This window comes from Tripterygium wilfordii, chromosome 11 (assembly GCF_013401445.1).
Source record: "Tripterygium wilfordii isolate XIE 37 chromosome 11, ASM1340144v1, whole genome shotgun sequence".
In the NCBI taxonomy this organism is placed as follows: Eukaryota; Viridiplantae; Streptophyta; class Magnoliopsida; order Celastrales; family Celastraceae; genus Tripterygium; species Tripterygium wilfordii.
This window is the reverse complement of record NC_052242.1, coordinates 12,477,252-12,595,149: the sequence shown is the minus strand read 5'-3', so window position 1 is coordinate 12,595,149 and position 117,898 is coordinate 12,477,252. Positions and strand designations below refer to the sequence as shown.

General features: G+C 37.8%; 16 protein-coding genes, 1 non-coding gene and 2 pseudogenes across 27 annotated transcripts; 8 read left to right on the top strand and 11 right to left on the bottom strand.

Annotated features, from left to right (window-relative positions):
• Window positions 1-4,180: 4,180 nt before the first annotated feature.
• Window positions 4,181-10,687, top strand: LOC120008819. The gene is made up of 11 exons (XM_038859182.1): window positions 4,181-5,221; window positions 5,437-5,505; window positions 5,597-5,665; window positions 5,835-5,921; window positions 6,074-6,141; window positions 6,401-6,477; window positions 6,783-6,923; window positions 7,044-7,132; window positions 8,059-8,196; window positions 8,287-8,610; window positions 9,834-10,687. The coding sequence occupies exons 1-11, from the start codon at window positions 4,520-4,522 to the stop codon at window positions 10,575-10,577; spliced, it is 2,508 nt and encodes an 835-aa protein (XP_038715110.1). The 5' UTR covers window positions 4,181-4,519; the 3' UTR covers window positions 10,578-10,687.
• Window positions 10,688-11,069: 382 nt separating this feature from the next.
• LOC120008818 lies at window positions 11,070-12,623 on the bottom strand (annotated as a pseudogene).
• Window positions 12,624-12,743: 120 nt separating this feature from the next.
• On the bottom strand, window positions 12,744-15,298 carry LOC120009824 (protein NRT1/ PTR FAMILY 4.5-like). Its single transcript, XM_038860536.1, has 6 exons — window positions 15,024-15,298; window positions 14,864-14,939; window positions 14,554-14,771; window positions 14,017-14,463; window positions 13,799-13,920; window positions 12,744-13,721 (listed from the first exon to the last, which is right to left on the bottom strand). The coding sequence occupies exons 1-6, from the start codon at window positions 15,024-15,026 to the stop codon at window positions 12,836-12,838; spliced, it is 1,752 nt and encodes a 583-aa protein (XP_038716464.1). The 5' UTR covers window positions 15,027-15,298; the 3' UTR covers window positions 12,744-12,835.
• A 504-nt stretch (window positions 15,299-15,802) lies between these two features.
• LOC120008817 (protein NRT1/ PTR FAMILY 4.5-like) lies at window positions 15,803-19,119 on the bottom strand. The gene is made up of 7 exons (XM_038859181.1): window positions 18,997-19,119; window positions 18,869-18,898; window positions 18,698-18,776; window positions 18,374-18,591; window positions 17,638-18,084; window positions 17,405-17,529; window positions 15,803-17,298 (listed from the first exon to the last, which is right to left on the bottom strand). Exons 1-7 carry the CDS (start codon window positions 19,117-19,119, stop codon window positions 16,422-16,424), a joined length of 1,899 nt encoding a protein of 632 aa, XP_038715109.1. The 3' UTR covers window positions 15,803-16,421.
• A 4,356-nt stretch (window positions 19,120-23,475) lies between these two features.
• LOC120009748 (probable disease resistance protein At4g33300) lies at window positions 23,476-26,738 on the bottom strand. The gene is made up of 5 exons (XM_038860444.1): window positions 26,045-26,738; window positions 25,488-25,882; window positions 25,000-25,355; window positions 24,685-24,890; window positions 23,476-24,532 (listed from the first exon to the last, which is right to left on the bottom strand). Exons 1-5 carry the CDS (start codon window positions 26,736-26,738, stop codon window positions 23,700-23,702), a joined length of 2,484 nt encoding a protein of 827 aa, XP_038716372.1. The 3' UTR covers window positions 23,476-23,699.
• Window positions 26,739-28,580: 1,842 nt separating this feature from the next.
• LOC120009749 (probable disease resistance protein At4g33300) lies at window positions 28,581-31,883 on the bottom strand. The gene is made up of 5 exons (XM_038860445.1): window positions 31,190-31,883; window positions 30,572-30,960; window positions 30,091-30,446; window positions 29,778-29,983; window positions 28,581-29,611 (listed from the first exon to the last, which is right to left on the bottom strand). The coding sequence occupies exons 1-5, from the start codon at window positions 31,881-31,883 to the stop codon at window positions 28,779-28,781; spliced, it is 2,478 nt and encodes an 825-aa protein (XP_038716373.1). The 3' UTR covers window positions 28,581-28,778.
• Window positions 31,884-36,881: 4,998 nt separating this feature from the next.
• Window positions 36,882-41,552, bottom strand: LOC120009780 (protein OSB1, mitochondrial-like). Of its 4 annotated transcripts, none has more exons than XM_038860477.1 (5): window positions 41,103-41,552; window positions 40,799-40,937; window positions 39,966-40,047; window positions 39,160-39,477; window positions 36,882-37,744 (listed from the first exon to the last, which is right to left on the bottom strand). In XM_038860477.1, exons 1-4 carry the CDS (start codon window positions 41,450-41,452, stop codon window positions 39,200-39,202), a joined length of 849 nt encoding a protein of 282 aa, XP_038716405.1. In that variant the 5' UTR covers window positions 41,453-41,552; the 3' UTR covers window positions 36,882-37,744; window positions 39,160-39,199. The 4 variants fall into 4 exon arrangements, with proteins under 4 accessions (XP_038716405.1, XP_038716407.1, XP_038716406.1 ...); XM_038860479.1 differs by having other exon boundaries at window positions 36,883-37,642; XM_038860478.1 differs by lacking the exon at window positions 36,882-37,744 and adding an exon at window positions 38,662-39,039.
• Window positions 41,553-43,487: 1,935 nt separating this feature from the next.
• Window positions 43,488-51,306, top strand: LOC120009491 (mitogen-activated protein kinase kinase kinase 5-like). Of its 2 annotated transcripts, none has more exons than XM_038860109.1 (11): window positions 43,488-44,210; window positions 44,510-45,301; window positions 45,387-45,474; window positions 45,858-45,920; window positions 46,010-46,173; window positions 46,437-46,512; window positions 48,603-48,662; window positions 48,742-48,867; window positions 49,879-50,088; window positions 50,198-50,276; window positions 50,443-51,306. In XM_038860109.1, exons 1-11 carry the CDS (start codon window positions 43,819-43,821, stop codon window positions 50,796-50,798), a joined length of 2,406 nt encoding a protein of 801 aa, XP_038716037.1. In that variant the 5' UTR covers window positions 43,488-43,818; the 3' UTR covers window positions 50,799-51,306. The 2 variants fall into 2 exon arrangements, with proteins under 2 accessions (XP_038716037.1, XP_038716038.1); XM_038860110.1 differs by having other exon boundaries at window positions 43,489-44,210; window positions 50,198-50,298.
• Window positions 51,307-51,897: 591 nt separating this feature from the next.
• On the top strand, window positions 51,898-60,461 carry LOC120009316 (CST complex subunit CTC1-like). Of its 3 annotated transcripts, XM_038859853.1 has the most exons (17): window positions 51,898-53,167; window positions 53,282-53,400; window positions 53,686-53,760; window positions 53,827-53,905; window positions 54,055-54,117; window positions 54,204-54,287; window positions 54,441-54,641; window positions 55,136-55,240; window positions 55,353-55,631; window positions 55,796-56,257; window positions 56,392-56,934; window positions 57,033-57,124; window positions 58,007-58,211; window positions 58,383-58,494; window positions 58,875-59,209; window positions 59,813-59,982; window positions 60,244-60,461. In XM_038859853.1, coding segments are annotated over exons 1-17 (3,999 nt in total). In that variant the 5' UTR covers window positions 51,898-52,093; the 3' UTR covers window positions 60,245-60,461. The 3 variants fall into 3 exon arrangements, with proteins under 3 accessions (XP_038715781.1, XP_038715780.1, XP_038715783.1); XM_038859852.1 differs by having other exon boundaries at window positions 59,813-60,461; XM_038859855.1 differs by lacking the exon at window positions 53,686-53,760 and having other exon boundaries at window positions 59,813-60,461.
• A 1,004-nt stretch (window positions 60,462-61,465) lies between these two features.
• LOC120009114 (cyanidin 3-O-galactoside 2''-O-xylosyltransferase FGGT1-like) lies at window positions 61,466-63,050 on the top strand. Its single transcript, XM_038859574.1, has 2 exons — window positions 61,466-61,526; window positions 61,643-63,050. Exon 2 carries the CDS (start codon window positions 61,660-61,662, stop codon window positions 63,028-63,030), a length of 1,371 nt encoding a protein of 456 aa, XP_038715502.1. The 5' UTR covers window positions 61,466-61,526; window positions 61,643-61,659; the 3' UTR covers window positions 63,031-63,050.
• A 525-nt stretch (window positions 63,051-63,575) lies between these two features.
• Window positions 63,576-64,387, top strand: LOC120008460 (annotated as a pseudogene).
• On the bottom strand, window positions 64,354-65,431 carry LOC120008459 (transcription factor MYB44-like). Its single transcript, XM_038858782.1, has one exon. It carries the CDS (start codon window positions 65,181-65,183, stop codon window positions 64,488-64,490), a length of 696 nt encoding a protein of 231 aa, XP_038714710.1. The 5' UTR covers window positions 65,184-65,431; the 3' UTR covers window positions 64,354-64,487.
• A 5,343-nt stretch (window positions 65,432-70,774) lies between these two features.
• LOC120009167 lies at window positions 70,775-78,917 on the top strand. Its single transcript, XM_038859635.1, has 19 exons — window positions 70,775-71,139; window positions 71,235-71,422; window positions 71,766-71,870; window positions 72,342-72,413; window positions 72,634-72,781; window positions 73,132-73,214; window positions 73,841-73,896; window positions 74,155-74,291; window positions 74,380-74,470; window positions 74,568-74,633; window positions 74,762-74,984; window positions 75,896-75,997; window positions 76,208-76,293; window positions 76,389-76,511; window positions 77,757-77,826; window positions 77,917-78,008; window positions 78,279-78,383; window positions 78,472-78,600; window positions 78,697-78,917. The coding sequence occupies exons 1-18, from the start codon at window positions 70,790-70,792 to the stop codon at window positions 78,583-78,585; spliced, it is 2,211 nt and encodes a 736-aa protein (XP_038715563.1). The 5' UTR covers window positions 70,775-70,789; the 3' UTR covers window positions 78,586-78,600; window positions 78,697-78,917.
• Window positions 78,918-79,034: 117 nt separating this feature from the next.
• On the top strand, window positions 79,035-86,129 carry LOC120009168. Of its 3 annotated transcripts, none has more exons than XM_038859637.1 (19): window positions 79,055-79,774; window positions 79,863-80,050; window positions 80,556-80,660; window positions 80,772-80,843; window positions 80,997-81,144; window positions 81,814-81,896; window positions 82,018-82,073; window positions 82,323-82,459; window positions 82,555-82,648; window positions 82,735-82,800; window positions 82,926-83,148; window positions 84,037-84,138; window positions 84,373-84,458; window positions 84,557-84,679; window positions 85,071-85,140; window positions 85,221-85,312; window positions 85,433-85,537; window positions 85,620-85,746; window positions 85,840-86,129. In XM_038859637.1, exons 1-18 carry the CDS (start codon window positions 79,566-79,568, stop codon window positions 85,731-85,733), a joined length of 2,073 nt encoding a protein of 690 aa, XP_038715565.1. In that variant the 5' UTR covers window positions 79,055-79,565; the 3' UTR covers window positions 85,734-85,746; window positions 85,840-86,129. The 3 variants fall into 3 exon arrangements, 2 of the variants coding, with proteins under 2 accessions (XP_038715565.1, XP_038715564.1); XM_038859636.1 differs by having other exon boundaries at window positions 79,059-79,774; window positions 85,834-86,129; XR_005470615.1 differs by lacking the exons at window positions 85,620-85,746; window positions 85,840-86,129 and having other exon boundaries at window positions 79,035-79,774; window positions 85,211-85,312; window positions 85,433-85,477.
• A 740-nt stretch (window positions 86,130-86,869) lies between these two features.
• LOC120008869 (anthranilate synthase beta subunit 1, chloroplastic-like) lies at window positions 86,870-93,377 on the bottom strand. Of its 3 annotated transcripts, none has more exons than XM_038859233.1 (9): window positions 93,182-93,377; window positions 90,537-90,647; window positions 90,312-90,454; window positions 89,964-90,034; window positions 89,762-89,799; window positions 89,536-89,646; window positions 89,260-89,359; window positions 87,570-87,705; window positions 86,870-87,313 (listed from the first exon to the last, which is right to left on the bottom strand). In XM_038859233.1, the coding sequence occupies exons 2-9, from the start codon at window positions 90,643-90,645 to the stop codon at window positions 87,209-87,211; spliced, it is 813 nt and encodes a 270-aa protein (XP_038715161.1). In that variant the 5' UTR covers window positions 90,646-90,647; window positions 93,182-93,377; the 3' UTR covers window positions 86,870-87,208. The 3 variants fall into 3 exon arrangements, with proteins under 3 accessions (XP_038715161.1, XP_038715162.1, XP_038715163.1); XM_038859234.1 differs by having other exon boundaries at window positions 93,194-93,377; XM_038859235.1 differs by lacking the exon at window positions 89,536-89,646.
• Window positions 93,378-94,434: 1,057 nt separating this feature from the next.
• LOC120009894 lies at window positions 94,435-95,834 on the bottom strand. The gene has a single exon (XM_038860620.1). The coding sequence runs from the start codon at window positions 95,750-95,752 to the stop codon at window positions 94,706-94,708; it is 1,047 nt and encodes a 348-aa protein (XP_038716548.1). The 5' UTR covers window positions 95,753-95,834; the 3' UTR covers window positions 94,435-94,705.
• Window positions 95,835-102,278: 6,444 nt separating this feature from the next.
• On the bottom strand, window positions 102,279-106,236 carry LOC120008913. Its single transcript, XM_038859289.1, has 12 exons — window positions 105,883-106,236; window positions 105,688-105,759; window positions 105,128-105,229; window positions 104,914-105,030; window positions 104,585-104,840; window positions 104,319-104,476; window positions 103,871-104,232; window positions 103,684-103,783; window positions 103,383-103,442; window positions 103,207-103,290; window positions 102,997-103,113; window positions 102,279-102,777 (listed from the first exon to the last, which is right to left on the bottom strand). Exons 2-12 carry the CDS (start codon window positions 105,745-105,747, stop codon window positions 102,478-102,480), a joined length of 1,716 nt encoding a protein of 571 aa, XP_038715217.1. The 5' UTR covers window positions 105,748-105,759; window positions 105,883-106,236; the 3' UTR covers window positions 102,279-102,477.
• A 3,926-nt stretch (window positions 106,237-110,162) lies between these two features.
• Window positions 110,163-110,235, bottom strand: TRNAF-GAA. The gene has a single exon. It is a non-coding gene; the product is annotated as a tRNA-Phe (tRNA).
• A 1,720-nt stretch (window positions 110,236-111,955) lies between these two features.
• Window positions 111,956-115,576, top strand: LOC120009054 (serine carboxypeptidase 1-like). Its single transcript, XM_038859494.1, has 8 exons — window positions 111,956-112,489; window positions 113,514-113,621; window positions 113,714-113,985; window positions 114,077-114,328; window positions 114,468-114,574; window positions 114,808-114,894; window positions 115,095-115,200; window positions 115,287-115,576. The coding sequence occupies exons 1-8, from the start codon at window positions 111,997-111,999 to the stop codon at window positions 115,431-115,433; spliced, it is 1,572 nt and encodes a 523-aa protein (XP_038715422.1). The 5' UTR covers window positions 111,956-111,996; the 3' UTR covers window positions 115,434-115,576.
• The last annotated feature ends 2,322 nt before the right edge of the window (window positions 115,577-117,898 follow it).

Here is a 117,898-nt window from a genome sequence, read left to right as displayed (position 1 = left end):
CGTATTTCAACAAAAAATGTTGAGAAGGAAAAAATGATTTCGAGAAGGACATTATTGTTTGTGGTGGGACACGGAATATATCGTTTCATGTGTAAAGGTAGCTGCCAAATACAGCACTGATTCCCTTTTTGGCTCTTAGCTTTAATGTAACCAAGGAATATGGACTTATTTTGCATTGGCATCAGTGCAATTTATACTCTTTTGTCCAATGTATGTTTTTTTAACCAATATGATTTTGTTTTTTTTAACCAATATGATATTATATAAAGTTTTTTTTTAATATTCGATATGAGTTTAAATTTGGGTAATTAAACTTACGTATGCAGAAGTTTTTTATATGATAACAAGATAAGTTGGATCAAAGTCCAGAGCGTGACCACAAAGATATTACTCTAAATGAAAATCGAATGCAAAATCTTTCGAGTCCATACGATTCGGTGTGGTATGGATTTCCATAGAACTGGCAAAAATTACAATTGTACACTATCTCATATACTAATATATACATGTCGCACTGTCTGTGTGCTTTGTGGTGTAATTGGATTTTGGATTCCACCATGGGTTTGTAATGAAAGGCGACAGCAGATGTGCTTATGGGCCCCTTAACCTGCTCAGCCCAGTTTGTTCAGATTGTATTGGGCCTAATTTTCTTCTGTTTCGAGCCTAGAAATATGAAATCTAACCCCCACGTCCAAGTTCCAACTTCCAAACCCTATTGTAACAGATTTAACAACGGGATATGAAGATCCCAACGAATGACTAGAGCGCCTATAAAAAAGACTATTTATATTAGACGAGATATGCACTCCCAATTGCGACATCAGATACTTGATTGATTATTGAGAAAGACACTAATTTGAGCGTCAGAGCATCCCAAGCCACGAAAGGTTGTCTGTTCTTTTTCTTGCAGGTATCGCGGTTCTCAATCCACGTCACAAATGTTGGTATACTTAGCATGGTTAACTACTCATTACGAGTACTACTGACTGTAATGTGTTTGAAAAAAGAGCATCCAAGATAACATATCAATTACCAAGTCGACTGAGTACTGTGTCGTTGAATTTGGAACATATACCTGGCTATGATTGGTCTTAATGACATATAATTGCCAATCATATTTATTTAATTAATTAATTGGATTATGTTATGTTAGTCAAAATACACACTGTTCCACGTGTCATTACTGTGCCAACCAATGAACCAAGCCCCGATTCTTCCTTTGACTGATTATTCCTTCGAGAACTACTTGAACACCTTTCTCTTTTGCATCCCTGGTCAATTAATCATACTATGTTTTTCTCTCTTTTAATTAGTGCATAATACTTCTTTTTTTATTCTATAGTTTAAATATATGTGTTTTTTTTTAATTTCCGTGATTAATTCAAATATATGTTTGGAGGAGAAAATAACCATTGGTTAAGATCTCTGATCTCTTTGGAAGTTGGGGGTTCTTCTATTTCAATGACGTTGGGGTTAGGGTTTTTTGTGGGTCGATTAGAGGTGTTGGAAATCCATGTTCAAAACACATCAAAATTCGCTCTGGGTTACGGATCTGTACGAATTTGTTTTTTATGGACCATCGTCATTGATCCTTACACTTACAAATCGTATTGCATCACATGTGTGAAAGATGTTAGGACTTTACTTATATAACATTCGATTGAGTTAATGCCAATCCGATATTAATATACAAATACTAAAAACATTACTATATCCGTTTTGGATTCATGTACCTACCCCCTACCCAACCAATTTGTTGTGATGCATGCGCTTGCGTCATGATTCATGAACTTCGTCTCTAGAGAGTCCGTAACTTTCAAACTAGTAAAACCTTTTCATGGTTGGCCCCCCTAAATTACATAATACCTAAACGACCCCCCTCAATATTTCCATACTAATACTTTATTTCAATTAGGTAATTTCCATTATTGGGCAAAAAAAATTGACATTTGTCCCCATAATAATCAGACAGTAAAAAAAAATCCTGTGTTTGTCAATTGCAATATAGCATGAATGAGTATCTTGTCTCTAGATATATAATATATTGACTGAAAAATATAAATATTTATTTTGGCAATATAAGTATAATTTATTGGTTTGTAGAATTAAGGGAAGAGGAATTTGGGGAAAGGGAAGATGGGAGAAGGATAAAATATGTGTTAACTTATAAATAACTTAATCAGTCTTCTATTCCTTCTAAATGACCCTATTTTGATAGGAAAATACTTTAACAAAAGTTTAATGAATTCTTCCCCTCAATTTTCTTTCAAATCCCTTCCTTTAATTTATTGGAAGGAAACTTTTTTTTTTTCCTTCTCTTCGCTTCCTAAATCTCTCAATCTAAATATATTCTAAAGAATGTGTTAAAAATAGCTTCATGCTACTTTACCTCCCATTTGCCACCCTGGTTGGAGGTTAATTTTCCTAGGATGAGGTGCTATAATAACGGTTGGAGTGAATAACACCTGAGTTGGAATTGCTCCAACAGGAATCTAACTGTATCTAAAAGAGTCGTAGGTCTTTTTTGGTCTTTTCCATTAACCGGATTCCCTTTTTTGTTGGGATAATAAGGAAAGTCGGAGGAAGTAGGTAGGCAAGAAGGATGGAGGTTCTGCGGGGCAAAGTCAAACAAAGTTGTAAAAATATGCATCTCTCCCAACTGCCCTCAATCGTTCAATAAATTACAGGGGCATATCCAAATTGATGAATAAGACGAAAACAGGCAAATCCAAATTGATTGTTTGACAACAAATTATCTTTTATTGTTTGTGTAAAATCCACTTAGTAGTTAGTACCCCTTGAGTTTGCCATTTTTGATAAATTGTCCACTCCAGTATATAAAATTGCTTTAATCCCCTTATGAGTGTTGTATTTAATAAATCAAGGAATTATCACTGATTGATGTCATTTCCATTATGGGCTCACTCCCTAATTAAAATAAATACTGACCTTGTATGGGCAAAGAAGATATGATCTAAACAATTTGAAGATTTGTTAATGAACATTTCTGTTACCTCAATAAAATAAATCAACCTCTTCTCATTATATGTAGCATTAATCAATAACACATTTCATCGTTATCGATTTCGTCCAATGCTACCTCCTCTAGTTGATGACCACTATTTGTATCCCTTTTTAACTAAATACATTCAAATCTAAATAAATCTCGGTTAAAAACATAAAAAATATTAAGCACACCCCTATTTTGGGTTTTTTTCTTTAGAATACACCATCTGCACCCCCACATTTGGTGAAAATATCTTCAAGGAATTCTTAGCTCCGGTGATCTCCATCTCATCCATCAGCCTGTTCGGACACCCCTTACAACCCTCCACTCAGTATTGCCAGCCACAAATACCAACTCTTTTTGGGATGCAACATCTTTTCGGTTTGATCTCATAGAGACGAAGTCCTTAGATCCGACTTTGGTGGATGGAGTTGCTCATGCTCGATCGTTAAACTACCTGTTGAACGTCTGATGTACAATACATGTGTTTGTGTTCTTGGGATCCAACATCTGGACCAATCGATTAGATTATGAAGATAGTGGAAGATGAGAAAACCATAGCCATTGTACTCATGTGTGTTGCTTGATCTGTTGTGAGGGCCTCAACCAGAGCATATCCACCTCCGTCGAAGGTGCTAAGGCATCACTTCGTTGAAGGTGTTCTAGGATCATCTCCATCGAAGCTCTTGTGGGTCGTCTATGTCGAAGGTTCATCCTCAGGTAGGGAAAGAAGATCAAGAGAGGATTTTATGGCTGAAAATGATAGGGTCATGGGGTGTTGAAAGATACTATTTTTTGCAACGTTAATGAAAAGTACATAATTAAATGTGCGGTGTAAATAGTGTTGATCCCTCTAGTTTGGTATAATAATCTCGTGCATTGATTTATCTAACCTCTTTCTCATTATGTTAAAAAAAGTATGTTGGTAATTTTTCCTAATAACAAAACTAGGGGGCACTTTATGTATTTTCAAAAGACAACGCATATGATTTTTTCAATATAAAGTTGGGGTAAAAACATTAATGTAGTTTTTCAATATCACAATTACAAAAGCGTTCAAATATATTTTGCCAAAAATAAAAAAAGTAAATGAAACAGTAGGTAATTACGTAAATTTAGAAAGAAACATGTCCATTTTATTCGTCCTGGCGGCCTTATAAAATGGGTTCCCAATCTCGCTGGATCGCTTGATTCGTCGCGTCCCAAATCAGTCTGAACCTGCTGAAGTCTTATCCTGGGAGAGAAAATTCTCTCAGGGAATCGCTGCTCCGTCAACCACCACCGAAATCTCCGATCAGTGATCGCAACCGTGCTTACTGACCTTTTTCAGGCTACCCAATTCTTTCTTGGTTGTAGCTCACAAGTTCAATTCCACCCTCCCGTCTCCGTTTCACTGCTCCGTTTAGTAGAAATGGCATATTCAGACTTGTAGGGTTTCGTGGTTCCACTCTTTCAATCCTCGAAATCACCCTGTTCCAGATCCTCATCAGGTTTTTCAAAATTCTCGTAGTTATGGCTATCCGTGTTACCATTAACTATTCCGGCTTCCTTGCCCAGAACATGGCTTCCTCGGCTGGTCTTCGTCCCGGAAATTGCCGATCCTTCCATGAATGCTTTATTCGATCTCGCTTCTTTGCCTCCCCTAACCAAAAGCCCGATCTCGATCCACCCCCGACCCGCAGTTACAGGCGAAACCCTAATTGCTGGTCGTCGAGTAATTCGGCTTCTATGTACAGTACCCTCACCGGTGAAATATTAGGTGGTAGCTATAGGAGCCCGATCATGGTTGGCTTGATCGACTTGATGAAGTCAACGGTTGGTGTTCAGACTTCTTCCAGTGTTGGTATGTTTGGCATTTCTCCGATTAAGGTCGCTTCGATGATCCCTTTTTTGCAGGGATCGAAGTGGCTGCCTTGCAACGAGGCCTTTGGGTCTGAAAGCAGTGACGTGGACAAAGGAGGGACCAGGTTTGGTGGGGATAACATTGAAGTCCATGATGGTAGTGTGAGCTTTCATCTAACACAAAACCGCTTTGAGAAGAGTGAAAGCTGGCTATCGCGGATGTTGAATCAATGCTCGGAGGATGCCAAGGCTATGTTTACGGCGATGACTGTTACTCTGCTCTTCCGGTCGTCCTTGGCTGAGCCGAGATGTATTCCTTCCGCTTCTATGTCCCCAACCCTTGATGTTGGTGACCGCATCTTAGCAGAGAAGGTGAGGTCTCTTCACCTTTTTACTAGTTATTATTATTTCATCACGATTGTCTGTTCTAAATTGATCTTGATTAGGATGCTGTGTTTCTGATATCATTGCGAAATGAGAAGCAAAGATAGGGACTTAACTAAGAAATATGTTTCCCTGTATGGATAACTATAAAGTATAATCTGTTGGATAGTTGTAATCTGATTTTGTGCTGCTTATTGTATCAGGTTTCATATTTTATCAGACAGCCCGAGGTATCTGAGATAGTAATATTTAAGGCGCCTCCGATCCTGCAGGTAATTTACATTAAGTTTGAATTAGTGAGAAACCTTTTGGCTATCCAATAAAACTTTGCTGACAGTTTCCTTGCCATATGTCATTGTACAGGAAGTTGGTTTTGGTTCGGGGGACGTATTCATAAAAAGAATTGTGGCAAAAGCTGGAGACTATGTCGAAGTAAGCTTCCATTTTTTGTTTATTTCATATCATTTATCAATGGTGGTCTTTATGCACACCCCTTTACCCCTTTTTGCGATGCTTATTTCTACCTTTTTCCTTATCACAAGTAGCTAAAATATATCTTGTTTTCTAACTATTGTTTTATGGATGGGGTTGTATGACACAGGTTCGTGATGGAAATTTGCTTGTGAATGATGTTATTCAAGAAGAAGATTTTGTTCTAGAGCCTCTGTCATATGAAATGGAACCAATGGTACTTTTTGGTTTCTCCATATCCATTTAAACACTATTGTATTTGCTTATTTGTGTTATATTTCATTGCTTCATTCATGAACCCTTATTGACTAAAAGCTTGATCGCAATGGCTGAATTAGTCTTTTGCTTTGTTTTCTTGTCTTTTAACAGCTTGTGCCAGAAGGTCACGTCTTTGTGTTGGGAGACAATCGCAATAACAGTTTTGACTCTCATAACTGGTAATTCTGTCACATTCACATCCCTGATGATTTTTTTTTTAGAATTTTGCATTAGGAGGAAAAAATTTCAGCTTGTGGTGCCTATCCCTTGTTGATTTTGCCGTTGAATATCCTAAACATAGTGTTGTTAACGTGTGTTGGTGAGAAAGAACATCAAGATGTAAGAAAGATTGAAAGAAATTTAGTGATGTTGGTTTTGGAATTATATTTTACCGGAAAACATTTATATCTGACCACTGGTTTTCTTGATCTTTTTTAGGGGTCCACTTCCAATCAAGAACATTGTTGGTAGATCGGTGTTACGGTATTGGCCTCCATCCAGAGTGTCAGGACACTATTCCTGAGCCCAATGCAGAGAAGAATGCTGTGATCTCTTCCAAACTCAGGAGCGGAAGTTTCTGAGGCCTATATTCCATTCATATGTTGTTCTTCTGCATTATGTTGCCCTATCTGGGCTCAAATATATTCAGTTGTGCATATTTTTTTTTCTTTGCCATTCTTGGCATTGTTTCGGATGGATCATCATCTCCATCCCATCTGTGTGTTATGAATATGATGCTATCTTTTTTGGTGGCCCAACTGGCTGAGCAGAAATTCTTTTCTGTATTCAGATCTTTAACATATTTAATGATTGCGTCAAGCAAAAGACAGATTTGACATTCTAGTATTGTTCTATGGTACTTGTCGTCCTGTTCATCTCCCACTCTCTTTTACCAAGCATAGGTCCATGTTGTTAGTATCTGCTGAGAATGATATGTTCTTCTGGGTTAGTGGGATTGAAGGTTTCTTCTGCGAGCTTAAATTCCGGTCGATGTATTATGTTCATTTTATTCATGCCGGCAGAGATTATCAATATTATTGTATAATCAACTGCCATTGTGGTTTGGCTTGATGTCGGGTAGGCTCTGCAGGGCTCTGGTTAAGCATTTGCTCCATGGGTGAAAATGGTTTGATTAAAGTTCTCTTGCCAAGTCCTTTACCAGTTCATAAGGTACCACTTTTGTGGTGCAAGAGAGTGAAGCTGTGAATGGATCCGCAACTCAATAGCTGATCATGGGCCGGGTGGTCTGGTAGGTTATGGCTCCTTAAATAAGATTTGGGAGATGGTCTTTCATCCATGGACTTAGACACCAATGCTTCTTGGGCCGGGCTTGAGTTAAATACATTAATTAGACTTTCGAAGAAGTTTTGGCATATGTTTTAGGTGGGCCGAAGCCCGTGGAATCGTAATTTCACCAGCAAAACTGAATCAAACAGTTAACTGATTGATCTGTTACTTATATTTATGTCAAAAATCAAAAAAAAAAAAAAGAAAGACCAAAAGATCGAGAAAATCGATAATAACCGATCGAATCAAGTCTTTTGCGCTCTGAAATCTCATCATCTATGTTACACTAGAAAATACAATCAATTATTAGATATCCTTTCACATTTTCATCAAGCTAATCTCTCCAGCAAGATTCATTTGAAGATAAAATTTATAGAAAACCCCGACTCCCCACCCACAGGCCACAGTCTACATGGTATATCATAGAGCTGTTCAAAAAAACTGTCCAAACCCAAACCGAAATGATTCGTCGGTTTTTTATAATACAAAATTACACATTTCTCTACTAAAAATAGAACCGAATCGATAAAAGACAGAAAAAATCGAAAAAAACCGATCATTTTGTGGGTTATTTTCATGTCAAAATAACCCAAAAAATGAACAGAAACCGACCGCAAACACCCTTAAACTATATCATCAACGTCCTCTTTCTTTGACTTAACTTATTAATCTCAAGCTAATTAAATTAGTTACTAATTAATTCATTTAATATGGGCAGAATAGTAATTTCACAATGCAAGCGTCTGTCACTTTTGTATGTGAAACGTGATAGAGGCCGAGAAGTCGAATCCTCTCGGTTTTGCTGGTAGCTAGAAATTCCGTTGACATCCTCGATGAGTAGTGGTATGCCCTTCTCTCTTCTCTTCTTCTGCTACCTCCAATCTCTCTCACTGATTCAAGCATTTGCGTCTTCTACAAACTCTTCCGACTCCGTTAATATCTTCCAGGTGCACATAGCAAATCTCAATCTCCTTTCTTCTTGCTTTTTATTGATTTTGGATTGGTTCGTGTTCAAGGAATTTAATTTAAGATTGCAGGATGTTCTGAATGAGATATCTGCGAGGAAAAAGTGGGATTTGGAGGGAATTAGGGTCTCGGAAGTGGATGTAAATAAGGCAAGGTTTGGCACTGCCCAGAATTACGAGTTTCAGATCCGATTGGGAAAGAAAAACAGATATGTGGTTTTTATATTTCCGGGAGAAGTATCTTCCTGGAAGAAGTTGAAGGAAGGAGAAGCAGAAGCCAATTTCGAATCTCTTGTTAGGGCAGTTGGTTCGGAGGCTGTGCTTGATCCTTTCAAAATAGAGGGTCCCTTTGAGTTGCGTGTGGACGGTGATGATGAGCTCTCTCTGTTGTTGCCTGTATGTTCATTTTAAATGCTCATTTGGTATTTTCATGATATGGCCTGATCCTGACATTCTTCATTGAGTTTGGGGCATGATTTAGTGATATTGTGAATCATGTATTAGTATAATTAGAATCGGATTTCCAACTAAAATGTAGTTTACTACTCTGCACTTGGTGATGTGCAATTTTCTTTGTTCTCGAAGATGGGATGTAAAGTTTGAGGGCATTTGAAGTCCTTTATTACATTTCAGAATGCTGATTTTGTGAAAAAAGAGGGGTTTATCATATTGAGCACATTTGTTTGATAGTGCTGCATGCTTAGAAAGTGATAGTGTAGAGTATACAATAATATAGAAATTAGAAGCAAATTACAATTGATAATTTGTTACAATGGAGATTCGAGTACTCTACATTTTATTTCCAGAACCGAAAACTCATGGCTCCCCTACTCTCCTCAATTCCTTGCGCCCGCGAGTTAGATCCATAACCAAACCCATCACAATAACCGAAGGAGGTGTTAATTGATGGTTGGTTTTAATTATGGGTCTAGCAGTTGTTAGGATACTGACGCCTTTGCTAAATTACTTTCATAAGGTCTTTTAGTTAATGATGATGATGTCAACAAAGAGCCGATTAGATGCGAAGGAACATAGCTGTTTACTTTTGCACACCATTCTTCAACCCCACCCAACCTCTGATAAAAACAACTGCCTGAATCCAGAGGAAAAGATACTTTAGAAGGAGAGCCGGAGTAGTAGTAGTGGTAGAAGTAGTAAGTCTTCAGAATGTACAGTGGACTAGATCCAAACCAGATGATCTTTCCCTTCCACGTTGCTTTAATCTTTTCCTTTTCTGTTAGATGATTCTCTTTTAGAATGCCTTTTGTTCTCAAGTCCCAATTAATGTTAAATTAGTTTCGCAGTTGAAAACTGAAAATGCCTTGTTATTGAGAATAACATAGAAAGATTTTTCTGTGTTATTCCCTATTTTGTAGGGTTTGGGACTTGGCACGCGTGTCATTTAAATTGATCTCATAATTTTATGTTTGTCTCTATTTTGAGGTGGGCTGTAGTAGCTTGAGTTTCTTTCACTTGTTCCAACTCCTATTTTGTTAGTTACTTTGGCACTCTGGGGGACTTCATTTTCCTTCTGTGGTTAAGTTGTTCATGTGTCTGTGGTTGTTGAATTTTCTTCTTTATTTCTTTTTATACAATCGTATGTTTATTTTGTTTTTCAGATGAACATTTCTCATACATCTCTGAAAAGAATCCTTGTCGGGGAAGGCATCACGGTCGAAGTAAATAGAGCTCAAGAAGCCTCTTATTTTCATTCATCTGATCTTAGTGTATCTGTTAATGGAAGTGATATTGACAGGCAGAATACTGGATTTTGGCCATTTTGGGAACCTTTCTGTACCCCATTGATTCCTGTACATATTTCAGGGGCTGCTTCGCTAGTTGCCTATGGGACTCGAAACCCTAATGCCTTCATTGAAACATCTTTTTTGTCCAAGGATACAATTGAGTTGCGACATGAAAAGTGTTACTGTAGACGTATCTACAACAAATTGGCTTGTCCAGTGGATACTATGGGTTCGAGGCTAGCTATGCTAGAAAAGACTTTTAGAAGGTTTCCTGGAAATAGAGTTCGTCAATATGGATTACCTGGTCATAAAGGAAAAGTTAAAGCATCAACCATCATACGCTTCCAATTAAAATTGGAAAGGACTATCAGGAGCAATGAAAGCCGTCCAGAAACGTTGGCAGAGTGGAGAACTAGTCCCCCTGTCGAACGGCTTTGGTTTGAGGTAATGGCAAGAGTTGAAGCAGAGAGGTTGAAGCCCATTTCCATTAAAAAGGTTAGGCCTTTCACTGCAGTTGATACAGTTGCATGGAGTAATTTAATGTCAAATATTTCGTTTACAAAGTTTCCTCCAATTCTTGTTCCTCCTGAGGCTCTGACATTGGATGTGAAATGGTAGTAGCAAATTCTTTTATTTAATGTAACATTGTTCTGTGTTGAATATATTTGTATTATATGCAGTTTGTGAACCCTCTTTGTTTGATTGTGAGTGTACCAGATGCTTGTGAGATTAGAATATATGTCAATTAGTTCTTGTTAATAACTCAAGTTTAAAAAGCTTCCTTCTTTTGCATTCTAAGTCAAGAGCAGGATATTATTTGATACAGTGCAACCTCACATATGATCTCCTACAAACTATAGCATTCCTACACTCTGGTCATTTCCATCTTCCGCTTGACATCACTACTAACAGTCTAACAGAGTCCTCTATTTTCTTCACTTCCACCTTCTTTTATCTATTCCAAGATGCGGATACCGGATAAAGTCTGAAAATTCACAACACTCAACACAGATAGCAGATAGTAGAAGTAGTTCAACTTATCCCTGTTGAGGTTATTACGAGCCAACCATCCACCACTCACTTTGTTAACAACTTCCACAATCACTGAAATCAAGAAACTGCCATGGAGATAGCTGAGAGGACTAGACCAACTCCAATACATGGTAGACGTGGCGAATCCCGTTGGGAATTCCGGTGATCTTTCGGGCGAATAGGACTAATATACACTCATGTATTGGGATTGTAATGGACATGAATAGAAGGGTAATTACGGGAAGTGAGTGGCGGGGAACCTTCAAACCCAGGACCTGTGTGTCCATGGTGTTGCTTTGTTGGATTGAGAAAGTCTGGAGTTGAAGCCAAACAAGTATTCATGAAGACAGTGCATAGTATAATTGGTAGGTAGCATGCATGTTAGTATTTTTGCCTCTTCAACTTGTGTAACTGTGCACATGCTCCAGCGATCAATGTTGATGGATGTTTCAGCAACTGTGTTACTCCTAAATGATTGCTGCTCGGTCCAAAAATATGGGAAATCATGCGGTGCTTGTAATGTTAGTACTCACCATCGAAATCGTATTTGCATACTTTTTGGGGTCAGCGCTATGTATTCATTAGAAAACTTAGTACAAGCTAGTTTTAAGAATTTATCTTGTACCAGAACTGATCAGTCCTCTCACTAATTTCACCCTGCAAACCAGCTTCTTTGTCATGGATTTTCATGTAATTCTTCTGCCCTCTCTGGTATTGAAAGATTCCAGTTTTTAGTTGCAACCACTAAGACCTATGATGGAAAAGGTGAAAGCTGCATACTAGCCATATAGATACAATCCACTTTACTTGTTGAAGTCTAATGCTACCTGAAGTCACGCCTATTACAGCTCCTATGGTAATACTAAACATAAACCAGTTGAAGAAGCTAGATAGATAATTGAGCTGCCTCTTTGAGGTCTTTTTCATGGAACTGGTCCGCTCCCAAGGATGGTAAGTAAGCTTTAATTCCGCTGATACCTAAATGCAGTTTGGCTGCTATCAGCAGGTTCACATTGATTTGCTAGGGTTGGTGTGATGCCTTTGCAAGGGGGATAGGTCTTAGACTCTTGGTTGATGGAAATGTGGTTGAATTTCTAGGAGACCATAACCCTGCCAAAAATAACAAACAATATATGTAATCATACAAAACCCGAAAACTAGACTTCTAGCGAAAGCACTTGTGTGGTAGCTAAGGCACAATGTTCACATCATTATTGGTTTCCTGTCACAATATTCTTTCTCATAATGTACTGGTTGAAGATTTTACTGTACAGAAGCTCAATTATTATAAATGTATGAAAATGGTGAGAGTCTCTGTATGTACCAGCAATTCTATGATTCCAAACAAGACACAAGTCTTGAATCTTGCCAAATAGGTGTCAGATACGTATCCTCCAACGAGTGCTAGTAAGAACGGAAGAATATGCAGAGCAAACTATTCTGTAGACGCTACCAAAACTATCAGCAAATCATGTAATGAGAGAGCTTAGAGAGAGAATATGTTGTAAGCTCAGATTAAGCTTGCCATTCTGCCTTGTATGCTCTGTCTTTTGGCCCAATAAATAGAGAAGGAAGGTTCCTTAAAAGTGTTGTTGGTTTACTATATTCTAGCTGGTCTGGGTTCTTATACATTTTAGCAAAAGATATGTGGGATGGTTTTGTCGTTGAACTGATCAAACTTTCAATCCTTGCTGTTTCCACAAAAGAAAAGAAAAACCCAGTACAATGATTTGTTGTATATTGGTCTTTTACTCTTTTTTCTTGAAGAAATGATGTGTAAAGAATTAACAGATGCGACAAAAAACAAAGCACAGATAGGATCTTTTATAAAAACAATGGCATTCCTACAATTTAGTCCATTCCATCTTGCCCTTGAGAACAGAGGAGTCCTCCTCTACTAGCTCTACTTGCTTCACATCCACCTTCTTATATCTATAACGAGATGCACACACCAGATAGAATCCGAAATTCAACAAACTTAGACCAGAGAGTAACCAGTAGAAGTAGTTCAATTTGCCTGTGTTGAGATTTTTACTAGCCAACCACCCACCACTCACCTTGTTAACCACTTCCACAAGTACTGAACTCAAGAAGTAGCCAAATCCAATTGGCCACCAAGAAATGGCTGTACCAAATGACTTCATTCTAGCTGAGCTTTCAGAATGGAAAAATTCTAGCAGCCCTGCTAAAGTGAACATATCAGCTCCACCGAATATCGCATATTGGAAACCAAGCCACAACACACTCATGGGCAGAGGCTCAACAGAGTCAACCATGTTGTGCTGTATAGCCACACGTTTGCGGCGGGTTTCAACAATTCCAGCTACTGCCATTGATATAGCTGAGAGGACTAGGCCGACCCCAATACGTTGGAGGTGGGTTATACCCGTGGGAATTCCTGTGATCTTTCGAGCCAATGGGACAAATATATGCTCATATACTGGGATCAAAACGAACATGAATAACAGGGGAATTACAGGAATGGAGGGACCAGGAACCTTGAAGCCCAGGATATTTGTGTCCAGGGTGTTGCTTTGTTGGATTGAGAAAGTCTGGAGTTGAGCCACACATGTGTTCATGAAAATAGTGCTAATTATAATTGGTAGCATGCGTACTAGAATCTTTGTCTCTTCAATTTGTGTAACTGTGCACAAGCTCCAGCGATCGGTGTGTTTTGATGTTCCAACATCTGTACTACTACTCCTAATGATCGCTGCACGGTCCAAAAATCTGTGGAAATCATGTAAAACTTGTCATGAATGCCCTAAAATAACATAAAGCTTATGTTCAGTACTTTTATCAAATACCTGAATTGATCAGTCCTCTCAAGAATTTCGCTCTGGCCAGCTTCGTTGTCATGGATTTCATGTAATTCCTCTGTCCTCTCTGGTGTTGGAAGGCTTCTGTTTTTAATAGCAGCCACAAAGACCTGTATCAAAAATAAAACTGTATATGAGATAACCTTGCTCAAAATATGTTGATGCATATTAACAGGTAAAGTTATGTCTAGTGATTCTTTGTTTACCTGCAGAATACGAACAATAGGGCTTCCGTTCAGGGCATTATTCCGGTACAGCGACTTGCCCATGGATAAAAAGATGACAGAGAATAAGATTGCAACGGCACTCACACCAAACGACCAGTCCCAACCCAGGTTTATACTAATCCATACAACAAAAGTCACTCCAAATATAGAGCCAATGGTGAGACTATACATGAACCAGTTGAAAAAGCTAGATAACTGAACTGCCTCTTCTGGGTCCTTTTCGTCGAATTGGTCAGCTCCCAATGGTGTTAAGGCTGCTTTAACCCCACTGCTACCAAAAGCAATAAGATATAGGGCAGTGTAAAAGATGGCGTTTTGGGTGCTATCTGCAACCTCACATTGATGTGCTAGGCTTGGTGCAACACCTTTGCAAGAGAGTGGTCTCAGGTGAGGGAAATGTGCTTGGATTGCTAGAAGGCCAAAACCCTGAAGAGGAAATAAACACAATCAAATGGGTCAGTTGTAAAATCATCTAGATTTCAAATGGTAAGAATGTACACATAGACGCGGGCGTACCAGCATTTCTATGATTCCAAACAAGACACAAGTCTTGAATCTTGTTAAATAAGTGTCAGAAATGTATCCTCCGAGGAGTGTTAGTATGAATGTTGTTCCCATGACGTTTGTGAGTACGACGGCCGATTCAGGTATGGTCAAGTTCATATAATCATTGAAATAGAGCACCAGGCTGACGGCACTGGAGACGAACGCCATGTTCTCCAGCCCCTCCATGGCTGCAACATTAAATCAAACGGTTAAGAGTGCGTACAAATAGCAAACTAAAAATCTCATCTCCATTGAGAGGAAATTATTCATTATTACTCACCATATACAAAGAGTGCAGCTCTGTTTCCTCCTCTCTTGGTTTCTCTCTTCGACTCAGTTTCATCCTTGTAGATACCCTGTAAAGTTGCCCACACAAAAACATCGGCAAAAAACATCCACCATCAATAGAAGATGCAGCTCAGAAACAACAAAAAGCTTACCATGGTGTCAATGGAGTTATTTTCTTTCTTGATCGGAGAAGCAAAGGTTATTGCCTTTGCCTTAATTATGATGATCAGAGTTACTTGTTGGGGGGTTTTTGTAGGTCTTGAGACATAACCACTCTTAACTATATATAGAGAAAACTGACAAGGGAAGGTTGTCTTATATTTCAGTTGTATTTGGTAGGCATTGAGAAAGAATGAGTCTTGGCTATAAATAGAGAACAAATGATGATGTTACTCTGGACATACAGCCAAGAAACACACAGAAAGAACATTCTTTGTTTCTCGCATGAATCTCTCTGCCATTTCTAACAATAATGTAACTTCCTCTAGTGTCTCAAATGGGAAACCGTTTATGTTAAGGAAAATTTCTGTGTATACGGGTTTGATAACCTGAATTTAGGCTAAATAACATGGATTTAGGCTCATATCATCATATCGAAGAAGGTTCAGAACTTGTTATGAAATAATTCTCGATTGTCAAAAAAAAGTAGTGAATATGTTCCAACTTCAACCCAACCCAAACCACTCAATAGTTAGTGCTATTCTAATTTTTATATGCTTGGGTATGAAAATAAAAAATGGCTATATCTCATACTTAGTTACTTACATATATGGGCTGGGCTTTAATTCCAGTCTCTCTTACTCTTTGCCTTGCATAAGGACTTACTTATGAAAAAAATATGGGCTGGGCTTCGTTCCAACGAAACGAAGCACAATTTGTCTAACCTCTTAACTTCCCAAAATAACCCTAATAGAAAACGCACCGCATTTAACACTGGTTGCCTTGTAGTAGTCTCTGCCCTCTTTACTTAGCGATTTGCAACTCTTCTGTTACCATCAGGGATGGTCACCGCAGCACCGTGTACAGTTCTCCAACTCCTCCACTACTAATCCGCCAATCTTCGCCATAACCGGCAAACTCCTCTACGAAGCCGTCTACATCGCCGGCCTGCGCTGGGTTCCTTACTTCTCCTTTGCTATGAGTTAGATTATTTACACTATATTATCAGAGATTTTATTTTCTTTACGGTTTTTTTTTACTCCACTTGTTGTCAATCTTGAACTGATTTCATAATCATAATTAATTATTCTCTCGTATGTTCAGGTTCAACTGTGAACTTTTCATTTTTTGATTCAATTTTGTGGTTTCCTTCCTTCATACGTTTTAGCAAATGTTGCAGATGAATTGTGGGATTGTTTAGTTCTTGAATTGATTGAATTTCCAGCCCTTCCACTTTCGATCTTTCCAAAGAAATTAAGCTAGGAGTAATTAAGAAAGAAAAATACATATTGCATATGTAAGTTATTATTTATAGAAAATATTTGTATGGTATAAATATAATTGCCACAAAAACCAACCTTGGGTAGGATCTCTTGCAAACTCTAGAATTCTTACACTCTGGTCATTTCCATCTTCCCTTTGACATCAGCACTAACAGAGTCCTTCACTTGCTTCACACCCACCTTCTTATATCTATACCAAGATGCACAAACTAGATAGAATCCAAAGTTCGCTATACTCAGAAGAGCTAATAACCAATAGAAGTAGTTCAACTTGTCTCTATTGAGATTGTTACTAGCCAACCACCCACCACTCACTTTGTTAACAACTTCCACAATCACTGAACTCAAGAAGTACCCAAATGCCAAGGAACACCATGAGATGGCTGTGCTCAATGACTTCATTCCGGCTGAGCTTTCAGCATAGAAAAATTCTAGCAGTCCAACCAAAGTAAACATATCAGCTGCTCCAAATATTGCGTATTGGAAACCAAGCCAGAACACACTAATGGGAAGAGGCTCATTAGAGTCAACCATGTTGTGTTCAATGGCAACATGTTTGCGTCGGGTTTCAACGATTCCAGCTACTGCCATTGATATAGCTGAGAGGACTAGACCGATTCCAACACGTTGGAGTAGTCGAATTCCGGTTGGGATCCCAGTTATCTTTCGAGCAAATGGGATGAATACGCGCTCATACAGTGGGATCATAATGAACATGAATAACAGGGGAATTACAGGAATGGAGGCGCCGGGAACCTCAAATCCCAGGATATGTCTGTCCATCGTGTTGCTTTGTTGAATTGAAAAAGTCTGGAGTTGAGCCAAACACGTGTTCATGAAAACGGTGCTCAGTATAATTGGTAGCATGCGTATTAGTATCTTTGCTTCTTCAACTTGTGTAACTGTGCACAAGCTCCAGCGTCCTGTGTTATTTGATGTTGCAACTTCTGCACTATTACTCACAATTGCTGCTCGGTCCAAGAATCTAGGAAATCATGTAAAACTTGTCATGATAGTATTAAGCTAAATTAAAGATTTAGTAGTTATGTACCAGAATAACACAAGCGTCTGTTCAGTACTTTTTCCAATACCTGAATTGGTCAGTCCTCTCTAGAATTTCACTCTGCAGATCAGCTTCCTTGTCATGGATTTCATGTAGTTCCTCTGCCTTCTCTGGTATTGGAAGTTTTCTGTTTCTAATAGCAGCAACAAAGACCTATATCGAAAATTCTTGGATTAATGCATGGATGCACCTTATATTTGCCCATAAAAAACATACATATTAGGAGGTCAAGTGAAATTATGTCTGGTGCTTTTTGTTTACCTGTAGAATACGAATAAGGGGGCTCCCATTAGGTACATTATTCCGGTACAGCGACTTCCCCATGCATACAAAGATGATAGCAAACAAGAGAGCTATGGTGCAGATTCCGAATGACCACTCCCAACCTTCGTTGGTACTAATCCATACAATGAAAGTCACCCCAATTATAGCACCAATGGTGAGGCTGAACAAGAACCAGTTGAAAAAGCTAGACAACTTGGCTGCCTCTTTGGGATCCTTTTCGTCGAATTGGTCAGCTCCCAGGGATGGTAAGGCTGCTTTAATCCCACTGGTTCCAAAAGCAACAAGATATAGGCCAGTAAAAAGGATGGCACTTTGGCTACTATTTGCAGGTTCACATTGATTTGCTAGGCTTGGTGCTGCACCTTTGCACGGTATTGGTCTTAGTTGGTGGAAATGTGCTTGAACTGCTAGAAGGCCATAACCCTGCAGGAATTGAAAAAAATAAGGTTATTCAAGTCAAGTGTCACAGCCTCACAGGTTCTTTTCTTTATAATTTCAGTGGCCAGCATTTTATTATTAGACTAAAAATTCTCTCCACATTTGTTTCTTCCTTTTTCAGATGATTGATCTTTGAACGTGGACTAAACAACCATTTGTCATGTGTTAGCTATATTGATTATATCATTATTGCTCAACTTATCATATATTTTGATCATTTAAGTCTTTATTAATTAGAAATGCATGAACATGGTGAGAATCTGCAGGTACGTACCAGCAATTCTACGATGCCAAACAAGACACAAGTCTTGAATCTTGACAAGTAAGTGTCGGAGATGAATCCTCCAAAGAGTGCTAGTATGAAAGCAGTTCCCATGAAGTTTGTGAGCGTTGTTGCCGACTTTGTTAAGCTGAAGTTCATATAACCATAGAAATATGTCACCAGGCTTACAGCATTCGAGATGAACGCCATGTTCTCGAGCCCCTCCGTAGCTGCAACCACAAATTCAAAACGTTAGAATGCGCGCATAGCAAACTGTTCCGAAAGAATGCCATGTCCCATGTCCATTCTGAATGAAGGTATAGTTCTAGTATTCACCATATACGAAGAGTGCTGCTCTGTTTCCTCCTAGCTTTGTTTCTCGCTTTGATCGCGTTTGATCGTCCCTGAAGATGCCCTGTTGAATGGCCACACCAAATGATCATCAGCAAGGTATGAAAATAAGAGAGCTAGCAGATAAAATCAGGTGTTAGAGAGCAGAGAACTTACCATTCTGTGTATGTTCTTTTCTTTCTCGGTCTGGAAAAAAATACCAAGAAAATGTTGCGTTTGGTGGGTATTAAGGAAGAAAGACTGTGTCTATATATAGGGAAAGTTGATGAAGTGATTCTACATACACATACTGCCAAGACATACACAAACTGCATAGAAAAACAGAAGGGAATCATATGGCATCTCACATGATTCGTCTCTCTAGCAGATACCAACCCGAATAATGTACTCTTGTTGGACTCGGACATGTTAGTTTTGACATTATTTGTTTGACTTATTGATCCATATGTTAATAGGATGAGCTAACTGCTTTATATAAAATGTTGTGAGGGAAATGTAGTGGCAGGGGACTTGGTTGGGGGTTATGGATTTTAAATCCAACGGCATTAAGTGTGTGCAATAACTTTGTTAGTGAAATATGTGCAATTCATGTGGCAAAGCCGGCAACTATTAAATATGATATTCCGGTAGGCAGTTGATGTTAGCAGATATGGTACTAGCGAGGAGTTGCTATCTCCATAAAATTGACCACAATGTCGATATGTTGTCACTGAAGTAGATGGGAGGTTAAGTACTTGTTCTGGTTAACAACGTCCGATATAGACCTAAACTCAAGCCCGCTTGGCCCGTGGCGCACATAGGTTATCCACTTTTATGATGGTGGTAAATTAAGACAAAGTTCAGCATGTGACCATAAGAGTATTATTCTCAGTGCTAATCGAAAAGGGTAAGTTGGGACAAAATTCAATGCATAGCCTATTGAGTTCATAAGATTTAGTTCCATAGACATACATTAGTAAATAATAATATACACGGTCAAAACTGGAGTGAATCATGTGTGGGACAGTAATTGATGACTGTGTTATGTGTTCATTCATATGAAAAGATGCCTCTCCAATTAATTAGTAATTGGAGGGTGTCCAATCAACACATTTTTACATATGAAATAACTTTTAAAATTTTTGTAAAATTAACAAATAAAAAATAATGTGGAGGGTTGGATGTTAAGTGGATCCTATATGTATCTATAATCAATGACTATTTGCATGTCACGTCGATTTGAGGGTAAAATAGGGGTCACATTTTAGGGTATGCAGCATTACTCAAAAATGAAATATTAAACAGACATAATAAATCTTAGCCGTTAGATGCATAATGTATATTTTATAATATTTTTCTTTCATTTTGAGCACTGGAAGACATGATTTAACTGTTAAAATCATGTATACTTATCATTTCTTAGTTTTCTATAATTTTCTAAAAAACATTTTACAAGTTTTTTTTTGAAATACCACAGAGAATTAAGTTTGTGGTTGAAATCGAATTTTAGACACATATATACCTTAACTCATCCGATTGTCAATCAAATTAATTCTCGTTGATTAAAACATTTTACAAGTTAAAATTGTTAATTCGACAAAACTGTTTATATACATTAATATATGTCATGGCCAAGTAGCATAGGCGTGCTTCATTGACGTATGCGTGAAGAATCATCAAATATCTTTTAATTAATTGAATGGCATTAGGTCAAATATGGCCTCTGTATTGCAATAATATATCCTCAATGTTTTGTCAAACACCTTCATAATTAGGAACAACAACGTCGAGAGGTGGTTTGATTGACAATTGATTGAATTAGGTATTTATGTGCTTAAGATTCGATTCTAATAAAAATTATATTTTTCAACTGTATTTCAAAAAAAAACACCTTTGTAATTATATGTGCGTAGAGTTTTGAATTTACTGAATTGTCCTTAAGTTTGAATTGTTCACATCACGTTGTGGAGTTATGTGTTTGGCACAATTCGTTGTTTATTCAGATAATCAGATGTTCGGGCCCCCCATTAATTAAATTAATGATATTATTAAACTTAAAAACTAAAATATTAATTAATCTGCGGCTACCAATTCCATCACCATTATGTTATTTTTCTTCTTATTATAAAATGAAGGTGACGAATAATAAACAAGTGGGATCCACTGCTGAACTTCATGAAAAGTGGGGGGGTCCAATGACGTGGTGACGACCCACATTCACCTGCCAATGCCCATGTTCTTAATTTGGACAAACAAAACCCTAGCTACCGAGGTTCATGTATAGTATTAATAGTAGTTGCTTAATTATTTCACTAACAAAATTGGTGATGTAATTGTCCGATAGCCGACCAGGCTTAGCTTATGGGTTCCTCTGTAATTGTTGGGATATCGTTGAAGGGAATGGCAAATGGAAGAACATATATCTTGACCCAAAAAATGTTTAATTGCATTGGCGGATTCAGCTGATTTTAAGGCGGGTAAAGATATTCGTGTTTGCAATCAAGTCATTGCTATTGGAATTCGCTCACTTGATAATCAACTAGTGAATATCACTGTGGAGACGAATAGGTTAAAAAAAATTAAAATTTATGACCTATTGTCTTAAGATTTTAAGTTTTGCTGAGTTTCAAAATGTAGTTTACCCAGGTAACCTCACTGGGGTGTGTGTGTATGTACGCGGACACTCATTGATCATATCCCCCAACATATTAATATCGATCATCTCAACAACTTCCCTATATTTAATATACATATATATAAGTTTTGTTTCCTAGAGGAAGCCAAAATTTATTAAAAAAAAAAATTAAGCCAAATTAAGCTTAATAAAAAATTGGTTGTCAAAGCTATAGAGAGAATTAAAGGCAGTTTATAAACATTGCATCGAACAGAAAGCCAAATAAATAAAATATGTTGGTATACTAAAATGAGTTGAGTCATTTTTTTTCCCCAGAAGAAAAGAAGGCAGTGACCTTTTCTATGAAAATGAAGTATTGCAATCTTCCATTGAAAAAGGAAAAGGTATCTTGGTATCCAAAAGACTGCAAGTTTATATTATATTTGGTTCCATTCAATTGAAGAGGGTATCTTCCTCTATTTCCTTGTCATCGATTAATTTGTCGGCATTAGAGAATTGATCAATGACCACTCACTTGTATGATGATGCATTGTATTTTAACTTTATAGTTAAGACTTAGAAATCATATAGTTTAATTTAAGCACCGTATCTACTAACTAGAAGTTAGACTAATCTCAACTAAGACAAGAAGATAACAACTATGTATATTTTACCTTTTAAGAATAGATAATTATGGAATCACTTGGATGATAATATAGTATGGTTGTGAATCTCTATTGGGTCAAACTCAATGGTCTCTAAAGATCGTGAGTTCGATTTTCACTGCGAGCAATAGCTTTGTTGCCACGTGCTAAGGTTCCACCCAACTTACCATATTGTCATATGGGAAACTTCTATTGTGCGGACTTACGGTGTGAAGATGGTGATGTTTATTGGGCATTTGCTTGGCCCCCTCATGTGATATGTATATACATTGTTAGATGACATGTAATGTAACTACACTGTAGTTGCAAACATAATCACGCTACATATATTGGTTGCTAGTACGAAAAATAATCACGTACGTTTCGTGTTCATTTCTTATTAACTTTTTTTTTTTCTATATTCTTCTGATATTTGCTTTCTTTGTTCATTTTTGAAGGTGAAGGGCTGAGGTCATTAATGTCAAGTAAATTTTTTTTATAACTATCCTATAGGCCAAAAGAGTCTAGTGCATGTGAGAAGGAAGAAGTCATGTACCTCCGTTTTGTGGGAAAATATTCAGTGGGAGAAATACATCACGTCGTAATGCTGATGTGGTGTGCATGCTGCACTGAATGTTTGACACGTGGTCACTTTATTCAAATCAGCAAAATGTCTTCAAAAAAAATCAAATAAGTCCCGCGACCCAATCCTATTAATAAATTATTGGGCCAGATCTGACCCAAACCAATAAAAATGATATCAGACATGTCCGATAAGCTTTGGGCTGGGCCGGGCCGGTTTTGGAAGCCGATGATGCCTAGGAGGGCCAATGATAATTTTAGAGATGAGCCCAAGCATTCAGCCGCAATATCGCCTGTTTTCGGACCTTTTAGTAAATGATGTGGAAGATTTATCTAATTTAATTTCTCTGATAAAACTCTCTTGCTTCCATTTTCGACACAAGCAAATTATTGTTGATTATAGATGCCATAAATTGTCAAAAAGTGATATTTAAATAGATAAAATATATAACATGTTAAGAAAACTACTGCACTTGCTCTTAGATCTGAAAGATTTAATTTTGTTTCACAAATACCAAACAATTAAGAGACAAACATTAAACAAATAAAATATCCAATCATTTAATACCCAAAGTTTGACTTGAAAAACACGTCGGACTGACTTGACGTGACGTCAACCTGTCTGCGTCCTGGGAGTGAGGGTAGATGCGCATCTTTTTTGGTGGGCTCCACACGTTTATCAAAAATTCTAAAACAATGATAATTCCGCGTTTGCACGTCGCATTCATTCCCCATGGACCCACCAAAAATGAAAAAAGCGTGTGAACGCATTTATGAAGTCGCTGGGTCGTCTAATGCGGACAAAATTGGTTTCCCAGCCGCCAATCACTGTCGTGGGTGACGATGTGATGCCGCCACTAACGCACTCTTGGTCCCACCTCAAGAAACTCTTTCAAGTTTGAATTGACTCTGTTTTTCTACAGCCCGAGCCGACGAGGAGAAGATGGACCTTACTACTTTAGAGATTATTATTATAAATTCACAATCTCATAAACCATACACATCATTATCCGTTTTGAATTATTCTATTTCCCTAAAATACATCCGACCGCACACACGGTTTTGTTTCTCACTTGAGAATTATCACTTAATGATACTTCAATCCAGGGAAAAAAAAACATTGGATTTTTCAGCTACATGAGTAGCTAAGCATTTAACAGTAATGTGATCATTCATTAAGCCACTCTAAACTAAAGCATTTCTCGGCAACCTGTACGTGAAGATCAGGCATTGCCTTCTTTATATCCTGCCACTCCCAATATATCTCTTCGTCACAAATTACCCGTCGCACAGACTGTAAATATGCGGCTGAGTCTGGTAGATCCCAAATCTGCGGGCACTCTCTCATGTCGATCTTCTCTAATCTGGCTAATCTACCAATCCCTTCCGGAAGGCATTTCAAGTTTACACATTGAGAAATGTCCAGGTACTTCAACAAAACCAACTCATCGATGCTAGAAGGAAGCGTTTCTAGATTGGGGCATGCATATAGTCTCAGTATATTTAGGCGTTTCAGCCTGCCTAAATCACTAGGCAGTTCCTTCAAATTGTGGCAGTTGGTGATGCTAAGACACCGAAGCCTTTCCATCCTACAAATGCTTGACGGAAGCTGGATTAAATCATCAGAATGATCGATTGAAAGCTCGGCGAGGGAAGGGAAGATACGAGGCAGGTCTATGACAGATGGATCGAGGCTGTTATTGATCTTGCATAGGACTAGAGACAACTTTCGCAAATTCTTAAGGGGAGTAGTGTCCTCGGATAATTTAGAAACTGAGACTCTCTCAAGCCAAAGGCTCTTCAGATTCGCCAGATCAGAGAAAACAGAAAAATTGTGGAGGGTTGCACTAAATGTGCTGTAATTTATTACTATAAGTGCCTTGAGCTTCGGCATGTCATAGATGAAAGGCGGCAAAAAGTATTCCTTCGAGGAAAAGTTAAGGATGAGCACTTCAGCCTTAGGGAACTCCATCCGGCACCAGTCCATTTCGTTCATTTCACCTATGTTGTAAAGTAAAGTGAAAAGTTAGCACATTGCAAAGAAAAAAGATAATTGAGATGTGAACTTTCTAATGCATCCTCGTGATAAATTTAAAAGGGAAGTGATTAAATTACTATATACTAGCAATCTAGAATTGAGCACGGATATATACTTGTATGAATTGAAACAATTTGAGCTTTGAAAGGCTGATCTGCATTCCTCTCCCATTCTTTCGGAATCCCCATGTCTCGTTTGGGCATAAGTAATCTCTTTCGATCATTTATGCTTTCACAAATGCTCAAATGAAGAGCAAGGTCTCTCAACACATCATGTTGAGTAACAAAGATCTCAAAGTAGCTGGAATAGACGTCTCCAACGCTGCCAAATCGACACATAAAGGCATATTAGCTGCTAATCCAAGCTAAAAGGAAGAGCATGTTAAGTACTAAATCTCTAAAGCAGTATTAAACAATCATATAAGACATACCGGGGATCTTTTACCAGAGTGAGAAGATTCTTATGTGAAAGCTCAACAAGAATGGCAAAAGCCTCTTCCTCGTCAATGTCATGAATCTCAACCCACATATTGATAAGAACATCAAGAGGGATCTTCTTGTCTTCTGGGAAGGATCCCAAATCCAGGAAGCACTCCCTAACCTTTTTAGGCAAATAATCCATGCTTATTGCCATTCGATTGAGCAACTTATTTTCATGCGACTCACAAATGGGTTCTCCTCTTGATAATTTCTTCTTTGCACTTGCCCAATACATTTCAGGTTGGTTCCTCAGTGATGCTCCAATCACTTTAAGAGCCAATGGAAGGCCTTTACACTCAGTCACAACCTAACCAAATAATATTTCAAGAGATTGTCAGCATTTTATAGGTACCAAGAATAAAAAAAAAGAAAAAAAGAAAAAGAAAGACAAACTTTCCATGCCCATATAAACTAAGAAAGCTTGAATGCTTGGTGATACCTGCTTGACCAAATTTGCATCAGCTGTGGGGGGTATGGACATTTGTCCAAAAGCTGAATGGCAAAAGAGAGAGAGGGCTTCTTCTTCCCTCAGCAATTGTACTTCAAAAGTAGCATTAAAAACTTCTGGAAATTTGAATCGTGAAACCACAAGCGTTTTGCAACCGGGTATTTTAAAAATTAGTTCCTCAAGCACCGAGAGTGACCATACATCATCTAAAACAACCAGCATTCGTGGTCCAGTTTCACATTCATATTGTAACTTCCATTGTGGAACAACAACATTAGAACCCCAGGCATCAGTTCCAGATACAAAACTCCAAATCCTTCCCTTCATCTGCCCCAGATTCGGTGACTGTGATACAGTCAGGAATAAGATCCTGTTGTTGAAGTATGCTGGAAAGGCAATAAACAGAGTCAATGGTTTTCTATGGAACAAGAACATTTGAACTTATACATAGACAAGTAAGTTTATCCTATATGCTAAGCATACAACACTATCAGGAATGATCTCAAATAAGTAGGCAAAAACATGTAATTCCAGGTGTTAGAACTTACATTTGACTTCATCGTCCCTGCAAACCTCAGTAGCCAGAGTGGTCTTACCAGACCCTCCTATCCCACAAATTCCCACAACCCCCAAACTCTCTTTCCCAATCAACAACTCCTTCACTTTCCTCCTCCCCAAATCCAAACCCACCCCCAAATTTCCCCAACCACACCCATCCCACCTTTCCTCCTCCATCTCAACCCTCTTCACCTCCTCCTCCACCCACCCTCCGTCCCCCACCCCAATCTTCATCGACGCCAGCCTCTGCTCAATCCGCCTCGCAGACCCATCCAAATTATCGAATCGCTCCACCGTGTCGAACCTCAAATGGTGCACGTCAGCCAGGATGTGCGCCTGCATAGGACCGTTGACGAACCTCGAAACATTTTTCTCCAGCTTCTCCATCTTCCTTGCTAACTGCAAATTTTTATAGACGTTCCATCGGCCTGATTTCAGAACCTTCTGGGCAAGCTCTCTGCCTTCACTGAGAGTCTCCCAAAGGCGGTTAAGCTGGGACTGGCGCAGAGCGGGTAGCTCCACGCCAGAGTACTTGATTTCTTGAATTATGGGAAGGAGCTCCTCTATGCTTGATATGAGGTCGTCTGCACTGCTCTTGCAGAGCAATGATTTGCTGGAGATTTTATAAAGCATTTTTACAAGCTCAGTGGCTACCTCGCCGGCAAATAAGTCTGTCACCGCCATTTAAGGTGGTGGTGGTCGTGGTGGGGGCCTGTGATATGGAGCTTTTTTTTTTTCCAGTGTTTTAGGGAGAAGCAACTGAAGCGACCTTGCGCTTATAGTCTCGCTACTACAGAATTACGGACGTTATTGCGATATGGAGTTTCTTTTTCCCACTTTTCTCCTTATTTTTGTTGTTGTGATCTTTTGGTCCAAGTCAAGACTCAAGATTCCCCATATACCCCACAAAAAAAGATTATTATTACCAAAAACAAAAATGTTTTTTTAGTAGAATTCTTTTTTTTAGATCTAGTGATATGAAGAAGAGTTTTCTGTTTCTGTTGGGTTAACGAAATCATGTGTCAACAACAACCATTCAGTCGAGATGATTAATGCATATATTCAGAATTTGATACCACTCCCGTTTATCGACCTAAAAAATTGACGAAAACATGTACTAGAACAAAAGGTCCTTAGTTAGGTTAGATCCATGTTTGGACTGTGGAACTCCAAACTCTTATTAAAGCAAATTTTCTATTTTTTTTTTATGTTGGTTAGTTTAGTCAAATTAGATCCATTCAGTTATAAAACTGGTTTTTTAATTGAGAAAAGGTAGGCCTTATCAACCTTTTTTTAAATCGTCACTCTATTGTTTGACAGACGTGTGGGAGTAGTCAAGTATATATCAATACCCAAATGAAAATTTTTCCTAAATAACTTACAAGCAACACTTTTGTATTTAATTATTGGTCTGTGCAAGAGTCCAGCAAATCACACGTACCAAAATAGAGAGAGCTGAAAAAAGATTGGTTTGGTGACAGTGTTCACCACAACATTGATTAACATTTAGAAGGTTGCATCAAGTTTACCATGCTCATGAACTATTAAAAGACAATAAAAATGGGGTCACACGTTACTATGAGACTCATCGTATCTACGGTTAAAAAACAAGTCCAACAAAATTATTTCGACGGCATCGAAGCTTCCTCAAACAATATGATATCTAACACCAGATAAATTCTTAACCTTTCCCCCTCTTACTAAGACTACGAAATGTTTTTGTGAATTATGATCAATGCTAAGTATATAAGTAGTTGTTTCAAATCCAGAGGTTAATTGCACTCTGTCAACGTTGGTCTACACTTTTGATCTACATAAAAGAATTTTTGATAAAACACAAAATCTAATATTTATAATAAAACACAACAAAAATAAAAAGCACATATAAACTATGAGACCCATCGCATTTATCATTAAAAAACAAATCTACGAAGTTGGCCAACATACCATCGAGAATTTCTATAGATACTAATACCAAGTCATTGTCGTACCATCACATCAGTGGTTGGGATTAGTTTACTTTTCTTTAGCAAAGCAAAACGCGGCATTAGGTGGATCTTTGTATAAAATAAAGCACGACTTAATACTGAACAACACTCTCCATTAACTACCCCTAATCTGGTGACTAATTGCCTAATTGTGGGATTAGTACAGTCATCATCAAAAGAATTATGCTGGGCCTCCAAGGAAATAGCAATTCGAGAACTGTTAAAGGCAATTGATCTAACAATGGCCTCATACACGAAATGACCAACAAAGCTACTCTCTCTTCCATTTCTGAACCTATTAGTTGCAGTTTTCTTTTAATCCATGGAGGATCAGTTGGACTTGGCCAAAGAGATTCACCAGTACCCTTGTGCTTAAATTAAAATCTGGCTGTTGTGGATTCGTTTTGCATTTCCTGTCATCCCACCATTCATATCATATGGGCTGGTGAATAAAACTTGCCACAAGCGAATGCTGTCGTTGCACCTCTCCAACCGAGATTTACCGGAATCTGTCTCAAGTAAAGTAAACACAAGAAAATGAAGAACCAAAGTTGTAAGTAATTAACAGTTTGAAAATCCTATTGCTTGATTAAGAACTAACAGTTATAGTTGAGCAACTGGGTTAAGTCTAGAAGGATTGTCATCTATACTAGCATTGGAGTTTCCAGCTGCATGAGTCGCTAACCATTTACAGTAATGTACATGGAATTGTTGAGATTTGACAGGCTTAATGTGATCATTCATTAAGCCAGTCCAAACTAAAGCATTTCTCCGCAATCTGTACGTGAAGATCAGGCATTGCCGCCTTTAAATCCTGCCACAACCAATGTACCTCTTCGTCACAAATTACCCGTCGTACAGACTGTAAATATGCAGCAGATTCTGGCAGATCCCAGATCTGTGGGCACTCTCTCATGTCGATCTTCTCCAATCTGGCTAATCTACCAATCCCTTCCGGAAGGCACTTCAAGTTTACGCATTGAGAAATGTCCAGGTACTTCAACAAAGCCAGCTCGTCGATGCTATAAGGAAGCATCTTTAGAGTCGGGCAAGCATATAATCTCAGTATATGTAGGCGTTTCAGCCTGCCTAGATCACTTGGCAGTTCCTTCAAATTGTGGCAGTTGGTGATGCTAAGACGCTGAAGTCTTTCCATCCCACTAATGCTCGACGGAAGTTGGATTAAATCATCAGAGTGATCGATTGAAAGCTCGGAGAGGGAAGGGAAGATACGAGGCAGGTCTACAACAGATGAATCGAGGCTGTTATTGATCTTGCATAGGACTAGAGACAACTTTCGCAAATTCTTAAGGGGGATAGTGCCCTTGGATAATTTAGAAAGTGAGACTCTCTCAAGCCAAAGGCTCTTCAGATTGGCCAGATCAGAGAAAACAGAAAAATTGTGGAGGGTTGCAGTAAATGTGCTGTAATTTATTATTATAAGTGCCTTGAGCTGCGGCATGTCATAGATGAAAGGTGGCAAAAAGAATTCCTTTGAGGCGAAGTTGAGGATGAGCACTTCAGCCTTAGGGAACTCCATCCGGCACCAGTCCATTTTGGTCATTTCACCTATATTGTAAAATAGAGTGAAAAGTTAGCACAATGCAAAGAAAATGAATCTCCTCAAAAAGATACAGCAACAATCGGTGAACTTTCTAATGCATTATCATGATCCATTTGATAAGGAAGTGATTGAATTACTATATACTAGAAATCTAGAACTGAGCAGAGATACCTGTATGAATAGAAACAATTTGAGCATCGAAAGGCCGACATGCATTCCTCTCCCATTCTTTCGGAATCCCCATGTCTTGTTTGGGCATAAGTAATCTCTTTCGATCATTTATGCTTTCACACTTGCTCAAATGAAGAGCAAGGTCTCTCAACACATCATGCTGAGTAACAAAGATCTCATAGTAACTGGAATAGACGTCTCCAACGCTGCCAAATCAACACATAAAAGCATATTAGCTGCTAATCCAAGCTAAAAGGAAGAGCATGTTAAGTACTAAATCTTTAAAGCAGTATTAAACAATCATAAGACATACCGGGGATCTTTTACCAGAGCGAGAAGATTCTTATGTGCAAGCTCAACAAGAATGGCAAAAGCCTCTTCCTCGTCAATGTCATGAATCTCAACCCACATATTGATAAGAACATCAAGAGGGATCTTCTTGTCTTCTGGGAAGGATCCCAAATCCAGGAAGCACTCCCTAACCTTTTTAGGCAAATAATCCACGCTTATTGCCATTCGATTGAGCAACTTATTTTCATGCGACTCACAAATTGGTTCTCCCCTTGATAATCTCTTCTTTGCACTTGCCCAATACATTTCAGGTTGGTTCCTCAGTGATGCTCCAATCACTTTAAGAGCCAATGGAAGGCCTTTACACTCAGTCACAACCTAACCAAACAATATTTCAAGAGATTGTCAGCATTTTATAGGTACCAAGAATTAAAAAAAAAAAAAAAAAAAGACAAACTTTCCATGCCCATATAAACTAAGAAAGCTTGAATGCTTGGTGATACCTGCTTGACCAAATTTGCATCAGCTGTGGGAGGTATGGACTTTTGTCCAAAAGCTGTATGGCAAAAGAGAGAGAGGGCTTCTTCTTCCCTCAGCAATTGTACTTCAAAAGTAGCATTAAAAACTTCTGGAAATTTGAATCGTGAAACCACAAGCGTTTTGCAACCGGGTATTTTAAAAATTAGTTCCTCAAGCACCGAGAGTGACCATACATCATCTAAAACAACCAGCATTCGTGGTCCAGTGTCATATTGCAACTTCCATTGTGGAACTACATCATTAGAACCCCAGGCACCAGTTCCAGATAAAAAACTCCAAATCCTTCCCTTCATCTGCCCCAGATTGGGTGACTGTGATACAGTCAGGAATAAGATCCTGTTGTTGAAGTATGCTGGAAAGGTAATAAACAGAGTTAATGGTTTGTCTTTGCAATAAGAACATTTGTTTTTATACATAGACAAGTAAGTTGATCCTCTATGCCAAGCATACGACCCTATCAGGAATGATCTCTTCTTAAAGAAAATCAGACAACACATCAAGGAATCACAATTATGTACCAAATTGAGTTTATTGCTCAAATAAGAACGCAAAAATATGCAATTCCAAGTGTTAGAACTTACATTTGACTTCATCGTCCCTGCAAACCTCAGTAGCCAGAGTGGTCTTACCAGACCCTCCAATCCCACAGATCCCCACAACCCCCAAATTATCTTTCCCAATCACCAACTCCTTCACTTTACTCCTCCCCAAATCCAAACCCACCCCCAAAAGTTCCCAACTACCCCGACCCAACCTTTCCTCCTCCATCTCAACCCTCTTCACCTCCTCCTCCACCCAACCTCCGTCCCCCACCCCAATATTCTTCGACGAGAGCCTCTGCTCAATCCGCCTCGCTGACCCATCCAACTTATCGAATTGTTCCACCATATCGAACCTCAAATGGTGCACGTCGGCCAGGATGTGCGCCTGCATAGGACCGTTGAGGAACCTCGAAACAGTTTTCTCCACCTTCTCCATCTTCCTTGCCAACTGCAAATTTTTGTAGACGTTCCATCGGCCTGAGTTCAGAACATTCTGGGCAACCTCTCTGCCTTCACGGAGAGTCTCCGAAATCCGGTTAAGCTGGGACTGGCGCATAGCGGGTAGCTGGACGCCGGAGTACCTGATTTCTTGAATTATGGGAAGGAGCTCCTCTATGCTTGATATGAGGCCGTCAGCACTGCTCTTACAGAGCAAGGATTTACGGGAGATTTTTATAAGCATTTCCAGAAGCTCAGTGGCGATCTCGCCGGAAAATAAGTCTTGGATCGCCATTAAAGGCGATGATTGTAGTGGTGGTGGCTTGTAACGTGGAGCTTTTTTCTAGTGTTTGGTTTTAGAGGGACGGCCGAAGCGGACCTCTGTCTATATTTAATTGTGATCTTTTTGTCCAACTCAAGACTCCCATTGATTGGACATATAAACCGAGATACCAATATTTTTTAATTAGAGTATTTTAATTTTTCGTTAATATAATTATGTATGTTTTAATTTAGTTTTTATCGTTGTGGGTGTTTGTCATTGGTTTTGCAAGAAACGATATCAAAGTGGATATTCCGGACAGAAGCCCGTGCTCTGTAATGTGAAGATAGATTTTTAAGTTGGGTTTTTGGAAAACATCAATTGTAATGAGAGACAAATTTGTAAGGATAGATAGGTAAATTAGTCCATTGGAGTATGACAGAGTGTAAAACCATACTCCAATGGTTTCTCTTTCATCTTTGATTCATTTTACAATTGACCTCTTTTAGTTTTCTCTCTATTTCGCTCTCTAGGTTTTCTTGTTTTCTCTTGATCTTTGTGTAAACTCCGGTTTTAATCAATAAAATTATAGGTTTATCACACAAATCGTAAGTGACTAGTACTCTATTCTAGTCTCTAATCTCGATTGGTGGATATGTTGTTTGATTGTTCGAGGTAAGTTCAAAGATCCGTAGTTTCGATTTCTCTCTTATGATTTTGCGATAGTTATTAAAGCGATACACATTATTTTTACCATTCTAATTAGTGGCTGAACGTCTGCGGTTTGTTTATTTGTCACTTGTAAGTTGTAACAAAGAAAATATATAGCAAAAATATTTATTGTCAACGAATGCGTGTACTAGAACATAAGAAGATCCTTGGGTAGGTTGGGAATATCCATGTTTTGACCGTGGAACTGCCAAACTCTATTAAACATATTTTTCTTTTTTAAAGTTAGTTTAGTCAAATTAGATGGGATTTTTTTTTTTTAATTGAGATAAGGTAGGCCTCATAATTCTTTTTTAATCATCACTCTATTGTTTGACAGACGTGTGGGAATAGCCAACTATCAATACCCAAATGAAAAATTTACCCCTAAATAACTTACAAGCAACACTTTGTTTTTATCAAATTATGTCTAAATTATAAGTGAGTTATTGGTCCCCCATGTGGAGTTGAGTGGGAACTGGGAGCACTTGTCCTCATTGACTTTTTAAAAAAATCATTAATGTATATATAAGAATATATATTTGCTCGTATTAAATTCTAACTTTGCCCCCATGGAATTTTTTAAAAAAGGTATACGAAATTAGCCCTTGTACTTTACCTCTTGAATCAAAAAGGCCTTTAATTTTTTTTTGATCAATAAATCTCTTGCATTACAAATCAGGTACACGTTAGCCCTTCTGTCAAATTTCTGTTAAAAAATGTTGATTTGGCAGTTAAGACACATCCACCACAACCACAGCCTTGAGTCGTTGCTACTGGGTTTGGACGAACTCGAGTCCCTGGCACTTGAGACTAGCTCTTGCGAAAACTATAGCGATTCGTTGGAAGATCTGTGGATCAACACTGACTTCGTAAACAATGTCACCGGAGATGGAGGTTTACACTGGAGAAGATGAATATATTTTCAAACTTTTTAATTTGTAATTCTTTGATATTTTTTAAAATTATAAGTTAAAATGACGGCCACATGTCATCATCTAATAGGTCATGTCCACATATGCACTACATAGGAAATGAAAAATAAAAGAAAAATTATACTTAACTGTCACATAACGTATTTTAATGGACCATTGACAAAAGGGATAACTTGATCCGTTTTGTAAGTGGAAGGGTTTTATTGAACCAAAAAAAAAGATTAGAGGCCTTTTTTATCCAAAGAGTAAAGTACAGAGACTAATTCCGTACTTACCCCTTTTTTAAAATTACAACTAAGGGTTAAAATTCTCTCATGTGATTGGTTCTCTTCTATTTCATACCTATTTTTATATTCATTATGTACTATTTCACTCACATTGGTATATATAAAGCAATGTGAGTATATAAAAGACAGACTCTACGATATCGTTCTTTTAAATAGGTGGTTGCATTTGAATCTCTAATAAATATTGTTACTGGACCCAATTTCTTTTGTACTAATAGAGTATATAGGTTTAGTTACAAGGGCCTCCCACCAAGACATTTCAAGTTGGATAGAGTATAAGGGTTTGAGCACATGTACATGACGTATCAAACAAGCACACACATGGTAGTTTGATATACGAGTTCAGAGGGTATTGAACTCACCATCTCTAAAAAGAGATTGAGGAACAGTTAAATACACCGCGGTTTTTGTTAAATACAACACCATATATTTTTTTATAATTTTTGGACAATAATGCCCCTTTACAAGATGACTAAAAAATACCTACTCTAATTTTAATATTAAAAAAAGGTTAAATATTGTTAAATACACCTTTCTTACAAAGAATTCAAACTCGTCTTGCCCCTCGCGAGAGACAGCTGGTATGAGAAAGATTCTGTTGGTCATATCATATGAAAGTCAGTCAATGTTGCGTTATTGTTATTATTTTTCGATTCTTGTAAAAAACAATTTAAAAGTAGGAAAAAAGGATGACTTGGTTGCTTTTATTATTATTATTTATTTTATATGCCTATATTTTTCTTTTTTTTTTTTGGTTGATTTTATTTGTTTTATTGCTGCCACAAACGTCACAAAAGATAATATCAATTGACTAATTTTGGACAAAATAGAAATTAGAAAGGGTAAACAAAGATTAGTTTGGTGACGGCGTCACCACATCATTGTTTAACGGACAATGCTAGAGACCCTCAAAATATCATTCCAAAAATTCTCCTAACCTATAAGCCATTAAAATAACCATTGATTAAAAATATACATATAGGACCCACATACATCAAATATTCCACATTAAATGAGGTCTTTTGAGGGTCACTTTTTAGAGGTTTCAAGCATTATTTTTGTTTAAGATATAGAAGGGTTGCATCAACTTTAGTTAAGTCATTGTCGTACTATCGCAGCTGGGTAGATTAGTTGACTTTTTTTTGCAAAAGCCAAACGCGGTATTAAGTGGATCTCTGTATAAATTATTATAAAGCACGCGGTTAATACTCTAACACTCTCCATTAACTACCACTAATCTGGTGACTAATTGGGGGATTAATCCAGTTATAAAAAGAATCATACTGGGCCTCCAAGGAAATACATTCGAGAATTGTTAAAGCCCGTTGATCTACCAATGGCCTCATACACGAAATAGACCAATGGGCCTATAGTTAAGAGATTGTAATGGGCCTTAGATCCCTAGATTCTTGTATTGGTCATAAATTAAAGTCCACATGTCTAGCAAGATCGCTACGTGGGCTACAAAGGTCCACTGGATGAGCCGCTTGTCCAAACGTGCTCGTCTTATAAGGAGTCGATATTTACCCACGAGTTTAGTGGTGCCTATCTATGCCGAATTCCACATAAGTTTTCTTCCTTGATTTTGTAAATAGGAATTGATTTTGAAAAAAATATAAAAAATCTTTTATTAGTTATCAAAGGAAGCTAAGATATATATGAGCGGGAAAAAGGATAATTTAGGATATTAAATATTATAGGGAGAACTATCAAAAAGCCCTTATCCTTTGTAAAAAGGTTCAAATAAGCCCTCTTACTTTTTTTCGAGTCATCCAAACCCCTCAACTTACAGGAATGGGCCAAAGAGGCCCTCATGTTAACTTCCGTTATAACTGTAATGATGTGGCAGTTAAATAATGAGATGGATTTTTTTGAATAATTTGTTATTTGCTGAATGGAATGCCACGTGTGTATTTGGTCATTGAAATGTGGACACGAGTACAGTCACACACTCTCTCCACCTCCTCCTACTCTCTCTCCAAGCAGCCATGGTAGCTCGCTCTTTCACTTTCTTCTGCTAAATCTGTCCATCAAACTACTTTTGCCCCTAAAACCATGCACAAGATCAACAGATAAACCAAAACTAAAAGAGAAATTTCTAAAGAAAGCTGAAGATGATGATGATACAGAGTCGAGATTAAAATAGCGATCTAGTTAGTGAGCCATGGCGAATTGGGGCTCGAAATTGATACCACCACAGATTGTAAAGTTGTCCTCAAATAATCATCACAACAAAACCCCAAAGAATCTTATGCAATCTTTTCTGAACTTGAATCTCGCCATTTGACACCCACTTAGACCTTTAATCAGCTTCTTGTTCACATCCCCGAGAGCTATCATCAACTGGTACACACGGTCTACTGCCGATTTCATGGTCTCCTACTTGAAAACAAACAACACCACTTTCGATTCCTTGGTTCCGAGGTCGAGTGTGTGCTAGCGGCTGTTCATGCGGCGAAGATCTGATTTGAATTTGGGGACCGTTCACGTTCGTTGCCAACGGCGACTTAGGGTTTTTTTTTCTTGTGTTTATTTGTTTCTATTTTTGAAAAAAGAAGGATTCAATTTAACACCTATTTTTAATTTTTACCAAAACTAAAACCATGTCAGCAAATTAGATCCATATCAGCATATTTTAACGGAAAATAAGCTCAAAGGGCTAACGTGATCTACTATCCAAAGTAGAAGGGCTTCTTTGACACGAAAATAAATTGAGGGGCTTAGTTCACCCATTTTTGAAAGTACAAAGGTTTTATCGTTACTTACCCCATTAAGTAATTATGTATACAAAGTCAAATCTCGTGTGCAAATATCGACTCCCTAACTTATCAGTGATAAGTTTATAGCGTTGCCTGCCAAAATGGGCCGAGCTAATGGACTTGCTGCATAACCACCATTTTCTTAAAACCATCTCTATAAGCCCTTCTTCACGGATTCACTAAATTTACAGTAACATACTAAAAGTTCACTTACTACAAATTTACAATTTATCTACTAGTACCACCACGCATCAAATACTCTAAATCATTCAATCATCCTTTATTTGTGTGTGCTTTAACACGCGCTGACCTAGCTTCATACTGGCAGTAAACAAAATAACACAATATGGCAGGTAAATCGGGAAAAAAAAAAACATTAGCTTGAAATCACATATCCCAATCATCATCCAAGCAATGTAGCAACTAAAGCATCTGTACATAATAAGATACCCAGTTAAGTCACTTGTAAGGCCTAAGAAGCAAGAACAAAGATACTACGAGAGTCTAACAAACAGAAGATTTGTCAACCAGCCAGAGAGGCACCATCATCAAGTTAATACCCTTTTAGTGTGAATTAGGTGCAATCCAAATGCAAGGATCAGTCCAAAAGGGAGCATTCTCATAGAACTTGACGACACTTCCATCCTGTGGACTGTAAACACCCAAATCATTGTACCCCTGTGGATTTTCATAGTAAGCCTCAGCAAAATCATCTGTGAAGTAAATATGGTGTTCTTTAAGCTCATGATATTCTGCTGTTAGAATGCAATCGCACGAATAATCCCCAAAAGCATTGCCCGCCCACATAAACAATATGGAGTCCACTTTTTCCTCTGCTCATCAATCTGTAAATAAAAAACCCAGCAGTTCTATAAGCTTTATTGTCCACATTTTCAATATCTTCATCGTATCCCACTCTGTGACGTCCCACATTTCTATTCATGATTTGGTAAACCAGGAGAAGTTCGTCGCACACAGACTCAGAGAAGTATCAACCACCCACCTTGAACCTCGCAACGGTTCCTCATCATTTTTAGATATAATGACATTCTCTTTTGGAACACCAATATCAGAGAAGTCCCCGGTCACAAGATCTCCATGATCTGTGATAAAATAGAACTTGTCATTGAAATACCAAATATCTTCAACAAGACCATCGATTCTTGGTAAAATTGTCCAGCTCTCATCTCCAGGCCTGCAAAATGCTGGTATCCAAGCAGAAGCAATAATGGCCATCACAATGAAATCATTTGTTTTGCTTAAATGTGATTCTCTGATTTCTCTCTTCTTAAACTAGGTATTTTCTAGAGTTATGCCCACTCCTACAGGTAATTAAATGTGATTCTATCTTCTTAAACTAGCTATTTACTACTTACTAGTCACAAGTCATACGACACAGCAAACTCTAAAATAGTTTCTCCAACCTCATTTCTATCTCCAAATGCATACTCTCCATGTACGCTACCAAAGTTTTCACTCTCTCTACCTACATGTCCATTTAGGTATCCTCTTAAAAATATTTTCTCCATTACGTGGAATGCCCTGAAAATCTCATTGAGGTTCTCCCAATATTATTTCTTGAAATTTTCATATAATCCTATTTGCGTAGTGTAAGCACTTATGAGTTATGGCATTAATTCTTTCCTTCCCTAGCACCAATTTAACCATTAAGATCCAATACTCAAAAATTTACTTGGACCAGGTTCACTATTCATAAAAAAAAAATTTAAAAAAAGAGAGTTTCTTGTAAGGTTTCTATAAGTTTGTTGCCTATCTTTTCTTATTCCACGTTCAATTGTTGGCCATACTTTGCAGAATCAGAACTGCGCCAACATGGACTTCATGTGCGGCTAACGGGCCTCTTTTGGTATGATACCTAATAAATTATCAGTCTCATTCCTTTTTCATAATCATGAAATGCTCTCATTCTGCCTCATTCCTTCTTCTACAGCACAATTGTACTTTAGTTCTACACTACACAGTCTGCTACCCCAACCTCTCTCTTTTCCCTCTTTGCATTTGGTCCATAGACCTCTTAGAAACTTTGAAGATAAAAGAGAAGCTTAGAGCCTGGGTGAAGAGCATGTGATGTGAACACAAATTCCAGTAGCAATACAAGGAATTGAAGAAAAACAAATGAATAAATCTTTCATTAACGAGGAATATCCAAAAAGCTACACTATTATTTAACATATTCACTATAATAATGATTCGTCTATTAGTATAGCATAAATTAAATGAAAATTAAATCTCTTTACAACCAACAATTTTCATGAAATAAATCAAATACGTTGACATTAATCTTCCCGGCCCCAAAATCAACTGTTTTCTCATATTTTCATAATGCATATATAAGGATTGTCATAATAACGACACACTAATCATCCATACAAATAACCAAATGATCGTCATGCTTGATATAACCCTCAAATAGAGGATGAAGTTCCTTGACACTATACTTCGTTTCTTTCATTGTAGTTGTTTTCAAATAATTGCAATCCTGAAAATTGCAACTATGGGTAAGACTCTCAAAACACACACACAACCACCTTGAAACATCAAGCTGCAGAAGGAAGAGCAAAAGCAAGCACATAGCTTCTTTGAAAAGAAACCCCAGTACCTGTGTCTCTTATGTCCTGATGAATTGCCACTGGGTTGTGCTAATCATACACCCATCTAGATACACGAGATGAAGTACCCACTTCTACTTTGCTTCTTTCTGCCATTTCTGAACTTATTAGTTGCAGTTGCCTTTTAATCCATGGAGGATCAGTTGGACTTAGCCAAAGAGATTCACCAGTATCCTTGTGCTTAAAATCTGGTTGTTGTGGATTTGTTTTGCATTTCCTGTTATCCCACCATTCATATGGGCTAGTGAAGAAAACTTGCCACAAGCGAAGGCGATCATTGTACCTCTCCAACCTAGATTCACCGGAATCTGTCTCAAGAAAAGTAAAAAACAAGAAATGAAGAACCAAAGTTGTAAGTAAATAACAGTTTGAAAATCCTATTGCATGATTAAGAACTAACAGTTATAGTTGGCCATAGATACTTCGCTAAAATTCATACGCTTAACACAGGTTAAAGCAAACGACCAGCTCAAGCCCAGCTTACAAAGCAGTTATTTCAATTCATGGACTGAGCAACTGGGCCAAGTCTAGAGGGATATGTGGAAATAAGTAACTAGACAATATTATGGGCGCACAATTTTCATAGTGACATACAGAAACTAAAAGAATAAAATGCCAACTGTTCTCCTTCATTAGCACCTGTAACTGCAAGCTTTAAGCTAATGTGATTATATATAGAAGCAAAGAAAATGCATAATCATCGTTATCCTACATCCTACCCCTATCCATGTCAACAAAGGTTTTAATTCAAAAATCAAAATATAAACTTAAAAGGGGCTGAAGATTCAAATATTGCCTTCTGATTGTGATTCCACAAAACTTCGGATAGTTGAGCCTTGAGCCCTTTGCGCGATGTGATTCACTTCTTTCACAACTACCTACAAGAAAAAATGAAATGTATTACATATATTCTCGCAAAATTCTTGTATTTATGAGTACATTCCATTAAATTGCAAATAATATAATTTATACCATCATTAAACTCCATATTTTATATAACTAATATCTATAAACACAATGCCAGATTGTTGATGAGTCATGAAAGCAAATAGGAAACAAATGAAGAGCCATAACAGAAATTGGGGATGGAATAAAAGTACAAAATGAAGTAGTGAAATTTATTATAGAAGATTATTTGAATTTTGAAGTACTGGCCTCGTGAAATAATGCAAGCATTTCAGAAATGCTAATATATCCTACCCTATATATACTAGTAACTTACAAAATTCATACATGCCCTTGGAACACTATTAACACTGCCAGAAAACTAACTTACAGCCTTAAAACACTGTGATGATGGAGCATGTAAAACGAAGCTTGGTGTAAAGGACATCCGCGGACAACAAAAGCATCATCACAACTGTCACAGATACTACCAAGTACCAATTGCAGCAGAGAAATCAAAGCAAAGTTACATCATGTCACTTATTATTCCACAACAATATTAGAAAGGAAAAATTCAGTCACTTCATATACTGACGCATAACCTATTCAAGCTGAACCCAAGCCTGATATGAAAGGATTAGATACATGAAAAATGAAAAGATATAACAAGAAACAGAGGCTCATGCCGGTACAGGGCAGATGACATATAGTTTTCAGCAGAAGAAACATGTAGCGCATAAAGACCTTGTAAAGATATTGCCGATCTCCACTCTGATAATTCTTTACGTAACCCGCCAAACTACCTGAAACATGAATCACGTCATTTGGCTTGAGATTTTCAATACACATCTTGGCTAGGTCATCCCGCATTTGCAGTAGTATGCTGTCCAAAAATTCAATCGGCAGCGCATCAAAATCCATTGATAAATCGTAAACAATGGGGACTTAATAACATATGCATGGTTAACAACCTCAATGACTCAAAACAAATATCTGAGCTCGTGTCTGGTGCCAAAATAGTTCGAAAAGTCAAAGAATCGAACCAGACCTAAACGTATGGTTGGTATCACCGGAGTTTTTGACACGGAGCACGGTGTATGCCCCAACGTCGGAGCGGTCGTGTTTGAAGGGTAGTTTCTGCACAGGGCGATCCACTGATCCAATAAAATTGACGGCGTTCACCAACTGTTGCTGCCATCTCATCGTGTTTGGTCGCTGAAATTTGAGCGCCTGCTGATAAATGGCACTGACACCTTTTTCCTCTTCAAAGCCATCGCGGAAGAAATACGATTGTCTAGGGTTAGCCGTAGAGAACCAAGAGAAGAGGACTCGTCTTCTTTGCTTGGGAATTACAGAAGAATTCTTGAATAGGGCACCAATACGACGCGCGATCATCATACGTCGGAATGCAAAGGCGCTGATCGGATTTTGATGAACCGGCGGGATTTGAAGAAAGTAGCGATTTTGGCGGCTTTTTAGTTATTAATCTGACAGTCGATTATGGACTGAAACTCTAGTTAGGTCTAGATTCTACGATGGCTTTATTGGGCTTTTTTTGGGAGAACCCGTAGAAGACAAACCCATGATGAGAGGCCCACCATATGGGCCTTTTATTGGTGTTTTCTAATAGGCCCACCAAATCCAAACTTCATAGATGTTCATCAATTAGTCCTAAAAAAAACTTGGTAACTTTTGAATTAACAAACTTTTTATGTGTAAGCTTTGGTATTTCAATTGGTAAATTGGTTAAGCCAATTCCAATAATCCAAATTAAAGCCTTAATCTCTCAATTATAGATTAAACTTTAATTGTTGATTGCAACAACTACGATCTCACAGTCCCCTTCGAGATTAATATCCATGGGATGCTCCTTCATTTTGTTACATATATCACTGATTGGGTGGCATATGGTAACCTAAGCCTTATACTTTTGATTATATACATGCATGACCAATTTTTTTTGAATAATCGATCATGATATCATACAAGTTTACCCTTTTGACATCCGATATGATTATAAAATTCGGACCGTTAAGCTCACGAGCATATAAATTTTTTACTAAATGACAAAGTAAATTAGGCCAAAAGACACAAAACCCATCTCATAAACACAAAGATATTGCTCAAGATCTTTTCGAGTCCATACGTTATGCATGAGCAATATTGTTTGTCATATATGAATAAAAGTATAAAACTCATTGTCATGTACGAATTGCTCTTATTTATTGATAGTTAAACTGACTATAATCAATATTTAATTATTGTGGACTACATGGCATTTCAAAGTCTTGCTAAAAATATTAATTTATAGTGTTGACTTGGTTAATCAACCTTACGTGGATATTATGTGTGGACTAAAATATTTCATGATATAGCGTGTCTTGTTGTTGGTTTGGAGCAGCAGAGAGTCCTGAGTTTGAGCTTGAATGCTTGACGGATTTTATTAATTGATTACTCTATTTTCAAATATGAAATTATTTGGAAAACAAGCCAGAAGTTTATCCATATCTCTGTCTCTTAATTGAAAACTGGGATCAATGAGCAAAATGGTTTGGTGCATGTCGAATGACTCACGTATTCGAAATTTATTGTGTAGATTGAGATTCAATATGACCGTATCTTGGAGGAATTATTTATTTTTTCTTTTTTAAAAAACTAACCAAGAGGGATCCGGAGACTATAAAATTCATTCTAAAACTTTGAGTCTCCGATTCTTTGATCTAATAGGCCAAGTAGGAAATCATGTCATAAAGTACCGTCTATTCAAAACACACAAAGTCCTTTCTTTGAATCCTCACTTCTCTTTCTCAACTTACAAGTTACAACCTTATTTGTTTTTTTTATAAGCGCGGAGATATATTAAGAGAAACAAATCACAAAAAAACAACAGAGCATCTAAAGAATGGCCTGAGAGAGCAAAGACAACAAACGAGGAGACAAATTACAATAGAGGGAGTAATACATGCACTCTGAATGTACATTTTAAGGGTCCATTGAACCCTATCAACGAAAATTTTGTTCAACAGTGTACGTAACCCCTTCTTTGGTTCGTTACCACAATTGATAAAATCAGAAGGGCGAAAGATTTATTTCTAGAATTATTATACAACATCCATGGATCTAATAATTTCAGTGTTTGACAAAGTTGTCACAACTTTTGAGATTTTGTTCTATCAAAAATTTTTTTTTGGGTTTTTGTAAAAACAATCTCCGTACATTTTTACCAAATAAAAAAACACCAAAAAAGGCAAAAAAAAAAAATATAAATCAATCACTCAACGACAAAGACTAATAAATTGCTCATGAAAGTGGTGGACACAGAGACACCTCGGCTCGGAGAATTGAATGACGTACTACTTTTGCCGTACTCACACGCCGCGCTTGTGTGGACTCGACTCGTCAAAAATGTAAATGTCAACGTGGAATTTGCTCTCCTGACTTTTTGTGATTCAAACGAACAAAATTCCTGATCAACGACTCCACGCACAAAAATCAAAACAAATCGTGTTTCCGATTCCGATCTCTTCAACACGCATCTCCGGTTGATTCTTCGATATCCAAGCAATATTTTTCAAAATTACAGAGTTTTTTTTTTTTTGTAAATTCAGTGAGAAACCACCGAGGTGTTTCATCATTCATGGCTTATGTACGGCTAAGAGAAAATATGTGGTGTTGTTTCAGATGACCAAACGTCTCTTTTCTTTCCTCCTCCTCCTCCTCCGCCTCTTCTTTTTCTTCGTTTCTTCTTAGTTTCTTACCGTCCGATGCGTCTCTTTAAAAAATATTCGTGTTCCTCTTCTTCTTCTTATCCTTCTTCGCCGTCATCTCCATCTGTTACCGGGAATGACGGTAACTCGGCCAATTACCATGGGCGTTCGTTTACTCAGCGGCGTCTCACGCGGCAGCGAAAGCTCAGGCATGTCAGCGAAAACGAGCTCGGGTTGCAATCTAGAGACAGTTCACGTTCGTTGCCCAGTTCGCCAGATTCAAACAACCCGAAGCCGCGGTTGCTGGGAGGGTCTGATCATTGGTCTTTGTTTGCCGTGCCGCAGCCGTTGCCGCTTCCTGACTTGTCTCGGATTCGAAGACCCGATTTGAATTTGGGGTCAGGTCTTATCGGGTCGCCGGAGGCACGGTACTGCTCTGCTATGGGGAGGTTAGCAATAGCTACTCAAATCTATTTTTACCGCAACATTTCATATTTCTGAAATAGATTACCTTTGTTGACCTTAGATACCAGTTCAGTTGTCATATATTGTAGCTTAGAGGAGTGTACTATTGCAAATCATAGTGTTCTTTTCTTCTATAATTACAGTTTGATTATGCTTTCTTGACATGGTTAATGCTTAGAAGTATATAGAAAGCTTAGGGATGTGTATATCGATCCTTAATCAACTAAACAGGTATGTATCCCATGCTGATTTTTTTTCCTGGTGATGCCCTTCAAATGAGCAGAAATGATGCATATCATGTTGCCACCACCCCTGGAAAATCTCCATGCAATTTCTGTGGGAAAGTTTCAGAAGATGCAAACGATGAAAGTGTTAGATTTCCTGCAAAGACTGCACCGGCAACTGCTGTCTCAAGTCCTGCTGTTAGTCCGCGATCTGGGGATGCAAGCCCTTCTTTCTTGGACAGAAATTTGGCCAAACCTACTGGTACTTACCGTAAAAGGTTTTCTCAAGACCTCGATGATCTAATAATTAACAACAACCCGAAGTCAAATGTATTCTCTGGAAGTGCTCCAACAAGTGTATTGTCAAGTCCTCTTGTCAGCCCACAAAGATCGAACTCCATAGATTTTTTACCTTCTTATTTGGCCCCACAGGGATGTCAAGTTAGGTCAGCTTCAGAGGTCCCCAAGTATGGTAGGCTTGCCAGTCATACTTCACCAGTGACGGCAGTTAAAACCATGCAAAGCCCTGATCATTCTCCACTTTCGAGCTCAAAGGCACAAAGTCCCCGTCTAAGCCTCAATAGTCCAAGTAAATTTATATTTCCATTTCACCATAATTTGTTTCCAGGGAGTTCTAAGGAGCGGCCAGAAAGTAATAATCATGTCAATGCCCACCCGTTGCCTCTTCCTCCTGGAGCTATGGCACCATCACAATCAGTTATGCCATTACCACCCGCTGTCACACATCACACAACAGAAAAGGCAAATTTATCTTCATCAAAAATTCAATGGCAGAAAGGAAAACTTATTGGACGGGGTACATTTGGAAGTGTGTATGCTGCAATTGATAGGTAAGTAGGTATTCTGAAGTTTATGATCTTGTCATTACTTGACTTCCTCTGTAGTAAACACATTGTTTCTTGAAAATTCTGGCAGAGATACAGGAGCCTCGTGTGCAATGAAGGAAGTTGATATCATTCCAGATGATCCCAAATCTGCTGAATGTATAAAGCAGCTAGAGCAGGTTACTTTCTTAAGTCTCCGAGTAAAGATATATAACATAATTGCTCTCACATGTGGTAGAATGCTCACTACCAAATGAAGATAATCATCCTTATGGTGAAAGTGATCGAACTCTGAATAATAGTGTTTGTAAAATATCTGCCCCGTACATATTGGAAAATATGATGCATGGACTTTCCATCCTTTTCTTCTGTAAATGACCATGTCTTTCTTCTTAGACATGAAAATAAGTTATCATGTTGTCCTAAATTGTTAGTGATTCCCACTTTATATTTTCATTGTTTCAGTTGCATGAAATGGAGATACAAGAAGAATCTATATTCAAATCTTGTTGATTGGGCATTTAGCCATAGCTTATTGTTCTGTTCTTGGAATTTTCTGCAGGAAATTAGGATCCTTCGCCAGTTAAAGCATCCAAATATTGTGCAATATTATGGCAGTGAAATAGTAAGTATTACATTGGTTGTTTGCTATATTGTATTGATTAGCTGCGAGAGCTCAGGATCAATTGATATGAATCTTTGTGTTCTTTGCAGGTTGATGATCACTTATATATATATTTGGAATATATTCATCCTGGATCAATCAATAAATATGTTCGCGACCATTGTGGATCTATTACGGAGTCCATTGTGCGCAATTTCACACGCCATATCCTCTCTGGGCTGGCTTACTTGCATAGCTCAAAGACAATCCACCGGTGAGCATGATACTTGAAAAGAAGGAATGGACTCATGGAGGTTTAATCATAGTTCAAGTTCTATTGACAGCTTATTGTAGTTTACAAAATACTTCTGCATATTATGTATAAAAAAATCTTGTGAGCTGTTGTGGTCAATGGTATTCTTTGGATGAATTAAATGGAAATTATGTAAAATCATGTAACATGGTGAATTTGTTACTTGAAGTTTGACGTTTTCAGTATATAGAGTTTTATTGATTCGTGATAATTGTGTTATTCAGGGATATTAAATGTGCGAATTTGCTTGTCGACCCTTCAGGCACTGTTAAGCTTGCCGATTTTGGGATGGCAAAACATGTGAGTTTTCAATGTGTTAGAAACCTTATAATTTATTTCTCTGTGATTACTTCTCTTCATTTGCTCGAGTGTATTTTTTGAGTGAGCATCCTAGCTCTGTCTTGAGAGTTGAGATTAGTATTCCGTGTTACTTTTTGCATATAGGTTTTATGTTTTTTCTGTTGGGTTTTGATTAACTTTGAGTCTCCAAATTTTCACTTGTTGAATATTTCCCTGGTAAAAGATTTCACCATTCTTCATGGAGGAAGTGCGATCATCATCACCATCAAAGCTTTTGTTCGTAATATTTTTGACCTATCCGATCTACTCTACACTCTCCTCTAATCGCAGCTGCAATGCTAAGCATGCACATTACATGTACTTTTTGCAGTGCACATTACGTATACTTTTTGCTGCCACTTAAATAACAAGTCCTTGTTATTCCTGTCTTAGCTTATTTCATCCTTAACTATAACTTGTATAACTTTTGGCCAAAATGCTTTTGAACAATCAGGCTTGAGTCGAAGTTATGCAGCCATGTGGATATATAAGGAACATTCTTTTGCCACTCTGAATAATTTTGTATTGTACGTACAGAATAAGCGGAAAAAATTACATGTTGGAATATTTGAAGATCTATAAGGACAAAAGAAATTTATTAATACTTACGGTGGAGCATGAAGGCCCAGCCTCTCTGAACTCCGGATTATGTTTGTTGGATACACTTCATTTTGATGGTTATAGTTATATTTATATATCTAAAAAACTATTTCCAACTCTCACAGAATGTCCATTGCCCTCTCAACCCAGCTACTGGTTGTTTTTAAGGAAAATAAGACATGACGCAAGTTAATTCAAACTTGTCCTGTACTTAAGCCTTTAAAGCTGATCAAAAGTAGAAGAAACAGCTAATTGACAAGTAGTGATGAGAGTTCTACTTCAAGTTGTGTGTCGAATCTATTATTTGGTCGCTCCAAATTTATTTGTGTTTAGCTTTCTCCCAACTTATGTTGTTCAAAACTGCAGTTTATGCCAAGATTTCTTTGCAAAAGGGAAGCATTTTCGCATTGGCAAGAATAAAGCCATTAACACAATCGAGTGAGGAGTCATATTATTATATTAAGGAATGCACTGAAAGATCCTGAGTAGTTTAACATCCCGATCCAACTACAACCATTATTTCCGAGTCCTAGATAAAGTTTATAGACATTGCACTTGGTTTTCCTAGGAATGTAACTGGTAGTCTTGTGGAACTTTCAGAATGACTGACCTAAGTAGTGTCTCCAAAGACCTGTCGGAATGACCAACTTCATACAGCTCTGGTTCTATATTTTGATTGTAGAGGATGACGTGAAAATTCCAGGAAGAGCCATGATTGCTGTATAGGGTCAATCAGATTAGGTTAATTGCGTGTGTACTGTAGCCAACATATTCTCTGTGTACGGGTAAGGGAAAAATACATATGAATAAAGCATCATGTCGATTATATGGAAATTGACAGTTTGAATAGAAGCATGCACAACTGCTGCATTGTTTTTATGATATTTATGCTAGATATTTTTTTACTATGCTTGACTCTATATGAAGTAGCTGAATTAATTTACATCTTTAGTTGCATATCTTGAAAACGCAACAGTTCTCGATATCCTCTGCAGCAGATTTTTGTATTACAATATAAATATTCTGATTCAAAGGATCTGAGTAGATGAGATCATGCATATTACTCATAGAACTCATCTAATATACTTCTTGAAATCATTTCATTTTCCTTTTTCTTTTCCTTTACTGCAACCACAAATTGACTGGAATTGGCTGTTGACACAATTTTTCTGGACATTAGGTTCTTGAGAATTATGCAAGGTCTTACATAGATTGTTATTATATATGTTGTGAAAATCTTTGACAAATGTCTCTAAATATAGTCACTGTTCTAGTTGTGATGGTACTAGTTTCCCTCTGAGATACTTGATTATATTTATGGAGCAACATCTTTAGATTGTAATGACTGAATGCCTTCGTGTGTTTTCTTTCAAAATTAAAGTAATTGTTGGTTGGGTTCTCATTAGGGACGCTTGTGGTATATCTTTCATTTAACTCTTGTTCTAATTCAGCTTACAGGTCTATCCTATGAGTTGTCTTTGAAGGGCAGTCCATATTGGATGGCTCCAGAGGTATTTCACGTTAAAATTGTTCATAAAATTTTTGGTAGCTTCTGGCTCCGATTTTCCAACATATATTACTTCCACGCAGGTGCTAAAGGCTGTAATGCTTTCTGATGCCAGTCCTGATCTTGCTTTGGCTGTTGATATATGGAGCTTGGGATGTACTGTAATCGAAATGTTTACCGGTAGACCTCCTTGGAGTGAGCTTGAAGGGGTAAGCTCTTAATCAAGTTTAATGTCCTTTATCATAATTTTGGCTATATCCAAATATCATCAGCTGCTCAACATTTTGGCATATAGTTCCAATTTAGAGTTTCATATATTTATTAACATGTGAAGAAATTGGACTTGCGTTGGGATATTTACTTGATCAACCTTCCTTTTTTCTTTTTCTTTTCTTTTTTCTTTTCTTTCTTTTCTTTTTTTTTCTGAGCTGCTTTTTTCTTGTGCCATTCTGTCTTTGTTGTAGAAGCTGGTCCGTTAACTAACTTATAGGTTGCATGGTTTAGGTTATAATATCCTCCCACACAGAAGGTACCACAACTAACATTGCATGTAGGCAAAAAAAACTCCTGTGCACAAGGTTCCTGCAGTGAGCGAGGTTAGGGACAGGCAGGATATACGCAAACTTTTACCTCCACATAATATGTGGAGAGTGTGTTTACAGAAATTGAACATGTGACCTTTAGGTTGCACCACTGCAACTCTACCATTAGGCCATATATTCGTATGTAGCAACTAATATTGCATGTATCCGTCCTTAATTAACTTTTGACATAACTTGTAATGGTAAAGAGCTTACTTTTGAATATTTGATACTTGTGGCCTTGAATTGCTATACTTGCTGATAACTGTGAGAATTTAGTAGGAAGTGGAAATCAGAAGGCGAAGTTCGTAGGGTGTAAAGATGTGATTCGTAATTGACTGTTGCATCTTCTTTTTGTCAATGTCATCGTTCAACGCCCTTGTTCAATATTCTCATGACCCCAGTTCTTGAAAATAAAAAATGAAAAAGAAACTCTGACATTTCACCTTTCATGTTACTACATGGGCTGCTATGTGGTTTAAGAGTGTGGAAACCTGTTTTAATGATCTGTTAGGCATAGTCTTTTTAATTGCCTCCCTATATTATTTGTAAAACTTCTGACACTTGACAAGCATGTGTCTTCTTCTTCTTCCCTTAAATATTTTTTGTTCAATTCTCTAATAGTTTACTATCTGTCAGCCTCAAGCTATGTTCAAGGTTCTGAACAAAACCCCACCTATACCAGAAACACTATCTTCAGAGGGAAAGGATTTCCTCAATTGGTGCTTCCGGAGAAATCCAGCCGATCGGCCGTCAGCTATAAAGTTACTTGAGCACCCTTTTGTACAAAATTCAAAAGATCACAATGTTTCTTTTTGCAGGCAGGTACCGGCTGAAAAAATCCTCATGGTTAGTATCAAGTGCCACTCCTCTTCAGTCATGAGTTTCCCAGATACATTTCTTTAGGCTGGCAAGTGAATCTCATTAACTTATGAACATATTCGTTGTGCTCTTATAGAATAAATCTAGCAACTCCGGTGAATGCAGCCCACGTAAGACCGATGTGATGCCTCCCCCCCAACAAACAAGGATTAAAGGTCAGAGTTTTCCATCCAATAGGTAAATATATCTGCACATCTCCCTAGATTAGTTGTATAATATGCTTTGTTACTTTTATACCACTCCAGCATAATTGCCAAACCGGGGTCCATTTAGTTATTTCTGATTTTTAAAATGATTATGACTTTATTTTTTTTGCACCAGTCTGCCTACATCCGGTGTGGCCTCGACCCCACCCACTGAGGGAGCCTTGCAGTCGGCTTTGTGCTCGGGAGTTGTTTACCGTACTAATGATACTTGTCAACAAGGTTTTGCCAGGCCTCTTAACTGCGCCACAACTTCTCATAGCTCTCCTCGTCCTGCACTTGAAAACTCCCATTCTCTATCTATGTTGCAAGTTCATGGATCACATAACTTCAGCCCTTCAAATGTCTCCAGCATTAGCCCCCTTGGTTCTGGGAATAACCATCCTTGTGCTCTCTCTCGAACTCATGAAGTTCCACATATCTGAAAAGTTGTCATTGTTTTTCAGAAGCATGGTTTCCTTGTGTACATTATGAAAGAAACTACGATGGTCTAGAAAGCACATTAAGCTTCATTGGAGTTTTTTTGCAGCGTTTAGGGCCCTGGCGACCCTCACTGGTCTTTCAACTCAAATAGCCTTCTTTTTTTTCCCTCGTAGTTGTTACCTCATTTGCAAAGACAAAGCATCTTCATTTGAAAAAGTAACTCATCCGAGGCTTTGCTGCTGGTCAGTTCATAGTCGTTAGAGTCAAGAGTTTGTACAAATACCAGAAAATGAGTTGAAGTTTTAGAGAATGATTTCATGCAGTTGAAAAAGCTGGGCAGGAAATAAAAATAATAATTTATTCTTCACATTTGCATGACTGCTGATAAAGATATAAAGATTAGAGTAAGTTAATTCCATGAATGGAGCCGCTGGTTGCTTTTTAATACCAGCTCTCTCCGATTGCAGCTTAAGTTTGTTTTCCTGTGGATTGTATATACTCTTCAACTTGTATGATTTGTATTATTGTCCAAACCACATGAAACGACATTGTTTTTTCATATGAGTGGGCGCTACTCTTTTAGTGTTGAATATTATTGCTGAGAATGCTGAGATTACAGCCTAAGGACATGGCATGAGGACCCACTCATTGTGGTCTTTGGCTCAACTTACGTTGTTTTGAGGTTGGAAATTTTTATGTGCGCAGATTTGACGGCTCCATTTTAGCCCTATATCGGATGTCGAAAGAGTAGAATTGTGTAATGTCGTTCTCTGTTACAAAAAATACATGAGGAAGTGTCTGGAGATTATTAACTATACCAACTATAATGAGGCCGTTACATTTGTAGGGCCTATTGACACCTTGTTTGGCTAAAGAATCCGCAACTTGGTTACCCTCTCGGCCTTTCTCCTAATGTGAATCATGGCATACCAAAAAATGGCTATAAGGGTTAAGCACAACCTTAAAATGCTAAATTAGTTTAACTAAATCAGTAACTAATACAATGAGAAAATTATGAATTTTCTAAAAATTTAAATTTTCCTGCAACAAACAGTGAGTATAAGTTGAGGAACACGAATAACTCAAATAGCACTTATATGTATGACATTTCATAGGGATATCGAGTTAGAGCTTTACAATCCCTCATACCTTCCTTTGTTAAAAAAACAGTGAGTATAAGTTTTGCCCTTTGGAAAATTAACCAAAAGAAAAGGTTTTCTAAAACCAGTGAGGCTTGCCCTTGAAGCCTTGGCGGGGAGAGGGAGAAGTCATTTAAAACCCTCGTTTTCCCGCTCCTCAAACCATCGACCGTTCTCAGATCTCTCATGTGATACTCTCTAACCGCAATGGACTCAGTAGAGATCATCAAGATCTCGGATCTTCTCCGTCGTGGTCGTCCCCTCACCGCCGCATCATCTCTCCCCTCATCCTCTTCGTCCAGCCTTCCGATCTCTTCGTCATCGCACCATCCGCCAACCCAAAGCTCCGCCAGTCCAAACCCTAACTTTAAGATTCTCTCTCCTTTGAATCATCCAGCCCTGCTTATCGGGACCGTAACCCTCCCAACCCTAACCCTAAAAAGCTTGACAAACAATTCCTTCCAATTTTCCGATGATTCATCAGCGATTTGCTGTGATATTCTTTGTTTTGATACACGGATTCTCGGGAAAAAAATTCATGTCCTCGCTTGGAATTTCATTCCTCTGAAACATTCGGGGGGATTTCTGGAGATTATCAGATGGTGTTTTCTGAATTCGAGTGTCCCACCCGCTCTTAGTCGATGTTCAAATGTAGACTCCATTCCTCTGGCTTTGCCTTCGGTTTCTTCTAATGAAGATGCCTCTAAAGCTCGCTATCAGGTGCTCGGAACATTAGAATCAATCAGCCCTATTTCGGTCATTCCATGTTCAACCACTGCCGGTAATTCTCATGTTCCGCAGAATCTTCCAGGTTTCCTACTGCGAGTTATGGCTTGCCAGTGTAGATTATGTAGTTGTAAAGAGCCTTCAACGGCTTTAGATAATGTTATACGAGGACGTGATTTACATTCTCTTAGCAAACCCTTGTTTGTATATTTTCTTGGCTCTGTGTCATGTTGGCATCCAGCGATTACAAAACTCATCGGTGATACTGTCTTGTTCTCTGGCTTGAAGAAGAAGTTGATTACCATCGGGAAGGAGGATTCCTTATTGATGTATGTGACGACAGGAAATTCGGTTTTACATTTGCCCAGATTATCAAAGAAATGGCTATTATTACCAAGAACAGCTATGAAGGGAAAGGGAGAGTCAGGCACATATACTGGTGTTGTCAAGGGTGTACACATGCAAGGATTGGTGATTGAGTTGGACAAAGATGTTTGGCTTTTATTAACTGATCAACTTCTTACTCCACCTCATAGTCTTAGGGTGGGCGCTGTTGTAAGTAACTTATCTTGTCCAGAATATCTATAATTGTGACGTAATATTCTGATAGATGGTGATAAGGGATTGCATCATTTCTTGTTGCTAATTGTTTTCTTCTCTTTTTCGTAGATTTCTGCAAGGAATGTACATTTTGTCAATCCAAAATTTTCTTGGGTAAAAGTGCTCATACTTGGCGCCTGCTTCAAGACTAGCATTACCATAGAATCCTTCTCACCTTTAGAATCCGGGTATAGTAGGCTGACTTTATCATTGTCTTTGATTCTCTCCAACTATTTTTTAAGTTAAAAAGTAGTCTTGTGCATCTCTGGATTTCTTACGGGTTCAGAAAGATGGCCTCAAAATGCATCTCATAGTGGTTGTGGACTTGTGGTAGACTATGTGACCTTAAATTATAGCTGTAGAATTTTCTCTTTAAATGCTATGCAAACTGCAAAGCATTTAAAACAAGCTAATCTTCGAATGTTATATTAAGGTTCCATATGTGCTTAAGGTGATTGACTTGTGAGCTGCAGATGCCATGCAGTTCTGCGATCACAAAGCCAGTTGGGGAGGTTCATTGAGTCCTTGACATTTTCTGCCCGACTATGGTATGGAATTATTGTGATGCTTAAATGAATTTCAAGTTTGGTGTTTAAAATCATGTTTGGTTTCAGGGCACTCCTTGTTGTGTCGTGTTTTCGGAAAAAGTTTGCCGGTATTTTGTCCGAGAAGGAAATTTTGGGATCAAAGCATGTATGCCCCTTTCTCTGGATCTTGCTACTGCATTTTCAATACCTCACCGTATAATATTCTATTTCGATGTGTATTTATTATTGTGTCTGTGGTCTTGGTTTTATAGTTATATGCTAAACTGATATGGATGTTTGCAAGATGTCTACCAGAAGGAAGGAATGGCTCAGATGTATGCTAGGTCACATTTACCTCAATCAGCATTTCAAGTTCGGGTAAATTGTTAAGGTTGCAGCTGGGTATATGGGTATCTACTTCAGTTTATCCGGCCGCCATCTTTATAACAAGTCTCTTTGTGCAGCATGGGGTTTTCAAGGAACTAACTAAGCATGACTCTTGTGGTTGTGGCTGTGCCAATGAACCATATTGTGCCAACCTGAAGTTGGTAAGCCCAAGTCTCTTGGCATTACTTAAAGTAATTCTTATTTGCTTGAAGTACTTTTATATCTTTGTGATGAAGATGTAATTGTTGAAATTTTGCAGCTATTTCTTTTATGAATATAATGAAGAAAATTTTCTACACTTCTATTATTTTCAGGTTGCACCCACCACTGTTTTCCTACATTGGTGTGAGGCCATGTGGACCAAAACGCTGTTACAGTCAAGGAACAACTGCCATGCCTTATGTGACGAAGAAGGGTTTAACTTGCTTACATGTGATAGAAGATCTTATCGTCAGTCATTGAGGAAAACCTTTCGAAGCAATGACGTGGGCATTGTTTTGGTTGGAAGATTAATGGTTGGTGAATCGGCTTCACTATTAGACCTGTTGATAGAAATCTTTTCATGCAATATCTTCCATCCATCAGTTGAGTCAAATGCCAATGGTAGTGTATACAGCGATGGGCTGTATTATAGAGAAATATATGAGAGAAGGTGGAAGGAGGATTCTCAATTACGTGATTTTCCGCTCTCAACAATGTTATTGTTTATGTTTACGGTTTGACACAATTAGTTTGATACCCCTATAAAACCACCTTTAACTATGCTAACAGCGTTAAGGTTCACAAGTGGCTGCCGGACATCCTACATGTGATTCTAGAACTTTATGAGTGTATAACAGATAGAAAAGGAAGAGAGGTGCTTTTTGTGCTTGAAGATTCAGATTGTCAAGTTTGAAAGATGGTGGCTTTATAACTTTGTGAAGTTTGTTGTACTCGGTGTGTGAGTAGTAAGTTTATATTGAAATCATTGACTTCCATATCCCTAACTTAAATTCTACGTTGATTCCAGATTTCTCCATCTAGTGGGAGGCTGCAGTTGGTTGATCAGACTGGTGGCATTGATGCTATTGTACCAGACCTTCCGTCAACTTGGAATGCCAACAACATCTATGAGGTTATAACTGACGTGATTCCACAATTTATTCTCTATCATTTTCAGCTGCTATGATCTTTCAAATGCAATTGCTATATGTCTTAAGTAACTTTGGTTTGTCTTGGCTTTACAGGTAATTGACTATATCATTACTGTGGACGGCATACCTGAAATGGTGAATCACCTGGATTTGCTTTACAATGAGTCATTCTCGTGCAGAAATATATTTCATTGCATCCCATTGGCGAGAGAAAGGAACTTAACAATTTGTGTCTGCTTTCATTTGGGGAATGCAACCTGCAGAGATCTTCTTTTGCATCCTTCTAAGGGATTGGTAGATGAATGTAAAGAACTTCATACTGGAAGATTCCATCTAATATGGGTCACACACAAATTTCCTGAGCTGCAAAAGGTATTTCTGTATTTTTTTCCTTTCACAGAAGCTACCGTGTACTCAGTAATTTTCTTTGCTATCACTTAAAAGTTTTCAGAGAATTAAATGAACATGGCTGAGTTTACTTAACCGTTACTGTCCTCTTATTTCTTACGAATTTTCTTCATTTTTTTTTTTCACAGTTGTGTGGTGACTCAAATATATCAAACAGGTCTAGTATGTTTTTGGAGGCCTTTATCTTGCCTTGGTATCTATTTATTGCGGGGGAAGATGTAACTACACGTCCAGCAAAGGTTTCAAGGGATTGTGCTGGTGAAAATTGCAAACAATGTGTCCCTAGTAAGCGCTGTAAAATTGAAGGTACATCAAGCAAGGTTTTGATTTCATGTTTGAGGGATGACATTAGAGATGCTGATGTGAAACTAAGTGCGTATAGTTCTTGTAGAGAACATAGTGAAGGGCGAAAGTATATGAATTCAAAGTCTATCCATGAAATTCCATGTGTAGCCACTGTTAGAGCTGTTAATAATCAAAGCATGGTTTATTCTGGAATATTGTATAGCAAAAAGGCTGACGGTGATTGCAAAGCAACTGCGAAGAAGGTTATGTTAGAGTTGGAGTCTGATAATTTTTCTGTGTATCAGGTGTGTCAGGTTAATTTGCTCTTTACAATCTTTCTTTCTGTTACATGCCAATTGCAACAATGATAAGTAGATTCTGTATTGTGGTTTGACTCTGAATCTAGGACAGCTTGAGCTCACTTTCTTGTAAATTCCAGTTATTGCAGATTGGTTGTTACTACATCACAAAGCACTGTTTAGAAGATCCCTTCTGCAATGTTGAGGATTATGGTAATGTAAACATAGCTAAAGTTAGTATCTCTTCCAAGGTAGGTCTGTGGAGCCTCTCACTTACTTCTGATGAAGATCTTGCTTGTAAAAGCTCATCGAATGATTCATCGCCAAAAGATTCTTCTTTCTCTAATCTTGAGGTTAGACAGGGTTCCAACAACAAAATTCCTAAAATTTATTCAGATGTTACTCTTCATCTCTCTGCCAGAGAAATAAGTCTATTGGAGATAAATCTTGAAAACTCTGAAGATGCAGTTATCAAATCAGCTGTGAGACCTGATTCTAGTTGCCTCTTTCCTGAGGGGAACATAATATCTGTGCATGGACTTGTTATTGGCATTCATGGTCTTGAGAGCAGGTCAGGCAGTGCCCATTTAAGATGTGGAAGCACTTGTGATGTCCCTCAATCTAAATTCTTTCAGGGAGTTACCAGCTGTTTTTGTATTCACATTTTGGCGGGCCATCAAACTGTAATTACTGAATAATCTCTCTGCTTAAGTGCTTATACATAATAATGATTATTTGAACATAATTTGTATCTTCTCATTGCGGTGTTATTCTTGGTTAGGTGAGGATCTTAGGTTCTTTGAGAAAAGAGGCATTTCCAGTTGGATTTGGTCTGGGAGTAAGTGCAACATTTCATCGAGTTCTTGAATCGGGGTATGTAGTTGGTTGTGTTCATGATTTTTGATGGTGTTCTTCATTTTGATTTCTCTTCTGCTATTATTGAATCTTCATACATTCTTTTGACACCAAACTTGAGATACAAACATCCATCACTTCCTAGTTCCTATAATATGTAAGCAATGAATAAGTGTAAAAATGATTTATCCCTCAATATCGTAAAGTATAGTCCATAAAATTTAATGCTCTGTGGGGATTTATGTATAAGCTCCCGCCATCTTTTAGCTTACCGACACCCAGGAGTGAGAAAAAGACAAGTCATTCATATATCTTTGATTCTGATAAATTTTTGGTGCCAGCAGGATTTTGTTTTACTATGGTCAAGGAGAAGTCAAATGGTGGGTTGCCTTCAAATGCCTTTTTTTTTGTGAGATGATTTCTTTTCCCTGCCCTTCTTTTACTTCCACAGGATCTAGTCATCCCCATCCCATCTTTTGGCACCTGAGCAGGAGATGCCCCTTGGAAGCTTTTGTCTGGTTGAAGTCCATAAAAATTGAGATTGAATTTTTTCCATTTTTCGCCACTTCCTGCAATATGTTAATAAGAAACTCTCACCGTCTCACGATTTATTTGATGCTTGGATGAGGAACTGCTCCTAGTGTTTGGGTTTACCTGTGCATTAGCATGGTACCATGGTATTTTGTGCCTACAGGTTTTCCTATCTCACTTTGGTTCTCCGTTGCAAGTTTTAGGATGTGGCTTTTAGATCTCTACTTGCTTATACTGTGTTGTTTTTAATCCTGCGTATACATGCAGTTCCCCTTGACATCTGTCCTACTTAGAAGACCCAACATTAGTGTTACTGAACTGATGCAAAACTAATGATGTAATTGGTAATGCTTTGGCTTGGTTTTCCAGACGAAGTACTACATTGATGCTATTACCTGTATCGTTAATTGTTATCAAATCTATAAGGGAAAAGAATAGACTGAACAGTGACAAGGCTTTTAATCTAGAGTCTGCTTCAGAAAGGCATGCTGTTTCCTCACCGCACATCTCTTCTGGTTTGGTTTCCGAACTGATTCAGTCCATGGATCAGAGACCAATGCAGTTCCATTGCAGGGTAAAGCTATGTTAAATCAATGAACTTCCATGGTCGTTTGACTTGTTGAATTTCTGTTTCAGTTGAACACTTGAACTTCCTCCCTTTTGCATTCTTGTTCTCAGGAGAATTCAGTTAATTCTTGCATTAGAACGTTGATAATCATGATTTAGCTATTATTTCTTCTGGCAGGTTGCTGCTGTTCATTTTCTGATTATGGAGCACAAGAGCAAGAAATATGATGATTTGAGATCGAACTCCAGGCCGTGTCTTGTTGACATTCCACTTGCAGGTCTTGTCTTGGGTAAGCTATTCATCAATTTAGAGAATATTAACATTAATGAAATGTGATATTGACTTGTTAATAACTTGATATGCCAAAATAGCTTTCGTCTTTGATGCAGAGACTTGTTTGACTGCATAGCTGTTTATTTTTATGCAATTTGCTAGTTCACCCTAGAAAGTAGAAACTGCTATCTCACATAAAGGGCTAGAATTTGTACTATGCACCTAGAGTCTGCTAGCCAGGTGTATCATTGCCTCTGGATTTCATCTTATCAGCTGCTCCTTTTATTATTATTATATATTTATGTTTCTTAATCCATCAGAAGATGTCAGACAACTACTATCATGTGATATTTCTGGCTTTAATAGCACTTTTTTCTTAAAAAAATTCATGTATAGATGAAGGGTCATTCTCATGTTGTTGCTGGGCCAATGCTGAAATAGCATCAAAATTGCTAAGGCTGCACGAAGAACTTCCGGATGCAGCTTTTGAAAATGCTGGCTTGATGGTAAAGTGGGTTGGGATGGGAAATAATTCCTGGAGGACCCCGATGTATCATCTCGAAAGAATTTTGAAGAAGCATGACAGAATTACTGTGTTAAACTGCAGCTCGATGATCGATACTTCTCATCAAGATGTTAGTGTTTCCGTCGGTTCAGATAATGTCATCAGCAGCTCAGATGAGAACCTCCTCAAATATATAGTCCTTAATGCTTGCTGTGGCACATCTTGGGTGAGTTCATATTTGACGTGGAAGATAATTTCAGAGCAAAGTTCATATGCAACCATATCTTAAATTTGTGTTTGGGCTCTTTGGTACCATGTGGAAATTGACTGAAATCTGATTTTCCAGCATTTGGTTTGATGCATACGCCTTTGATTTGGAGTGGTTTATACAATCTGTAAGACAATCATATGAAAGTGAGATCACTTAATTTTTCAAATGAGCATATGGACTTTCTTGAGAAACCACAGGCCCTCATTGCAAATCTCAACTGAATGTTTTCTCTTTTCGTATTCTTGTGCTCACCTTAATCTAAATGCCTCTGTACGTATGTTTGTTGAATGGTATAAATGTCCATTTATTAACTTCTTGTCAAATCTATGTATTATATTCTACTTTATGAGACAAATTATTGCTGTCTTCTGGCTGGTCCTGAATCATTGAAAAGCTTGTTGTGATCATTTTCCTGTAAATGTCCTGGTTATTATTCCTCCACATGGTTATTACATTTAGCGCCTCATTTTTTTCGCAATTTATTTGACTTTCTTCATAAACTGTTTTGTGTCCTGAGTATAGTTTTTAATGAGGTGCTTTTTTACTTTATCTTTGTAGACTGTTGCAGCCAGTATGATGGGCTTAAATGCAGTTCAAAAGTTGGAGAAAGAGCACTTCTGTGATTTGGAGAAGGCGATTTATCCCATGCAAAATATTTGGGCTAGAGAAGTCTTTTACTCAGACCCTCTTACTGAGGCCAGGATCATGATTAAAGAATTGCTAAATTGGTAACCATTTATACTGTTAAATTTTCCTTGGATATGAGTGACCAGGGTGTTCCCCCTTTTCATCCTTCTTTCACACTGGTTTATATATGACTTCCGGGTGAAAGTTACAAATTTGTTTTGCATCCTTAGCTCGCTTCTCCGGTGTCTCTTATTTTTCAGCCAGCCTTGTTGATTTTCTGAACTACTTTAGATCTTAAGCTGCTGCAAATTTTGACACAATGTCCTAACTTGCAAATTTGGTGCATCTCTATTTTCATGTAGATCAAGCTAAAGTTGGTGTAACATCAATGGTAAATGGGAGTCTGATTCGCTGGTTGGTAATTGTTTACGTAATCTCATGAGTGTAGTTTGCACATCTGCTTGTGGAAATATGTATTTTGCCTTGTTTGTTAATGATCGCGATGTAAATTCTAAAAAATTCAATGTAAAATAATAATAATAATAAAATATGCTACATGAATGGATAACCAGAAATCATGGTATCTCCGTAACTTTCATATTTGCAGTTGCAACTTGTTGGATTTTTTCTAAGTTTGATTTGCTTAGGATGTATCTGTTGCACAAGCAAAAGTAAAAGGGATATACATTCATGCATTGTTACATACGTAATGTCTGTGTATATATATATATATATACACGTATCTAATTTCAGTCTAGGCAATGCTAATCATTTCTTATTTCATTCAAGCAGGTTTCTTTTGACATTTGACTTATATTGGCATGCCCTGGTATGTACACAAGTTCAGGGAGCATATACACAAATTGTAGTCAGAAAACTGGTAGTTGTGGCGAAATAAGGTTGACCATCATTTCTCTCCGTGTCTTGATTTCACTAGTAATTAAAAATTGGGACAACAGCAAATATGAATTGAGGATTTTGTACTATAAGAACACCATATTTCTTAATTTCTTGTCAGAAGTCCGGAGCAAGTCACGAACAAGACTTTCCATAAGGTTATGATCTCAAAACTAGCTGAACGGCATCATTTTTCTCTGGTCTCTAAGAACTACCGTACTCCCTAGTCTCCAAGAACTGCCTGACTTTTACAGCCTACAGGGAGAGAACTGCCGTCATTGCTACCTAAAGGAACAAAACGTTACAGCACGACCTCGTTTTGCAAAATAGGTTTAAAAATATACAACCCTTTCCTTGGGCTCCATATCGCACTTTAAGGTAACCTTGATTGCATTTTCAAAATACTTCTACCCATGGTTTTATAAACTGCCGGTATAACTTTAGTTGCAGTTTTGAAACCACAGCCAATCATTATATCTAGTCAAAATATTTTTACCCGGGGTCAGAAAAACCACGCCATAGGTCAAGATATTCTAACGCTTTCATAACCAGCGGATATGCAATCGCTGTAAAGTCTTTAGCAGCGGTTTTTTGTCTTTATACCTGTAATTCAAACCGCGGGTTTAAATGCATTCTGTTGTACTGACAGTTGGGTGCTCACTATATAAAGAAAGTCACACCTATTGAATTGCCCGCCCAACTGCAACCATCCGTTGTTGCTAAGTTTACCAAAGTGAAGCAATTTATAGTAAGTTATACGACTACTACTACTCCTTATATTATTTCATTGTGCTGTTAATTTTGTACAATCTCGTCAGAAATCTCAAATCTTCTAACCATTCTATGATGTTATGATCTAACCAGAATTCTCAGGACAAGTTATGGCTGACGCTACTCTTCACATAGCAATGTACCCTTGGTTGGCACTAGGACACCTGACCCCATTCCTCCACCTTGCTAATAAACTAGCCAAGAAAGGTCACAGAATCTCCTTCTTCATCCCCATCAAAACCCAGCACAAGTTGGAGCATTTCAATCTCCATCCTGATCTCATTACATTCGTCCCAATTTCTGTTCCCCATGTTGATGGCCTCCCTCCAGGTGCAGAGACCACTTCAGATGTTACTTACACTTTAGTCCCGCTCATCATGACCGCCATGGATCATACCGAGGGTGACATAGAACTTCTTTTCCAAGACCTTAAACCAGATGTTGTCTTGTTTGATGTTGCCCACTGGATGCCAATGTTAGCACGCCGTCTAGGCATCAAGTCCGTTCGCTACGACATCACCTGTTCTGTTATGACAAGTTATGTCTCATCTCTGGCAAGGTTTAGGGAGAACAAGTACACTGAAGCTGACCTTATGGAGCCTCCCTCAGGCTTCCCATCCTCATCCATTAAGCTTAGCAACCGCGAGGCACGGTCTTTTGCTAAGGTGAGCGTCATGGAGTTTGGAAGTAGAATACGGTTTGTTGACCGCCAGTACAAGTGCTTGAGCGAATGTGATGCACTAGGATTCAAGACATGCAAAGAAATAGAAGGACCCTTTGCTGAGTATCTTGGAAGCCAATTTGGGAAACCTGTGATGCTCTCAGGACCAATTATACCCGAGCAAACGACATCTACATTAGATGAAAAGTGGGAGAAGTGGCTTGGAGGATTTAAACCAAACTCTATAATATACTGTGCATTGGGAAGTGAATGCAATTTACAGAAGGACCAGTTCCAGGAATTGGTACTGGGTCTGGAGCTTACTGGCATGCCATTCTTGGCAGCTCTTAAGCCACCTCCAGGACTGGAGTCCGTTGAGTCGGCATTGCCCGAAGGCTTTGAAGAGAGGATTCAAGGAAGAGGGGTTGTTTATGGTGGCTGGATTCAACAACAACTGATCCTGGAACACCCTTCAATTGGGTGCTTCATAACCCATTGTGGAACAGGCTCTTTATCAGAGGCCTTGATCAACAAATGCCAGATAGTACTGCTGCCACAAATTTGGGACCAGATCATTAATGCAAGACTGATGGGCATAGTCTTGAAGGTTGGCGTCGAGGTGGATAGAGGAGAAGAAGATGGATTCTTCACAATGGAAAGTGTCTACAAGGCAGTGAGGGCTGTGATGGATAAAGACAGCGAGATTGCAACAGTGGTTCGAGCTAACCATGCCAAATTCAGAGAGTTATTGCTTAACAAGGATTTCGAGCCATCTTATATTAATGACTTCATTGAGATGCTTGTAGCTCTTCTCAAGTAAATCCTTTACGTATAGACTCTTTTAAGTTATATTTATCCCTATTGCTCATCATTGAGCAGTTGTCATTATACTACAATAAAGAGTTTATCCTCTGGCCACTTATACAGAGGAAAATTTCATTATGGCCCACTTCAGCAAGGCCAGTGGCAAGCTTCCAGAAGGCCCATATCCAGTTCCATGAGCCCATGTCCACCATAGAGAATAAGCAATGCCGTTAGTGGATTGCTATATTCAAATATCCGGCCGAATTAATTCATTAATTGTCCACTGCAACTCCCATAAACCTTAATAAATCACAACTACCTACTTTATTTATCCTAACAATGGATGATGACCAAACTTGGTCAGTACTCAGCATGTCAACTTTGCTAATCTCATTGAACTAATCAGCAAATGAGAAAAGAATATGCCTTTGAAAGTCTGATCCAAAAAGCTGCTTTAACTTCTTCATTCTGAATCTTTACCGAACAAAATTAGAAAATTAGGACATTCACCAGTTTCTATTGAATTGTTAAGCCTAAAGTCTCTGCCTATTGAAATACTATGAGCTTTTGTGACTTCTGCCACATCCATCCATTGCAGAAAAATCTCAATCCTTGCCAGCTTAATTTCCTTCAATGGGTCTTAGTAGTAAAGCTATGCTAGTATTTGTCCTCCTAGCAGCCTCTCTAGCAGCAATTAATGGCAATGGTGAGGGGAGAACAATCGTTGTTGGAGGCTCTCAAGGGTGGAGGTCTAGCGTGAACTACACTGACTGGACCATCCGTAACAGCCCCTTCTACATAAATGACAGACTTGGTCTGAAAAATCCCCACAAATCCCTCTTAATTTATGATGCAGGGCTCTTTGAATTCCAACTTTTTTAGTATTACTTAGTTTGCGGGATTAACAAAGTGCTAGAATTTAAGTAGAACGTTCATTTCATCACGCTGCCCTGCATTAATTAATAATACTGTTATATGGTTGTTAACATGTAATTTTGATTTGTGCAATGCAGTTTTCAGGTATGATCCACCAAGTGCGAGGAACCCTCCAGAGTGTCTACTTAATGCAGAGCCTGTCGAGCTACGGTAGCTGTGACTTGAAGGGAGCAAAGCTTTTGGCGAACCCGAGACAAGGAAGGGGTGAGGGTTTTACATTTGTGGTGGATCAATGGAAAGTTCACTACTTTGCCTCTGGTGGGGGCAATGGAAAGAGTTGCGAGGCTGAAATGATGAAGTTTACCGTGGTTCCATGGCCTCGTCCCAGCGAATGATCGATCATACACTAGTACTCTGTTTCCATTAGCAACTAAATAAGTGCCAGAGAGATGTTTTACTGTACTAGCACAGAATAAATTCATTCGCATTCCTTTCAATTTGCTTTGTTCAATGCCTTGGAGCTCAGGTAGAAACTCCCATGATTTATACATTTGATTTTCCTCAATTATAAAGAAAATATGGATGAATATTAGTTAATTAATGAAACCCAGAAGCCTCAGGAGACATCGTAGAACTCACATACTCCCTCACCTCCCTCGCTATCACATCCCTCATCGCATCCCAAAACCCAGTTGGTAAACTCTCTGCCCTCCTCTCCGCCACCACCGCACCACTCCCCGGCGGACCCAGAGTCAGCGCGGTCAACGCCTCCTCATCAATTCCCGCCACGGAAGCGTTACTCTTGATCCCCGGATTGTTCACAGTAGCAGCCAAATTACTTCCAATTTGCACTTGCACTTGCTGCTGCTGTTGATGATATTGCTGTTGTTGATGATGATATTCTCTTGCTCTTCTCTTCAATGTGGAATTCCAGTGATTCTTAACCGCATTGTCAGTCCGACCCGGTAGTAACCGGGCAATGGTGGCCCATCGATTCCCGTATTGGGCATGGGCAGCGAGAATGGTCTCATCCTCCGCAGCAGAAAAAGGCCTATGCTCAATATTCGGGCTGAGCTGGTTACACCACCTGAGCCTACAAGACTTCCCGGATCGACCCTTTATGTAACGGCTTATAAGGGACCAGTTCCTCGGCCCGTGCTTCTCAACTAGCCGGGTCAGAATCCGATCCTCCTCCGCACTCCACGGACCTTTAATCCTCTCGAGTTTCCTCGAAAAAGACGACTCCGAAGAGGTAGAATCAGAAGAAGTAGTAGAACTAGAACACCCATTCATCGAAGTGGGCAAAGAGAGTATGTGTGATGTTAATTTATGAAAATTTCACACACACAGCACAATAAAGAGGGAGAGTTGGGAGGTTTATATCTGTGGGTTTGGGGAGAAGGGTGCATGAACTTTGGCTTAGGGTACTTCCAGGAAACTGGCTTTTGCAAAGTTGGTAGCGGTTCTAACCAGAACAGGCGTACAGCGGTACTGTTTTTTTTTTCCCAAGATTTCCTCTCTGTTTGCAAGTTTTTGTCGCATTCTGGATCCCTCCCTTGTCTGTGCTTTTTTGTCATCTGACCATTTTAGGGCTCCATATGATCCAAATTTAACCAATAATCAATTAAAGTTTTCATTAAATTTTCAGTTAAGCAGTGTAAGGGGGCCAAAAACTGACTACATAAAAATCTACTTTATATGACCTACCAAAGCTACGGTCAATAAAAACTAGACTCACGAGAGTTTAAATCAAACTCGGTAGACTTAAAGCCCAAATCAACTGACAACTAGACCAATGAGAGTCTAAAGCTTGCTCCAGCAAAGCCCACAAGAAGGGTCATCTATCCTACAAAGGCTTAAGGCCCATGCTGTCAAGAAGCTCCTTCAAAGGTCTTTGGGCCCAATCAAAGCCCTAAGCCCATTCATACCGTTGACATGTGAAGGTCACATAACTCATAGCACTATAAATACAGAAGCACTCCTCATTAAGGCTCTCAACTACTTTGTACATTTATAACTTTTCACTACTTTCACTATAAATTATCTAATCGTTGATTGACTTGACCGTCAAAGTCTCTTCGATCGACATTATACCAATATCAAGCTTCAAGGTCTACCTAGTATAATCTTTGTAAGGTTGTTGAAAACCTAAGATGAATTTATAAATTAATTGTAGATTTTAGGGTAGAGTATCAAAGTCCATTATTAAACTCCAACCCTAAATTGGGTCGCACCAATAAAGGACATGCTGTCTTATATTGTCCCATTGAAGGAACAAGCATGGAAGGTAGGGTTTGGGGGGCAATACCGGGATTTGACAGGGACAAACTAATATAAAGAAGGGAGGGAAAAAAAAAGAAAAATCATTCTCGTACTCTTTATCGGGAGCGTTTAAAAACGTGATAGGGGAAAGGGGCAAGAGCTGTTTAACACAAAACCAACGTTTTAAAAATGGAAAGTGTGGGGTCCACTTATCTGCTTTTTTGACTAACTTTGCCAGATTTTACAGCTGTAATAACTCCAAATCATACCATCTGCCGCCTTAATCAGACGGCTGATGTCAACCCTTATCGGAAAGAAAAACTTTCCAGATATTTAAAACGAGGTTATGCTTAAAATAACTCATAGTCTGGACGATGACTTCGACGTCTACCCACGTAGGATGGGCCCACTCCCAGCCTGTAAGAATCTCACGTGATACTGAAGTTGAACACCTTTGACTTTCTAGTCCCATCCAACAAAAGTTACTCGCCTGACTCTACAACCAGGAGCGTGTGTTTCACGAACTCATTATTGCACAAACAATCCCATGATTATCCTTTATTTCCACCCATTTCGATAGAATTGTCGATTGCTTGAACTTTATACATGAATTCCAATTAGTATGTGACTTGAACCAAATTTGAGTATGGATCCTTACTTACTAGTGAGATGGTGATCATATTTGCATTGGTGGGGCGAGAGAGGGGAAACTTATTTGTAAAACTATTTTAAATGGTTTGAGGAGCCTGTAGAACAAAAATCACTCTTTTGGGTCTTAATGCAATATGGGGCATTCAACTCCAATCATTTAATAGAATATAAAATCTTCACCTCAATTCTTGATCACCTGTGACGAGAAGGTCAGTAGATTCGGTAGCTACGATAGTGATCGAGGAAGTTCCGACACTCAAGTAGAATCTCGCAATATGAGTATTTTTATAAATGAAAAAAAAGCTTCATACCTTGAATTTCATTATATAACTTATAGTATGTCAATTCTCCGTCAAATCCTTTGTTTCGACCGATCCCTTGCCTTGGTCATGTGGTTCAGGACGATCCCCTAACTTGAACATGGGATCATGACACGCGTCTTTCCCGTATTGATCATGGAATTAACTATGTATTGTTGGATTTTATTCCTCTACAAGAGTGATATAGAGAAGGATATTGTAAAAGAGTCACTAAATTTTTTTTTTTGATTTAAATGTATAGAATATGTACTTTCCTCCTGAATAATATATTTTTGCGCACAAAAAATCAATTGAGTGATAGTAAAATGACGTATATTTTTAAGGTCAAATCTTATAAATTTGAAAGGTTTAAAGCTCGATTCTCACTAGATCTAAAATTTTTATAACCAATCGTTAAGTTTTGATAAAATTTAACTATGTGTTTATATATTTGTATAATATCATTATTGGTTAAAAAATAATAAATTGTTCTGCTCAAAGCCTCAAAACTTTCCTTTAGTTATAATTAAAAAGGCTAGCTCATCATGAAAGGAACGAGCTATAGTGAGCATTACGAATACCAATTGAACAGATCCGTTTTAGATGAATGATTCCATCCTAGCCGCCCACGTGCCTGTATTTATGAATTCTTGGAGTTATGCTGGACCCGACCTATTTAAGCGATCAGCGGTTTGGGCAGTTGATATCAAATCACAGCTGGCATCAACCCACCGACTGATTTCGATGTTTTCAACAATCCTGAGAGCTTATAATTCTGTACGGGCAGTTGTACCGTGATATTCCTAATCAGTGTGTTTGTACTTTGTACCGGCCAAATGCAATGTATCTGTTTCGTAAGTGTTTTTGTACTGCGTTTAGATGCCCCTGATCTCACAGCGCCACAGTTTTTTATCTTACAACATCTCACCTCATCTCATAATACTCCCAAACGTTTACAATATATGTTGAATTGTTCCATATAATCAAATTAGGTCAATTATTTTATTTTAGATTAATGTACAATGTAAACGTTAAGTGATTTTATATTAATATTATTAGTCATCTAATATAATCGTAATTTAGATATGCTAAATGCACCTCACAGCACTGCATCACAGTTTTAAAAATGATACGTCAAATAATTTTTACGTTCCAACTTACCTCACAGCACCATAATTTTATAACTCATAGCATTATATAACACTTCACAATAGTTAACACACTCCCAAACAACTTCAACCTATGTTCGGCAAAAAAAATATTTGTTCGAGCAATGTATTGCGGTATTATCCTACCGCGGTAAGTTTGAAATTGCAGAGAGTTGTTTCTCATTCTAACGTCAAGACATGAGATTTTTCCAAAAATTCGCCCTCCAATTGATTATTTTATTTGATTAAAATAAATTTATCAAAAATTATTTAATATAAATATAAATAAAAAATATTCAATTTTACACTAACTTCGCCATAGTACTTTTATTGACACGTCAAATATTTTTTTAATAAATGACTTTTCCTCACCACGACGGTTCCAAGCAAAACAAACTCCAAAAGAGACACAATTTAACCCAATAAATCAAGAAAGAAGTTGAGCCGTTGGATTTTAGTAGGTGTAAGTGGGGTCTATGGTGTTCCCTTCCGACCAATTTGCCGGTGGGCGAAGGTCTCATCATTCTGTGTACACAGTACCGCGTGGGAGTGGGTAGTTTGTCCTGTTTTGTACTGCAGCTTTGGTCAAGAATTTGGTCTCTGTTATCACTACTTGTTTAATCTTCTTCTTGTTTATTTTGCCTGCCTCATGTTTTGTCACTTGCTCAACGTGTTAAACGGGAAACGATGTGAACGCTCACTCTTCTATGTTCGATCTTGTGCCAGAAATCATAATACCCACAACTGGCTTTTGGGTTATTAAACTGTAAAAGAAATGTATTATAACTGAAAAAACAGAAGAAAAAAGGAGGTCAGTGGATGAATAAACTGGGTAAAAGCTCAACCAACAATCATGCATGGCACATGCTTGTTGAAAGTACTCACTGAGTCTGTCCGCACAAATAATAAAGATGTATTTATCTGTTTGTATACGTGCATGGGTGGGAATTAATTAGAGAAAAATTTCTTGTGAGGTATGAAGAAAACTAAGAAAAAAGATACAAAATTGGATTTGCGGCGGATTTTGATTTGGGATTTCTCAAAGTCAAGAATCTGCAATGGCCTGGTAGTTTAGCAGCAGCCAACTAATTTGAGCTGGACTTGCTTACCCCATGCCCACTTCAATAGAGCACATATATATATATATCCTCTCTTCATTGTTTTTGGGTAAGAAATTTTTTAGAGACGCCACACGGTTGCTTATTTTAGGCACCCTCAACTCTAATTTTATTGAATAAAAAACATACCTTCAATTTACCCAAATTTAAAACCTTAAAGGGCTAAAATTCCAAATCTTAAACCCAAAACACCAAATCTTGAGCTTCAAAACCGCAAAACTTAAACTCCAAACTCTAGATCCTAAACTTTTTTTGTAAATAAGCTTTGTATAAACAAAAAAAAAACTATACAGTGTACGAGGGGCATACCCCAAGAACTAGGTACAAAGCTCGAAGGCCAAAAGAAGACAGCAAAAAGTCGAAAGGAGCCAATTACAAGGGAAGCCCATAACACAATCCAACCCACAGCTGCACGTCCAAGCCGGAAGCCCACACGAGGCCCCCACAAGGTCCAAAGCAAAAGAGGCCACCAAGAAGGGAATAGGCTTGCAGCACAAAACATCAAAGAAGATCAAGGCCGACCCAAAGACCAAACTCTAAATTCTAAACCTCAAACCCAAAATTTAAATCCTAAACCCTAAACCATTGACCTAATTCTATATTTAAAGCTAAAAAAAAAATGGCGAAACGCAGCTTCAATATCAGCTTCTTGTTTGTTCGCCGAGAGGTAGAAGCTCATGATTATGCTCCTTCACACAATTATGAAAGTTTCTTTATAGACACATAAGAGTGTAGGAATCAGATGCCTGATGGTGGTGGTACCAATTTAAATGAAACAAGAAAAGTGCAAGAGTCACAAATATGATCATCCAATAGCTCCTTGCTTGTGAGGGTTTACAGTGTTTTCACTTCTTTCTATGTTCAACGAGGAGGAAGAGAAGGCACGGTTCACAAAAGTCTTGGAATGGTACTCTTCTTGTTGAGTTAAAATTTATTTGCAGTTAACATATTGGATTTTCAGGTTATTTGTTGCTTCTTCTTCTTTTATGATACGATCCGCAATCACTATATTTAAGTGTATATTGGGTAAATTCATCGGCCAGTGTATTAAGTTAACCCGCCAATTATGCATCCTATACAAACTCATGGTAAATTCATGTGTGAGTTCATGCATCCGGAGTAGATTGAACTATGATAGAAGAGCATTATTGCAGGTTTTTGGGACTAAATTAACACAATATCTCCCGCCCTTCATATATGGTTTTCAAATTTTCATTTTGCAGCCCTGCTTGGATTCAGAGAAGGGAGTGTTCTTAAATCCTTTCAGCTAGTTTAGTCCATGTATTGGGCTTTCGAAATATTAAAAAGGCCCATTACAGTTGAAACCTGGGCTAGCCCATCACAGCCCAACCCACCAGTTAATCGGTCTGGAATTAATTTTAAAATTTTTAAAAAAGCATCAGTGACGCAATTTCAGAGTTATGGTTCTATCGGGCATAGCCAGTTTGACTCGCCTGTCTGCTTATTCATCTACTGGCTCCGCCATCAATCTCGGCTTCTTCAACTTCAACCACATCTCTCGAAGAATCGTACCCGTCATAGTCTCTGCTAATCGGCAGAGCTGTCGGAGAATGGCTTCCTCAGTGGCTTCTTCCAATGCGCCTCCACTTCAAGTGGTCTCGGAACAAGATAAGATTACTGCTCCTTATGGCTCCTGGAAGTCCCCGATCACCGCCGACGTCGTCTCCGGCGCTTCCAAGAGACTCGGAGGGACTTCTGTTGATGGCCACGGCCGCCTTATCTGGCTCGAATCCCGTCCCAATGAATCAGGGTACGTCGACAGTAAATATTCATTTGCATCTTCATATCTGATTGATTTTGAAATTTGTTACTTTACTCATACTATTGTTATTGATGGCGTGACAGACGATCGGTTCTTGTGAGAGAAGGAGAGAAACCTGGAGATGAACCTGTCGATGTTATCCCCAAGGACTTTGCTGTGCGGACGCTGGCTCAGGAGTATGGAGGTGGCGCATTTCAGATTTCGGGGGATACTCTCATTTTATCGAATTACAAGGACCAGAGATTGTACAGGCAGTCAGTCGACTCTCCAGGTAATATTGCTCTTGCTTTTACTCAGCAAGATGTGTTACTCTTTTGTCTTGGCTCGTTTTGTGCCCACTTGTATTTTACGCGTGCTTGGATGATTAAAACCTGTTGGGGTTTGGCTAAAGTCTTTTTGATGAGCTATTTCCAGCAAGTGTCCTAAGATTGTTGGAAAGAACAGCACAACCAGAAGTTCACAGTCTGAAGGTTTCATTATAAACATTAGGAAATGAGATTTCTTCTTGCATACAGTGCAGATTCTAATTGTCTGAATTTTTGAAATATAGTTGAAGTAGTTTTTTCGTAAATGTTAATGATATTTGCTGATATAAGATACTGCATACCTAGCAGATTCGTCGCCTGTACCACTCACACCAGATTATGGAGCCCCAGTAGTCTGTTATGCTGACGGAGTCTTTGATTCACGCTTTAGCCGTTATGTCTCTGTAAGGGAAGGTAATTATTTCAAGACTCTTGATTCTCAAGGACAGGGGTGTAAATGAGCAAAACAGCTTGCAAACTATCCATCAGGGGTTCAGCTCTTGATTTACTGCTTTAGTAAATAAGCCATGTCCAGGTGTGGTTTTGAGGCTTGTTCCAAAAATGAGCATCCTGAAGCCCTTGAGCCTTTATATCATAGCAATGAAGCATTACTAGGTTTATATCCTATATATTCTCAATTTATCATAGTAAAATTAGTATTTCTTTATTTTGACTTGTTAATGCCGGCTTCAAGTTAAATTGAAATCCGAGCTTGAGCTCAGGCTCAGCTGATTTTATACGAATAGGGCATAGCCTAGCCTAGCAAAGGCTTGGCTTGTTTATCAGTTATGCCCCTAGTAATGGCCTTTGGTTCTCGAATTATAAGTTGTGGGCTTTCTGCTTCATTTAGAGTGTTTCTTATGATATGTTCTTTAATATTGGTAGATCAGCGGAAAAGTAGTACAAATTCAATCACAACGATTGTCGCGATAGACCTTAGTGACAAGAATATCCAAGGTATGGGTTTTTTTTGGAAAATAATGATTTTTTTTCTTCTCTTTCATTGTAAATATACACTCAAAAGAATGAGCATTTTGTTATTACTCTGCGGTAGGATTATCTTAAAAGTTTTTGGTAGCAGTAATGCTACTTTATTGTTTGTATTGTATCTTTGTTTCTCCCTCTATGATGAGGAAATCACATTAAAATATACTCTTCTGAAAAATATGGCATTCAGAACCCAAGGTATTAATTAGCGGCAATGACTTCTATGCCTTCCCACGTTTGGATCCCAAAGGTGAACGTATAGCGTGGATTGAATGGGGGCACCCTAACATGCCATGGGACAAAGCTGAACTCTGGGTCGGCTATATTGATGGAAAGGGGTAAGTATTTTTCTTTTGAAATTCTTTATCTTTTTCGTGGTTGCATAAGAGGAAGTTACTTTTGAGAACTGGTTATCATATATTTTTCCTTTTTATCGCACAACTTCTAAAAAATGAACTGTCAGCATTGAATATGAAGTGGTTGTTTTGGGAAGAAAATATGGTTTTGGTGTATATACATCTAGGGGTGCAGATAGCAGTCATATTTCTTCTCGAATATGTATTTCTAAATTGTAATTAGTAGTCTGAGAATTTGCTTCAAAAGATTGGTTCCACTAAAATTTTGTTTTCAAAAGATTGGTAAGTGCATTGCTGCTGAATTGTTAGATCTTCTTGATTCTGAGCTGCAGGGAGGTATACAAACGCATATGTGTTGCTGGATGTGATCCTATACTTGTGGAGTCTCCTACTGAACCAAAGTGGTCACCACAAGGTATATTCTCTATAATATATATTTAAGTTAGGGATCCAACATAAGGACGAACCATGGTTTAGTGGTAAGGTAGACGACATAGGTTCAAATCCTGTAAATAGCCTCTCCGCCTTGTGGGGGTAAGGTTGCATTCACTTTTTATGTCCCCAACATTGCGTACACTGTCGGAGTCTTGTGCATGGTAATTGTTTACTTTTGCCTACGTTAGTGATGCAACATAAATGTGAGATAGAACAGTGAAATTATCATGCTAGGGTGTAAAAATTTAACACACTTCAACATAACACTAAACATGTAATTCTGTCATAGTTATCATCAAAGCCTCAATTATTTTGTTGTTCTGAAGAGCAGCAATGGGATTGAGAACCTTGGCATTGAGCTGGATTCTCATAGAGACAAATACCTGGAAACTAATTTTGCTTACAAAGCCTAGACAAGGTTTTCTTTTTTGCTCAGTTGACCATTGATGCGGTTATGGAGTCTTCTGTGCACATATTCATTCATTTCATTTTAAAAGGTTTATGTTTGGAATTCAACAACTTTTTATAGTATCAATTCAAGAGAAGTATCTGTCTTTTGGTGGCTTCAATCATGAGATTCATTGAGTTTTGTATAAATTTATGCAGGGGAACTGTTTTTCATTACTGATAGAGAAAGTGGATTTTGGAATCTCTATAAATGGGTAAATTCTATGTTCAAATATATATTCGCAGTGGAGTTTGGAATATTTATTTTTCATTGAGGATGTTGATTTTGTTTTCAATAACTATAGTGACGTAAATAGGACGTGTTTATGAAGTCAGAAATCCTTCAGATGCATTGTTTTGGACATAGTTCTTTAGTTTGGCTGTCTTGATTTTGTAACAACACAAGACACAGTTGCTTTCACATCCGTCCAATTAACTATTAATTTTCTTTTCCTTTTTCTCCTTTGGAGCAGAATGAATCTGAAAATAAGGTGGTAGCAGTTTACTCGTTGGATGCTGAGTTTTCAAGACCATTATGGGTTTTTGGCATAAAATCTTATGATTTTATCCTGAGTGGTGATGCGAAGAATCTAATCGCTTGTAGTTATAGGTACTTGGTGGATCAGCCTTCGTTTATCCTATAAATATATTTTCTTTGCAACTATATTCTAAGAGAATCCTTGAGCATATGTTTTCAGGCAGAAGGGAATATCATATCTTGGAATTCTGGATGATGCTCAGGGCTCATTATCAGTGCTTGATATTCCTTTTACTGACGTGGATAATATCGTACATTTTTAACCTTGTCCAGTTGTTCTTGAAATTACTAAGTGAAAGAAATCCTTTTAGTTGATAGTTTGTAATATATTCACTGTTATTCGTGCAGACTTTAGGTAATGGTTGCCTGTACATAGAGGGTGCATCTGCAGTTCACCCATCATCAGTGGCTAAGGTGCTGCCATCTATTCTGTTTTCTCTTCTTATTGTTAATTTCTTTCTTTAATTGCTGCAGTTACTGTAATGAAAATGCATATACATTGTTATTATCAATATTGGTAATTCTTCCCTTTTTTTTACCAGGTTACTTTAGATGATCATAAATCAAAAGTTGTTGATTTCAAGATTGTTTGGTCTTCTTCTCCTGATTGTTTAATGTACAAGTCTTACTTTAGCTTGCCAGAGTTTATTGAATTTCCAACAGAAGTCCCTGGTCAAAATGCATATGCCTACTTTTATCCACCATCAAATCCCAATTATCAAGCTAGCCAAGAAGAAAAGCCACCGTTGTTATTGAAAAGTCATGGTATGTTATTGTCGTTCATCTTGTATCAATATCAACTTTGTTGTTCTGTACTTGCTGATCATACGGTTGATGCGGTTTTAAAAAATGGATGACCCTTGCATATAAAAACAGTGCCATGAAACAAAGCACCTGGAGTACAAAAGAAAATTGAAAGTACAATGCTATGACTAGTTGAGAGCCTTTTCTATCAGGCACCTTGTACCTGGCTTGCCCCGTAATCGTGCAGTAATGGGGTGTTTGCGTTTTAATTGACATGAACTTTTGCCACGAGATTTTACGGAAGGTGGAATGAATAACCCTGATATTAAAAAAAAAATCCTGAAAATGTGATTTTGGTGGATAACATATACAAATCATGTATATTATATTTTGAAGTTTTGTAATATGAAAACCTCTTTATTTCGTTATTGTATTTCTGTTCAATCATGTTGGCAACGCCTAATTTGTAATGCACTTCTTTAAAAAAAATGGGTAAACAACACCCGTGCGCAAGGCTCCTGTAGGGGACGGGGTCAGGGACCGGCAGGAGGTACGCAAACCTTTTTTTCTGAAACTAAAATTTCTTTGAACCAAGGACATACGTAGATCTTAAGCCCACATAATATGTGAAGAGGCTGTCTAGGAATTAAACCTGTGATGTACTTCTTTGTTCTTCAAGATTTTTCATATGAAAATGAAATTGAGTTGTTTAGTTATAGAAGGTTTGAATGAAAAGTTATCTAATTTCTTTCAAACTCAAAGAAACATGAAGTTATTTTCCGCTGATTTGATCCTGTGGCCATGTGTCTAATTTCCAAATTTGTTAATGGCATCCTGGTTTCAACTGTCCATACTTTTTTGAGAATCTATAATCAAATCACTGTGATATTTCGATTTTATAATGATGGAAAATGGTGTGGAAAATGATTCAGGAGGACCTACTAGTGAGACACATGGAATCTTGAATCTGAGCATCCAGTATTGGACTAGTAGAGGTTGGGCATTTGTGGATGTAAACTATGGTGGAAGCACAGGTTTTTCCTTGACCCTACTATCATTATTTCTGTCTGGAATTCTGTTTTTATTGATCCCAAGTCTAGTGATACAGTTGTTTGTCCTGAATTGTTGTTCTTATTTTAAACTTTTCCAAAAGGAGGGGCCTTTTGGAATCTATAAAACTTCATTCGTAATATATACAGCTAATTCTACGCCAAAAAAAGGTGACATGAATGATAATTTTGAAGGTTACGGAAGAGAATATCGAGAACGCTTGTTGGGACGCTGGGGAATTGTTGATGTGAATGACTGTTGTAGCTGTGCTAGATATATGGTAATTTTTAATTTGGCTTCTTTTCTGTTCATTATAAATCAAATTTTATAAGCAGGCATTCTTGAATTCATGATACTATATGTTAATTCAATCAGGTGGAAAATGGAAAAGCAGATGGGGAGCGTCTCTGTATAACTGGAGGTTCGGCTGGCGGTTATACTACATTAGCTGCTCTTGCTTTTAAAGACACATTCAAGGCCGGAGCTTCCTTATATGGCGTGAGTGCTTTATCTTACAGACAGTTCCAAACTAATTTCTGATGAGCAATGAGATATGTAGAGGTTTATGATTACTTCCATTGTCATCAAAAACTAGTTAAGATACAGTCCAACCAAAAGATGGTGCATTTCCCTGAAATTGATAGATACTCATAAAGTTGCAGAAAATGGATTAGTGGATGGAATTGGGGAAATAATGTGGGGAATGTGGTTATTAGGTTCTTGTACATAGTGCTTAAGAGTGCAGGATGAAAATCTTCTCTTTACTGATATTAAGTTCCTAAAGATAAGATGGTTACAGTTTCTCGGAAAGAAAGAAGGCCGGGTCTGACTTTGGCTTTCTCACTCATCTGCTGTCTAGTCACCCAAAGCAACCTTGTGCATAATAAAAGCTGTATCGTCTTTATATTTTTCTGCCATATGTTTTCATGTTACTCCCCTGGAAATATAATCTTTATGTAAGCTGTCCTTTTGTCTTTCAATAATGCTAGACTATTTATCTTCTGTCTGTTTAACTACTTTCTTATCGATAGTTTTGTCTTCCTTCTTTTTTTCCTTGCCTGATTGAAACACTGTCAATAATGCTGTTAGTTTACATTCATCTCGACTTCACTTTGTCTTATTATGTTAATTTACAAACATGACTCTGAAGAAGCACCAATACTGTGAGACAAAATGGCTGTTGTTCTCTTTGCATTCATTCTAGGAGTGGGAGCCGCTGACCAGAAATTGGGCTTGGTTGCTCACTCGCTTTAAGAGGTGGATTGCATTTCTGCGGCATGATAACAATGTGTACCTCATTCTTAACCTGGTTTATCCTGGCTCCTTTTTTGCTTTTCCAAAGAAGATGTTGGATCCCACCTTTGAGTCACTGTCAGCATCATATAGGATGGAGGGTCTCTAAGTATATGCTTCTGATAGGAGTCATGCATTATCATTATGGGTAGGCTTATCATGATGTTCTCTTGGAGAAACTTGGTTTTTGTCACTAATCTATTTCTTCAGCTCATGTGAGGGCTCCGATTGTTTGCCATTGAAACGTCAGCTTTCGATATTCTCTTCATGATATTTTTTGGTGCAATTTTGCAGGATTGTATATATCTTTCTTGTTGTAAATGGTAGTTTTTTTCGTTTCAATGAAGGAAGGGACCGCTGAATCATATAACTATATATATGTTTGTATATATATTACCAAAATAATGTAGTTGATTGACTGGTTTTGCTGGTCTCGTTTTCTGTGAACAGGTTGCTGACTTAAACCTGTTAACAGCAGAAACTCACAAATTTGAGTCTCACTATACCGATAGGCTTGTTGGTAAGCTGGAAAAGAGAAGAATTGAATCCTATTTGGTTCTTTAGTTCCACTCATTGTGTTCGATGTGAGGCATATTTTAACTGATTGCAGGAGGTGAGAAGGAGTGTTTTGAGAGATCCCCTATCAACTTTGTGGATAGATTTTCTTGCCCAATAATTCTCTTCCAAGGATTGGAAGACAAGGTATAAAATATAATCTTCAACCTTCCCCATTTTCGTAACTCGTGAGGGATTCCTGAGTTCAGTATCAGAACTGCAAAAAATGCAATGTTCAGAATTTTAAGGGACGAGTCTCCAGAAAATTTTATTCATAGAACTGCAAAAAATGCAATGTTCAATCATGTCACTTTGTTCAGAGTCATATGGTAACTAGGTCATAGTTTCATGTCATTGTCAAAAAATTCGTCTTAGTCATCTTTCAATAAGTCAGATGATCTATTTGATATTTTGCAGGTTGTGCCTCCTGATCAAGCTCGTAAAATCTACAAGGCAATAAAGGAAAAAGGTTTGCCAGTTGCTCTTGTGGAGTATGAAGGAGAACAGCATGGTTTCCGCAAGGTGCATTCAAGCACATGTTGTCTAGTTAGTAGTTACTAGTCTTGTATTTGTCAGAAATACATTAGTACTCATCTAGTTTTGTGTGCAGGCCGAGAACATCAAATTCACGCTGGAACAACAAATGGTGTTCTTCGCACGTCTGGTAGGTCATTTCAGTGTTGCAGATGATATCACTCCAATCAAAATTGATAACTTTGATTAAGCTTGCTGTAGAAAGGTATCTATCTTCTTCCTCTTATATTAGGTCATAAATTTCGCTTATTAACATTTGCTTGCAGCAATTGAATGAGTGCAGTCAATTTGCTTCTTTCAGGAAGTTTTTCTGATGACACCAAAATAAGCTCGAATGACTGTGGAATGGCTGCAAGTTTGTGATGTACCAAGTCTTTTATACTGTTTCCTTTGTTCTTGTATTATGGGTTTTCCTCTTCTTCTTTTTAGCAAGCCGCTTTCTTTCTTACTTTTAACTTCATGTTAATTTCTATACTTTATTTGTTTATTTGTGTTCAAGTGATAATGCCCCAAGTGCCTTCATTTCTTTGAGCGCATTTAGGAGGGACAAGGATTTCCCTTTAATCAGTGAGTTGCCTGGCTATGAAAGTTGAGGTTGCTCTGTTGTTTATTAAACGTGTAACTCATTCAAAGATACGGTTATATTGAATCGCGTCCTGATAAATACTGATTAGCCGAATGTTAACAAAGGTGCTACTGCCTACCTTACAAAAGAAGAAGTTGCTACTGCCTGAGACTGGGCCTGGCATTGAGGCGGCGGTGACTGGGTTAGTTCCGGTGACAAGAGAGTAGGTCCTCTCACATCGATTATTACGTGCAATGGTGTAGCTGTTGTATTTTCTCGGCAGAGCTGTTCGTTTCTTCCGGACAGACACAGATAAGTACGCGAAGACGAAACGTAAAAAAACCGGACCCATATCCGTGGTCGTTTGTTCAATCCCGGATTCGGTTCCGTCCTTCCCCTGCTACGCCAGCGGGTCCCATATATGATGTCGTGAACAACAATGCATCCATCGGACCATCACTGACCCTTTCGAACGAGTCCAGAAACTGTTGTAATGTCCTACCTCCTCTCCATACTGTCGTCCCGGGATAACGACAAAATGGGTCCTGAAAAAGAGAGAGTGATAAAATCTATTGTATTTATTCGCTCGTACTGTACAAACTCATATGATCATATCAAGATCAATACATGCGGTAATGGCGGCTTCTTCAGCAACTTGTTCTTCGAAAGTTGATAAAATCGCTGCTCCTTATGGCTCCTGGAAGTCCCCAATAACTGCCGACATAGTCTCAGGCGCCTCCAAGGAACTCGGTGGAGCAGCTGTTGATGGCCACGGTCGCCTTATCTGGCTCGAATCTCGGCCCAGTGAATCAGGGTACGTATCCATAATTGGATACCCGCACACATTTTATACAGTATTAAGGTCGTTCTGATCTGAATGGTTTATGGTTTGACTTTGACAGACGATCCGTTCTTGTGAGAGAAGCAGAGAACCCTGGGGATGCAAACATTGATATTACCCCAAAGGACTTTGGGGTGCGAACTTTGGCTCAGGAGTATGGAGGTGGAGCGTTTAAGATTTCAGGGGATACAGTCATCTTCTCTAATTACGAGGATCAAAGATTGTACAAGCAGTCACTCTCCTCTGCAGGTCAAGTTGCTAACTTGCTATATTACTTTGAGAGCCAGCAATATAAGTTCATCTGTGGATAGGGCTCTACATTTATCATTGAAAGTCCATATTTATATTTAACAGTAGAAATGATAGACACCTCATCAACTCCATTGAAGTATATATGATTTGTACAAATTTTCACGATTTAACAGTAAAAATGATTGCTCAGATAGCTGGATGTGTTTAATTGGATCTTTTTGACCTGTCCATATTGGCAAATGCTGTAAAATGTTAATCACCAAATTGAAATTTTATTCTTCTTATGTGTGTTGCAGTCCACGGAAGTTGATTATTGTACTATGAAAATTGAATTTAAGTGTCCGTAAGTCTTACTTGTCTTGTACATGTTAATTTTACTAAGCCCCATATATCTAATTTGCCATCTGCAGGTTCAGAGATTTTTTGTTTTTGTTTTTTTTTTTTGTAAATAATGGTTGACGTGATTTTGTCTCTGTGCTATATGCTACTGTTTGCCTAGCAGATTCTTCACCTGCACCACTCTCACCAGATTATGAAGATCCACTAGTCCGATATGCCGATGGAGTCTTTGATTTACGGTTTAACCGTTATATCACTGTAAGGGAAGGTAATTATATCAAGACTTCATTTTTAATGGTTTTGGTTATGACATTATAAGTTGTTGCTATATCTTTTATTTAAACTCTCTCTAATTATTTATATTTTCCAATGTTGGTAGATTGTCGCGAAAGTAGTAGAAATGCAATCACAACAATTGTAGCAATGGACCTTGTGGATGACAATATCCAAGGTATATGAAATTCTGTGATTGTTCCTTCTCATGATTTTCTCGGGGGTTATTGGGTTGTGGTAATGCTCATATATTGTTTGCGTTTTTTAAATTCCCCTACGTAATGAGGAAATCATGTTGAACATCTTTTCTTTTATGTAATTGGGCATTCAGAACCAAAAGTATTGCTTAGTGGCAATGACTTCTATGCCTTCCCACGTGTGGACCCCAAAGGTGAACGAATAGCATGGATTGAATGGAGTCACCCTTACATGCCATGGGATAAAGCAGAACTCAGGGTCGGCTATATTACTCAAAATGGGTAAGCATTTTTCTTTCAATTTTTTTTTTCTTCTTTTTTACAGTGGTTGCACGTCAGGAACTAACATTTGAATTGGCTATCAGGAATTTAGCTTACTGTTGTTCAGCTTTTAATGTCGTGAACTTTTGCAAGTAATGGATATGAAGCCTTGAAGTGGTTGTTTAGGAAAGAAAATATGTGTTTGGTGCATATGGAGAGTTTCACATGGCAGTTGCATTTGTTTCCATAATCATGATTAGGAATGTGAGCATTGTTAAGTATGTGAAATTAGTCTAATTTTGTTAAGACTCTGTTGGAGTTGCACTCTTCAAATTTACATTGTTGAAAGAAATTGAGATATCTAAGTTCTCGGAAAAATATTAACACGATTCAGGGTTTGTTCTCTGAATATTTTTACAAAGGTTTAGTTGTTATGTTGATTTGATAACCACACACACGCACATACATTCGCTTATGCATGGAATATACAAGTAGTGGGGCACTCAGCACTCGTCAATATTCATACATTGCTGTCTCTTGGACACGCTTGGACTGTTCATATTATATTTGTTATTGTTTTATCTTTGGGCTATTTAGTTATGCAGACACCCATGAACACTTGAAATTTTTTATACTACTAGATATTTTCACTTTCTATGTGAAGCTTATCGTCTTGATTCTATATTACAGGGATGTATGCAATCACATATGTGTTGCTGGATGTGATCCTACACTTGTGGAGTCTCCTACTGAACCCAAGTGGTCGTGTAAAGGTATATCGCTATTAATTTACTTTGTCAATGGTGGTGTAAAGGTACATTGTTATTAATTTACTTTCTCATTGCTCTGATATAAATTAGAAACATAACTGTTTTTATGCCCAAACTTATGCAGGCGAACTATTTTTCATTACTGATAGGAAAAATGGATTTTGGAATCTCTACAAATGGGTAAATTCCTTTATTCAGATACATATCTATAATGTAGTTTGTGACCATAATATTGTTTTTGGAGGAGGTTGATATTTTTCTTAATGGATTGCATTGACACTAGAACACGCTTATGGGGGTTAAAAGCCTCCATTAACCATCATTTGGACATTCTTTGCACTAGCCTTAAATTTTGTTATCAACTTATCATGAATTAATTTGACATCCATCTAAATTGATTGATTCTTCTCCTTTTCTCCTTTGGAGCAGAATGAATCTGACAATGAAGTGGTAGCAGTTTGTTCATTGGATGCCGAGTTTTCAAGAGCATTGTGGGTATTTGGCATAAATTCCTACGAAATTATCTCTAGTGATGATGGGAAGAATTTAATTGCTTGTACTTATAGGTAGGTGGTTGCTCATTTTCATCTCTTCTACAACTGTAGGTTTCCTTGATATTTGCATTTTTATTCTAAGGGAATGTTTGAACATTTCCTTGCAGGCGGAATGGAAGATCATATCTTGGAATTTTGGATGATGCTCATAGCTCATTATCAGTGCTTGATATTCCTTTAACAGACATGAATAATATTATTGTATGCACAAAAGACTTGTTTTTTAAGTTTGAAATGAAAAAAAAGTGTTTAGAGGTAATATAAGATGTCTGCCATTATTCATGCAGACTTCAGGGAACCGTTGCCTATTCATTGAGGGTGCATCTGGAGTTCACCCATCATCATTAGCTAAGGTTCTGTCATCTCTTCCTCTTTTGTGTCTTTATTGTGAATTTCTTTCTTTTGCTGCAAATATCAGTAATAATAATAATACCAACATAATAGGTTAGTATTACCAACTTTTGCATTTTTTGTTCAGGTTAATTTAGATGAGCATAAAGCAGAAGTAGTTGAGTTCAAGATTGTTTGGTCTTCTTCTCCAGACAGTTTAATGTACAAGTCGTACTTTAGCTTGCCGGAGTTAATTGAATTCCCAACAGAAGTTCCTGGTCAGAATGCATATGCCTACTTTTACCCACCTTCAAATCCCAATTATGAAGCTAGTCAAGAAGAAAAGCCTCCATTGCTATTGGAAAGTCACGGTATTTATTGTTGCTCATCTAATCTTATTATCAAGATCAACACTATCATTCTCTAGGCTATGCTTGGCGGCTGGGTTGGGACTTGGGAGGGGTTAGGAAGAGTTGGGTTTATGAGTATGTAACACGTACTTGGGAGGTGTTCAAATTTTAAAATTACTATTGTATCCTTAATATAAGTGATATATGTGTGAACCCTGCCGAACACCTCATGTTTACTGTCAAGCAAGGGTTCTCAACAAACCCTCTGAACCCAGCTGCCAAGCATAGCCTATTAGCCTTAGTGCCTTACTGTCTTATCCATTTTATTAATGCAATTATCAAAGCTGAGTGAGCCTTATGAATATTGCAACAAAATAAAGGATCAATCTGAAGTGTAAAGCTAATGGACTTCAGAGATTGCTCAACTTGCTGTAAGTGTCGACTACAATGGCGTTGTTGCAAGTAGATTATTAAGTTTTTTTGTTTCAGGCTTCTTGAGCCCGGTGTCAGATTTTGGTTTACAAGTGGGTTGTTTTGATGTGCTCTTCTGGAATAATGTAAAATCTCTGTCTTGAAATTCTGTACTGTAGAATTACCGGTGAATTTTTTTGATTCAGGATAGCATTTGGCATGAAAATTTTGTGGTGTAGTGCTTTGTGCTTCAGAATATTTCACGTAAAAATTGAGGCTGAACTGACGAGCAATCCATGGTTTTATATAACTCCAAATACATAGATACATAAAGTTGCGATTCTAAGCAATGGTTTATGAAATTGATTTGGCTCAAGTGTTAATTCCCAAATTTGTTGATGAGAGCCTTGTTTTCGCTTTGCACATACTTTTTAGTTCCTACAATCGAAGGAATATACTACATATTTAAGTATCTGGGTGGCATGTTAAATGATTCAGGAGGGCCTACTGATGAGGCACGTGGAATCCTGAATTTGAGTATCCAGTACTGGACTAGTAGAGGTTGGGCGTTTGTAGATGTGAACTATGGTGGAAGCACTGGTTTGTCCTTAACCTTAGCTTCTTTTTTTGTTTAAATTTCATTTCCTTTGATCCCACGTCTAGGTTGTATTTCATTCCTCGGAACTTTTTTGTTTTTCCTTTTGATTATTGTAAAAATTGATTTATTATTTTTTTGTGGTCTCTTTCCGCTTTTGTTTCATTTGAAGAACTTTTTTCACAATACAAACTGTTAATTTTATGCCAAAAAATGTAACATGAACCTTAACTTTGAAGGTTATGGTAGAGCATATAGAGAACGCTTGTTGGGTCGCTGGGGAATCGTTGATGTTAATGACTGTTATAGTTGTGCTAGATATTTGGTAATTTAGCCTATCTCCCCCTCCATTCATTCTGACTGTTCAATATATATGTTCTATAGCATTCTTAGAGTCACGCTTATAAATGTTGATTCATCTAGGTGGAAAATGGAAAAGCAGATGGGGAGCGAATATGTATAACTGGACGCTCTGCTGGTGGCTACACTACTTTGGCTGCTCTTGCTTTTAGAGACACATTCAAGGCTGGTGCTTCCTTATATGGGGTGAGTGCTTTATCATACAGGGTTTCAAATTAATTTTTTATCAGAGTTCTGAGTTATGACAAATGACGGCACAAACTTTCTTTAGTAACCATTATGTTTATGGTTTACTTTCTCATTTAGGGGATCTACTTGAGATGGGTTATAATACCATCTGAACTAGGTTAATAATGGTGGAACATTTGTGTAATTAATTAATGTGGTTACTAAAGAGTCTTGTTGTTCTATCTTCGCCCTATTTCTAATGACAATCAGTCCATGAACTTCTGCTCTGCTGGAAACATGGTACCCTTTTCTTCCCTTCAATGAAGCAGGGGCTACTAGAAATAATAGGTTTGATTTTCCATGAAATTGAAGACCGAGTGGTTTTACTCTTGTATTTATCCGTGAACAGGTGGCTGACTTAAACATGTTGAAAGCAGACATGCACAAATTTGAGTCTCACTACATCGATAGGCTTGTTGGTGAGTTGGAAAAGAAAAATCTTTTATGTCATTCATTGTGGTTCTGTGTGCCATGAGGCACTTTTTAAAGCTGATTGCAGGAAATGATAAGGATTGTTTTGAGAGATCCCCAATCAATTTCGTGGATAGATTTTCTTGCCCAATGATTCTCTTCCAAGGATTGGATGATAAGGTATAAAATTTACTTGTCACCCTTCCTCATTTTCTTGGTGGTGTAATTATGACATAGTATCATCTAAATTCACCTTGCTCATTTTTCAATAGTTCAAATAACCTAGTATATGTTTTGCAGGTGGTTTTCCCCGATCAAGCTCGTAAAATTCACAAGGCATTGAAAGAAAAAGGTTTGCCAGTTGCTCTTGTGGAGTATGAAGGAGAACAGCACGGTTTTCGCAAGGTAACATTTGAAGCACACATTGTGTAGTTTACGAGCCTATATTTGTTAGAAATACGTTTGTATTCATCAAGTTTGTATGCAGGCTGAGCGCATTAGATTCACGCTGGAACAAGCAATGGTGTTTTTCGCACGTTTGATAGGCCACTTCAAGGTTGCTGATGAAATAACTCCAATAAAAATTGATAATTTCGACTAAGCTTATTGGAAAGGTATCTGCTTTCTCATAGATTGAGTCATTAATTCAGTGTTTTAACATTATCTTGCAGCAATCTGATGAGTTCAATTCAATTTGCTAGTTGCAGGAGGTTGGAACCCCCCTCTTTTCTTTAATTCGATGACGCCAAAATCAGCTTCAAAGGTTGGACGCCTGTGCAATTGCTGCAAATGTGCTATGCACTTCTTGATGGCTGATGCTAGTAAATTTTAGAAACCAGAGTAATAACTTGCCTGACATTCATGAGTAGGTGGATGTTAATTACTCTCAATATGTTGTTTACATTATCTTCTGTTGTTACTTGAGCAAATAAGGTGGGGCGTAAACCCCGGAATGTTTTGATGATTGCTTATTGTAAGAAATTAGTGTCACATCTCACATCGCCTAGAAGTGAGATATAGATGTGGGAGCTTGGTGAAGAATATGATATATATACTTTTAAACTAGTAACAACTGATTTTCAAGAGTCTTGTGCTAATATGGTTTGTCCTCACATGGCCCGTAAAAATCGGTCGTTATTAGTTACTAGATTTTATCATAACTGATCCAAGAAAGTTAACTCGTTTTGTATGGAGGGAAACCTAAAATAAAAATTTAGGTTTACTCATAGGCTCACGGGGGTCTATCCAAAGCCTGATCCGGATGGCCTGCTAAAGCCTTAAAGGCTAAAACTATAGGCTGAGAATTTTGGGCCCAAAGAAGAATTGGGCCAAATTTGCAAAAGGCTAACGTGATTCTTAAATGGGTCGTCATGGAGAGAATTTTGGGCCAGAAGAATCGGGCTTGTCAAGTCATGATTTTTTTTTTGGAAACTGGAAGGGGGATTGAAATTACTGAATATACACACATTTTTTTTGTATAATTGAGTTAGATAGATGATAAAATTGTGTCTATATTGTAGTTAGAGAGATGATAAAATAATGTTACCAAAAAAAGAAGAGATGACAAAATAATATATCATAAGGTAGGTATCTTTCTTAAAAACCCAAAATTCTTTCTTTTTTAAAAAAAAAGGAAGAGAAGCTGCCCTCACGATAGAAGTTGAACAATGACTCTACAATAAATAAATAAATTTATCAGTTAGCATGCATAAGTAATGTTTCGTGAAAGAAGTTTGATTCACAGGAGAGACTATATTTTTATTAATTTGTGTTCGAATATATACATAAACGATATGAAATACCCCAACCCAACAAGTTAACTTATCGGGTTGAAACTAATTTTAATAATTTGGACTCTAGGTACTGAAATTACTTGCAAAACATTTCTATAACGTGCTACAGTTACAGAGGGAAGCCAAGCTTCTTGATTTGAGATTCTTCCTCCTTTTTCTCTCAGTATGAGAAAGTAGTGAACAATGGTCATGCCATTGCTAGTTATGATACTTTCTGGGTGGAACTGAACGCCATGCAACGTATCTATTACATGGCCTACAGTTGCAGAGGGAAACCAAGCCTCTAGTTTTGAGATTCAGCCTCCTTTCTCTCTATCAGTTTGAGAAAGTTGCGAACAATGGTCATGCCTTCCCTGGTGATGATGCTTTCAGGATGGAACTGAACGCCCTGCAAATAGCACAGTGAACGAATTTATCTACGATGAAATCACTGAATGATAACGTTTATATGTATGCACGAGAAGCTTAACATCCTCAGCACCAAGCTAAAGGAATATAAATGACTATGACTGGTCTACTTCCAATCTTATGCATTTGTCATACAAGGTCATTTCACTAAGAGAACAAAGCTGCTGAGCCCCAGTATTTTCCGTTGCAAGACAGTTCTCATTCTGTCTTATTAAACTGAAAAGATGATATCATACCTGCAGATGTCCATATTTTCTGTGACGAGCTGCCATTATCAGCCCATCCTCGGTCATTGCTGTAATTTCAAGTTCTTCACCAGGGAAACTCTCCTTTTCAATCACGAGGCTGTGATATCTTCCCGCAGTAAATGGGCTACAAAATGGACAAATATAGTGAAATATGGCAACAAATTGAATTATACCATACTCCCATAATAAGGATGGATTAGTTATATGGAAGATCCTATGGTAAACAATAGCAAGATAGAACCACCTAAATTCTTTCCAACATAATGTCCTTAATAATTCCTTAAGAATGAAACATACAAAACTTGAAGTTCTAATGCTTTTTTAACTCGAAGTTCTAATGCATTAAAAAAATAGCAGTCTCTATCCGAAAGGTAAAAGAAGAAAAAAAGGAAATAAGCAAGCTGTTCTTTGTACAGGCAACCAACAAATTTGAAAGCTACTATGCAAGTTAAGAAATATTGTGCTACCTAAGAAAACCACGAATTAAAGATGACAGAATGAAATCAAACGACAAATGAAAAGAGAGCTCCACGTGCACGCAGGTCATACAGCATCAAGAGACATCTACCAAAGGTTTTTTTATTTTTATTATTATTATTATTTTTAAATTTGCTTACTCCAAGGCAATCACTAATAAATTGCATGTTTTTCTTTTCCTTTTTGGTCTTATGATAAGGAAGAAATTCAACAAAGAAAGAATGACTGGAAAAGGCAGCCCAACCATTAAGGGCTACAATTTTGCTGGACTTTTACGCAGAAGTTTCAATTAGAATAAGTGTTAAAAATGATAACAAAATGTTCAGGACAAAAAATAAAATTGTCCATGCCAGTCTGCATTTATGCAAATTAAGTAATACAAAATCAAGTTCTAAAGAAGGTAATGATCTGCTTGGCAGCCAATGTAATAAATGGGTACAAGTTGAAGTTTAAAGAAGTCATTTATTTACTAGGCAGAGAATATCATCAAGCCTTTTCTGACTACATCTTAACAAAACATCAGATTTTCTTTCTTTTTTTTAATGCAACAAACCATCAGATTTTGATAGACACATTGTCTTGAATTAGTGACTGCTGCAATTTGTAGCATTCTTAGTATGCAAGTCACTAAGGTTTATCAAGCATGCAATGCCTAGAAATAAAAATTCTTCTGCATAACTCAACCCAACATGTATTGAATAAGTTTATGTTAAACCATTTGCAGATGAGATGACAACAAAAGGTATCATGTAAACTAGGATTTCAAAAAGGCCAAAGAGTTTTTGCATCCGCACATGATGGTTGGGGGAGGGGTAGTGGGAGGGCAATTAAGTTCTGAAAATACAGTTGAGCTTGTCGGCACAAAGTATTTGTGGAATCAATTTTTAACATAACTAAATTGGGGTAGGAAGACAATGCAGCCTTCTATATTAAAGAGCAGAAATAACTTAAAAGTTCAGCCCTGTGTCCCTCAAAAAGTGTGTCAGGGAGCCATAACCACAAGCATTCATCAGATCGTCACTCAAAGAACTCGAAACCAAACACTAACAATTTACAGCCAGATTTTGTGTCAGTGGTAACTTACATGCTGTAAATTCAATTATACTGGCAATGAAAGCAAGAAGCCTGATCACATGTTTTAATGCAATTGGAAATGTTTTTCTAGAAAGAGATGGATATCTAAGTTAAGAAAAGCACATACTTTGGCAATCCAGCAAGCAAACCATCTTCTCCCTTCTCATCATAATATACCTTAGAACTTTTTCCATGCATGACACCAAAGGGCGAACGCACAATCTTGCCTAAAACAAAATAAAACAACAAGGTAGGAAGGGTTCAAATTTAAAAGTGCACAACTATATGCATGAATTCGTAGGCATAAAAGTTAGATCATAATCCATAACTCATGTGTGATTCTTTTAAAAACAAAACAAACAAAGAAATGGTATGAAACTGGAATGTCAAATGATAGGCCGACCTCCAAAAGCTTCTCCAATGCACTGCAAACCCATACACACCCCAAATAAAGGAACAATAGGCCCAAGTTCCAAAACAGTCTGCAATGCAATTCCAGAATCTTTGGGAGTACCTATATAGGAAAATATGAGATACTAAACTTGGAAGTTGAATATTTTCAATTAAATTTTCTAGTTGAAAAATTATCATTGTCCATTAGACTTAACTCATTCTCAAAAATTTATTACCTGGTCCAGGGGATATAAGCACTCCTCGTGGGTTTTTCCTATAACCAATGGAAAAACAGTTCACTGTCCACATTATCTGATTATTAAGAAGGACCCCAAAATGAGGAATATAATAGTAATTACATCTTTAATGCTCTAAACACCAAAAAATGCACGCATGGAGTAATAACAATGTTTAACACGTCAAAATAAGAATCCTTACCTCTTTAACTCCTCCACTGTTAATTCATCATTTCGATAAACCTCGAAGTACATTCCAAGCTCTCCCAGATACTTCAGAATGAAAAGTTAAGGTATTAGGAACTGGTTTCACTAGTGCATGTATATGAATACATGCAAGCGCAAAGACAAACTCATGTTTGCACATATAAGCATACATAAAAATATTGGGCTAGTGTGTCTATATATGAAGTTGCATACGTGTGTGTGTGTGTGTGTGCGCGCGCGGGCATATATAGATATATACACAGTTACACACACACGTATATGGAGATGTGAAGGTTGTTGGCATGTTGCTCAAAAACAAAAAAGGGAAATCAAATAAACTCACCTGGCAGAGATTGTATGTAAAGGAGTCATAATTGTCGATGACAATTATTGGATTGTTCTTGCTCTCCACCGGAAATCTCAAATTTGAATCCACAACAGCTCCTGACACAAACCCATTTTCCTTTTTGGCCCCAAAATGCAACCCTGGAAAGAAAACAAAGGACTTAGAAGAGAGACAAACCAGAGGAAAAAAGAAAGCCCGAGAATTCAAAGTAAAGTAGGTCACCTGAGGTTGAAGAACGCATGAAGAGGTGAGTTGGACAAGGGAGGGTTCTGCGGGGAAGTGAGGCTTTAGGTTGAACAAGAGAGGCTTGATGGAGCATCTTAGCAGCCATTGCTGAGTGCAACAGAAGAAGAGAGATGTATCAGTATTTAAAGAAAACAGAGAAAGCCGTTACAAAAACGTACATAAATACTGATTACAAAAGGCATACGGCGACGAAAAAACAAGTGGCTGAATTCACAAAGGAAACGGATGCATTGGGTTGGGGTTGTTGGTTTCTTCACTGAATTCAATGCAAGAACTAATAAAGGAAAAGAGTGAATTGGGGATCCTAAGACAACAAAGAAAAAGACGCAGAACTCGCAAAAGAAACGGACGCATTGGGTTGGGGGGGTTGGTTTCTTCACTGAATTTGATGCAAGAACCAATGAAGGGAAAATGTGAATTAAAGTTCCTAAGACGACAAAAAAGAAAAAAGAAAAAGAAGCAACTGAATTCACAAAAGAAATGCATGCATTGGGTTGGGGTTGTTAGTTTCTTCAAATTTGATGCGAGAACCAATAAAGGGAAATGTGAATTAGGGCTCGTAAGAAGACAAAAAAAAAAAAAGCAACTGAATTCACAAAAGAAACGCTTGCATTGGGTTGGCAATATTGGCTTCTTCACTGAATATAATGCACAAACCAATAAAGGGAAAATGTGAATTCGCATAGGGTTCCACCAATTTTTGGTCATTTTCGATCTACTCACATTTGGTATGTAATTGGATGGATTGGATTGTGATTCGTATTGGGTTTGGTGGCTATGCTTTCAGTATATTAGGAATACAATAATTACTGAGAAAATATTTAATTTGGACCAACCAGCCAGAACGGCACGAATGGAAGGCGATCAAAAATTAAGAAAATATGAACTATTTTAAGAAAATATGGATACTCACCACAACATAATGTCAGAGTCCTTAATGGTAGTTCAAATAATATTGGATCACAAAGGATGCATGAACAATGGGTACCACTCAAAATCAGCACTCAAATGGCATCCACATCTGTACAAAGAGTGGATTTAACAAAATATGTACTTGGAAATGAAGCGGGCCTAATATTATATCGAAAGAAAAATTAGATCAACTTTCTCCTCATAAATGGGTCCAATGCGCCTTAGTCTAATACCTGGTTTCCTCCTTTCTAAAAGTCTACCGATAATTGACACTTGAGCTTGTGATTTCAAAATATAGATGAAATTTTTTTTGTGGCTGTCACCTATAACCAAGGAAAGGTAAGACAGACACGGTGGCCACCGCAAAAAGAGCGGGATTTAAGTATTTAAACCTGAAGCTTAAGCCAACTATTTAACATGGACCCCACGCAAAACAAAAGTCGTCAAACACATCACTGATGGTTGCAACATATGAATAAAAGGTTCTCAGGCATGGCCAATGTTTTCAAGATAAAAAACTGCATCCAACCGAACCAAAGCCAATAGGACTCAATCAAACCCATCCAGGTATCAACCCTCCCTTTAGCAATCAAAAATAGCCATCCTTCCTCTGATTCTTAGGGGGTCAGCATCTGAATTCCTTTTTGATGCAGGCGGGCCCCACCCCACAGAGGTCCTCCCTCTCGAGGGCGTGGGCTGTCAACCCCGAGCCCATCGCAACCCCTCCTGGGCCATGGGCCTAAGGGCCTAGCCCAACTACATCAGACCTGCAGGCCGCACACTCCAACCCATCTGGATGCATTCCTGCAAGCCTAGGTTGTTGGTGGCGGGATTCGAACCCACGCCACCCTTTAACACTAAGGCGTTGCGCCTTAGTGTCATCCATTGAGCTGCAGCTTGATGGTTGGCACTAAGGCTCAGCGCCTTAGTGTTAAAGGATGCTGGGGTTCGAATCCCAGCATCAACAACCTGCGTGGCCGCAAGGCTCGTGATGGGTTGGAGTGTGCGGCCTGCAGGCCTGATGTGGTTGGGCTATGCCCTTAGGCCCATGGCCCAAGAGGGGTTTCGATGGGCTCGGGGTTGACAGCCCACGCCCTCGAGAGGGAGGACCTCTGTGGGGTGGGGCCCGCTGCATCACTTTTCCAATTAGTTAACAAGATTAGGACACAAAACATGCTTATTTAATTAATCACAAGACCACAACCTGATTACTATTAATTTTCAAAATAAAAGCCCGGCATATAGACAGCTACAGAGCAACATAATGTCTACCATAAAGGCATAAACTAATAGAAAGCTAAGCCAATCAGATGCAGGTTCAGTTTAGATTCAAATCCAATTACACTAAGACCCACATTTCCATAGCTACACAGTATCTATTATCTACAGAGTATCCCAATGCATTAACCAAATGAATTTATCCCAATGCATTAACCAAATGAGTTCATCCCGATGCATTAACCTAATGAACAAACAGACATAATCATCAACAGTAGGAAAAAAATAACAATCAAATTCGGATTTCGAAGACCATGGATAACTAAATCGCATAATCATACCCAAGAAATTGAACCATTAGACTTAGCACTTTGAATAATCAAACTCAGAGTCTCAAACCACATTATGCAATAAGACCTAAAAACTTCGAGCAATTGACCGAACATGGGCGATCAGACCTTAAATAATTTGAACATAATCAAACGAATTACCATCATCCGTACCGTCTCCTTCTCTTCTGCCAAACGAACTAGTCTATGAGCACCGGAGGTCCACTCTCAAGGTGTCGAATAGCAATGCAAAACAAATCTGATACTGAGTCAAGAACTAGGAACCTTTGTTACTGTTTCTCTTTCAATCAATCTTACGAGAGTGTTGAATGATATGAGGAAGATTGAGCGGTGATACCGTGGAGGCGTGGACAGGTTCTTCTGGAGTTTTTCCGGGCAGCGGAGTCGAGAGCCAAACTTATTTTTTTTTTTTCCTTTCTCTTTTAAGTTCTGGACTGGGCCCTTGATGTTTTGTTTTGGGCATCGTGGATGAACATGGGCTTTTATCATTCCATTTCAGGTCCAACTTGGGTTTTCTTTTAAGTCAGCCGAAGATGAACATTTTCAATCAAATTAAGGGCTTGTCAATCTAGTCCATAATACGCATTCCATTTGGATGACGTCTATGAGATATCACATACATGAGTGTCATCTGAACTGTTCGTGGTTATTAACAGTGGAGTATTTAATATCTTGGCTTAACACTTCAAGTCCTTAACTGCTCACTATGAAACATGTACTGAATTGAACAAATCATTCAATAAACTTGTAAACCCAAAGACCATGTATCATAAAGGAAACCTCAAAAAAAAAAACACATTTTCATTATTCAATTTTCGAAATGAGCTGGACAAAATTTAGGGTACTAGACTTTCTACCTTAACCCTTGGCGCATGCAGAAGTTGACAATAAACTTAATTATTTCTAGCTACCAACTTAGATATTATTTTAATATATTATTAGAGAAACAATAATACATCTATTTCTTAGAGCACGTATGTATCTTGTATGAAGGAAGTTTCTTGTACAAATGTCCAAGCTAGCAGTCAAAGAAACACAATAGATTATCATCCATTTTGGGTTGTTTAAACTAGTAATTATTACAAATTTCAGTCCAACACACATAAACAAAATGATTTGATTCCCGTGAATAAATCAAGCCCGTATGGTTTTATCCTCCCAGAAAATCACCTATCCTAATAGTGCTCTTACAGAAACACACTTAACTACGTAGTTATTACGGATGTTGTTCTCTAGGAAAACACTTTGTTTATGTTTAAGACCTAAATTAACAATACCAAAGACTACTTAAAGTCTTACATCATAACCATTAGTAATCATTGTATACAATATATTATCTTATGCCGTTTCGTTCATTGTCTATCACAAGTTACTGGTTCTGCAAATTATGGTAAAAAAAAAGTGAGGAAAAAAACTGTATTGCAATTGTAATACAACGATGATACATAAGCAGGAATGTTTCTGCCAAACATTTTAGCTGCCAAATAATGTTTTTGGCTCTATAATATGATGGTAAATTGTAATGATTGAGGCAGGGCACGCCAGAATATTGTGCCCCTTTGTATGAACTCTACATTTGCATATTCTGTATAAAAAAAAAAGAACAAACTCTACAACAAATTTGAATTTTTTGGTTCTTAAGCAAATCATTTTTGTGTTGATTGCTCAACTGAATAGTGCCCCAAGAATACCAGTCTTGTATGGCAGGAATGTTCTTCTCTTCAAATCCTCTGTTGCAGCTTTGTTTTTGGTGTAATGTAACTCGTGGGCCGAAACTGGGCCCCTTCGCCTCGACCCGGAACCGGAGCCCGACCCGTCCGTGGTGCGAAAGCTTGAGGTCTTTACATCCTCCTGTTTCCTGGACAAACCAGAGTATTTCCTGAGAGGATCTCTATCTGATGCTCTTCCCTCTGATGCGCTTCGAAACAACAGAAAATCCTTCAGTCTCCATCTTCTTGAAGAACTCTTTGAAGAAGAAGGAGTGATGATGGACTTTGAATTCACTTGCGATTGCTTGGTTACGGCTTGCTGTTGTTGTCGTGGTTGCTGTCTCTCTTCTTCTTCCAAGGGAAATTGCGATACTCTGTAAGGAGAAAGCGATCTTGCTCCTCTCCGGCTTGAATTTTTGGGCGAAGTTGCAACTCTGTCTCTTCCTCTCTCATTTTCGGCTTGTTTACGAGTCATTTCCGCTGCAGCCGCAAACGGATCTGAAACTTTCTTCCTTCTCGGTGAAAAGACATTTCGAATGATCTCCTTCGGAGATCTGGGAGATCTCGGAGACAAAAGAGGGATTTTCGAGGAGTCATAGACTCTGTTCTCCAATTGAAGCCGCGGTGGAGGTTTCAGTGGCCGAATCACTCCGCCTTCGAAGAGCTCTTCTGCAGAGAGCGAGGTCTTCTCTAAGTCTTGGCTGAAATCAAAAGCGAAATCATCATCTGCAGCGGCGACCACGTTCTTCTTCGGCGATTTAGGCGTACCAGGCATTTCTTCCCAATCGAAAGGGACACCACCGCTTATTGGATCGTTAATCAGAAAATTCTCAAATTCACGATAGAACTCGGAGATGCGAGTGGGACTGGTTGGAGCACTGAGGGAGCTGTAATTCCCGAAACGTTTCGGAGTAGAAGGTATACTGGAACAAGGTGAAGACCTGGCGCTGTTGAAATCGAAATCCATTGCTCTTGCAGGTATCACAACCTCCATCTTTAACATCCTTGAAACCTCTCTTCTTCTTCTTCTTTTGTGTATTTCAGTAGAGAGAGAGTAGAGAGACGTGGTTTTCAAAAGTGCCGGGGGAGGTAATAAATATATATAGAGAGGGGGAGTCGGAAGGTAGAGGGAATGGGTAGAGATTGTTGACCAAAGGAGGGACCTTTTGGCATGGAACAGTCCGAACAGATAGCCGCCATATTGAATATTTTTAAAAATTAAGTCATAAATTACGTGAGAGTGTGAGAATATTAAAATAATAATAAATAATTAGAACATGTGTAAAATAGTATAGTTTTATTATATTTTAGGGGAGGAAGGTAGGAGGAAGGAGGGATGGAATTTCCAGTGAAGGAGAGAAGGGGAAGGTCTTAATACGCAATCATGGATGTCATAGGCAAGGACCGTCAAGCGCGGTCAACGGTTTTACACTTGCTTGGGGTGTGGGGGTATGCCACATCAAGTAACTCATAGTAACTCATAGTTGTGGAGGTAGGGGTGGCAAAAAAATCAATTAGATCGGACAACATTACGTGTTTACGAAATATTTATATGTTTGGATCCTAACTCGGATTGGATTTCAGACTTACTTAATTACCAAACCTGGATTGGTTTAAATCCATATTAGTAAATCGGATAATAACCTAATCCGAGTTGAGGTCCGGACATATAAGTCATATAAGATTTATGTGTTTAGACCTGTACTCAATTTTAAATCGGACAAAAATTTTGTGTTTTGACTCGAATTTCATACATATAACTTATGTTCAAACTTAGTTTAATATGGGTCAGACAAATTCGATTATCCGGACCGAACAAAGTTTTCTCATCCCTACCTGGTGGCATGAAATTAATTTGAATAGGAAATTAAGGAGAATATTTTTTAAAAAAACGTGAGAAAAAAGAATATTCCTTCTTTTTTTTTTCTTTTTTTTTTCTCTTTTGTGTTTATGATAGCCGTATATTCAATATTGGGATTGAGGTCTCTTAAAGTATACAATATATTTTGTAATTTTTAAAGTATTTATAGTAGAATTGTTAAAACATAAGGGATAAAAAAAAATCCATCTATATACTTCACCTACAGAGCCAGCTCCTTGGGGAGGCCAAACAGGCAGTTGCCTAGGGCCTCTCATGCGAGGGGCCTCACTTTTTATTAAGTTGTATAGTTTTTTAGGTGTGTACAGACAGTACAATGTACTTGTCAATTGATATAAGAAAAAAATATCCTAATATATTGCTATTTAAGAAAACAAGTTCATTACTCAAAAAAAAGAAAACAAGCCCATTAGCCCAAACACAAAATGACAAGTGAGGGTCATAATTGTAAAATAAGAATTAAAAAATTGAAAGAACACTAGTAAAGTCCAAAGACTAAGAGAACTTGTTCTACACTTCTGCTGTTTGTCGTCTATGGTCGACTCGTCTTATTGAAAAAAGGTTTTGAGAGTTTTGAGAGTTTTGAGAGAGAGTGTCAGAGATTGAAAGAGAAGGGAAGCCACCGGTAAATCACCTATCATATATTTCTATTGCTTTAGCCTTTTTGAGCACACTTAATTAGAAATTGGTAAATTGTCATTTGTTTCTCTAAACCCTAATTTCCTTTTTCTTTTTTTTCTGTTAGGTTTGCGTGTGATTGGGAAATCATGACAGGTTAATTTATTAGATATTGGTGTTAATTTATGTGTATTCAAGAACTAATTATATTGCATTTTGGATTTATTAGATATGTTGGATTTCAGATTTATAAAAAAAAAATTATTTTGGGGATGAGGGTCTCATTTTCTTAACTTGTCTAGGGCCTCCAAAATGCTAGAGATGGCCCTGTTCACCTAGTATTAATATCATTAGGGCAATCCGGTGAGGTTTTTATCAATGTTGATGGGCCCGTTGAAACACAATGCTTGATTTGCTGTTGGGTGTGGTGCGAAATTGTTACGGCAAACTATGATTGCTACGACGATTTCAGTGGGTCTCTTACATTCAGTTAAGAGTGCATAACTTTACATCATAAGAGAATGGATCAATTTAGCTACGTCTTTCAAATCTAGTGAATGCAACGATCTTTAGCAATTCGAAGGGGTTAGTAGAGAACATTAAGTCTACGGATCTCTATCTGAATGAGGACGTTAACATGATTCAATAAATTTGGAATTCGTGCGGAGTCATATTGATAGAACCTTGATTGAATGATTTGGTAATAGGTATATTGAGGGAACTTGGGTCCCGTTTAGAATTGTGATTTTGTGTCTTCCAATCTTGAGAGCTCAAAGACAAAGGCAAAGTTGGTTTATTTCGAAGAAAACCAAAACCAAACCTCCGTAAGACACAAGTGCAAAGCAATTTTCTGATATTCTCATTCCCTTCCACATAAACTTAAATACATGACTGTTACAGAAGTTGTAGCCACAACACATGACCATAACCTCTTCCATACAAATAACTGAAATGATAACTAACCACTAACAAATGATTACATAAGAAATACTATAAGGAATAACGGACAACAACAATTAACACACCACTAATTGAAACTGTCCATAACCGGCCAACATCCCCCACTTCCATCACCACTCCACACACCAGCATGTAGTCACATGTCCATAGTTTTTTTTTTTTTTTAAGGCTGATAAGCCACACACACGCTAAGCCATGTTCGAGGGGCATGAAGGCCATCACAGCGGATGAAAAACTACCCAAATCCCAACCCCCTCTGGTGAGAATGGAACTCTGAACCTCAAGGTCCTAGACAGACAACCTGACCAACTAAACTACCTCGCATAGTGGACGTGCTCCTAACACATACATAAATCTTAGGTTTCTATATTTTCATAGGACTTTTAATAATGTTTTTCATTGTATTGCAAAATTTGCTCTTAGTTGCAAAATCTAAATTAGGCTTTTAATTGACTTTAATCGATGACAATTGAGGACAAAGAGGATTAATTTATAATATAGGCTAATATTATTAATAAAACATAAAGCTCCCAAAGACTTCAAAATAATGACATAATGTATAAGATTAAGAAGGCCAATAAAATTATAAATTACTTTTAAATCTTACTTTGATTGCCCTCCACATTTATTTAGTTTAAAGTTCGTCAGTCGAACCTTAACTACCTTGCTTGACAAACTTTGTAGAGTCCAGAATTATATATAAAAACATACCTAATATATTACATGTTGGATGACATATGGGGATGGTTGAGTAGTCGTTTCGCTCGATGGGAATAATAAAAATTTGAAGTTCCAAAAATTCAACTCACGCATGAGATCAGATATGGTGAGTGCACATCTGGTTAGATATGTAGATTGCAGACTGGTTCTTTATTTCTAGATTGTTAAGAGACTTTTGTCTAAGCATTGGATTAGGCTGCTTTTGGCGTATCTATACATTATCTCCAACCACCCTCTAATTTCTCATATTAACTACAAGTTGCCTTCTCCCTGCTCCCACTTGCCGGGTCCATCTAATTTATCATATTTGACGCCCGACAAACATTTTAGATATTTTCTCTCTCTCCCTCGCATCTTTTTTCAACCTTCCTAGATTGATTTTTGTTAACAAGGGCTAAGTTATTGAATTCTTAATTAACGAATTAACACGACCGGGGGACTTTGTGAATCAAATGCCATAGGGGCAAGGGTCTTACCAAAGACCAACTGTGCATTTTGTTAGGGTTGTGATGAAGAGCTCGTCCTAAGAATTATAGCTCAAATTGAACATTTTGTAACGTGTAGATATTCTTATAGTCACGCATATAGAGTATTATTTATACTAATCAACAGGAAATGTGACATACAAGAAACACTGAATATTTTCACCCAGAAGAGACATATAGGTGGAACCACTAAATATTTTCTCTCACTCCTGGGTGGTTGAAGGAATCAATGTTTTAAACCAAAGCAATTAGTAATGTTCTTAAAAAATAACTAAATAACAGGGGAATACCCGATGTACTTAAGGAGAGTAAGACAATCTAACGTCTTGTTATACATTAAAAAAAAAATTAGGCAACACTGGCCACTAGTCTATTAGTACCATACTACCATTACGATCTGTTGTCAAATCATGTAAGCAAAAAAAAAAAAAATTAAATAGAAAAATTCATTGACCTTTTAATTATTTTTAATTTTTGCAGATATAAAAAAAAAGAAAAGAAAAAAAGAAACCTTGACTAATGATAAAGACGAATGTTTGTTATGCAATGTGGAGATTGTGACAGGTGCGGAGGTTGGAATAAGCCCAATACGTAATAGCTGGATAGAATAGACTAGACCACCTAGAAGGCCAATTATGCGACTCCCCCCGAGTTTGTTTATAGAACTATACCCATGATATATATGAATCGACATTTCGATGCCACTTGACATGCCATTGTCTTGTCTATCTATCATCTTTATTTGACTTTATGAAATTACATAATTCCAGTGCACCAAAATCGGGTCATACCTATTTTGTGATTAGGACATAATTATATATCCACTTGATCAAATTATATATATATATATATATATATATATATATGGAGAATTCTCTTATGCGTATTTAAAATATGCACCTATGTTTTTATCATTGATTTGAAACATGTGAAACCTAAAGCAGTGGGTCTCATTTGTCATTCCGCTCATTGACACCCTTAAAAAGTTGTGCGTATTTTAAGTGCACAATTTAGATGCGCATGAGAGAATTTCTTATGTGTGTGTATATATATATATAATTATAATTATACTGGTCAAATTAAAAGGTGCCTTAAAGCACTTGAACTTCTTGTAGAATCGTAGAAAACTTTTCTGCAAGAATTTTACTCTTTGCTTTGATGTGATAACCTATGTTGCGTTTGAAAATGATGTTAATGTTCAAGGGAGACGTTTCTTGATTTCATGCAAAAATGAACACGTGATATATTTGGAGTATTTGGTGAACAAGCAAGGAATAGTCAGGTGACTCAGGTTGGAGACTATGGAGGAGTATGGACACTGAATGGTTCGTGGTTCGTGGTTCGCATAACGTACTGGACTTCTACTAATCCAACCCAAGCCCAACTAACATTCCAAGATTGTCAGCCCAACTCTCTTTATGAGTTGGACTGGGTGGGCTTCAGTTCCCAAAGGCCCAAATTACCTCTTGTACTTCTGAACCTGAACCAGAAGACTCCCAGCTCTCCATGTGAAGTCATGTGAGAATAAGTAACAGGAAACAGTGGCAAGTAGCAGAACCACCAGATTCAGGCTTTAGCTTTTGTGAGTTGTGACCCCACACTATTTTTTTTCTTTCTTTGGACCCCCCTAGTTGATTAAATCACACTCCAGACCCCAGTCAACCAAGAGAGGCTGCTTTTCTGATAGATGAATTACCCCTTGGCTCTTGCCATGAAGAGACAAAACGCAGGACCACCAACCACTCCACTTTGTATGTATGCGACTGTTTACATTTCTTGAAGCTTGGGACAAATTTCAGATGCCATCAAATTTGCTCATCCAAGATAATCAAAACTGGCTCCTATTTTTTTTCTTCTTTTTAATTGGTAACGGCATGTGTTCGGATACGTATGTTGGAAATCCAAGAAAAAAAAAAACATAAGTATAATGTTCGTCAGGGGACTGCAAGTCCGCACAAATTTGTTTTTCATTGACCGTATTCATTAATTCTTAGACCCAAAAAACACGTCACGTGTGAGAGTTTCTGAAACTTTACTTATATACTACAAATTTGTTCGGACACTTATGTTAGAAATCTAAACCCAAACACAAACACATCAAAAATATTGTCCGATTTGGACAATGGGTTCGCATAGATATGCTCTTCATATGTTGTAACCATTGGTTTTTAAGCCCAAAAAATGTGTTATATGCTACTCGATTGGATTATGTCATTCCGATGTAGAATATAATCTTGACACCCCCGCACTTGTGTGAGACCCAATAAATGAACATGTAGATGCCATGTTCAAATGGACCGAGAACTTGCTCCAATACCATGTTGGAAATCCAAGCTCAAACACATTGAGAAAGCTCAATCCATTTAGTGCATAGTCAGTGATGATAAGCATGTATTGATTGATTTTGTTACCAGTCAAGTTCCAGTGAAAATCATGCAAGGGGTATCCCAGAATAGGAGCCTGGAGTTGGTACCAAACTGACCAACCATTGATTAAGCAGCTTATCCTAATGGAAACCTTGGCCAGCACAGTTCTGGACCACAAAGCCATAAATAATATGTGCAATTATTAAGCATCAGTAGCTTTCTTTGCATAAAGCTCTTAACTTCACATGGAATTCCCAAACCTTTTTTTTCATCTTCTTATGATATGGCATGGCATGAATGCAACACCTAGTCATTGACTTGCTGGACAGAGTAATGTCTGTCACTGTTTACAACTAATCTGCTTTAATTGAAACTGTCATTGCCTAGGCTCTATCAATGTTGTTTCTATTTTCAATTATAGAAAGCAAGTAGAAACTTTCCAAAAATCAAAGCCAGCGGAGCCTCACCTGCCTTGCTACCAATTATATGGAACTTAGAATATGCAGCAACTAATCACATCTTATTTGTAAAGCAGCTCCTTCCAAGCAGAAGAGCATGCAGGTTTATTAACATTAAAGAGCATGGCCTTACATCTACTTACAAGAAAACCACCAAATTATACCTTCATGGTTGATATATGTATGTACAAATAAATATATATATATATATAGGCCAAAAATTCCAATGAAGCAGAATGTATTCATATGCATAAAAGATACCTAAAACTGAAGCTATATGGTGCCACTTGGACAAACTGTGAATCAGGCTCACTCTTCCCTCTCTCCAGGCACTTAATTGCTTCTTTTCCAATATTGCTTGGTAATTGAAGGGAGATCCAGTCAAGTAATGATTCCAGGTCCTTTGCAAAGTCGGGTAAATACCAATCCAACAGCTTTGGGATTGCAAACGTCCTCGATGAAATTCCAACTGCGGCCTGTAAGTAGTCCCTCTTGGCAGTTTCTAGTTGATTCTCAACCTCAGATGCAGTGTATACTCTCACCTTCATTGGATACAATACACAAAAATTAGTAATGGCCTAATCTGTTGCAACAACCTATCTACTGCACGGCCAAATATGTAGGTCAGTAGATATCATGTACTTCACAAAAAAAGGTAAATATTCATTAAAAATCAATCTATTGGGGACTGGCAAAGAATTTGAGGTAAGTTTATGAGGAAGACTGGAATCAAACTATGTATGTATATTCCAGAAACTTACAGCAGGGGAGGACCAGCTTCCGCAAGAGAGGGCAAATGTTACCAATGGTTCGGATAGCTCCAGTCCAAATACACTCCTTGCAGTCATTTCATCGTTCTTCGCGCCCTTTGCAAAGGTCTGGTTGGAATTCAAAGGTGAGAAATGTCCTGAGAAAAAGTCTACAATTACATCAGAGAAAGCTCAGGGAGGAGTTCAAATGGTCACCCTTACATATTTCACATGATAAGGCAGTCTGAGGATGAAATGCTCAATAGTTATCGCATTTAACAAGTGTCCTCCAACATTTATTGTTGCCTGAGTAATAAGAAATGAGATTGCACAGTCATTAATCATGTATGGATGCCTTAAGCAATGAGTTAGTGGGAGAATAGACAGATATTTTGCACCTTTCTCATTAGTAAAACAATCATCTCTGGACTCTCTGGTATTCCATGTTCTAGGAATGCCTGAAACAAGGCAGTACAAAATTTTTTTCCACCATTAATGCTCCATAAGAAAAAAGAGAAGAAATAGATAAACTTTGAAAACAATATATAAAAACTAAGTAAACAGTGGATGCTGCTAGCGACAAACTACTTGGGGCAAGGGCTGCGATGATGATCATTATTATGATAATAGATGGCAAACTTCATAATCTCAACAACGGCAGTAATTTTGGAACATGATTGCACAAGAAGGCCCACATACATTCATCATACAAGAATTGTAGACGTTAATCCAGAATGCAAGCTTCTCTTGATGAGTGAGGTTCTGTAAGTCGACCAATGCAAGTTTCTCAAGGAGGAGCCTGAAGATTCAGCATATTATAGTAATCAACAATAACATAAAAATGAAAGTTAAAGACAAATCTGATCTACAATGATAGAAGACTTACTTCAGTCTACGCCTTAGGAACAAAGAATTTGATGTCCGGTTCGGATTTATCGAGCCACCTTCAACTGCACAAATTTTTTTGTATGGGCCAATATCTCTTTGTCCAAACTTTGAGCAGATACCATAAGGATCACGATGCTCAATTTCTTCACAGCTTGCTTGAGACAAGGATGATGATAAGAAAGCTAAATTTTCTGCAATGCTTCCATTCTTTGCTGGACTCATTCTTAAGAAGATTTTTGAAAGGCATTTCACAATATTCTCAGAAATTTTGTTTGGGCTGTCGTCTCCTGATAATCTTTCATCATGATTACTATGATTTATGGCTTCTGCATTATCTTTGTCTGTTACTCTAGTTTCTAGCTGGAAAATTTCTCAGAATTAGTTTTTGATTAACTGCAATTGAAGTCACTATAAATGAATGAATTTGGCGCTAATTAGTACAGTACCCGTAATTTCTGAGGATCTGTATGCTTTTCAAGTGGTTTATCATCAATGGGAGGTTTCTTCACTGGAGTTTTTGCTGTTTGGGCTCTGCAGATTAAGGATTCCTGACTGTTCTTTGTAGAATTACAACAAGATTGGTTCTCTTTCCCACGAACATCATCTTACAAAGCAATGTGGAAAACACACATTGTGAAGGCCTACTTTCACTAAATTAAAACTAGAAAAGAATCATATTTCAAGTGCAGTGTAGCAGAGGATAATTGGTTACCAGAAAGAGACGGCAAATGCCTTGTCGTGGATGCTGCATATTCAACCATATTTCTAGCTATGGCCTTGGATTCCTCAGGTTTCATATTCTTATTTGGGTATGGACGACACAAATCCACTAAATTTTCCATGTTACTTTTGGAGGATGATATGTATACAGCTTCCTGATACAAGTCCTGCCTACAATGAACAACCTGTTCCTCAAGCCGAACAACCTCCTCTTCCAAAACAGCCACTTCAGCAAGAAGTGCTAGAGTCTAAAAAAATTTAAAATTCCACCATTAAATATTGTTCTACATTATGAATATAAGGGGATGGTGAATTACTCACAGAAGGAGGAAGATACGGAGGGAGGCGAGGTAAAGCTCCCAAAGGTCTAGTAAAAGCCCTTTCCAGAGCTCTGTGGACATTCTCTTCATGTCTAAGTTTGTTCTTTAGCTTATCAACCTGAAAATGTACAGGATGGCAACAAGTATACAAGAGATAAGAAACAGAACCAGTAAAGCGAATAGGAAAAAAAATGCTGAAATAAACAGGACTATACATCTTTCTGCAAAGCCAATTTCCGCTCTTTGCTCGATCTTTGCAGAGTTGTCTTTGCTTTTGTGGCATCCTTCAGCTTGCTTCGCTGCATTTCCAACTTCTCCTAAATAGCAAGAGAGATTAAAAAAGAATCCAAATTCCTCAAAAGAAAAGTGGATTTCTGGGATAGTAGTCAATAATCAAACAAGACAACAAAGTGATTTAAAGGGACAAAATTGAAGAAGAAAACTAATTCCCCAGAAAATTCAAAAGGGAATGGAGTATATGGATTATGGACCCAATTACAAGTTCCTATTTATAGATTTTTTCCCAGAATTTGAAAACCCGCATTGGATTCTACTCAAATCTGCAGACTTCATCGGAATCTGGTGGAGCGTATAGGTTCTGGATGATCCCCATTCAAATTGAATCCATATTTCAAGTGAAAAATATTACCCAGAAGTGAATAAATGCTTCATGATTTAAATGCCATCTAGGCATCTACAGTAGAAACCGTTTTTCAAAACACAAGGACACTAATAAATAATCAAGAAAAAGGAGCCATTGATTAAAGGTGATTACTTTTTCTCTCATGGCTGGAGCTTTCGTAGACTGCAGCGTAGTCTTGACTCTATTACTCATCTTTCTCCAAATCTGCCATAAACAAAGAAAACCCAGTTCAGCACCGCCATTAAAATCACTAATTTGATGAAAGAACCAAAATCGAAGACAATTCACATTAAATTACAAGGAATACAGGTACATGAATGAATTGACCTGTTTTTCCCTCCTACATAGAGTTCATTCCTTCAGAAACCCAAGAAACTCTACTGCCGCCGAATTAATGGAGCATTCCTTCCAATTGCCGCTTTTGTTCATCTCTCGATGCCAAACTGATTTCTCTCTCTTATATGTATATAAGAGACAAAGTGCAAGTGATGTAAATATACATTTCTTCTTGTGCTTCGCTGGAAGTTTATTTAACGAGGGAAAGACACAGAGCAACCTCTCACTCTGTGTACTTCAACAGTGAAAGGTCAAGTAAAAATGGCGTGCTTTTAGGGAGGGGCCAAATGCGCACACTGGCGTACTATAGCAGCAACCTCAAATCCTGTACTCCACGACCTCTCACCGTCTCATCATGCATAAACGTGCGCTGTCCTTTTCTAATATTCAGTTCCCCTTCCCTCCCCATATTTTCCTGTTTTGGCCATTTTACCGAAAATAGCCCTGACTTGTTCTCTAAAATTCTGAAATTTGGAAACAAAAATGACCCATGTGTCCCTGTCTCTACCCCATAAAAAAGTCATTTCATGTTTAATGGTATGATTAGTTGACTTGGCCTAAAATCAGACCATACTGACTGTCTCCAAATTCCGATGGTGGGTGGTTGTTCTTCTGATTATGGAATTAAGGAAAGTATTGCTAAGATAAAGAAATGAACTTTGATAAATAAGGGGTATGGCCTTGTATTTTCAGGGCAAAAGCTGCTCAAATCACATGTTTGCCAACTAGACACTCTTTCTTCTTCTTTGAGGGGGGATTGACGAGATTGGTCATCTGGGTTATATATACTACTATTAGATCTGTGCTTCTCTATTGTTTATTTGGTTAGTTGCATATTGGGATGCACCATAAATTCTCAGTATGTCCAGATTCTAGACCCAAAAGGCAAAAAAAAAATAAAAAGGAGCGTCTTTGTCGAGAGTTTTATTCTCACAACGGATTGATATGACTAAATTGAATTATATATAAATAAATGTATAGCTTCTCTTACACAAACAGTATGTTTTTTAGGTTTAACTACTTAAGAGACGGTCCGAGAGAATAAATTCGTGAGTAGACAAAATCATTTTTTGTGTATGTACACAAGCACAAACGAGGGGATATCTGAGAGAGAGGGGGAGGGGGAATGAAGGTTTAGATATATGAAATGATATGTTCATAAATGTAGAAACAAAGAGTAAAAGCCAAGAATGGAATCTGGATTTTCAAATTGTCTGAACTAAACCACTCTGCTTCTGCGTGCAATGTCTTGCGTCCATGTTAAGCATATTTAATCTAATTCAGTCTTTGTCTTCCAACTACCCTCTTTGAATATACCACACATTGTTAGTGAAAGATTGTTACTATTATACAATTATAAACATGAAATATATATACATATATATATATATATATATATATAGAGAGAGAGAGAGAGAGAGAGAGATCGGATAGCTATCCTATCTGTTAGAGTGAAAGGGAGATGATGATGATGTACACATACACACGCATGCAATGGCAAATGGCCAAATGGGGGGAAGAAGAGATGTGGGCGGTGACAGAGGATGTTAGGAAGGTTTTTATTTTATTTTATTTTAAATAAACGAATACTTGAATTAATGAAGTAGACATACCATTAGACGATCACGTGACAGTGACTCCTTTTTTGTAAACTCTGAGATAAGTTTAATTATTTTCTTAAAAAAAATAAGATAATAGTTTAATTCCCATTTTTTAATTTCTGGAGTTCAATTCACTAATTCAGATTAGCTGTTTGATTATGATGCTGATAATAACTGATTACTTAAATTATAATCAATCAGCTTAATAACTTGTCTCGAGCTGGCTGATTGCTGCATTGTTTAATTTAATTCAATTCAATTTTATGATCTTCTAATCTGAAACCCATTAATTATTTTTCTCAATTATGTAGTACGATATGAATAGACTCACATCGATCTCTTGGCGGCAGGGTTTGCTTTCTAGGCATTTAGCCATAATTTCCACTATAAAAACAAAAGAAAGAATACTTATAGGTCCTACACAGGGGCAGTACCAACACTTTTTTTTCATGACTATGTTTTTATTTCCTGTACTAAAGAAACCAAAAAGCATGACTTTATGGCAATAAAAGACAACACACTATTTAATTCTGATTAGTCTATTATCTCTTTGTGTGACATATGTTATTGTTTTGTATCTTTTCTTTATATTTGATTTAGGATTTTGTTTTTTTATTACACTTCTAGAGCAGTCTCCTCTGTGATAATTATTTGAAGAAAATAGATAGAGGAGAAAGGTTGAGCCCAACAACACTTGAAGTATTGTTCCAGTTATTGTTTTGGGTCTTTCCTTTATATTTGATTTAGAATTTTGTTTTTTTATTATACTTCTAGAGCAGTCTCCTCTGTGATAATTATTTGAAGAAAATAGATAGAGTGGTCTTTTCCAGTTATTGTTTTGGGTCTTTCCTTTATATTTGATTTAGAATTTCTCCTCTGTGATAATTATTTGAAGAAAATAGATAGAGTGGTATTTTCCAGTTATTGTTTTGGGTATTTCCTTTATATTTGATTTAGAATTTTATTTTTTTATTATACTTCTAGAGCAGTCTCCTTTGTGATAATTATATCCTTTGTGATAATTATTTGAAGAAAATAGATAGAGTGGTATTTTCTGTGATAATTATTTGAAGAAAATAGATAGAGGAGAAAGGTTGAGCCCAACAATATTTGAAGTATTGTTCCAGAAAGATTCATGTGGGTTTTGTTCCTAAAAGAACCCTCAAGTGTTTGAGGGTTGGACACCACTTATATATTGAATGAGAATCTAACATCTCACCGATGTGGGACTCTTACCATCCTCATCGATGTATTGTGTAATTTGTGTTATGCTAATTTAATACAAGTTTATATTATTCTTAAAAAAAAAATCTGATAAGTTGAGAAGTCATAATCAAATCTTATTTAGTGTTGACTGATTGTGTGTATATTTATATTGAGATCACAAATTAAGAGATAAGACATCATTAATGGTTTTAATTAATTAATTATACAACGTTTGATTAATTAAGAGTTTGATATTGATTAATTCCACATGGCGTAATACCCCACGACAAGTCATTTTCTTCCTTCTCCATCTTGTTTCTTTGCACAAAGACATCTCATCTCTGCCTGTACGTGACAATTAAAAAGAAGCAGACTTGGACTTTAAAGGCTTTTGTCAGTGTGGGGGGACTTCTTGATTATGAAACCCAAGTTGATAATTCTCATGCTCATGCTAACATCATTCCATTTCTACCTCTTTCACCACAACCCTATCCCACCAACACCATTCCGATCTCCCTTTCCACCCTTAATTTTATTACTCCTTAATTCATAATCTCCAATTACTTAAACTACTACTATATAGTATAGAGAAAATTTAAAACTGCGAGCCCTAAAAGGTCCTGGAATGTCTTACAAGTCCTGAAAAGCACTGTGATGGATTGTGTTTGGACTTGAGCTTAAGAAAGTAGAAAATGATAGTCAAGTTTGGGTTAGGGAGTCCATTATTGTTTCCTAACATATATGCTATCGAAATATGATCAAACCGGCAGCACAATCTGTCGTACGTGGTGGTATTATGTAGCCATGCCCTACTTGTTCATCTGCAATATATATGTGTGTGTTAGAGAAAATGATATCCATCAATAATTGTTCTGTGTTTACATATTAGATTTTGTTGGGATCCAATTATATATGTTTGGAAGCTGTAGACACTAGAAAACATGCAGACAGTGAGACTTTTGGGTGCAGTCTCAATAAAAGGGAAGAAAAGAAAAGAAAAGAAAAGAAATGAAATGAAAGAGAGAGAGAAAGAAAGATGCAAAGTTGACGCTAAAAGTCTCTTTTATCTTCTATGGTGAGTAACAACTAAACAAAAGCAGCCCACTCAAGATTCATCAGACTTTCAATGTCCCATTTTGAGGTCCCCTTTGTGTGATGATTTGATAAGACACAAATAACTCGGTCAATAATAAGTTTAGCCTCCATGAGTTTTTTTTTGTGTATTTTTAATTTCTTGATAAATAAAAAAAAGAAAGAAAAAAAAGAGTGCCCAGCAGGGCCTTATTAAAATGTGGAATCTACCAAAATGGTGTCACGAATCACAATGGACTGGATTTATTTTGAAATGGATTTGTTGCTGTTTACTGGGCCAGGCCCTTTTAAACGTTTTCATGGGATGGGCCATGGACTTGTTATGGTTTATGGGCCATGCTGCAATTTATCTACTAAAAAGGCAGCAAAAAATGCGGTGAGCGTGGATCGAACACGCGACCTTCAGATCTTCAGTCTGACGCTCTCCCAACTGAGCTATCCCCGCTTTTGATGCATTTTTCTGAGTAAATTCATTATAGTTCTTTTAATAAAATTTGTTAAATAATAGCAAATGAATTAGTATGTATACTTTTGCAATGAAAAAAAACTTAAAAATTGTATCACAGGATTCAGTGATTCACAATCACACAGCTCGATCATCTTTGAAAAGTGGGACGCAATCACGATTTTGGCTATAGAGCTAACTTCTTACTGGCCCATAATTTTGTTTCCTCCTTATTAGTTGCTAGTTTTTTTTTCTTTTGTTTTCACTGGGAATGACATGGCTCAACGTGTGTTTTGAACGGTTAAGATAATCTAAACTCGAGACGTCAAGTCAACGCAAATCACTCTATTGACAGTTAAGATTGGGTCGAAGCCTAGGAAGCCCACAGATAGAACAAGGCCACGATGCGGGTATCACTAGAAAACACCCTCATAGAGTTTCAACGCTGGACACCCATATATACAGAACTCTTAATAGCGAGATAACCAATTGGCCTATCGACCCGTTGTTTATCATTTATGTGTAACTCATAATTCTATTAAAGTAGTCGGTAAATCCTTGTGTTACTTTAATTTCCAGTCTGTTTTCTGCTACTCAGTATCCGAAGCATACTTTTTTTCCACTCATATAGATCTAGTAATCAAAATCAAAAGTCAAAACTAATCAATCTGGAAAAAAGGGTTACTTCCAGATGCGATTAACATAGAAAATTGAAACAATTAATGTTAAAACTACAAACGATTCCTTCAAACTGTAGTAAAGTTCCATGCAAGAATCTACGCGAGCAGCAGAAAACAAAAGAAGCAACTTGCAGATCTAAATCTTTAATGATTAAAAGATGTAGGGATTTCCATGTTGCAATTAATACAGAATGCCGACGCTTAACGGTAATGATAAAATCATAACCATCATGAAAAAGCTCAATATATCATCCCTCCTCATTCTAATAATGACTAATGAGATACAAGATGTCTAATTATTACAACCCACAATTGCTAACAACCCTGGTTATGGAAGCCATTACTCTTCTTTTCTTTTGTTTTTTTTTTTGTTGGTATCCATACTCCTAGCTTTAGGCCAAATTCCATCCTTGTTTCGTTAAGACCAAAATAGTCCTAACCGAATGGTATATATTGGTAAATCCCCTCCCTTACACTCAACTAGGCACTTTCATGGGTTTAAAGAGTTGGGCTTAGCCCATTTGTTGGCCCATGATGAAAAATATGTGAGGGTAATCCAATGTATTTACAAGAACCGAAAACCCAAACGGACAATATAGTTGATGTGTATGGAGGGTGTGGATTTCCGATATGCTATCGGAGCAATTTGGTCCTATTAGATATAGTCTCTACTCCACTTGTTAGGTCTGACATAACCCAACCCACAAGTACGGGGGAATGTTAAGATCAAAATATGCCCAACCAAATGGTATATATTAGTAAAGCCCTTCCCTTACACTCAACTAGGCCTTTTCAAGGGTTTAGTGAGTTGGGTTTAGTCCACTTGTTAGCCCATAAGGAATAAACCCGTGAGTATAATTCGATCCACGAGAACTAAAACCCCAAAGCGGATAATATAATTGGTGTGTATAGGGTGTGAATTTCTGATATGTGTGGAAGAAGATTTTCTTGGAATCAAGTGAAAGTCCAAAAGAGAAGTCCCATACATATTTGGACCAATAATATGTTAGCAATGGCACGCCAGATGCATTATGTAAGTGACTTGTATAATCTGCATATCTGACCTTTGAAATGGCAAGAAATGGACCCTAATATTGTCATTCAAACCCACTCATGTATAAATAAGCCTCTCCACACACCACCTACAACTATATACTCTGTACATCTTTTAACACAGCAAGAACTAAGAAGCATGAGATCTACATACTTAGCATGGTTGTTGCTGCTTCCATTTTTCTGCTATTTACTGGCCTTGCCCATTCTATGCAACGCCAACCAGGCTGACACCCTCTATAAGTTTCTTAAAACTCAGAGATCCAGCAACCCTTTTCGGACTCAGTTGCGCGATCAATACAAACGTTCCCCGTTGTCCCCTGTATATGTTGGGAAACAGGATGGATTGAAGGATGCTGACAAGATTGACGCTTTGCCAGGACAACCAGAAGGAGTGGATTTCAACCAGTATGCAGGATACATCACAATAGACCCGAAAGCTGGAAGAGCACTGTTCTATTACTTTGTTGAGTCACCTCAGAATTCATCCACCAATCCACTGGTTTTGTGGCTAAATGGAGGTAACATTCTACCTCATCAAATGCATAACCACCTTAGATTTAGTACTATCTTCCCTTAATCTATGTTATCATGGTAGTTCATTGCACACACATAACATGGAAATAAAAAACATGCTTGCAAGGCTTGTTCACAGGATACTCTGCATCTTACCTGTGGAAGCCAACTCATGAAAGGCCAATTTTGTTGATCATGACTGGTGAAACCACAATGGTTTCATCTCTACCGCTGAAAGTGCGGTTGGCAACTCAATCAATATCACAGTTTTCAGCTAAATTTCAGCTAGACTCCACCAAGAACTATCAACAAATGTTAGCTGAACTGCTGTTGAACATAGTTGGCTTTCAGTTTCTTCCAGCCAATTATGTCCTTATCAACATATACACCCAGACACCTAGATAAATATGTATATATATATATATATCAGGGCCCAGGGGAATCTTGTTATTCCATTAGCAATGGCCAAAACTGTGAAGTGTACATGATATTGAACACCCAACACTTACCTGTCCAGTCAAGTAGAAGTACAAAATGGGGATGGCCCATTATGTTGTCAGCAGCACAAAAATAAGGGTAGTCATATCTTAAGCTGAATTATGAGAAAAACGTTGTGGGCAACCCAACAAAAGACTACTGGGGCACAGCTTTGTTTTGACAAGAAATCAAGAATATTGTCAAACACTCAATTTATCAGAGAGAGAGCAGCCTAGAACATTTGCTGGCTCAAACTGATGTTAGCCTGACATCAGCCTTTTTTCCCCAAAAAGTTCATGTTGATCCTGTTTGCAGAAGTACTAAAATTTTGAAACTGAAAGCTAACATCTATGTTGCAGTTCTTACTTCTTACTCCTTACGAAAAATTTCATAGAAAACACAAACAACAAGACCAGCACAGGAAAAATATTAAGCAATCAATCTAAGTCGAGAGCTCTAAACCAATCCCCACTCTTATTTCATAAACTAGTACACAGCTGTATCATGTAAATCCTAAAGAGGGTATTGAATTGGTCACATTTTCGTGTAAAGGACCGGGTTGCTCATCCCTCGGATATGGAGCCATGGAAGAACTGGGACCTTTCAGGGTCAATAGTGATGGAAAGACACTTTACAGAAACAACTATGCATGGAACAATGGTAATCATCTCTTCATATCCTCAAATAATAGGTCTTACATTGTTCAGACTTGCATCTTGCACATTTTACTAATAGCCAACATGCTCTTTCAGTTGCAAATGTCATCTTCTTGGAATCCCCAGCTGGTGTGGGGTTTTCATATTCAAATACTTCCTCGGACTACAACACTAATGATGAAAAAACAGCAGAGGACTCTTATACTTTTCTTGTGAACTGGCTCGAGAGGTTTCCACAATATAAAACCCGCGATTTCTTCCTTACCGGAGAAAGCTATGCTGGACATTATGTACCACAGCTCGCTCAGACCATTATATCAAAGAACAAGAATACAGATCAAACAGTGATCAACCTCAAAGGCATTGCTGTTAGTCTCTTACTCAACTCTCAGCCTTCATTTTTGGTTTCTGATATATGTTTCCAAGGCTTCCGATAAGATTTCCACTCATGATATGCAGATTGGGAATGCATGGATAGACTCAAACACTGGAAACAAGGGAATATACGATTATTATTGGACACACTCTCTAAACGCAGACGAAACTCACACAGGAATCGACAAGTATTGTGACTTTGTTACAGGTAACTATTCAAGCACGTGTCTTCAATATCAGAACCAAGGAGATTCAGAAGTTGAAGAACTTGATGTTTACAACATCTATGCGCCAATCTGCAAACAGTCAGCCCTAAAGCCTGGCTCAACTGGTTCTGTAAGTGCCTTATCTCACAACAAAAGCAAATTTCAGGATATGTTAACAATCAAATATTAAAGATTTGCTATCAATATGATCCTAGGTTCATATTGAGTAGAAGTTTAACCAAGCCAGTGATGTTCTTTCACATTAATAGGTCATGGATTTCGACCCTTGCTCTGATAATTATGTTGAGGCATATCTAAATCTTCCGGAGGTGCAAACAGCTCTCCACACAAAAGCTAAGAAATGGACACCTTGCGGGTATGCATGACTAATAAGTTTTTCAATTTGAGTCACAACTGAATGGAGTCAATATTTGCATATTCAAGTATTCATGCCATTCGGGAATATTCAACAACCTTCGAGATAATTGTGCAGCATATATATATAAACAAAGATCACCTTCTAATGTTCTAAAACTTGATTGCTCTGCACCTCTGATAATAAAGTCCACCATTATAAGAAACTGAACTTGTCCGTGGCATTCTGTCCAGCGGTGTGAGCTATACATGGGGTCCAGATACTATTCTTCCAGTAATTCAGCAACTGATAGAGAGCGGGATAAGCGTGTGGATATACAGGTAGTGCAAATTGCAAGAAACTGCATACACTATTAAACTCACAGTTTTTGCTAATGTTTTCCCAACAAACGGTGCATTGTTGTGCATTTACAACACCAAGAAATTCTCTTGAAATTCAAATATTGATCCCAGCATATCATGAATCAAATACCAATTGTACAAGCTAGAATTGAAATTTTTTTTCAAAATGAATCCTACAGTGGTGACACAGACGGTCGAGTTCCAGCTACATCCTCCAGGTATGCCATAAATGCTCTAAAACTTCCAATCAGGACTGCTTGGCGCCCATGGAATTTTGGTGGCGAGGTAACAATACACGATCATTCATAACTTTCTGTCTCTGTATTCAAAGCAGGAGATAATGTTCATGCATTTCCATATAATCCTGACAGGTTGGTGGATACGTGATAGAGTACAAAGGATTGACATTTTCCACAGTAAGAGGTGCTGGGCATACAGTTCCGAGCTACCAACCAGAACGAGCACTGGCCATGATCTTATCTTTTCTTCAAGGGAAACTACCCCCTTCCTTCAATTAACAAAAGCATTACACCCAATTCGCCTGATAATCTTATAATCTGGAAGCACAACAACTTGTAATATGAGCCTGGACGGTTTTATCGTGTAATTTATTTGTTAGTACTGGCAGAAATGAAAAACATGTATCTTCACTTTCAATAAACAACATGACAACTTCATCCCAGAATCTGCGTCTTCAGATCGCAATTACCAATCATCCTGTCATTCCTCAAACCTATTTCAAAACAGGAATTCGGATAGCAAAAATTTACAGGACCAACTGCTAATATATGATCTTGTACCCATCATTGAGCTCTCACCTAAATCTCAACTTTACTCTCTGCAACTTCAAAATTCAAAATTTTTCTGGCACTACAAACTCTCAGTCTGATGCCTATGAATATACAATATTTGGCCCCAATTTCAAAAATGACGAATCTTTCTCCTCTAAACTTGACATCCTAAACCATACACATTGACCGAATTTAGTCCTGGTTTCTTATTCTACGAGGGCAAAAGCTGAATATATCATGGCACTACTAAGCGGAGTAAGGGAAGATGAAGAAAAGAAGGTTGAAAATTGAACGCTTGAACCGTAATTCGTATGCGAAAGCTGGATGGTTAGGGTTTGGTGGAGGGATTTAGGAATTTTGACCTTGGAAGCGGGTGGAGCTCTGGCGTATTCATGTTGGGGTTGGACAATCTTCATTACCGAATTTGGGCTTGGGCTTGGGCTTGGGCTTGGAGGGTGGTTTTAGTATTTTACTGAGTATCAACTGTGCTTAATATGATTGAAGGCCCACTAGCTTTCTTGGGCAAGGTTTACAAACGAAGCTAAGGGCAAATGCAATGGTGAACTGGTATTGGGTCAACAAAGATGTTGTCTTTTGCTGATGTGGCTGTATTGTAAAATGTGTTTTGCTTATGTGGCTGTATTGGGATAAGTGTTTTGCTGATGTGGATGTATTGATATTTGATGTTTTGGTGTAGTTTTGTTGTGGATAATATGGAGGAATGGAATGTTGTTGGGTTGGGTGGAAAGAGAAAGTGTGTGGGAAGAAAAAGTGTATAGAAATTTGTGTTTTGCTGATGTGGCTGTATTAGAATACGTGTTTGACTTGACTTTTTGTGTAATAGAGGTGGGACCGGACCAACAAAAATGTTGGCCCAGTAAGTTGTTTCTCATTGCATTTGCCCTAACCCTAATCCCTGGTAATTAAGTAATTAATTTTCATAATTTTCTCATTTCAGATGAGATTGGACAAAGACAAGACAACCTGCCATCTTATGTTTGTCCTCTAAACAATCCATCCCTTTTAACTTTTCTTACAAATTCAAATTATAGACTGTACAATTTTAAACGAAGAGTCTCCAGATCCTCCAAATGATCCATCCCTTCTAACTTTTCTAATGTTGTTTTTTTCGTTAATTTAAGGACGACCACACATACAGAACGGTATAAACTGTATATGTTACTTCCATTAATTTTTTATTTTATTTTTTTCATTTTGAGCTCACATTTGGGGATTCGACATCCTACATTGGATAAAATCAACAGCATATACTGTAAAGAAAAATTGATGCAATGTTATGAATTGAATCCAAAACCTACCTTTACTTGTTAAATATTGTTGAACCCAGTGTGTATGTTTTTGGATATCCTCGGATGACAACGGATCCCTTTTGGGTGCTAATAATTAACGTGGGATTCATGCACACCTCTTTAGAGATGGACACGGGTTGCAAAAAATTCGCCTCCAAAAGTAGATGAACGTAGTATATTTGTATTGCAAAATTTGATACCAGGTGAATGCGAAATTGTTACACACGGTAAGGTTTCTCTCAGCCTAGGGTTGGTGTGAGTTTCGTCCTTGTTTTTTACAAGGGTTTGGAAAATTTGCGGGTACATATGCATGTCTTCTAAGTTTTCGCAGTTTATGCACTAGTTTCCTACTTTCCATGGCATCTATACATACATCGAATGTATGTACATGCAAAGACATCCTCCTTAATATGCTAAAATTTCATTGCTCTGCATCTCCGACGGTTAAGTTCTCCTATTGATATAAGAAACAAAAATATTTCCCTGCATTGTGTCTAGTGGTGTGCGCTACAGTAAAGAGAGCCTCAAAACTATTCTACCAACACTTCAGCACCTGATAGCCAGCGAGATTAACGTGTGGATATTCAGGTTTGTCCTGATTGTCAGAAACAGATTATATGCCTCCAATTCGCCCTCAATTCCAATTAATCATGTGTCTCGATAATGCTACATCAACATTTTTTTTCGAAAATGAATCCTGCAGTGGCGACACAGATGTCGTAGTTCCAGTTAGGGCGGTGCAAAACCCACATATGACCGACCCAGCCCTACCAACCCGACCCCTACCCACATAGTTGAGGGTTGATAAAGGGTGACCCGACCTTATGCGGGTCGGATGAGGTATCTACTTTAACCCAACCCGACCTCATTTTATTATATAAT

Excerpts from the sequence above, each read along its gene's own strand:
- LOC120008819 (XM_038859182.1), top strand. The coding sequence starts at position 4,520 with ATGGCTATCCGTGTTACCATTAACTATTCCGGCTTCCTTGCCCAGAAC. Across the intron at positions 5,222-5,436 it reads ACCGCATCTTAGCAGAGAAG|GTTTCATATTTTATCAGACA; the intron begins GTGAGGTCTCTT and ends TTATTGTATCAG. Across the intron at positions 6,142-6,400 it reads AGTTTTGACTCTCATAACTG|GGGTCCACTTCCAATCAAGA; the intron begins GTAATTCTGTCA and ends GATCTTTTTTAG.
- LOC120009824 (XM_038860536.1), bottom strand. Across the intron at positions 14,772-14,863 it reads AGCTGCACTCTTTGTATATG|CCATGGAGGGGCTGGAGAAC; the intron begins GTGAGTAATAAT and ends TTAATGTTGCAG. Across the intron at positions 13,921-14,016 it reads CTATTGTTCGTATTCTGCAG|GTCTTTGTGGCTGCTATTAA; the intron begins GTAAACAAAGAA and ends TTTTTGATACAG.
- LOC120008817 (XM_038859181.1), bottom strand. The coding sequence starts at position 19,119 with ATGTCCGAGTCCAACAAGAGTACATTATTCGGGTTGGTATCTGCTAGA. Across the intron at positions 18,592-18,697 it reads AGCAGCACTCTTCGTATATG|CTACGGAGGGGCTCGAGAAC; the intron begins GTGAATACTAGA and ends TTGTGGTTGCAG. Across the intron at positions 17,299-17,404 it reads GAGAGGACTGACCAATTCAG|ATTCTTGGACCGAGCAGCAA; the intron begins GTATTGGAAAAA and ends ATGATTTCCTAG.
- LOC120009748 (XM_038860444.1), bottom strand. The coding sequence starts at position 26,738 with ATGGCGGTGACAGACTTATTTGCCGGCGAGGTAGCCACTGAGCTTGTA. Across the intron at positions 25,356-25,487 it reads ATGCAAATTTGGTCAAGCAG|GTTGTGACTGAGTGTAAAGG; the intron begins GTATCACCAAGC and ends TTATTTGGTTAG. Across the intron at positions 24,533-24,684 it reads AATTGTTTCAATTCATACAA|GTGAAATGAACGAAATGGAC; the intron begins GTATATATCCGT and ends TTTACAACATAG.
- LOC120009749 (XM_038860445.1), bottom strand. The coding sequence starts at position 31,883 with ATGGCGATCCAAGACTTATTTTCCGGCGAGATCGCCACTGAGCTTCTG. Across the intron at positions 30,447-30,571 it reads ATGCAAATTTGGTCAAGCAG|GTTGTGACTGAGTGTAAAGG; the intron begins GTATCACCAAGC and ends TTGTTTGGTTAG. Across the intron at positions 29,612-29,777 it reads AATTGTTTCTATTCATACAG|GTGAAATGACCAAAATGGAC; the intron begins GTATCTCTGCTC and ends TTTACAATATAG.
- LOC120009780 (XM_038860477.1), bottom strand. The coding sequence starts at position 41,452 with ATGATGATCGCGCGTCGTATTGGTGCCCTATTCAAGAATTCTTCTGTA. Across the intron at positions 40,048-40,798 it reads ATCGGCAATATCTTTACAAG|GTAGTTGTGAAAGAAGTGAA; the intron begins GTCTTTATGCGC and ends TTTTTCTTGTAG. Across the intron at positions 39,478-39,965 it reads TGTGGAATCACAATCAGAAG|ATTCCGGTGAATCTAGGTTG; the intron begins GCAATATTTGAA and ends TTCTTGAGACAG.
- LOC120009491 (XM_038860109.1), top strand. The coding sequence starts at position 43,819 with ATGCGTCTCTTTAAAAAATATTCGTGTTCCTCTTCTTCTTCTTATCCT. Across the intron at positions 45,475-45,857 it reads GTATAAAGCAGCTAGAGCAG|GAAATTAGGATCCTTCGCCA; the intron begins GTTACTTTCTTA and ends AATTTTCTGCAG. Across the intron at positions 50,089-50,197 it reads CGGCTGAAAAAATCCTCATG|AATAAATCTAGCAACTCCGG; the intron begins GTTAGTATCAAG and ends GTGCTCTTATAG.
- LOC120009316 (XM_038859852.1), top strand. The coding sequence starts at position 52,094 with ATGGACTCAGTAGAGATCATCAAGATCTCGGATCTTCTCCGTCGTGGT. Across the intron at positions 53,761-53,826 it reads ACATTTTCTGCCCGACTATG|GGCACTCCTTGTTGTGTCGT; the intron begins GTATGGAATTAT and ends GTTTGGTTTCAG. Across the intron at positions 55,632-55,795 it reads AATTTCCTGAGCTGCAAAAG|TTGTGTGGTGACTCAAATAT; the intron begins GTATTTCTGTAT and ends TTTTTTTCACAG.
- LOC120009114 (XM_038859574.1), top strand. The coding sequence starts at position 61,660 with ATGGCTGACGCTACTCTTCACATAGCAATGTACCCTTGGTTGGCACTA.
- LOC120008459 (XM_038858782.1), bottom strand. The coding sequence starts at position 65,183 with ATGAATGGGTGTTCTAGTTCTACTACTTCTTCTGATTCTACCTCTTCG.
- LOC120009167 (XM_038859635.1), top strand. The coding sequence starts at position 70,790 with ATGGTTCTATCGGGCATAGCCAGTTTGACTCGCCTGTCTGCTTATTCA. Across the intron at positions 71,423-71,765 it reads GCAGTCAGTCGACTCTCCAG|ATTCGTCGCCTGTACCACTC; the intron begins GTAATATTGCTC and ends CATACCTAGCAG. Across the intron at positions 71,871-72,341 it reads TTATGTCTCTGTAAGGGAAG|ATCAGCGGAAAAGTAGTACA; the intron begins GTAATTATTTCA and ends TAATATTGGTAG.
- LOC120009168 (XM_038859637.1), top strand. The coding sequence starts at position 79,566 with ATGATCATATCAAGATCAATACATGCGGTAATGGCGGCTTCTTCAGCA. Across the intron at positions 80,661-80,771 it reads TTATATCACTGTAAGGGAAG|ATTGTCGCGAAAGTAGTAGA; the intron begins GTAATTATATCA and ends CAATGTTGGTAG. Across the intron at positions 85,141-85,220 it reads CTACATCGATAGGCTTGTTG|GAAATGATAAGGATTGTTTT; the intron begins GTGAGTTGGAAA and ends AGCTGATTGCAG.
- LOC120008869 (XM_038859233.1), bottom strand. The coding sequence starts at position 90,645 with ATGGCTGCTAAGATGCTCCATCAAGCCTCTCTTGTTCAACCTAAAGCC. Across the intron at positions 90,455-90,536 it reads CATGCGTTCTTCAACCTCAG|GGTTGCATTTTGGGGCCAAA; the intron begins GTGACCTACTTT and ends TTTTCTTTCCAG. Across the intron at positions 89,647-89,761 it reads GCTTATATCCCCTGGACCAG|GTACTCCCAAAGATTCTGGA; the intron begins GTAATAAATTTT and ends TTTCCTATATAG.
- LOC120009894 (XM_038860620.1), bottom strand. The coding sequence starts at position 95,752 with ATGTTAAAGATGGAGGTTGTGATACCTGCAAGAGCAATGGATTTCGAT.
- LOC120008913 (XM_038859289.1), bottom strand. The coding sequence starts at position 105,747 with ATGAGTAATAGAGTCAAGACTACGCTGCAGTCTACGAAAGCTCCAGCC. Across the intron at positions 104,477-104,584 it reads GCATTTGCCGTCTCTTTCTG|ATGATGTTCGTGGGAAAGAG; the intron begins GTAACCAATTAT and ends TTGCTTTGTAAG. Across the intron at positions 103,784-103,870 it reads TTCCTAAGGCGTAGACTGAA|GCTCCTCCTTGAGAAACTTG; the intron begins GTAAGTCTTCTA and ends CTGAATCTTCAG.
- LOC120009054 (XM_038859494.1), top strand. The coding sequence starts at position 111,997 with ATGGACCCTAATATTGTCATTCAAACCCACTCATGTATAAATAAGCCT. Across the intron at positions 113,622-113,713 it reads CAACTATGCATGGAACAATG|TTGCAAATGTCATCTTCTTG; the intron begins GTAATCATCTCT and ends ATGCTCTTTCAG. Across the intron at positions 114,575-114,807 it reads AAGAAATGGACACCTTGCGG|CGGTGTGAGCTATACATGGG; the intron begins GTATGCATGACT and ends CATTCTGTCCAG.